The sequence below is a fragment of the Atractosteus spatula genome, chromosome 7, assembly GCF_055471065.1.
Source record: "Atractosteus spatula isolate fAtrSpa1 chromosome 7, fAtrSpa1.hap1, whole genome shotgun sequence".
Classification (NCBI taxonomy): Eukaryota; Metazoa; Chordata; class Actinopteri; order Semionotiformes; family Lepisosteidae; genus Atractosteus; species Atractosteus spatula.
In genome coordinates this window covers 59,696,061-59,806,696 of record NC_142712.1, presented here as the reverse complement: position 1 = coordinate 59,806,696, position 110,636 = coordinate 59,696,061, and the positions used below count along the sequence as shown (strand labels likewise).

Sequence of the window (110,636 nt, the reverse complement as noted above, 5' to 3'; positions counted from 1 at the left end):
CAATACTGAAGCACATTTAGACTTTAAATCAAGGGTGTCAAACCCAGTTCCAGGAGGGCTGGGTCTCTGAGCTCAATTGAACAATTTATGTAATTAACTAATTATTTTCTAAATAAGACTATTTAGGATTTTTCTTAAGGTGATTTACAGTTGATTACACAAAGACAATCACTTAATGGTAGTTGCCTATAAATCAGCTCAGACTCTTGTTAAAATTATTACATGTTAATTAGTTCATGATAATTACATAGGATGTAACCTGCCCTGAGAGGAACAAACACACAGAAGACACTAGGGTTTCCCAGAACTGAGTTTGAGACCCCTGGTTTAAAGTTTCTAGAAGAAAATGACAATCACACCCTAAGAACGCATCAGCCAGTCCTTCCAGTAACATCATGTACTATTTTGCTATGATGCCTGGATCAAGACGAAAGGATTAACTGCAGTGTCACCTCTACATTTATCACTGCCACAGCAGGCAGAAATGGAAAATGTACACAAAGCTACCTTTCACTGTCTGCACTGAAAACAAACAGGTCCTCACAACCCCAAGACCTGCTGGCTTTTTAATACTGCACAATTTAGCTGTAATATTTTTAAAAATGCTCATGAAATGATAGAACCTGTTTTCTTCCCAGGATGTTCACTTTTACAGTATGTGTGACATCTGTGGAAAGTGCTGGTTACGGACTTGAAATGAAGGGACGTGCGTGGTGCAGTCCTTACGGTTTCGTAGCTGTAAAACAGAACTGAATATTACATTTGCCCTTGCACATAAAGGCTGGAGAAAATGGCAAACTCCCCTGTGGACAGAGACAAAAGTAAAACTAGTTCCATTTTTGGATTTAAAAGACACCACGAACACCTCCCAGTCCATGTTCCAGATATTTTAACGTACAGCTGGCTCAGTGGCACCAGGGCTCTTAGGAATAGCTGACCAGAAACCAACAGTGGCTCATGACCTCGGATGGAGGAGTGCCTCTCCCATCGTGTTTCCTGCTTTGTAGCTCACTGTGGGGCTTGTAGTGTGTCAAAAATAAATAGTTCCGTGGCTGGGCAGATCAGAGGAGATCATAAGGAGACTTTTTCATTCCCCATACGCTGAGCTGAGATGTAAAGATTCAAAATTTGGTGGGTATATCAAAATACTGGCTTCTGTTCTCAACTCTAAATTCTCAAAGCTCTGCTTGTGTTAGGGGGGCAACAGTTCACCTGTTCGGTAAATGTTTCCATTTGGAAAAGGACAATCTACAGTAGGCACTTTGTTTCCATGTACTCACCCATTGTTAAATCTCACCTTGTTAAACAAAGACAGTACCATCATTACAGGGATTGAGAGAGCATTAAAGAGACGTATAACAGCCACCTCTGCAGGGTGATTTCTGATGACTCAAACAGACTGTGGGTAACATCTCAAGATATTCCTGCAGTATCTAATAATACTCTTCTGAAGCTCTCCAGCAGTCACCAGTCACCAGGGTTTAGCGCATTCGTCGAGTTCTCTGAAGGGACCTGGTTTCAGGATTCATAGCTGAATCCAACACCTGATAAAACATCTAGTTGGCAATCCCAAATTCCAAATTCCAAATAGACCATTTCAAATTCTGTGGAATGAGTCCGGAGATTATATATTGCATCACTTAATAATGGAATGACCCACGCTGAATCACTAAAAGTAATGAATCTTTATAGTCTGCACAAAATTGGCAAAGCCACCCTAATGGACTTCTTCAGTATCAACAGTGAAACACAAGCCACGGGGCACAAACGGAAAACGAACGTTCAGTACCTCTAAAACTGCAAACAGAAGACTTGGCTTTACACAAAGGATTGTTGGCGTCTGGAACAAGCTACCCTGCCATGTCAAAGGAGAGACCCTTTCAAGGAAAAGCTGGATGAGGTGCTCAGATAAATTAGCTTCTAGCAATCAAACAACCTAGATGAGATAAATTGCCTGTTCTGGTCTGCAAACCAGGAGCTTATTTCTCCTGTTCTTTAGGTTACTAATAGGAAGAGTCTTGCAATCACCGTCTAATGACTACAAGCTAATAGAATAGGCCTCACTTCTACACAGGTTCTAGTGGTTTTCAATGCCCTAATCACGACGCATGGATTTCTTTCCTAGAGGTATCATTGCAAGCAGAGGGATTACATTTCCCCCCAGGGTGCAGTCTGGCATGCACCTACCTCAACAAGTACAGAGCCTTTATGCTCACAAACAGGTGAACGTATTTTGATCTGTCTGGATCCTTGGTGTCCAGTTACCTTAGCAGATCAGTAAGATAAGAAAGCTCTCTGGAAAATGAGTCAGGACTACCCACTCACCCTGCTGGGGTCTGCTCAACTGCACTGTTTCAGGTCTGTTGCACTCTAAAACAGTCTGCATCGGCATCATTAGCAGAGCTTTTGCTTGAGTGAATTTAAAGATTAACAACATTTTCTCCTCTTGGATAATTCAGCGCCAACCAAGGTCAAAGCAGAAAAACAGATTCTAAAGTTAAATCAACTGTTACGAGAAATTTATACAAAGTATCATGAAGAAATATATTTCTCCAACACCAAGTTATCCACGTTATATACTGATAGCTCATTCAATCTTACTATTTTTGATTCATGATACTTCAGCATTCTCTAATTATACGTGGTCCCAGCTGTAGTTTTCAGGAATTATTATTGAATCAAGCATAATTTTCTTCTGTTTAAAAGACAGGACTGTTAAGTTAAAGGTTAAATGTTAAGACACTTCCAGAATAAAAAGCTGGTATTTTATAGGAACAAATGGCACGGTTTGAAAAAAACTACATACTATCCCTGGGAAAAACGTGAACTTTAACCCCTTTCAGGACAAGGGTATTCAGTCCCTGACTCCTACAATAAGAAAGCATTTAGACAATACACCATTGTGAATTAGCTTGCTTTGTCTGCAGAGAAGCCATGGAACTATAAGGGCATTCCTAGAGTTTGCCCCATGGCTGTGCAAATGTTTTTGGGAAAAAAAGTCCCAAAGTATTATAAATATATTTATAATAAAATATTCCTGGAGGAAATACACAGTGCTTCTAGGTAAAATGTACCAACACTTGCAAGTAAAATCTGAATACATACTGGATAAATTGAATGCTTTGTGGTCATAATGTTTTGTATTTTCATCCTCTCCAAGACCTACCTTGATGCAAACTACGCCTTCTGACTGAATTTATGTTAAAATTTAAATCACGCAGGACTAAAATATAACAGGACTATTTCCAGCTCTTTTGTACCCAAGCAATATGAGAAAGTCTCCACTGATGAATTAAACTAAAACCTGTCACTAAAATCGCTGCTGCCGAGGGGAGGCACACACTTCAATTTTCTCATGCCTGAGAAGCATCTCAAATATGCGAAACTACAAAGGCAGACAGAATTTCAATTTTAAATCCTGACCTTCCTGCATTTCAAACAAAAAGACTTACTGTCAGACAGACACCAAGTAAAACCCTCCAGCACAGAACATCAAGAACAAATAACACCACACAAAGCAAGCAACATGACTTGTAAATTTGTTCTTATTTTGTATTTCATTTACAGAGATTTATTTCATTGAAACCTATTTACATGTATTTCCTGTTTTACATGATAGTGTTATTCTACACAGCTACATTTGTCTCAAATCAATTTTAAAATCTATTTCTTAACAGTACACCCCACACACACACACAACTTCAAAAGAAAAATTGGACTATCAAAACTAAACATTTTTAGTACAGAACATGTAGTTTTTATAGATTAATCCCAAACAGCCAATTTTTAGAGACATATCAAACTGTAAGGTGGATATTTTGAAGGATCACTTCAAGAGCTTGAATCACTGATCAATTTAAAGTTTGATCTCCTAGATTGGAAACAAATCTATACAATCCTTTATCTACATACAGACCTTACGATACACTGATATTAGGCATACTCAAGAAATGCAGACTGGTGATGGGCAGGGACTGTTAGGAATTGTACACTGCAGTAACACCAGGCACCCTACAAACAAATGGGAGCTCCCCATCTTTTGTATTTACATGTAGTATTAAATATTTATAAAATATTTGCAAAGTCCTACATATAGTGCAAACTGCCACACAAGCAAAAAATAAAATTCAGAATATTTTTTAGTTTGATTAGCAGACGTCTTATTTCAACTGTCCTGCAGGTTCACTAAGGAGGGAAAGAAAGGGGCTGTGCAGCAAATTTCTCACCTGGCAGACAAAAGAGCCGACTTTTTTTTAGTGTTTGTTGTTTTGTAAAAGAAATGTTTAAATTAAAATACTGTACCAACTTCCAAGCACAGAAATAAATAATTTGCAGCTGTACCCATCACCAGTGTACACCGTAGGCAATCCTGAATTGTGCAAGGTGTGCTTTAGCTCACTAGAAGAGAAGAAAGCTAGCAAGCGCCTGCCCTCTCGAGCCTTCCCACACAGACAGGACGGCAAGCCCGTGTCAGCCCTCCTCCTCACGCATAGGTGCCTCCGGTGATGAGCAGCTCGTAGGCGGGGTCCCGACTCCTCCGGCACAGCACAACGCAGGCGCACAACATCCCCAGCATCTGGGGTGAGGGAACAAAAAAGAGTTCAGGAACTGACGGTGATCGGGCCCCGTTCATTCGGGGAATTCCACCCCCAATGGGCGGTACCACACAGCTCGGTTCCGCCAGCCGGCCTCCCAGCGTCCCGGGCGCACGCGGCCCACGAAGGGCCCGCTAGCAAGGAACGCAGAGGCGAGGGGGGAAAAAATCCTTCAGGATTTTGAATAGCGAACCAGCGCCGATTTGGCCGTGGAGCAGCTCTTCTTTAGAAAGCCTCCAGGACAGAAGGTTACTAATGGGGGAACGAGGCAAGCATTCTAAAACCTACCGCCCAGGGCAGACCGCGCAACCAAATCGACTGGGGCTTTCCAGAAGTAAAAGAGCCCCCCCAAAGAGGCCTCTGGAATGAAAGCAGGCTGTACTTGAACAGCTGTCAGTGGGCGACAGGAGAGCTTATCCACCTCCTCTCATAAACGAGAAATCAAATTACCGACGACTGACCCGCCATCAGCAAACATCGAACATCGCAAAACCATTCCCTCACAACACAGCATTTACAAGCACAAAACTGAAGAATTTTGTTGTCATTTAAGAATCCATTATATACTATGGGGGGATACTGTAGAACTGCAGTGGTTATTTAATCTGACAGTGCAAGTCGACACTTAAAAAGTAAAATGAATGTGCCTTTTTGGAAGAATTCATCACCACTGGATATCCAGCTGTGATCAGTGATCCACTCATGCTGTGCTATTGCCCACCCATTGTCACAGGCATGAAGGAGGTGAAATACAGGAAACAACGCAGATAATGTTACAATGTGAAACAGGACACCTTTTGTTATTTACTGATACTCTATCCCACAGCTCAGTCCCTCAAATTACTGCAAAGGAAAAAGCAGGTTTTAAACGTCCTACCCTCTCCCAGAACTCAACAGCAGTCTGCACTTTTATCAGGAGAGAAACAAAGAAAATTTTGGTCTCACAATAAAACAACTACTCTTATCTAGTTACAATAAAAATCAAGTTGATGTTTATCTAAAGGGTTATTAAAGTACCCTTTTCTTATTTACCAGTGCGTTAAATAGATATTCAGAAGTTTTTCTTTAGCTTCACAACATAAAACCTAAAACTAACACCTACCTTTACTGCACCTCACAGAAAATGGTTTAATTTACTGTGTTGTTTACTCATTGACAGCAATTAAAATACACACTATATTAAGTAATGGAACAGCACAGAGATTATAGAAAAAATAGTTACATCTAAGTACCATCTGATAAAAAATGCAGAATGCAAAAAATTGAGTGCAGATTTGCCATAGTGCTGCTGTATAAATAATTCAGTGTCTTTTTTTAAAGAGGGTGGAAATTTACTGTACCATATGCTGGCCCTGTACTTTGGGTTCCATTTAATTTGCCTGAAAGTTTAATTTCTTATTTCAGATACTCTAAGATATCCAGACATCTTTTTAAGCCAATGATGCCTGCAAGACTTCTAATTCATCAGATTTGAAACTCTCGACGTGAAAAGTACCTATTCTTGAGGAGCCCCAGCTGAATTGCCTAAGAGCGGAGATGCTGTCATGTGCAGACTCGACACAATTGGGTCAGTGTGCAGGCTCAGGGCCTGCTCACAAACCTTCCTGCTGGCTGGAATTAGTGCAGCTCGACTTCCCACTCGCAAGGTCAGAGGACTTTCCATGCTGAAAGGAGCTGAAGTAAAATCTTGATTTCTTTCCCAACATGTTCTTTCCTTATGATAATTAGACTGGATTTGTTTGTATAAACAAGCAATTTTCCACCTAAATTTGGCACAGCCTCCAAAGCTGTTGGAGGATTAAAAAAACCCCAAACAAAAACATATAATGCAGAAAAATGTGCAAAACAGATTAACAGCTTATTTTTAGACTGTGGTGACTGGAACTAAGTGAAGCATGGCTGGTTTGTCAAAATAATGTGGCTTGCATTTTAAGTTTAATACGTATAACTCAGCAGTTTACCATTTGTTTTTATTCAGCTAATGACAGGTTTTTCCATGTTTAACAGAAGGGATACCTTTGTCCTTTATTTTGTTTCTCATAACCTCACCTGGATTGCTGCAAATGCCAGTGCTGCCCAAATGACATACATCATAATCTCCTTCAGCTTCTTCACAACAAGGGCTTCACATCCCTGGAAAGAAACATGATGAAGGTGACATTCCTGGGTTTTATCACTGAAGTTTAAAACTAAAGCATCACTAGTATTTGCAAAGTTAATACTAGTATTTGCAAAGTTAGGCACTAGGTATGCCCCAAGCATTAATGCAGCACACCCCACCCTTGCGTGATGAGCAATATCCAGAGAATGCTGTGCACCTTTGAAGCTATCTGATGAGGTCATGCGAAGCAGGTGCTGAGCTGGGATCTGATAATTACGCTGCCTTCTTAGTCATTACAAATACCGATATGGCTGTCTGGTATTGTGCTCAGTTTCTGTTCGTGCCACACCAGTGAAAGACTATTGTGAATTTAACCCTACATGCGGTTCTCTCTGGTTTTCTGTATTACAAGACGGGTAGCACTCATCTATAACAACTAAGACATTCTGGGAGACTAGAGTCTATAGCCTGATACCCCCAGCATAACTGACTCCTCTCCCCACACCATCATGCCACACAGAAAGGTGTGTGCAAAATGAAAACCTGCACACCCCACAGAAACAGAGAAAACATGCACGGACCCAACATGAGTCCTTAATGAGTATCGCAGAAATGCAGACTAGCAGGACCGCGCTGAAAGCCTGCCACTCACTCACCTCTGGGTACAGGTCTCCAGGACGAGCCAGAGTCCCGGTGCAATTGCTAATGGTGGATTTGCAGCAACTCAACGGTACACTGTTGTTCCTGGCTTCTTTAAACCACCGCGTGTTCTTCCAGTCAGAGTAGTTGTGGATTCCACAGCAGTGAAGCTATAAAGACACAAATTTAGATCCGAGAGTCATCCTACAACCCAGTTTAACATGTTTGTTCATATCTCCTATGTCAAAGGCATTTTCTGCACTTTTCTCCTTTCGGGTTTAAGAAAATGTCCTACACAGAACTGAACCTTTTCATTCTTGAACAGAGAAGATTACAAGGGGGCCCCAATAAAAGTATTCAAAGGACACGGTCAACAAGCAGAAAATACATGGAAAAGTGTTTAAAAAAGAGAACAGGAAGGATTTCTTTACTCAAAGAATTGTGGGAGTATCCAAACGCTACCCAGCAATGTTTGTTAGGCTGTAGCTGATACTTTGGCTTCAAGCCAAGAAATAGCTAGATGCAATCCAGGATTCAAGAAGCTACTGAACACCAAACTGGCCCCAGCTTACTTGTAAAACTTTTAAAGTCTTTTTTCTTACCATCCTCCAAAAATCACTGTACTGTCAGAACATTGCGTGTACAAAACTACCATTCCCATGAATTATCATTTTTAAATGGGGATGCATTTGGTGATGTATGACTGAGCAAACTCACCTGTCTCTGTACATAGTCAATAGCACGGCTCGCAGCATCTGTGTTCGTGCCATTGTATTCATTGTATACTTTCTGAATGGAACTGTCCACCTCATCTTCCACCTGTGCAAAGCCAACAAAAACACCATTAATCTGAAAGATGCATCAAATTCTAATCCCCTCTTTAATTTATTTCAATCTTCTTTGGAAACACACAATGTTACGTGGCTTGGCTTTTCCCTCACATTTATGTGACATTTACAAGAATGCATTTTCCCTTTTGATAATGTATCATGCCAGAACACCAAAGCTGTTCCGATCTTCTCTGTTCTTCTCTGGAAGCGATTAGAGATCTAGCTACTATAACTGCCCCACCCCTTTATTTGCATGTCAGATACTTCCTCATCCATTACAAATAGTTGTTTGACTAACTGGGGATCTTTAGGATCAGGGCTGAAGATTCCTGGTTAGACCACTAAGACCACTGCAACTCAGAAAAAAACATTAACGAGATGTGTGTGGGCCTGTATGGAGATCATGTCTCATTTGCAGCATTTATAGAAACAATTTTGTTTTTAATAATAAGAAGACAAGATTTTAAAATGACAAAGGATAATATTTGGTTGGCACATTTTGCTCTTTGTGAATCAGGCAGAGCCTGAAAAGCAACTGCAAATCTTTTCCATCAGCAACGAGATGTTCGATAGTTACGCTGTATACATGTAGAGGCCTAAAACTCAAAGAAATAAACCAGACACACATCCCTGGAGGATCTGTGGGCTCTGCATGTGAAAGAGTCCTTATTCACGCTTCAGCACTGGAAGAACATTAACGTCCGTGTCTCGTCTGAACTGGGTTAATGCATCCCCATGAAACAAAATACTCCCAGAGACTGAATTCACAATAAAACCCATCAGACTGTGTTTGGAGTTAAGCCTAATTCCGGCAGAAGCCGAAATGCTTCAAAGCAGTTGTTCAATTAAGGCTTCAGTATTTTACAGTGAACCCATGCACATTACAGTGCATCCTTTCAATTTAGAGATTTTTACTCCAATACAGGTAAGCTGCTGGATCACGGAAGCTGTTTTTCTTTCTAAACACAACTCTGAAAATAGATTGATAAAGGATCCGTGTTCCTGGCCTAAGTACTTAAAAGAATCTTTGCAAAACATTACATTGTATACTACAGTGGCAGTATCGGTTAGCAAATTTACCATGCCTGTACACTGATAACAGTACTGTTACGAGATGTTTCTAGATCTAATAAAACTTGATTCTCAAGCAGCTCAATAGAAAGAAAAAAAAGCCCTGCCCATTCTAAATATTTACTCACCGAAACTGTACTCACCTTTGCTCGGTAAATATACCCAAGAACCACCACAACTACTTCAGTTACAAAAACCAGCAAGAGGATGATCACAAACTACAGGGGAACAAGAAACAGAATAAAACATTAAACTAACAGGACATTCATCTTAGAATCTTAAAGATTGACAGAAATGACCCATACCCATTTATAAAGCAGGACATTAGCTATGGAGTAAATGATCCATGGTACAACAGCAGAATCTCTCCTGTCATCTGAGCCCATAACTGGACAAACAAACTTCAGTTTCAAACTTCTCGCAAAATACACGTCTATAATTCCTCTGCATCCACTTCTTCAGCAAAACCGGCTGCTAATTGAGGCAAACGATCGCATAAATGTACAGAATCACAAAGGACGAGAAAAAAACAACTCAAAGATCACGCGTCTTTAAATTCAAACCACAGCCCCACAAAATGTTCGGTGTTAGGATAGATACACAGAGGACATTGAACATGGAAATTAATACTTACATTTACGTTTGTTTTGTGTACCAGTAAGCAGAAACCCTGCTACACTACCCTTGCTCAGCAATAAAGATGGGATAAAGGAGAGGATTTATGATGAAACATGCTGTGCGACTACCCTGACTCGGACAGTTTTTGATGCCAATTAGATTCAGCATATTTACTTGCTTGCCCCAGTGAACTGAACTTCCTGCTTGAAAAGACTTGAATTCAGCTCTCAGGTTTCAGGCCTGAGCGACAGCTCACAGGCCTTGTACCCAGCTTGCAACTCAAGCCTGTTGGCCACTGACAGATGAGAACAAAAACACTCTGTAACGGACTTACAGTCGCCAGCCCACAGCGGCTTTCTCTTATTGTGGCACAGCATCCGATCAGCCCGATGATGAACAGAAGAGTCCCCACGGCGATGATGACGACAGCGGGAATCAGCGTGTACACGTCCTCGAAGAAATGGTCATAGTCGTCATACGTGATGAACACATAGGCGCCAACGTAGCACAGAATGCCTGCTGCTGCCTGCAGGAACAGCAGAAGAGGGCAATGATGGAACGGAAGTTCAAGTAGGGAGCTGCGTCGGCACGCGTAGGCTGAAAGGAACAAGTACAGGTTTATTTCACGGAGAAAAGAAACGACGTTTCGCCCATGGAGCCTTCTCCGGGTGTCATGGAACAGAGCAGGGCAGATAGTCACCCCCACGTAGCTCAGGGATCCCCATAATTTAAAAGAACAGCTTCAAATTCCCCCCCTTCTTTTCACCCAGATGGTACACATCGGGCAGAGTTCTCTTCCTCCGTGACCAAACCAACTGATGCATTCTTTGGGGTGCCTTTTGCCCCCAGATAACTAACAATCAGGATATAAATCTTATCCTCACAAAGTCTTAAGAACAGAAACTCCAAGGAGTTCCAAAAAAGCTCTCCAAAAAACACCCACACTTCCAATGAACTTAAGTCTACAGGCAGCTCAATGTTTACTTCCCAGTGTAAATGACATGTTCTTTAACAACCTTGTATTTCATCAGCCTACACAAGTCTGCGTGCTAAAGAAATGTAGAGCAAACCTTGAGCACAAGCTCAACTTCTGAAGCAGCCAGCTTTAAGCAAACCAGCTATTAACTATATAACCATTTTTACCACAAATTCAAAACAAACATTAAAGATTAAAACACAGCTTAAGGAATTAACAATGGGCAAGAGTTGAATTCCTCTGAGCAAAAAAAAAAAGGTTGTTGGTGCTAAACTGCACCCACACAAAGCTTAGGGAGGCAATCCATGGTGAGCACATCGGCACCATCCAAAATACAGGTGTTGTTCCGGTTCACATCCATCAGAATAAAGATTATCTGTTGCTGAATGCATAGAGGCACCTCATGATCATAACAGGGCTCATCTGTTCAGCCACAAAAACCTGCAAAGCTTGCTTACATATCAGATAGCATCGCAAGTCAGAGCGCACGCAGACGAGCCCTCCCGATTCCAAAGATCTCCCTTCATCAGAAAATGCTTCTTGGGGGTGGGTCTTGTGAATAAAATGGAAATGCACCCAGCAAGAAAAATACTCTAGGCTCCACTTAGCAAGCCATGGGCCACGTCAATGACTTCCAGAAACTCTACCCTGAAGCAAACTAAAAAAACATACAATAGTGCAGTACAAAACTCAAGCTGTAGCACTGCCCCCTCTATCCAGAACATAAGGAGTGTCTGAGACCAGACAATTTCTCCATCCCTGTAGGAGGTGCCATTCCATCACTGGCCATGGAAATTCAAATTAAAACAGCCAATCAGAAAAGTGAAACACACTGAGAAAACCATGAGAACATGAAAGGGAAACATGCAGACTCCACACCAGAGGAGCTCAAGGTCAGTTCAAAGTTAGGACCACAAAGCTGTAAAGCACCTGTGCCTACTGCCACAACATTATCCCCTCTGTTAACACCACCACCTAGTGAACACAGCATTGTCCCACAGACAGTTAAGAAATAGCAATGTCTCGCACTGCTAAAAAAAGTGCATTTAACAGAGTATTAAAGGGATTAAATGCAGTGGGCACATAATGTCTACTTTTTGCAGAGCCAAGGAAACTATCATGAAACATTATCTATGCAGGATAGTCCTTATACTTCTAGAAGATGCAAAGCACTGTTTGAAAGCTGAAAGTGCAGTAAAAGACAACACAGCATGCGAGCTCTGTGAAGAGCCACTCTAAAACTGCGGGACACTTCTGACAAAAGAGCCGTGCTGCTGCTGGCACAACGCCGACCAGGGCCCTTCAGCTACTGGGAACCCTGCGCCAAAACGACCTCTCTAGTGCATGGCAAGATTACGGCTCTCATCGTCCCCAGGACACGCTCCGATTAGACAGCTCAAGACGGCAGGATCAGTCGCCGCTCTGCCTCGGAGTGTGGGAGCACAGGAACTTTGCACACCGCCAAAAAGATGTTACAAGGAACATGCATGTGCACACCTTAAGATTTTATAGAAGTTTTTACCCTTTAGCGCTAAGGTTCCAAATCTATTTCCTAATGTTATTTTTTATCGTCAATGGAAAACTGAAAAAAGTCAAACATTTAAAAAAAAATGTAGCAATGCAGGTTCTAAAGCACAGCACCTCACTGTTTCCCTTTGTGGTGTATATTTAGAACAAGGACAGACACTAAACATAAATTAGGCTTTTACCAAATTCCCTGTCTTTTGAATTAAAAAAGGGTTTTATCAGCTGTTGCCGAGTTATTTGGGTAAAGGACATTAAAAGCACACACTATATTAGCAAAAAAAAACATAAAATAATTTAAAAAAATGCCTCTGGACATGCAACCCTTTAGCTTTCTGCACCATTCCACTTAAATATATGACAGAAGCAAATACTTGAACAGCTACAACGTACTGGTTTAAAAAAATAAAGGGACCATAGTCTACCACTGAGTGACCTCTACTGCAGAACCAGCTGGAGCACATTTTAAAATACACAGACATCTGATGTCTAGATTACTCGTTCGAGAAGCAGATACCTTTTCAATAAGCATTAACGCGCCTTTTGTTCCTTCAAGCTCCTCCGGTCCGAGAACAATCGAGAGAAAGTTTCAGACTTCAGCTGTCATGATGAATTGTTGTTTGCAATAAAAAGGCCCCTTAAGTTTTGAAGGCCAGGGCATGAATTTTAATGCAATGGAAAGTAAAGCTTTCTGTTAAATACACCCCCCTTCGTGGACCCAGGGAGATGTTCTCAAAAATGAAAAATGTACTATCTTTTATCAGTATAAATGTTTATAACAGTTCATCACTTAATATACTGTTACATAACTTGAGCAATCATTTAAAAGCTTAGCACTGGGATGTCGTGATTACAGCTTTCAAGCGCAGCGCAGCTTTGTGGGTTATTTAGAAAGTAACCAAAGAGATCAGCACTAACACACGTTACCCTAAACAATAACGCAGCTGTACACTCACAAACTAAAACCCATTACCTTGGACCTTTGAAATTCTTCCACATCTAAACTCCAAGTTTTAAAGAGCCATTTTGAAAAAGGCACCGATCAGACGTGGCTTTTTAGACACATGCCCAAACTGCACCCTCACGGAATCTGCTTAGCCGCTAATGCTTCAGGAAAGCTCCTGCTTGTTACAAAACATGCTTAAACCCTGTAACAGACAGCCTGTCTCGGAGTCAGATATACTGCCTGTCACGGGTGCCTGCCTTTCACAAATGCGTAGTATTTGATCCTAACCCAAGATGGTGATAAGAAGCTGCAGATAAGAACCTTTTTATTTAGAGAAACTGCAAGCTGACTCAGAAACAGAATCTGCCCATGAACCTAGTACCTAGTACCTGACACCGTCTTTCAGTGCTAGAGACAAGCCAAACCAGCACACCTTCTAGAAAGCGTTATAGGAATAATCCGATAATCTGAAGGAGGTTAAGAACTCATTACGGCTGTATTCCAGGTCCTGTCACTTTCTCAAGTGGGAGTTTTTTTTGCTTTGCCCTTTCTCATTCATCAAGTCCTGGAACTTGTGAAGATACCTGTGTGGAAAAGCATTATTGTAACTGAGCCACTCCAACGGGTTCATGAAAACCGTGCGCTGTTGGAGCACTCTGAGGTGGCAGGAAATGCAGCTGTGGAATATGAACAGGTTCATATTCATTTCAGCCAATTACATAGCACTTCGTCACACTAAATGATCCCATGGCTGTGTATCTAAATCCACACTGGACAAACTGCAGTGTGTCCAGAATTCGGCAGCCAGAATCCTGATGAGGTCACATGGAAGAGATCACATTACTCCTGTCCTGGAGTCCTTACACTGGCTTCCTATCAAGTTCCGTGTTGACGTCAAAATCCTCATGCTCACCTATATGGCTTAAACACCTCAATACCTGTCTGAGTTATAATCTCCCTACTCCCCACCTCACAGCCTTCATTCCTCTGACTCTGGTCTCCTGTCTGGCCCCCAAGCTCGTCCACATCTATGGGAGACAGGGTCTTCTCCTGATATGCCCCAAAGTTCTGGAATTCTATCCCCAAGGATATCAGAGAGCCACCATTGCTGTGCGCTTTCAAATCCCAACTCAAGACCTTCTTCCTCAGGAGGTCTTTCACTTAATTGGGTCAGTCTGCTCCTTCCTTCCTCTTCTGCTTTCTAGCTCCTTGTTCTAATTGTGCTTATTTTGTTACCTCTTCTCCTAAATAAACTAAACTAACGTAACTAAATAAAACAGATATTAATATTATTGTTGTATTAATGCCAGGAATGGGGGTGGACCCACTTTATCCCCCAGTATGGCACGGAACAGCTTCAAGCAGCTGTGCACCATGTCTTTCACAAATGCCAGACGTCGGGACACAGGACACTGGGAAACTTGTGTCTTGCTCAGCCCCAGTATTGCACTCCCCTGCGCGCTGGGAACACACCACCCATCGTCCTAGCAAACCTGCGCACAGGCCTCACGAGTTAGATGTATGAACGGGTCGACTATCTCTTGTTTTTACTGTGCCGTACACATCGCAAAATGTTACTAAACTGTAGCAAATGCTGTGTGGATTCTGGCGGCCTGAGCACCGAGGGCCGCAGAGAATCGCAGGACTTTCTCCTTGAGGTAGTCCCACACATCACACAGCCCGCAAACGCAATTCACGGCTTTCATAAGAAAATCCAGGACAGCTCCTAACATTCCTGGCCCTTTCCTTCCATTCCTAATCGCGGAGAGATCAAGGCACATATCTGGTGCTGCAGGAAACTCGCTCTAATCCACATACCGCCGCTAGAGCGAACTATCACCCCGGCTCTGCGCAGCACCGAAACGGTCATGAACAGCACTGCAAACACCGGGCACTCTGAAGCCGGTACACCGTGTCAGGGAGAATCCCTTTATGGTGGCTATAAAAATAAATAAAAAACCCATAAGAAACGTTTTCTATTGCATCGTTTTACCTTTCTGAACGTTTGTCGGGCGTTCTGAAAATCAGCCTGCCCGCATGTTATGATCAAGGTACTGTACACCCCACCTGTCCATTTGCACAAGGCACTTAGCTCCCCGCTTCCATTTTCATATTGAGCTACTGCCGCAGTGTATTGCTATCACAATAATGCCCATCTCACCCGTAGCTGAAACGCCTTCCTGTCCCACTTGCGCTCAATGTTGTATATACCCTGAACGCAGCCGCATGGAAAATGTATAATCAGACGTCTACGTGGTGGAAAAAAACAAAATCTTGTTCTAGTGGTGATCTAAATACATAATACGCACAACCTTGTCATCCATAGCTCGTCTCGATCACGGCCAGTGCCTCCGGGCCTGTCCATAGCTAACCTAGATTCGCTGCGCAGACCAATCCTTACACAGCCGCACTGCAAATAAAACACCTCCTTACCCAGAAGATTAGGTTGAGGAAGACCAGGACCGTTTTTGACGAGGTTATGCCGCACTGTCCCATAGCTACCAACGCGATTCCGCCGGAATTCTGGTCTCGAAACGGTATTTCTTCGCGCAAACCGCTAAAATGGCTGTCGGCCGCCTCAGCTCCGCTGTCCCGGTCTGTCTCCCTGCGCCTCGCGAAAACTCCACAGCAACCAGCCAGCTGGATCGCGTCACGTGGCGAGATGAGGTCATCCTTTCTGCAGCGCCGTCCTTTTTTTTTTCTCCGGATTTTTAAAGCGAACTGCAGAGCTGATGTCCTTCTGAGACTGCCCAACCCACGACCGCTTTCACGCTCTTGGCCTTTGAACTCCGCACTGACGGGAGAATGAGCTTTGACTATTTCACGATGGGATTCTATTGTTTTTCTAAACACACTTTAAGCGCAAATCACTTGGAAAATTATAGTCCGTTTTAACGTGTTCTGCTGAGGGAGGATCACACTCCGAACTATTAACATTCTTTGCTAATGAACGCTTTGCTGTATCTAATAGTAAACTCGGGAATGCCTCTGTTTTGAAACGCTTCACGAAGTTTGACCTTTCTGGGCTTAAAGAGCCTTCTAACATGGAATCTCCTCATCAGTTAAGAGGATGGATATTGTGCTTTCTGCTCCGTTTTGGGGATGCAGGAGAATTACTGGAATAGAGCTCAAATCCCATCGCGGGAGTCGGTAATGCACTGGCGAGTCCTGTCAAATATGCCCATGTTGTTGTAATGCAATTTACATTGTGGAAGGCTGGGCTATCAATTTAGGACTTCACAACATCGTGTTGATGGAATCAAATCCGTTTTATTTGCACAGATGCATAGAAAAGCAACCATTAATTGTGATAGTTCACTCCAATGCCTACTGTGGGACAGGTTAGTTGTGCAAATGCTGTCCTTAATTGCCAGCCACCTGTAAGTGGTACAGCTACACTCTATGGGTAAGAGTTTCCAAAAGACAGATAAAAGAGTTGAGGTCATCCTAAAATAATTGCATTCCATTATACAGTGTACGCAGTGGCATGAGCAGCTTAGCACACAAAACAAAGCTCCACGCCTCCATCTAGTGGTCAAATATAGGCACCACTAAGAGGTGTGAATGTTGTCTATTGCAATAAAAGTGCCCCTATCAATTAAATTATTGACCATAATACAAACAACTTTATGTGATTATCCCACACGTATATGAATAGTTTGTCTACCACAGTGCTGTAGTGTTCGTGATCGGTGTTTATCCCTTGATCATAATAAAGAAGAATGTGGTTGTCTGAGTTGACAATACCAGGATTATAAGAGCTGCAGGCACTGTTTAGTATGTGTCCCTGTCACACAGCCTTCGACTGACAAATTCCACTGGCCTAAGTGATTAATTCTTGTACGCACACAATCTGAACCCTAACAATGCACCTCAACCTCTGGCAGGAATAGATACACTTGTCGATTTTGGATGTAAAAAGATAGGGTAAAAAAGTCTTCCCTAGAGATATGGTGTCCTCCCAGCCTGACTCTGGGAACTCCCATTGACTCAGGACCCCTGTATGAAATGAAATCACCAGTATAAGTAATTCATTCCATTCTGGCCCCTCCTGACAATACAGTGCAAGTCTACAGATCATGCTCATGAAATGCAGAACTTAATTTCTCTGACTTTCCTATTTGGTGGTCTAGTGGTATTACAGCCCCTAAGTCTAGTGGTATTACAGCCCCTAAGTCGATTCCAGGTTGGAGTGCCTCCTATGCGGAGCCTCCATGGTCTCTCTATGGTCTTGTGAGTTATTTGCCTGGTGCTCCATTTTCCTCACTCCTTCCCAAGACATGCAGGTAAGGTTAACGGCGTCTCTGAACACAGCCCTTACCAGGAGTAAGCAATATGGATGCATGGACAGTCCCCCAATCAACTGTGCTGTGATCCAGACAGGTCTTTACAATATAGCTCACATGAGCAATACAGCAATACATACAGCATCATAGAAAATGGAGGGAAAATGTCACCAGAATATTAAGACTATTACTAAATACAATATTTTAAACCAGAGACAAAAGCTTAAGAAAAACATGAACACAATGTTGCCAGTGCCTGAGAAAATAGTTTTGAAGTATATTCAAGGTACATTACAAAGCAATAGAGATCCCATCTACATGGCAGCAGGAATTCATTCAATCTATCCTATTTGATTTCAAATTCTTAGAAAACATATACGTGCCAACAAAGAATGTGCAAAAATTAATGTCCATGGACTTTTTACCTTGGAAAACTGAACATTTATTTTGTTCAGTTATATTTTTTCTAAGGGCTATACTAATCCATGGAATAAAAAAGAAGCAATATTCAAACGAGATAACAAAGAAGAACACAACACTCTGCTTCTAGCTAATTTATATTTAGGAGGATAGTGTCCTCTGACACCAGAGGTTGAAAATTTAATATACAAGGACATGTCTGTAAGGAAATGTCCATAAGGACATTTAATCTACATCTTTCGACATTTATGGTCGAAGCTGTTAGTTCTCAAATTTTCCACTTTGTCACAGTTGAGGGGCCCTAATGGAGTAATGCATGTCTTGTATATTCAATTCTCAACCTCTGGTGACAGAGGAAGCTATCATCCTATATATATATACAGTAGGGCCATAAACAATTTTAGTTTTGGCCATGTACAGATTTAAATATTTGTAATGTCAACTAACTGCAGCCAATTTGTTTTTTCCCTTGTTATTAATATTTCAGGTTTCATTCTTTTCAAAAGCAGCAGATTTCCAGTCTTCTCAAAGGCAGAGTAGAACATAATTGAAAGTCCAACATAAAACCTGTCACAAACAAAGGCTGGGAAGTAATGACAACTACAAAACTGAAACTGCGAGTTAAACAACACAGTCAATAAGGGGTGTAACAGAATTGAACCTTATCCTCTGACCTGATTATTTCATTCTCGTAATACCATTTGACTGAATGAGCCATGGTCACACCTAAGAGTGTTTAACTGCTGTATAGCTTTTCTTAGTCCAACTAAACATTTCAAGAAAACCATCTGAACAGATTAAATAAGATATTAGCAATACACAATCTTCAAAGGTGAATGAATGAAATTAATTAAATTCTTCAAGTAGGGAGCTGCGTCAGCATGTTTAGGCTGCAAAGGAACAAAGGTTTATTTCATGCTGAAAAGAGAAGAAGAGAAACAATGTTTCTGCTGTGGGTCCTGCTTCAGGTGTCTTCAGGTGTTCTGTTTCTTTTCTTCTCTTTTCACAGTGGAATAAACCTTTACTTGTTCCTAACTAAAATCCTGTCAAGTTGCAGGCAGTCCAGGGAGTCTGAAAATCAGATTCCCCTTCAAATTTTCCAAATCTTTGGATGGTGATAAACTTAGACTAGTTGCGTTTTAAGAACATAACGATGTTCTGTAGAACAACACTATATTATTTATTCTCTGTGTCGCACTTAAAATCAAACCCTGTGTGATTAAGATCTCCTTTGCAATTATCAGTGAATTGCCTCTCTGTTTGAGTTGCCTGCGATAGGTTGTGTGTGCATCATGTTGCGGTATAGTTCATCTAGTTTTTATTTTTAAATAAAATCTTAAGTAAAATATTTTTTTAAATCGCAGTACATTTTATGGACACGTTGTCTTAATTTTGTTATTCTGCAAACTCTAAGTAAACTACTGTAATTTAATTAATCCGACGACCGTTTTATTTTATGTGCGAGGATATAGACTCCATTGGGAATAGAAAGTGACCTGGGCTATGGTCTCGTGTTTCATGGATGCGGTATCTAAAAAAACAAGTTGTCATCAGTACTGAAAACAATAATCCAGTTCATTGACGTCTTCGATTTCATTTTTTATTAAACACACCCCGTTTAAATTTAAACAGTCTCTAGATAAGTTTAAATTTAGATTTAGATTTTTATAGTGCTGAAAAGTACTATAATGCGTCAGGCCAGTAACATCCGGAAGGAAACGTTTCCAGTCGGAGCGTTTAAGCAAACGCGCTGCTCGGTGTTTATTGACGACTGTCTATTTCTGCACATCTGACAGCACGTCTTCAGTGAAAGGTATGACTTTGCGAGTAGATAAAAACAACTCATAAAGAGTTCATGTGTTCGTTCTTGTTGGCACTCAAAATTAATTTAACTGATTAAAGTTTGCTTTTGCGTAGTACAACTGTTGAAAAAGGTACTGTAATAAATTGTACTGTACAACACCCGAGGCAGGTGACAGAACTCAGCTTTTTTCACGGAAGGGAAAACTTTAAAAATGATTAAGGCAGATATGTATATAAAGTATATCCATAATAAAGACATATTTTAGTGCTGTTAATCGTAGCGACATGTATGGTAGCACCGAGGTTATTAACATGACTTAGCATTAGTGCTAGCTACAGGTTCATAGTCCACAGTGTAACGGAAAACTGAATTCAAACTGAAATTTAAGTGGAACAACAGGTCCCTGTAGCGATCCTTTACGCATTTAAGGAGGAGATCTAAATTGAAGTTAAACCCTCTCCTAGTCAACTTTTAAAGAGATAAAATCACCTCCCCAAACGCGTGGTTTTCATTATCATTGCACAGTGTAGCAGGAATCATGCAAAAAAAAATAAATAAAACCCTATACTGAGAACTCACTGGAAAAAGAGCAATAGGTTTTAACTTCTGCTTTCCTTGAGGGACACTGTTTCCTAACTCATGCTTTGCTACTGTTGTAGTGAAAATTACTCTCAGGACACAGGCATACTGAAGATCTTTACTTTTATACATTTCTTAAGATAGATAAGCGTGTGACATAACCCTTTGGTAATTTTCTAGCTTCTCTGTCCTCAGTTCTCTGACCAGTATTTTGACACCGAATAACACTTTGCCCCTGCTATCTGTCTAGGTCATAGTCCTCCTCATCCCTTTCTCACTCAAGTCATACATTGAGAGAGAGACAGAGAGAGTCTTTCTCATCCCCCGGGGGGAGGGGGGCAAGCTGTACAGCAGCAGTGTTGGAAGGTCAAGTGTTAAGTAACAATATGGCTACAGGTATGAATGAGAACTTAAATCTGTTGGTTTTGGAGTTGGGGAGTCTGTATCTGCGTTCTGATGGGAGTAATTGGAAATGATTAAACAAGAGGTGTGAAGGATCGTCGCAGATGGATTTTGCTTTAAACACAACACGTCTATCATAGATGGAGGAGAGGGCTGGGAGATCAGCACCAATGACCTTCTGACATGTTTTCACCAGACTGCCCAGTTTGTTCCTGCTCCCCGGATTCAGGTTGCCAAACCAGCAGATCAGGGTAAAAGTTACAGCTGATTCAAGGAAGGACCGGTAGAACAAAATCAACAGGCAATCATCGACCTTAAAATGCTTAAGTTTCCTTAAGAAAAAAAGATGCTGTTGACCTTTTCTGAGGAATCAAGTCAGTATTGGCTTTGAAATTAAGCTTGGAGTCCAGAACAGTCCCCAAGTATTTGCATTGTGCTACCAGCTCCCCTGAATCTCCCCCGATGTAGGTTAGGGTGGGAGTGTGGGTGTTTTTCCTGAAGTCAATTATCATGTCTTTGGTCTTGGACACATTTAGCTTGAGGAAGTCCTGTTCACACCAGGTGCCAAACACATCAACGATTGGTCCTTGGCTCCACTCGTTTGCTTGCAGCAGACTAACAGTGACAGAGTCGTCTGCAAATTTGATTACGTGTTTTGAGTGGTGATGGCTCTTGCAGTCGTTTGTGTATAGGACAAAGAGTAAGGGAGATGATACACATACACATTTGTACCACGTAGTCCAGTTTTACCCCACTGATCATGGAGGGATCATCATTAGCCTAATTACTGTTGTTCAGTTGTCTCAGCAGTCGGACACAAGTCATGGACAGCCCAGAGGAGCCTCTCCAGCACACACAGACAGAGAAGGAGAACCAGAGACAGGCCAGCTCATCGCACACCCAGCAGGTGTGCCGTTTCTTCTCCCAGGGGAGGTTCTGTCAGTTCGGCAAGAGATGCCGGTTCCTCCATCAGAGAGGAGTGGAGAGCAGGTCCCACCTAGCAGCAAACAGTGATGTCAGCAAATGCGAGAAGCGGGAAGAGGACCTCAAGAGTGATGCCCAGGACTCCAAGCAGGACCATGGTGCCTCCGAAGGTCTCAAGCTCGGGGGTGTCGGCCAGCAGACGTCCCAGATCCGCAGGGCTGCCCCGTCGATGGGTAAGAAAGACAGAGCCAGAGTGCCGTGCCGCTACTTTCTGTCCGGGCACTGTGTCATGGAGGACAGGTGTCGGTTCTGGCACCCGGAGCAGGTGCCTCCCCTGGGAGATGACGTGCCGCCCGGGCCGGGCCACAGGCTGCGACCCGCGAGCCGGCCGGCTGCCGTGAAGGAGGAGGTGAGGCTGAGCGAGATGACGCCCGAGATCGGCAGGCAGCTGCGGGAGACCGAGATCAGCCAGCTGGCCAAGCGCTTTCCTAAGGACCAGCTGATCATCCAGGAGAGAGAAGATGGCCAGCTGACGTACTACAGAGTTACCGTGCAGCCCACTGATCCCGACTGGGTACTTCTTCTTCCTCTTCTTTTTATAAGCCTAGAGCAATTGATAACATCATGATGATAACATCCCATACCAAATATTGAAGACTATATATTTATGTGTGCAGAAACAGTGGATTGTCTAAATCTGCATTTGACTTTGAATCCTTTAGTGCAAAGCTGGTGTGAAATTCAGCATATCAAACTATTAGTCATTAAATTCATGAAACAGACATATAAAGCAAGGAATGCATAAGAAATGGTCCCCAAGACCCCTCTAGGCGAGGGGGGACCAGCTCCCCAGCGGAGAAGAGTAGGAGGGTTATATCCCTCAGCTGGACCGGGAGCACCTGGGAGTCCCCCGGGAGGAACTGGGATTGTTGATGGGGAAAGGGAAGTCTGGTCTTTCCCTGCTCAGCCTTTTTCCATCACGACCCTCACCAGGAGGACCTGGTTAGAAAATGATGATGATGATGATGTTGTACTTATTTTGCAGCCCTTTGACCTGAAAGATATTGACCTCATGGTTAACTTCCCACCATCGTATCCAAAAGAGGTAAAGACTCAAAAATATGCCCCGACATATTCCTGACAATTGTGAATCAGTTCCACAAGATCCACCGTAGTAAGATCAGTGCTCTTAACCAAATGAAAGGAACACAACAACACAGGGATGTACATGTACGTAGGACATGAATTGATTGCATGTCACCAGGCCTACTCAGATATGATCAAATGTGGATTTTATTTTAGGAAGGCTGTCTGGTTGTGTCCTTATCAAGCATGGTTTAATTATTGTGGGTCAAACGGACATGACTGTGCATGGTTGTTATGAATAATGGACCGATATGTAATGCCGTTATTAATGTAGTCAGAAAGTTCTGATAGCCCAATTGGTTGGGATGCTTGAAAAGGGTATCCTCTTTTTGTCTTTCCAGGTGTTCACACTGGAAGTTCCAGAGGATCAGGATTTGCCTTCTGTTATGGGAAGGTGAAAGAAAAAGCAGCCCCTTTTCTTACACAACTTTTTTTGGGTCAAAAAAAATGCACGCCCAACACCTGACATGATACTGGCACGAAACAAGTCCTGCTTTTCTTATAAGGCGCGTTTGTTCCTTCCCCGCCCCACAGCCACGTGTGCCAGGCGTCGCGGGATTGGATACAAGCGAAACACGCGACCAATGAGCTGCTGGGGAAGGTGGAGCTGCTCTTCCGCCCCTTCCTGCGCTGGCTGGACCGCAACCTGGAGAGGCTGCTCACCGAAGGGGCCAGGCTGGTGAGTGGGGAGGGGCAGCGCACTGAGAAGAGTGTGTCCGGCTGTAGGTGCAGTGAATTTCGCTGGACCCTCTTGGCAGAGGCGCAGCCCCCCTGGACAAGAAAGCTGGGGCTCCACAACAGAGTGAAGAGTGAACCAAGGGGCACATGCCAAGGATGTAGATGTAGATGTAGATGGGGAGGGTTTACGTTTAATGTTTCAAGTTTATTTTAGGTTGAAAGAATGATTATGATTCACCTTCTTAATTTAAACGTTTGTGAACGTATGTACAGTACAAAACCTTATCTCCTTTTACCGGTGAATCTAAAGGATTTTTTGGTTTGGTTACAAGTTCTTTCCGTTATTCTGCCCTACCGCTCTCACAGTAAAATCCTCTCATGTGTGTTTCTCTTTAACTCCGGCACGGCTTCACTTGTGAGCTGCTCGGAGGCCTCAGGCTGTCTGTTTCAGACTGTCTGCATTTGTCTCGCTGTCCGCAGCTGAAGAGGGATATAGATGCTGAGCGGTCCGGGATCGAGTTTGTCCCGTACCAGCGCCTCCAGGCTGCGGCCAGTAGTGACCGGCCCGCGGAGGCCCCTGAGCCCTGCGGCAGCAGTGGTGAGGAAGGGCACGACAGCCCGGACTGCCGCAGCGACTCGGAGGAGAGCGAGGAGGCCGGCGGGAACGGCGAAGGGTGCGATGAGGAGGCCGCCGGCCGTGCTGTGGAGAACGTGAAGAGCGGGGAGCCGAGAAAGGGCACCGAGGTGAAGCTGATGGGTCTGCAGCTGGGCGAAGGGACGGCCACTGTCACTGCCAGTCAGATCACCGTCTCCCTGCAGTGCAACAGGTACGAAGGCAAACCCTGCCTGAAGGGCTGCTCTGAAACGTGCAGAGCCCCTTTCCGAGTCCACGCTCTCTCTTTATGACCGTAAATTACAAACCGGTGAACTCTGATCTTTCATATCACTTTTTAGACCTCTCGTTAGACTTGTTTGGAATAGTGTTAATGGCGTTGAAGGACCAGTAGGTGGCGCTTGTCCCTTGGAACCCAAATTTCTAATCCAAGGTCCCAAGTGTGGTGACAGGAGACACTGCTCGGGCTGTTAACAGTTTCACATTAAACCAAGATCCTGATTACTTGGTCATCCAAGATCTTATGGCATCGCACATAAGAGAAGTGGTGTTAACCCCAGAGTCCTGGCTAAATTACACTTTGGTCTTGTTCAGTGTGGCCTAACTTGATATAACAGTTAACTACTTCTCTACTTGATCTGCTGCTCAGTGGGGTTCTGGCCCAGACTGACACAGCTGCCCAGCCGGGAGCAGGAGTGGTGGAAGGAGTCGGTCACTTCCTCTTTGAAAAATTCCTTTCAGATCCTTTGATATAATTGCAAGGACTTGTTATTATCAGTGTTATCATTAAGTGCTTTGGCATGTACATGCAGGTGTGCCTTTGAAACCATCTCCTAATAAACAGCTGTTAATCTGTTATGGTAGTTACACATGAGTAGATTTAGAGTGCAAACTGAAAGGACAGCCCAGACGAAGGGTGTGGACCAGGGAGACGTCCCCCGCACTGCAGCGCTTGTGCTGTCTCTCACGAAGGTGCAAGGTGACGGCGGACCTGACCGTGAGGGGGGAGCTCCCGTGCGCCGCGCAGTGCGAGAAGTGCAGCTCCGGCATCAGCGCCACGTTCCGCCCCGGCATGCTGCACCGCTACAGCGACGTGCTGGGCTACCTGGATCTCACGGCCGCGGTGCCCGTCGACCTGGTGCTGCAGGACTGCCAGCTGCTGGTGGGCTGTCTCGACTGCTCGCAGGAAGGGCCCCTGCAGGTACCCGGAGCACAGTATAAGACTTCCAGAGGGGTTAAGAGCGCCTTGCAGTGTTTCCATGGGAAGTCCCACGAATAATGTTGAAGTTGCTTTCTGTTCAAATACATGCACCTAGGAATTTATAAGAAAATATTTATAATGGAGTTGTTTTATATATCTGTCCACGTGCAGAGATTCTGCCGTAGGTGAATGAAAGGAGAGAAAGGATAATGAATGATGCTAGGATACTGCAATAAAAAAAGTAAAGGTAAAGTTCATACCAGTGTCATAGCAGCTCATCGGGCTGGAAGAGCATGTGACTCCCCCCTGGATGGGGTGCTGTTATGTCGCAGGGGATGCCCACCCCCCCCCAGCCATGCTGGTCCCCATGCATACAGCTGAAAAGACTGGAGCAACTGGGGTGAAGTACCTCACTCAAGGTTCACCAGCAGTGTCTGCAGAGCGGACTTGAACCTGCAGCCTATCCGTTATGAGTCTTAAGGTCTTAGACAGTACTGTATGTTGATATTGCAAATCTCTGGGATAATTAAAAAAAATAAACCCACAACACTTAGGTTTTACAACCAATGGAACATTCTTAACTTCCTCCTTTCCCTGCGTTTTTTGTGATATAATCTCCACGCCTCCTCTGTTATTTTCCCAGAACGTGTCATATGGACAGAACAAGGAGGTGAACTGCCAGCACTGCCACAGCAAGCTGAATATATTAGTCGAGAGCACCAGGTTCCAGTACATCCAGCCACGCTCCAGAAGCCAAGCAGGTCAGATTGTGTTTAGAGAGTACAGTATAGGATGTGACCTTAACATTAACATAGTTACATGTTTTATTAATCGTAACCTAGCCTTGAGATATGTACATAAAGGTATATATATTTATGTATTTCTTGGTAGGTAGTCATGAAAGTTTATTTGCAAAGTTTATTTTGTATTGGTATGTACAAAAACAAATCACAAAGACATTTTTATGACTACCTAATAAATATGAACATCTAAAAAACAATAGTCATACTGTATCCCATTAAAAAATGCTTTTCCGATCTTCCACACATCACCCGCCATGCAAAAAAACCTGGGTGGAGTCTGTTTCTGATCCTACGAACCCAGAGACAGATTTCATTTCCCATCAGAAGTCAATTTGAATGTGAGAAAGCAGATCTTGCAGTGCGCTTTTTCTGACTTCGTTGCCCTGGTTGTTCCCTGACCGAAGGGCACGGAGACGGTCTTCAGCACAGGCAGAAGCGCTACCCCAGAGACCCTGCAGTGCAGCCTGGGAAACAGCTCCCCGCGAAAGGCACTTGCAAACACTACAAGCAGAGTCACCGCTGGCTGAGGTACAGTACGCGCAGAGGAAAGAGCGCTTTCCATGCAGACGTCTGGTTCTTCACAACAAACATACATTGAGACAACTGGTTTAATGCTTCAAGGCCTGTGCAGACAATTATTTCTAACATTAGATCGTTGACAAATGCCATTGAGGATTTGTCTTTGGCTTCCTCTAGTGTCAGCTTCCTGGTCATTTCAGTCCTTAAGAGTCCTATCCCTCGGGATATCAGCCACAAACAGTAACTTGCCCTGTTATTTCTGCTGTTTTAAGGGTGCTCTTACCATGCATTTTACCTTGCTTGGCACAGTGGTTTTTATTTAATTGCCATATGTCTCCATGTTTTACCATAATTTTACTCTGGTCTATGAAAGTTACCATGGCAAACGATGCTCAGTTGTGATCACGGTCTGTCGTTGCTCGTTCCTCGTCTTCCCCCTCTTGCAGGTTCCCCTGCTGCGGCAGAGCGTACCCGTGTGATCTGTGCCACGACGAGGATCAGGATCACGAGATGGAGCTGGCTACCAGAATGATATGTGGCTATTGTGCAAAAGAGCAGGTGACTCCTCCCGTTCCACCAGAACCGTGGGCTCTGTTGCGCTTTGCATCGATTCAAAAGAAAATCCACAACCCACATCCAGCAGCTGGAGCGCTCTGTAAACCAGTGACCTATAAATGCAACATTTAGGTGGATTACGAGCATGTCTCACATACAGTTTTGTTTTAGTTCATGTTAAAGTAAATAATCTGATTAGATGTACTGGACTCAGTAATGACCCCCACTGTGAGAAAGGTCTTTGTGCCCTAAAGGAGCATGGCATATTTGGCACTTTCACCATCTCATCCAGTGAGCACAAGCCATATCGGCGAGTTCCAGCTGCAGCCGGCGTGCTCCATACCGAGTTCAGAGTGAAGTCTGGACCGTTCTCTTCTTGAGAAGGAAATAAGGCACTGGGGGGGGGGGGGGGTCATCAATACAAAATCACAGTCCTGTGAAAAAGCGTTTGCCACCTTTCAGATTTTCTGATTTTTTTAATATTGTCACCGCTGAATGTGATGGAGGAATGGGCCAGAATTCTTACAGAGCAACGTGAGAGACTGACCACCAATTAGAGGAAGCATTTGGTTGTAGTTATTGCAGCTTAACATAGTGCGGCCTGTTACTGAACCTAAGGGGGCGTTCACTTTTAACAGGGATGTTGAATGTTGGATGAATTTGTTTATGAAACAAATGAATCAAGCACCAAACTTTGGTGTTATCTGTTCACTCAGGCCCCCTTTATAAATCTCTAGGACCCACATAAAGCTCCGATTACATTCAGAGGTGAAAAGATGGAAAAACTGAGAACACCTGAAAGGGAGTGGATACTTTTTCAGGGAGCTGTATTACGCAGCAGACTCAGTCTGGTTTGGTCTCCACAGCCTTACAGTAACGCCAAGCCATGCGTCTCCTGTGGAGGCATGATGACGAGGGGGTTCCAGTCCAGCCACTGGGAAGGGGGTCAGGGCTGCAGGAACAAAGTGAAGATGAACAGGTACCCTGCCGGGCGGGACGGAGGAGGCTCTGGCTTCTCATGCGTGGGGATTCTGCAAGTTGCACATCAGAGCTGTTTGTTTTACAGACGGTAATAAAGTTAGACTCTTCCTTAGTCTTTTTTTCCCCCCCTTGACAGGAACGACCGTCAGAAATATACAAACTCGGCAAAAACTGTGTCCCGCAAGGCAAGGAGTGTGCAGAACTGAGAGACGCTCGAGAAAACCAAGGTGGAATTGTATTTGATTTAGTGGTGGGACTGAAACATTAAATCCAAAGAGACTGAATAAACTGTATGGCACCTTAGAATTATATTTTGTTTTTTTGTGATATGAGTCGTATCATATCAGAATAGTTAAATAACTGTTTTTCAAACGGTGACAGAAAAGATAAAAGATAAATTTTCTGTTCACAGTCTGGAACCATGTAAATCACACAATACAATACAGAGCCACCTGAATCTCAGTTAAAGACAGAATGTCAATTATATTTATGGGATTTATTGCTTTGCTTCAACTTAAACTGTAGAGTTATGCTACATTAAAAACAGGTATTATTAAATTGTATTTGGTTTTGGGCAGAACAGAATTGTGGAGACATGAGTTTAACCCAAACATACTTTTTTGCTAATTAGGTGAATTTATAGAACTTTAATTGAACCTCAGATATTTACGGTCTAAAACATGGTAAACCAGCAGTACTAAGTTTCTTTAGGAATTTACAAGATTCAATGTTCTTATCTTGCACACATCACCCCCAAAATACATTAAGACTGAAAGTCTGTGACACAGATGCACAGTAGGTGGAAATTACATTTTATAAATAACCTTCATTGAAAATGTACCTTCTTGCTTAACTAGGGCAAAAGCAAAACAGCTTTGGAACTTAAACGATTTCCAAATATAGGTGACCTGGCTTTTGCAATCTCTGACCAAATCTCCTTATTTCTATAATACACTGACCTCATTTTTCAAGCTTTGGCAATGGACTCCGAGCTACTTTGGAACGGCTCCACATGAGTGGATCGTGGCTATAAAAAGGAAGGCTCCTCTAACTCCTGCCCAGAGAGAAACCCCCTGGAAGGCATCAGAATGAGCGCGATGTGGAATAAGAGCGAGGACCTCCCTGCCCTGCCGTTCAAAAGCTCCTCAGGCCTCATCCTCCAGCCCTTTTGGGACTACATCCGACTTCATCACCACTCCACCGTGAGCTCGCCGTTTTTCCCCCTTCTGATCACTTTATCCGGTTACTTCTTCTTCAGCTTGCCGTTCGTAACCATTGACCTCCTGGGCAAAAAGCTGCCCTCCTTTCACCGGTACAAGATTCAGCAGGCGAAGCAGCCCACTCTGCAAGAGATGGCTACGTGCCTGTGGAGGGTGCTGTACCAGTACGTTGTGTTCGTGATCCCCGCGGTGGCCATCAACTCTTTCCTCATGCCCTCGCCCCCTCTGCATGCCACAGCGCCCTCCGTCTTAGAGCTTGGCAGCGGCATCCTGGGATGCCTACTGCTGTTCGACTTCCAGTACTACGTGTGGCACGTGGTCCACCACAGGCACCGCTACCTCTACAGGTGCGTGCACGCCCTCCACCATGATGTCACAGCGCCTTTCGCCCTGGTCACGCAGTACCTGGGCACCGCTGAGCTCATGACCATCGGGTTCTGGAGCAACAGCAACCCTCTCCTCCTTGGATGCCACCCTCTGACCTCCTGGCTCTTCACTATCGTCAGCACCTGGATGTCGGTGGAAGATCACAGTGGGTACGACATGCCCTGGGCTCTCCACCACATCGTTCCCTGGGGACTCTATGGGGGAGCGCCAGCCCACGACGTGCACCATCAGAAGCCCCACGCTAACTTTGCCCCCTTCTTCAGCCACTGGGACAAGGTCTTCGGAACGGCGATCAGTGCAGATGCTGCCAGCAGCTTCCCAGACAGGGAAAAATGAAGACGAAGCGGACCGGAGTGAACACACCAACATCCAGTACGTAAACACCACAGCTTTTTGGAATGGCCACCATTCTCTTAATGCACTTTTAATTCTGGAACAGGTAGTTGATTAAACAGTTGTCTGTGATTAATAAAATGTTTTGTTTTTAAAGCTTGTTTTCCGTGTTCTTACACAATGCTAAGAAAGAAATCAAAATGCTCTCTTTCAGTCACTGAATCATGCATTAATCATGCAATGCACATTACTCACAGCATTTCAGAAGGCAACATATCCAGTGGTTTCTTTTCAGTGTGTTGTAATGCTTGGAAAATACTTTCCTATAGGGTAGAATCCCTCTCAGCCAGTTGCAGTTCCACTTTTTCACCAAAGGGTGGCCATCCTCTCCATTATGTGGTTCTCTGCTTTTATTACCAGGGTGAGGAGAGTAGAACTGGACTATTATAATCATATTATATTATAATCATGTCTACTGTGTGCTTTTAAATACAGACTATGTTCTCCATTACAGTCAAACCAGATATATAAATATGTTGTAAACTCAGAAAATACACACTTAAGGGATAAAGTCAGAAAATATTCAGAAAGCTTACTAAAGAACCTTATCAACACCAAGAGCTAATGTAAGACTATGAAATAATTTGTATGGAAGCAAAGGGTGCAGCTAAACAATTCAATCTGCTGTATTAAAGCTCTGAGAAAATCAAAATGGACAATAGATTATGGTCAGGGTATATTAAAGCTTTAAACTGGTAAGAATTACTGCAAACAGGACCAGTATAGGAAAAGGTCAGATGGTCCCATATATTACAACTGTTGGACAGTTTCATGTTTGTATTAATTACATTTATTTGGTTTCCTTTTCATTTCAATGTACCCTAAGCCTTTGTAAATTTGCAGGACAACAGAGCTAATATCAATGCTTCATGAAATAATATTAGGATATAACATTAATTTCTTACCTTGGATTACTCTCTACAGATGTCTTTTTCTGTCTATTTTGTACATCATGTGAAAACAAATTCTCTGTTATACATATTCACTGAGCTGTCCCCATCAACACTGCATTTCAGAATAAGCAAAGGATTTGGCCCTGGGAAATGAAACAAGTTTGAAGTGTTGGAACGCAACTTGAACATCACAAAGACAGAAGACGCATGAGGCCTCAAAAATGAGTCATCACTGAGGTGCTAGTCTCCCCGGTGTGTGACAGTGCTGCAACATAACAAGAAACCCTGACACTCGGCAGCATTTTTGTAATGCTCCGCAAAGTCACTTTACAATCCTGAGGGATGCATGAAGAGTGAAACAAAACCAAATCTGTTCCATTCTGCTTTCCTTTCATGCTCCTGCAAAACCTCCATACAGACAGAACTCTCTGATGGAGTGTTGTAACAGAATAACAAACGTGTTCCAGATTTAGAGATAACTATCGACATCATTCCCCATTCGGCCCTGTTTTAAGGTCAAGGAGGCATGTTTCCTCGCGTGCGCTGTCTTGTTCCTGAGCTCAGCTCAGATCTTATCTGCAAAAGGATAGCGCTTTTAACCCCAGCCGGGGCCATACGAAGGATTCGAGCTCATTGTTATTTTGCCATCACCGCTAGAAGAGAGGGTACGAGTCATTTCTCCTTCTAATGCATCACACCGAGAAGATGGCACATCACTTACCAAATGCCTGGCACAGGATTCGAGCTCAATGTGCTCATTTGGATGCTTTCACTAGAGCATGTAGCTACAACTGATGTAATAAGGCCACTGGTGTCGCAGGATGTCTGCTTCCTGTCACATCAGGTGCTTTGGTAACAATATTTGTAGCCACGAGCATTTTCTGATAGATGTGCATCAGATAGCTATGGGCAGCAGAGAAACACTGAAGTGCTCTGAGAATTATTAGAATATAATTATTCTTATTAAGAATTATTGTTAAATATTCAAATTTGGAAAAAACGAAAAAATCAGCTAATACTGCACTTCATAACTTACCAGTACAACTGGTTCACGTAACTAGTTTACATGATCAGTTTATAACCATTAATAGAGAAAACTGACATGTATTTGAGGACTGAATGCCAAGTATGTCAAGAAAGGAGAAATGTGGTGTATTCGACAAAACACAAAGTTTGTTTGTGGGCTACTGTAAAACACAGTATGCTTTATCTCTTTCTCACTCTTTCACAATCAGTCTTTGTTTAAATTGGGGTGATTTTAAAAATTCCTCAGGAAATTAATAACCATCACCTTCACATCTTTGATCTGAGTTCTCAAAACTGAAAAGGAAAGAAAAAAAAAGAACTTCAACACATTTTCTTCCTCAGGGCCTAAGGAAAGCAGTTCTGACAGCCCCTCCTGCAGGTCCCGAGACACTCGTGCTGCGATTACCTTTGGCCTTCAGCGCACACTGCTTCGAACCGGGTTTTCATCAGCTCTTACTGACAGCCAGGAGGGAGGGCTGGAGTGGAGCCTGAAAAATAAAGCTCTCACATCGTCATTAAGGCTCCATGCTGCAGGGCTCTAACAGCCTAAGCTAGTTATTAAAATACAGCTGCTGGGATCCATCTCTGTCAAGACAAGGGATTAAAAGCTGTAAGCAAGCAACATTATCACCTATGATAGCACAGCCAAACTGTGTGACTAACAGCAACACCAGCCGATATTTTGCATAAAGGGAACACGTAATTTGCTGTAGCTCATATAGTAACTGCATGCCCATGCATTCTGCATGTGTCATACATGCAGATGTTAATATATATTTAATGTTCTGAGGAATTTTAAAACTGATGTCTTGCTAGGATTAAAGCCAGAAAGAACTCCATTATATGATGCAAACCTCAATAATTTCCGTGTGGTGCACAAGCTTCAAAAGTCACCGTAAAAGCCTAAAAGGCAGGAGATCCATGTCAACTTAGTAAAAAACAATAGCAGGATTTCCACAGGACAGACTGGCTGAAAACTCCTAACCCACTAAACGTGACAATCTCTTTTTTTACTAATTTATTATCACAGGTTGTAACTGTTTCGAAGGGAAAAGCCCATCCACCCAAAAGAGAGGCACTTCTACCTTTACATTCCCATCAGAAAGCTGACAAGTCAGCCCGATGCAAGACCGGCTCTTCTGATGAACACATAAGCAGGGCTGGATTTTGGTGTTCATAGGCCCTAGGCACTTTCACTCCGAAATGTGCAAAAAGAGGGGTAAATCGAATTACGTAGATTGACATGATGCACTTTAAACTATTGTAATGACCGGGGGATTCGCACAGAGTGAAGCTCGCACACCCTTGCTAAGCCGGCAACAACACGTTTAGTTACCTCCGCCCGTTGGCCTTTGAGAGACTGAGAAACTCCTTGAAGGGCTTACACACACAGGCAAAGGATTAAGGAGGGGTACTTCAGTTTATGCCGGGTTAAAAGGACAAAGCAGCAAGCACTGACAACTATTTACAATGGCTCCTCATAAACCCTCTATGCTATTTACACTGACCTCAAGTCCAGCCCCATGGCCGCTGCTCCCAGCCTGCCTTGCGGGCATATAGCTAAGTGGAGGTGCGGTCACTACTCTGTTCTAACGCTAAACCACGTCATCGATGGAGCGAGTTGAGCGACTAGACTCGATACGTCTAGTTTCTACAACAGCCGCTAGAGGGCGAATGATTATTGATTTGGAGCGCCTCGAGTCGATCGCAAGGATGTTGTTTCAGTTCTTTTTTCGTTAGTCGCTAGTGTTTCCCTACTAAAAATTTCGTAGGCCCTAAGCACTGTGCCTACAGAGCCTAATAGGAAATCCGGTACCGCACATAAGTGTAAGATTACACACAAGCACGACAAACGACAAAAATAACTACGGGTAATGCGGCAATTAGCGGCACTTCAGCTCCACTGCTTCCAATTCGCAAGTCCGTGCGCGCAAAGGCCGACGCGCTCGGAAACACGTGGTTCCCTGGATGTGTGTGCGTGCCGCCGGTCTCCCCCCCGCCGGCCTGCAGCGCGGTGAGCAAGCCTACTGAGCGGCACCACAAGGCAACACATCGTCAGAGAAGACAAGGAGTCTGGATGAGTACACTACCAATAGCACTGCAGCATAAAAAGGGAATAAATGGAAAAAAATGAATGCTGAATCCCGACCCACAGCTGGTACCTTAGCCAAGGAAGTTTTTGACATTATTTAGCAATTCTTAAAGGCATGAGCACATATTGCCCCTATTTCAATTCAAAGGAATCTCATATGCTGTTGTACCAATGTATTATTTCTTATTCCAAAGATCATGTAACAATAATAAAATCAAATAATGAAGAAACCATAATGTACTGTTTCTTATTCCAATACAGGAGTGGACAAACACTGAAGTTATCCGTTGGCAGCCAAAAATGAACCGACTGAGGAACAGTGTTCTGCTTGTCAAAGGGAGTTCTAACTGCTTTTCTTTCGAAACTCAATTTTTTTTTCTGGGATACTGTTAATCCAGAACCCTGAGGCTCTTTAAGAAACAGGACCAAGCCCTTGCAGCTCAACTTCACACCCGTGCCTAAAACTGCACATCTGCCAGCTGTGGAAAAGTATTTCATGGGAAAGCGCAGCCTTTAAATGTTTGAATGCTACTGCCTGTGTATGAGGTCGATGGTGTTCTGCCACAGACAGAACACAAAGCCCCCATAGCTTGCTTTCCCAAACCATGTCAGCGGAATTCTAGCAGCTCCCTTCCAGAGTCATAATCACGACTTCTCCTGAAGCGGACATCAGTAAGTGCCTGTAAAAGGTGTCACAATTAACAGCCGAACACAACAGAGAACTAATTACGCACCTTTAAAAGCTCTCTCTTTACACCTCTGCAAACCAAAATAATCTCTTATTAACAGCCATTGAATCAGATTTACATTCAGACAGGAAGCTATTCAAAACCAGCTTTTACTGAGATCTAAGTTTTTCCATGGTGTTTTTTTTTGTTTTAAATCATCTCAGGACAATATGAAATTCTCAATAGTGGGCACAGCTTTCAACAGAAGACAATGTTCCTTCCCCCAAACCAGAGAAGGAAATCTATGTTACTTTTCAAAGTTCTGTTTCTCTCCAACTCTCATTACTCATAACACTGAGTTGACCTTGGTTCCCATCAGAGAAGTTTAAGATGTAGTTCAGCAAAGCAAGAAACACACAGCTGGATAGCTGAACCAAACGACACTTAAAAGAGCGTCTTCACACGCAGAATTCTCAGAGGCCTCCTGATAAATTATTTCCACATTAAAGAGCCCCCACTAGCTGCAGATTAATCTTGGCATACTCCGTTTCAACTGTCATCAGGCTTCTGCTTTTTTTTCTCCTCAAGTCTCCCTTAATATGAAATACAGTTCGTATTTTTTTAATTACCAGTATTGGGCTAACAGTAACATTTTTGACCAGCAACCAAAAATTCAGAGGTCCCAGTGTGAAAATTTTAAAGCCTTTGGCTCAGCAAAAACCACACTACAAAATATGCAGAGATGTATTTGTGTTTTTGCTAAGCCCTAAATTACTGATGAATGAGTGATAAGACAATCTCAAAGGAAAAAAAGTTGTAATCCAATCTAAACATTTCCTTTAAACATTCAACAATCGTATTCAGCAAAACAACCATTTATTTTGCTAAAAGCACGTTTTTAGATGTCAAAGCAAAGGCTTGGTGGATCCTGTTTTTCTGTGTGCAGCCTTGGTAAACATTCTCGATTTCAGGAGAAACCCTATACCCTGTTTTTCAGCTTGACTTGTCTATTTCTTTTACATTTAATGGAGCTCATCAAATGTACAACATTACAAAGCTGTGTTTACTTGCAGGCTTTCATCAGTCACAGTTTAATTGCGTCACGCCGCCTTAATTATGACCCTCGGCGTTGCTAACCTGACTTGAGGACAGCACCTCTCATCTCCCCTTATTACAGATTCCCCTGGGGCCACCAGCATGGCTAAACTACCGGAGGATCTGCAGCAAGCCAACGTACTCCGTGTGCCCACTCCCCCCTCCCCAGAGCTGCCGAGGGAAGGAACGCGTGGAATGAACTGACTGGAAAACACAGGAAAGGCCGGCTAACGAAACGTTAAATGCAATCTGTATCCCCTCCAGAGATGGTGCGGCCATCAGAGTAAATTGGAGTAGAAGAAAGCATGACTCCAGAAGACCCGGCCAGTGCGTTAAACTAGGGGTAACACAAGGTTTCCCCCCCCGGGGGTGGATGAGTTGATGACAGGCCGAGTGGATTCAGTCATCTGAAGGAAACCACGCTGTGTGAACAGCAGCACATGTAGCCCACATTAAACAAGGACAGCAGGACAGAGATAAATGTCTGCCTCCGCACCTTGCAGACCCAGGAAAGAAAGGGAGTTCTGGCAAACCTGTTGGTAGAAAGGGACCGAGGCATTTTCTAACAACAAAATGTTAAAGAACTGAAAGAAGTCAGTAGGCTCCTGCTAGTTAATCTCGTGTCATATTCTTTTTTTTTCTTTGTCAACGCGGAAACAAGTATTTAGGGAAGAAAATGAAACGACTGAATCCTGCTGTCACTAGCGATAGAAGCCATCACAAAACAGACCCATTTTAATGTAACATTTACATCTTCATACATTTCTTTGAGACATTAAAGAGCCGACTGCAAACAAAAGAGCCCCAGGTAACATATCTGCACGTCGTTTCAACATGAGCGACAACCTTATGCATTGTCAGTAAAAGCTCAAATACCTCTAAGGCACCCACACACACACCTGTAAAAACACAAATAGAAGCTGAAACAAAGGGGGGCAGCGGACCTACCAGGAGAAAGACACTTGTCACCTGAACAATCTGTCAGGGATCTTTAAAAATAGTTCAAAAACTCATTAAAGAATCAAGAATAGATACCAGGGACACAATTCTAAAAGCACTGGAAGTTTAAAAGATGAAAAGAAAACTGCAAAGTGGAGTAAATTCCTTTGGGCATTTTCTCAGAGAGGTGTACTGCTGAAGGTATAGGGGTATTTTATTACAAAATAGGGTATCCGCCTACACAAGTCAAGGAGGGGTTTTTCACAGCACGGTGGAAACCCCCTGACATTGTGTAAGAGCCCTGGTAGATTGCCAGCTACCAAAACAAGTTTCGAGGGCTCACGATGACATGAGTTTGAGCAGCAGGAAGGGCCTGATCCAGACGCTCCTGTGGAAAAGCATTAATTGCTCCAGGTTTGGATATGCTTGTTTTAATATTGCAGAGGCCCTGTACGTCTTGTTCTGAAGACAGAACACTGCTACATAATTTAAACTTAATTTGCCTTCATAATTGTGGATAAGATGGGAATAAAACAGCATTACTGGAACTGTGAAACTCCGATGTACTGCAGCATAATGAGTTCCAGGCTATTATACAAGTACAGGCATCTCAGTTGTTCAATAAAAGGTGCAAGTCTATTTGCTGATTGCTTATATTTCCTATTGTAAATCGATGGGAGTCAATGAACTAACAACTTTGTATGCAGCTCCTTACATTTACACAGAGTGAAGGTATTACAGTTGACCAATACCCTCAACCAGCATAGTCTACTGAAGCCAACAGAAGTGGAAAGTCATCCTGAAACACACTCAAAAAGTCAAATGTGTTTAACTGGTTAAAACGGGAATCTCCTGCAATGTGCTGGTTTTAAAATTTTCAGTAAAGTGGTTGTATATGTATTGGACAAATTGTATTCAGCTGAGAATGAAAAGTGAACTATGAAGAGGGAAAAGATTTGTGTATGGGCTGGTGAAACACCAGCTGCTAATGAGAAATCAGTTCAATTCCTGCAAAACCAGCTAGGCTTTGTTATGGTATTTGCTTGCATATGACCTAAAGATGCCAGTATAATTGTGCATTCGAGCACATTAAGCATTGATCCTTAGAAAGACTGAGTATCTCCTTATAGATGATTACACAACAGGATTACATTTTAATTGCCACTAAATTACTGAACTCCAGAACTGGACTAATGAACTCCAGAGCTGCAGAGCAATGTTACTGCTAGATAAATGAAACACCCTAGAGTCTATAGTTTGTCTGGAATCCAAACTTGATAACGGGAATAAAATACCCTGGAGTCTGGAGTAAAACTCACTACTTCATCCTTTACGGATTTTTATAAACAACAATAAACCAGCCAGTAGAACCTAAAAATCAGTCAAAATGTAATTTGAAGCTCTTTAGATAAGATAAGATATTATGCTTTGGCTTGATTTCACATTTTCAGCTCATAAATCTGTGGAGTAAATTAAGGAAAAAAAACATGAAACCCAAAAGACTTAAAACATGTCATGTATTTATTCATTCCATACTCTCCAATATTTAAAACTTCATCACATCAAAACAAATACAAAATTGCCTTGTAAGGCCAGGTTTTAAGCATATTTACAATGCAGGATTTTATTTTAGACGAAGGGTTTTCAAATAAAATTTCAGCACTCTTTCAATGTATTCAATGTTCATTTTGAAATCGGGACAGTGAAATGGAATAGATAAGTCCGTTTTCTACTCTTGATCTCATGTGTGACAGGAATAGATTAAGAACAATGGCTAAAATGAAACTGAAGGTTCCTGCTAAGGCCATATAAAATATTAAAGTGTACCTTTATAATATTTAATAAAATATTAATGCATGCTCTTGTTTAAATATTGCACAAACATGTTAGCGATTTGCCCAATGTTTTCTGTTGGGTGCATCTTGGCGTAACTGATGAACTGACGACGAAGCTTGCGTAGCTCAGCCATGTTGAGATTTCTGGTCAGCTCTATGTGTGGAGAGGTTAAGGCAAATCAAGTAAAAATGAAAATGCAAAGAACGAAAATGTCTGGGTTTCAACTTACAAAGACCCTTCAGATGACTGACGTTCCCCAAGAAAAGAGAAGTATTTACGTATATCAGCAGATGAGCACAACGCAAATCTCAACATCCCCCTTATACATTTATGATATATTATAACTGGATAAGATATGACTATATTTATATGACAGATATGACTATCTACATCACGCACAGGATAACTTTAAATGGAATAAACAAACTGATCATATAAGTCTAAAGCATTTACTGCTCACACCTATATTGTGACTGACCTGGACAAAACTACACACCATCATTTTTGTGCCACAAAGAGACATCTGGTATAGGACATGCTCAATGTAAAAGATGGATAAACCACCAGTCAAGGAAACCATATAGACGTCATAGGGCTCACCTGACAAAAGAGAGGCAATCTTGTGATGTTGAATTCTTTGTTCCTTATCTTAAATGCTTTTTCCTGACACTGATACTGAACATGGTGGAACGGCTCTGGGCAAACTGTCACAGCACTGCTTTAATGCATCCTAAGAAATTAATTGCCTTTTGAGCAATAAAGGTTTCCCGATTACAACATTCTATAGAATTCGTATTTCAGAGTGATATGACCAAACCTGGCTAGTTGCATGATTACGAGCTTAAGGCCAAAAGAAAGTACAGTCCACAGCATCCAAGTACTAGGTATTTGCCTAATGAGGCCAAAGACTCACTACTTTTGCCAAGTAAAGATCCATGCGCTAGGTGTTAAAAATCCACTGTAATGGAAGTGACAGTAAATACTGGCCAAAGATCTATGTCCTGATCTATGTTTTTGTACTGTAGTTACAAAAACGCTTAGGGAAGGCTCAGTGAGAGGTTGTTTTAACCTCCCTGAAATCACATCTTGCACATTTGAAAATTTGTAGACAGATGCTTCCTATGTCTGAGCTATAAAAAGATGAAAAGTACAGTAAAGTACTAATGGGAACGTCTCGGAGAACCCTCCTGAAATCAGGAAACTGCAGTTATCTGACAAAAAGAATCTGCTGGCATGTCACAGAATAAATGCTGTGCTTCAAAGGGTTCATTATGCTGCAAAAGGCTGAAAACCTGACTGGCAGCTTTGTGCATCACTGCCCCCAGGTGTGACATTATGTGAGGATGAGAAATCCATTGGTATCTTTTTATTGCTTTAAAATTGTTTTATGGCCCTGTATCAAACCTCTGGGGATGAGCCCAGGATATTTCTATCATCTGAAACATGTGGTACAGTCCCTGCAAGACAGCACAAAGACACAAAGGATATTTTTTCTGTGGCTCCAGGTACAGCTAAGACCTCCCCTGGGACACTAGTCTTTTGAGCATTCAAAACAGCCTAGGAGAAATTTGAGACCAGAGACATCATAAGAGATAACAAGTACTAGGTAAAGTACCAATACATTTGAAAGCAGTTTCTACAGTGTTGCTAGATGCCTTAATTCTTTTGTGACTAAAATGCAGTTATATCTAAACAACCATTCACATGACAAAGCAGGTGTGAGGTATCCACAGAAAAATAACTTACACCTCTTATTAGACAGTCATTGACAACAAGTTAATAAAGAGCTTATAAACTATTCACTTTGACATGCTATTCAGTAACACTTAAAGGAATGCAAAAATGTGTAGAACGCAATTACCATAACTTAGAACATTTCATCAGACACAAAACCTACCATGAGCATATCCTGGGTAACTTTGTCTAACTCGTACAAAAAGTTCGTAGACGACAGTGGCTGCTACAGGGGACAATAAGATATACAAGGTTAGAAAGCAACCAGGAAAGAGGTTTGAACACGTGCGAATGAATCACAAAGTACTCCTGCTGAAATATATCTGGAATGGATACGGCTGACAGGGAGGAATAATCAATTGAATTGCTTATGAGGCACAGTTTAAAGAGCTGTACCTTGATTCTGATTAGTACGGCAACACGTCCTCATGTACTGGTTGCATGTGATTTTCATTTCTTAGGTTCTATCCCCTGATACTGTATATCTCTTAAGTACTAATAAAAACAACTAATTGTATTTTATTGTATATTGTATATGAACAATAAAAAACAAAGCTATGTTGCCATTGTCTCAGGTAATCTGTTTCCCTGAAAGAACATTTCTGAAATGCAATTTATCATAAACTGCAGTGACAAAGCCCTACAATTTGTACTACTCAAGGTGCTCTGTCTCAGGCTGGACAGAGGCTCTAGCAAGAACAACAGAGCTGGTCAAGGAAGGTCACTCACACTTTGTGTAGACTGGTTAGGCGGAGGTGCTTTTCTGTGAAAGATGGCATCGGAGATTGCTTCAAATGGCAGCGTTTCCTCTTTCTGAACAGTGAAGAGAGGGCTGTCCCATCGGTTCCTAGAGTCCGGGGTCTCAAATCTCATAATCAGGGCATCTAAACTACAACAGCAAAAATAAACACTGGCACATATGCTATTGATTTATGTTCTTGCGTCTAATAACATGTTGTGATGAAATTTGTTACGTGAGGAAGTATTTCATTGTATTTATCTACTGTATATATGACAAAGGTGAAACTTAAATCTTTCTAAGCTTCTGGCAGGCAGATCATTTACACATGGAAATGTCACATTGAAGGAGAATAGCACAAAACTTACAGATTACCAATTTACAGACGAATTGACAACAAGTCCTATATATCAATTGACACTAATTTATAGGACTGGATTACAGGCACCAGCGCCAGTGAGTGATTTTAGCGCTTTGGGTAATATTGGAAGGTAACATTTACATTTTTTAGGCAGGATATCTTCTGTAGATTTTATGTATGCTGAAAATCAGTTTGCACTATCCAAACTAAAAACCCAAAGGAAATGAGGCAGAAGTCATAAATTGCACTTTCAAAGTTAATTTTTTTAATCAAAGATTCCTGCATTGTATGAGTTATTTCTCTAAAATTAGTTAAATTCCCACAAAATTGATAAAACCCCTAAGCAGTGGTCCATTTACACAAAATGAGTAAGGAAGTGAGCAATGAAGGAATCTGTCTGGCAAAAACACCTTGTTAATCATCTCTTACATTTCCTGGGAATACTGCTTTTCTACATCTCCACACTTATTCCAGGTAGAGCTGACTTCTGCTGATGTCAAGCAATAAACCTAAAAATCAATTCATACATGAGTTTCATAATATGCTATGGGTATCAAATGCAGAGAAAATAATTGCTTTTTTACTTACTAGAAAAGAACAATTGTTAATTGCAATAAAGGCATAAAATGTATGCATCAGCATAACAAAACTCTATATTGCTTATGTTTTGGCAGTAACAAGGAATAAAAATGACTAAACCCACATTATTTTAAGCAATAATCTGCTAAATCACATAAAATCAAAGGGATAAGGTATCAGAATGCTTTGTAGACACTTACATACCAGGCAATGGGGAGTTTGCGTGTGTTTTATTAGACAGAAAAGTTCATATCTGTAACCTAAAAGAAATTAAGGACACTGATGTTAAAACCAATTTTTTATAGTGATGGACTGGGGAATTCTAAAAGCTGTTGTTTACTGACTGTACAAACTTGGAGTCAAGTCTCAGACTGATAAATCCCAGGTGACTGGTTTTGTATATATTGCTCTACAATAGTTCCGATGCCGCACCAACTAATTTTAGAGTTAACATTAACCCAGTCTCACAGGGCAAAAACATTATTGTAATTGCATAATAAAGCTACTGAAGAAGTTGTGATTTTTCTGGAGATTTGCTAGAATACATCTCCAAGGCAGTTTCAGAATTCAATAATTTTAATTGCATTTTTAAAAACAGACTGTATTTGAATTGCCATGTAATTTAAAGCCACAATTGCCTTTTGATAAACACTTCCTGGAATTCAAGGTGAAATAACATTTTGCTGATCAAGGAAATAAAAAGTTACATAAAATATTTATAAAACATAAACTAACATTTATAATAGAGGGTTATTCCTTCTTGCTCCTGTCGATGAAAGCATTCTAATCAATTTAGGTTTTAATAAATCTTTTACAAACATATCTAGCAAGCAAAGCCACAAGTGGCTATGAGGTTCATGTTAACATTGAGAATTTGTAAGAGTTATCACAAACGAAACTGTTTTATAATAGAGGAATAGATGAATATACGGTACATAATGTACACATCTATATTAAGATAAGATCAGATCACTTTACTGGCCATATACAATTTCTTGTATTAGGAATTTGTCTTTCCGGATGTCTTTTTAAAGTATTAAATGTTAATCTTCTTACATTTGATGGAAATCCTTGGCTTAGCACAATAGTATAAAAAAAGATCTTGATGCTTGCAAATCAAAGACAAAAATCACCAATCTGATGGATTAAATATTAGAATCATTTTAAAGAGAGCAAAATGGTTGATGGACTATATCCAAATATACAATTTTCAGATGAATCAGTAAAACTGCATGCTCAAAACAGCTCCCAGGGAAACATTTCCTCTTTCACAGGGAAAAATAACTTGCAGTTCTCTTGTGGCACGTTTGAAATACCTGTCTGCAGCTAAAGTTCTATTTTAATTACATACTGACACCTTGCCTAATGAGAATTTAAAGAAAAGAAACACATGACAAGGATCTTTGGCTGCTGAGTTGCCTCAAATCATTTAGACATCGCTCTATACTGTAGTTACAGTACATTACACTTCCAGTACAACCTTGCAGTTGGTTTTTGCTAATTATTATTCCACTGTGATCAACCAAAAACCATCCCCCTGACCCCTTCAACTGAAGTATAGAAAGGACATTTGCTTCAAAATGTTTGTACGGTGTAACAAAATGTTGCAGATATCAGTATTTAAAGTCAAGATTAATGTATAGCTTCCAAAATATAATATTAATTTCTTTCTTACCTTTAATGTAATTTAGGGAATCCAGAATGACAACATCCTCTTTGTTAACCTTCCTACATAAAGCACAAAACGTAATCGTCAATCGTTTTTGGTTTTCATCTTTAAAAACAGTATTTTTTTTTATCTCTGGTGTCACATTAGTATCATGCATCTCAACAGAATTTTCATCTAAACAGAAAAACATGCAACAGACACAGCTCTTATTTTTCACTTGCCATTCAATATAATGCCAAAAAGAAAAATGTGGGTAACACAATGACACTTTACTACCATTACTGCAGGAATTGCAAAGAAAACAGGAAAAAAAAAAAGAATAAAGAGAGATTCTGCGTTAACATGAGCAAGAGCAAGATAGTGAAATAAAAAAATGGCACAGTCCAATAAGTCCTCAGTTCCGTCCATGTGAATAGCATCTCAGACACGAATTCTTACCTCTCTACCTCAGCTCGCAGGGCTCCTCTCAGATTCCTCTCTTTCTGGGAGTCTGTGTGAAAGAGGCACAGGCTGTGTGGTCAAAGGGATCAATTCTAATATAGTATGCAAAGAACAATGCTAAACCTTCTCCACGGACTCACAACTTGCACACATATTCATCAGGCAGAGCGACACCCTGTTCACCGAAATCTAATTCCACGCAGCTCTAGAAGTCTAACGACCCACAACACCGAAGCAAGAGGAGAAAATGATGGTCATTTCAGCTATGATTTATGTCTCACATTGTTATACCAAACGTAAACCTTCTTGTGTATTTTGGGGTTGTGAAACCACAGCCTCGGGCGGTTTTCTAAGCAATAAAAGGAGCGCTTTCAGACTGATCTCAGAAGCCAAAGAAGGCTAGTTCTGATCCGTACTGGGATGGGAGATCTGAAAGGAAAAACAGATCACAGCAGTAAGAGGTGGTGGCACACAATCCCTCCGGACCAGAATTTCCAAACCATCGCCACAGTATGGTGACGGGGGACACTGCTGTAGGAGTGCCACTCACCTTCAGCTGAGACATGGCATCGAGATCCTGACTGTTTCATTAAAGTTCCCATGGCACTATTCTTAAGAACTGGGGTGTTAACTCCAGTGTCCTGGATAAATTCCACTCGGGGCTTGGACAATCTGCCCTATCCAAAGTTTCACTTTTATTCAACTGCTGAAGCAATTTCTCACTTCTCCCTTCTGATATGTGGTGTAGTGGGGCTGCTGGCGCATAATGGTGCGCAAATCAGTAATTGTACCTACGGTATGCTGCCGAATGGTCTCAGCAGCCTCCTGAATTGCTATGCACAATTTGAGGACTTCACTAAAGCATCTTTTCGTGTGGACCCTAATTGGCTTCTGACTAAAGAGAAAATAAGGAAAAGTTCAGACACCAATTCCTTCAAAATGTTTTCCATCCCAACCAGCAGCTATATAACAATAAACGAAATTCAAAACATTCTATTTGTTTAACAGTCCAGGCCATCTTGTACAAACCTCGCTCCGCTCCATGCTTTAGTGTTTTCCACCTACATATTTCTCTTATCAATGATCCTAGGAGAGAATTATGCGTGTTGCTTGGAAACAGTATGAGAATACTGGCCCCTGTGTATTTTTGCCAGAATCTACCTTGTAAAGAAAGCTGCAGGAAGCCTCGCTTTGATTATTTCACTGGCATTTCCTGAAAGCAGATTTGACAATGAATAAATAAATGTCATGAATTTTGGGCGAACACATCTGCATGCTGCCTGTGTAATGATATGATTGATGGCCCAATCAAGATCACATCCCTGAGCGCCACTTTCAATAATCACATCCCTGAGCGCCACTTTCAATAATCACAACAGGGAAGAAGCCGCAGAGACCGGGAAGCACAGACTGCTCGTTTAAATTAGGAAATGCTCCTGTAACAGACAGATTTATCTGACCGGTAAATTGCACTATTGAAACTTATGCTCAGTTTAAGCATCAGGAAACAGACTGAAAACAATGCCAATAGAAAAGTCCCAATAAAGTATGGGGTTATTAATAGAATGGAAAGCAAAAAATAAACATTTGTGTAAAAGTGGTGTTTAAACCCTCAGTAAAAGGAGCATCTGACTTGTGTTCACGATGTTCTGCAGTCTGCACGTTTAAGAAAATGCGTTTTCAGTATGGTATGTCAGTAATATGAAGCTAAGGAACATGATCATATCGATGCCCGGCAAAATTCAATATCAACTACAGTGCGTTTAAACAGAGAATTGGCTTTTACGGTTTAAACAGCATTTTCACTCAGCGTAAGCGGTCAGTTCGGATTCCTAGAGAGAACGTACATGCATTTTCTACCATGAATTAACTGTTAGTTTTAATTCCGCTTAACGAATCGTTACCATGTGCACAAGACGAAGTAAGACGTGTGATGCGTCAAGCAACGCACCGACTCTCACCTGCGTAAACACTGTTCTTATCCACTCCCACCGTCTCGTCTCCCACCACATACACCTTCCTATCTGTCTGTCTCAGAAAATACTCTTTTAATTCCTGGGCTCGTCTGCTTTTACCGCTACAAGGAAACCCACACATCACGACAAGCGGCATTTTGATACTTTTTACAGAATCGAGACAACTTGTCTCTACCAGCTCCGGCGTCTGCAGGCAGGCAGTCAGGAGGCAGCCATGTTGAACCGGAAGTGTTTTCCACTCAAGGGTTATGGTGGCCAGGATGTCCGCGGTAGCGGATGGTTCCCATGAAGCGAGCCACAAATTTATAACTACTGTATTGTATACTATATTTAAAAATCGAATTTATAACACGGTTTGTAATTTTGTGTTGGCATAGTGATTTCTTGGTAGTGCTTCTTTTGTCACGGAAGAGTTTTTTTTTAAATACAATTATTATTACATCCATCCATTTTCACATTTTCAAACAGCTTCTTCCAATTCAAGGTCATGGGTCGCTGGCAAGCTATTGGGGCAAAGATGGGGTACAACCTGGATGGGATGCCAGTACATCACAGGACAGACAGACACAGGGCTAATTTCTCCAGAAGCCAATTAACCTACCAGTATGTCTTTGCACTATGGGAGGAAACCCACATGAACATGGTGAGATCATACGAACTCCACACAGATAGATCCCCAAGTCTGGAAGTGAATCCGGTGCCCCACTGATCCATTGTGCCGCCTGTTATTAATGCAGAACTGTAATGTTTGTAGACAGTGGTTTTTCAAGTACTGTCCACTTTCGGAAAGTGTCTTTTACAGTGGCTCTGACAGTGGTTGGAGAGAACCGGTTTATATGCAGTATTACTTTTAAAATAGTAATTCCCTCCATTATCAGAAAGGATGCAAAGCAGGTCTGCACCCTTCACAGGCCACCAGGACACGTGCAGATTTAAGCACTTCAGAAGGAGAGAGGAAATTAGCGCACCCAGAGAAAACCCACCCAAACATGTTCTGTTATACATTTGCAAACACTGCTACCCTGCTCTATGTGCTGTTTGTCATTGCCCTTCATTGATTCAGTTTCCTCACCATTCCAGCAAAATGAGCGTCTTGCAGCCGACAAAGTGACGTGGGAGACATGCAGCTGTCACACACCTCAGGAAAAAGTCACCACCAGCCAACTTTCCTCAGTCATTTCCGTGTTGTTTACCTGCCGATCCCGGCGTTTTCCCACAGTTTTAAAGAATGATTTTTACTGCACTATTTGTATGGCTTAGCTCATTTGTAAAACCAAATGCAAATGTCAGATGCAAACATTTAAGCATGTACAAAATTGAATAAATACATTTCGAATGACATAGTATGACAAAGAAAAACAGTCTTCAGTTATTTGCTTTTAAAATTGCTGCATTTGTTCTAGATATAAAATGTAAAAGGCACCAGTGTACTTTTTATCTAAAAAGTTGTTATCTTGGCATTTTAGATGATCCTCAGGATTTGCACATTCTTTATGTTACTATAGAGTCAATGATTTGACTTCCTAGAAAAAAAGGAGTTAATTATATTTACTTACGTGTGGTCTATGTGTTCATTATTTTTTTCTAGATTGGACAAATCACTGTCTCTGTGGTCATAATCATAATCATGATTTTAACTGAGAATTTTTAAAAATCTAGCATTTAAGTTTGTTTGACTTGTTGTTTGTTTTTCACGGAAATAATCTGAGCTCAGCTACTTAAAAAGAAGAAAAATCCTATCTCTTTAATTAATATTTTAGTGGCCTAATCCAGCAGGGTTGTCTCTAGAGAGATTCATTTGCATCTCCAGAATTACAATGCTGAAAGTGCTGAGAGAAGCGCTCCATCATTAAACCAATGGCAAAAGGGAATCGTTTAAAAGGACTGTCTTTAAAAGACAGCTGATAACTGGGACTGGGGAGACTGGGGAGAATCGACGGAAGATGTTAAACCTCTGATGGGAATGAAGAATTCATACTTGTCAATATGTGAAGGAGAAAAGAAACAAATGGGGCATAGAAGATGCGGATTTGAAAGCTGAGTGAAGACATATTCAGGTCACCAAAGATATTCTTTAAAAAGGGAACATTAAGCACAAGTTTTTGTTTTCTGCTTGTTCAAATGTGTAATGTTTAGGTTAATCATATTCTGGTACAATCTAGATCTGGAATGACCTGAGCTTAGGGAGAGAATTGACCTTCTTTTATAGTTCAGATGTGTAATATACAGTATACTGAACCCTTCTTCTTTAAGAACGTGGGAGTAGATTAATAGTGTGTTGTTGTCATTCTCAACCAATGCAGGAGGACTGGTTATTTGTTGTTGTTTTTTTACTTCTTTCCAGGCTGAGGTAGTTTGGTTTAGTTCTAATACAGTGTTTTGAAAGATCCTGTCAACTCCACATCACAGATACAGATTTCCTGGATTGAAAAGAAGAGCAAAAGTCATGCTAATGCAAGTAGCTCATTAAACTACACAAAGAGTTCAGCTACAGTAACTCATTAAAACCCATATTTAACTATTGCAGTAGATACAGCCTTGCAACTGGAGACATACATCTAAATTGGTTTCTAGCAAGAGGCTTAATAGTAATGCAGGTACAAGATCACCTTTTCATTGTGTATTTAAAGAAAAGGGCAAAATGAAAGTCTTTGCTAAGCTTTTGATAGATTAAGTTAAAGAAGATGAGTGGTTTAGGTTTAGCATACTGTACATTAGTCTAATTCTTGTTACAAAATCAAGAGTACTTAATGCATAAAATATAAATTTTGCATGGTATCTATAGCACTAATGAGCTCTGCAATATTTTCCTGTACAATTCTGAATGCACAGTGAGATTAAATATTCATATGTTGGATAGTTAGCATTTCCAATTGTATGTATTTAAAATATTATTCTGGGGGCTGCTTTAGGCATTAGCCTTGTAGATTCAGTGAGACTGACATTTCACATGTAGAGCAAAAAGTCGTCACCAGTCAGCTTTCCTGACAGCAATTTCCATGTTTTTCACCTGCGGATTCTGGATTTTTTCCAGAGTTTTAAAGAATAATTTTTGCTGGACTAGATGTAAGGCTTACCTCATTTGTAAAACTGAATGCAAATATCGGATGCAAAAGAAAGCTGTCTTCAGTTGTTTGCTTTTAAAATGGCTGCATTTGTTTTAGCTATAAAATGTAAAAGACAGACTGTTTTAGACAGCCATTTCTCCTTTCTCTCTCCACAATGGATAACAGTATCTGTAAGCATGGGTGGCACTCCTTCTCTGCAAATCATTGTGTCTTTATTCAAATAAATAGCTCTTAACATCTACAGTAATGCAAAAAAGGTCAGAAAAATATACAGGTATAACTTGCATCCCCCTTTTTAATACATAGATGATAAATCTGAACAATATTACAGTAATCATAAATAAAAATAGAAGTAGCTGTTACAATAAATTACAAAGAAAACATTTGGCGAACCTGTTACCCACTTGTAAATGAAAACCTTTGGAGATATCTGCTGTCAGTCCTTAAACCCATGTACAAATATTTGCTGCACGGGCCCATATTTATAACCATCGGGACTGGAGGTGGAGTCTTTATCATTTTCTGTTGTTCTGAATGTAGTTTTCTAATATCTTCATTAACAAGCCAGTCTCCTGTAATGATACATGATTTTACAGTCAAACAAAACAGCAATTGCACAGTTTCATCATATTTAAAGCACGGCAATGAAAGATGTGAATTAAAAGTAATTTTCTCTCTGTATGGCTTCTCTTTACAAGATGCATTGAAAGAAGCATTGGAGAATGTGTGTTCACTCAACTGAAGTGAATCTACATGAACGCAACACTGCAACACTGAACGCATAAACAGCGTCGAAAGCATATGTCTACGCAGGCACAAGATAAGGATGAAAATCGACAAGCAGTGACACAATAACTATTTCTATTCGACGTTCCTTGTCAAGAAAACAAATTCCTATCGAAAGAAAAACTGAGCTATTGTTTATTCAGCATGAAACGGCATTCTCCCTCTTCTGAAATTTATTTTTAGCACTTGAACGTAAATGGCTGCTGACTCTGTGAAGTGAGATTTTGTAGATTGCACCTTACAGCACGTCCTATCTTTAGGCTATCTGTGATTCACTCACTGTTTTTTAAGAGCTCCACAAACTTTCAGGCTATTTCACTCCAAGATACCACATTTGATGTTGTATCCGTTGATATCTTTCACTAGGTTTCCCAAGGGTACCTCACAGAAACGGTGGAAGATCTATCCATTCAATATAACGCCAGTTTCATTTTGACCCCCATTAATGAGGCGCCTCTTTTTTCACGTTGGTGCGAAAGTGTACCGTGAAAGTCGCTAAACGTTTTACGACGACGGTGTGTCGAACCCTCTCTCTGCACTCCTAGTCCCCCCCTTGTTGGCTCTCTATACTTTCGCGCTCTCATCTCCGCCTCTCTTGACGAAGTGAGAGAGGCGCAACCTGGCTTTAGCTAGGTGTGTCCAGCCAGCATTCGTTTTTCATTCATTTGTTCGCTGCTTCACCTGGTCATTAGAATCCGTTCTCCCCCGCGAGTCCTGCAGCTGAGTCTGCAGCGCGATTTTCAGCACCTCCTGAGTGATCAGCTCCCTCATGTCCTGGGCACTCTCCGGGTTCAGCGCCACTCGGATCGAGCTCACAGCGGGCACATCCGGCGGCTCCAGCAGCGGACTGTCCAGAACGCTCTTTTTACCCATGAAGTGCCCTAAGGGTTTAATGTTAGGATTAAACATTGGTGACATACACATTCCCACAACTACCGTTGTGCAGCGCATTACGGCTCCCGCGATTTTAGCATCAAAATCACCATCGAATCTATCCTGTTCAAGCAAGACTGCACTGGGTTTTTAAGTCTGTGCAAGCACGGATTTCTTACGATGCAGACTGAGAGCTAACTTCGAAGTAATACAATGAGGGCTTCTGAAACTGCCACACGATTAAAAAAAAAAGCCAGTCTCCTGAAATTTAAATCAGAGAGGAAACTTACCGACTCATATAAATTCGTATAATATTAATATACCGGTTGATAACAATGAATAATATATCCCTAAAGATATACATGTTTAAAAAGAGCAAGTGTATAAAATATGCATACTGTATATAGTACTACCAACATCAAAAACATCTTAGAGACGCTTGGAGGAAAGACATCAACTGAAGAAAAATATGGACAGGCAGTTGACTTAAAAGAAAAATAGTAATAACCAACCTGTTGCCCACAGATTCCCCCGTGGGTTAACTTTGATCTTGGCAACTTTATTTCTGAGTTCGGTTAGATCGAGGCTCACTGAAGTAGTCAGGGAAACATAGGAAAACAGCAGCAGGTACGTTAAGACCCCCAGTTGACAGATTCTGTTCACCGTAACTTCAGCCATCTCTCCTCGGAAAACGCCACGAGTGGGAGAAATGTCTATCTGATCGCTACCAGTTTCTTATGGATGGCGTCCCGACTGCTTCTGTCTCGGAAACGGATTGTGCAGAGGTCGAGCTCTTCTTCCTTCGTACTCCACCGCCTCATCTTGGTGCTCGCCACTCTTCGACTTATATACCCCCCCAATGGGAGGGCTTTGTTTCAGATGAATAAGAAAGGGGTGACTTTTTACTCGCGTGCCGAGCTGGGCTACTACACAAAACTAGTGGTCTTGATCCGTTTAACCCTTTCCTCGCCCGTGCCGACTCCAGACTGCACCTGGTCACGCTTTCGCGCAGTAGCACTTGTTAGATCCCTCTGAACAAGCGAATGTGTCCTGATTTAATGGAAATGTAAGAAAGGAATCTAAGACGCTTGGTTGTGAAGATGTATCAGATTGTGAAAGCACTCCGGGCTGAGTCGATAAAGGAAATATGAAACTAAGGCAATTTTTAAGGAATAAATACAAGTATTAGTACTTCTAATACGGCAAACATCAACACTGCTAGCAGAAACAGATCTGCGTTTTCAAAATCCTAAGTATAGAGGAAACGTGAGCAGATGCAATGGGGGTGATCTATTCTATTACTTATTGTTACTTTTATGGCGGATCTGTATATGAAATAAATGAAACAAAGAGGTCACTGGTCTGAAGCATATACAACGCTCAGCAAGCAGTGCAGCTCAAAGGAAACGCAGCTCTCCAGAATTTCATTGGAACCCACTACCGCCTAATAAAAAAACTGCAACTACAAATACGTTCCTGTAGTGTGACACTAAAACAAAATCCCACTCTCTGTACATCAGGGTAAGACAGTGATCCTGTGTGAAATTAAAAACAATGCACAAACGTGTTTCCTGAATGCAATAACGGTTTAGCACGGGTTGGCGTTAACGGAAACATGTTCAGGTACAGAAAGTAAAAGCTTTTATGTTGTTTCAACACAATTTGATTCATTGGTTAGTGGGGACTGAAGGTATTTCTCCATTAACACTTAGTCTCGGCAGACTAATCGCGCGAACATGTGAAGGCATTGGTGTTTCTCACCAAGCAGACTGCGAAGTGGCACAAAGGGAGTGTTAAATATCATTCCGCACAAGCCACATCCTTTCTTCTTAGACCTACAGTAATTAAGTCAGACAGTATCACGTTATTTGATTAAAATGTAATAGAGCTGCCCGTTGCCTCTATATGCCATCTCTGGACCTTTGAACATCCTACTAGTTTTCCTCAATCAAATGTTTTACTTGTCATTCATTGTACATGTAGAAAATGTTTAAACTTAGGAACAAATAAGTTAATAACTTGGCCTATTTTTACTGTGTTCTTATCACAAATCTCTTCCAACACCACCACAAGAAATTCCATTTGCCTGTTTCCGGTCATATCAGTTTCTTCTTAAAATATTCTATATATTTAAGGGTTTGTGCCCCAGAAAGAAGAGAAGGGATTTAGTTTAGCCAGAATGCAACATGCCCAAAGAGAAATGTAATTGCACGATAAACTGTTTATCTTGTATTGATACCTTCTTGACAGGCTATTATCTGCCTGTGAAGCTCCGCTCATATTATTTACAGCCACTCTGCTTTGCCCAGCACAGCCATAAAAAAATATTAACATAGCAGGTTAAGGTAGCAATGAAAATGTGAGAGAATGAGACGTTCTAGCCAACACAAACGAGAATAAGTTACACTGGCTTGATGTTGCCTGCAATTTTTAACTTTATGAAGAAGAAGCATTTCATTTTAAGGTGTAAACTGGCACTTAAGTGCTTCAAAACACACTGACTGCAGTACGGGACTGGGGTCATACTTCACTTCTCCAGTGTATGTGCCAGAGTGCTTTTAGCCCTGAATAAAAAAGTCAAAAACAGCGCTGTAGATGGTCTGTAGTAGATTATCGGGTTCAGTGGTCCTGTCATCTCCACCAAACTAGCTCCAGTAATCCCTCAGAAAAAAAAAAATGTGTCTCATTCACTTAGGTGTGAACTTCCTATTACCAGCCCAAGAAAACCTGCAAAACTCCCCCCTGGGATTGTCACTTACCAAGGGCTACAGGCTGATGTGTTTCACTACAACCGGCTTTTGAACGAACCGCCTAAACTGAACCTTAATCCTTTCTGGGAGAGAACATATGGAGTTGATTGTGAATTTTTTGTGAAGCAATATCACACTGAAAGAGGAGAATCCCATGCAGATGAGAATTTCCAAACATCCAAGACGACTCCAGGGAAATCCACAGTGCCTGACAGAGGAGCAGCAGTGAGAGGCTCAGACAACAGGGGCCCAGGGATTCAAACTGAAAATGCAATCCATTACCAGCCACAGCACATGCCCCCCACCCCCCCGAGATTCTTCACCACAGGAGGCGCTGCTGTCTCCCCTGAGCGACAAGTTATCAGTGGTGTCTCATGTGTTAGATTTCTCCCCGTGAAGCCCCGGTGTGTCTCAGTGCCTCAGTGCTGCAGCACACACTCATGGCCGGCTGCAGAGAATAAGTCATCCTGTGTAGCCTTTCTGCTAATTGGATTTATGAGGAAAACCTGCCGACTGTCACTGAAACACTGAAGCTGTAAATCAGAGTTCTCCCTGTCACTGCTCATTTCCTTCATGTCTCAGTGCTAAAAATAGGCTTCGTTAGCAACAGCTTTGCATTCTGCAGCTCCATCCATGACCTTTGTGATCATGCTCTTGATGACATTTTTTCTTAATTTTCTCTCTCCAATGTGCTCCTTTATTTGGAGCTGTCTTGGACAAATGCTTTGGTATTTATACAGTATAATCTATCCACTTTTGTACATATAAATATTGTGTGCTGTATTTTTTCCACAGCACTTATTAATTGAAAAATAAAAGCACTAAGAGGAATTGTCCTATATATTGAGTAGATGCCCACATTTCAAATTGTAATTTAAAATCAGAATAGATTACAAAGTCTCGCGTATGCTGGGTAGCTGTGCTGTGCCAACATTGCAAAACAATTAAATAAATACAGCCATTTAAAGAGGAATAATACTAAACCAAACAGTAATTTTCTTGGAGGCAATATTATGTTTACAGAAAGCAATGGTAATTTGCAAGTGAAGCAGAGTTAACAAGCCAATACAATCAGACACATCTTTCTTCAGGGCTCATATTGTCACTAAGTATGAGTCCAGCTCTTTTAAGGTCACAAAGAATAAATTAACGTCGGAAGATCAAATGTATCTTTTTCAGTGTTTCTGTTTTGAACTGTTTAAATATAACAATAGCTGATCAATACATATTGGTCAATACATGTTTTCAAATAGAAGCATTTCACCAGGTGATCAAGTACCGAACAGAGTGCCAAAGAGTGATTGCTTTTTCACGTTTCAACCCTGAGGAACATCAGCTTGCATTATATTTCAGTAGACTGGAGACACCAAGTCACCAAGAGATTACAACATAAAGATATCATGCCAGCTTTGAGACATATTTAACAAAAACAGAACCCATACAGATTATTGGTGTTTTCTATCAGCAAACTCCAGGATGTGTGCATCTACAGTTCAGAATGTTACGTGGAATATCTGAAATTTGAAGATAAGTTAAATGGGTGCAATATGTTATCAGGTCAATCGAATCTAAAAGGTGAATTGTTTTACTTTCATTTCGCCGATATTTTGTCTTCTCCTTGGTAACATTCATGCATGCACTTAACAAAGGAGAAAATAGTGGATACATATATTTTACACAAAAAACAGCAAATATTGAACTACATATTGTATATTATAGTGGTATCCCATTCAGAGTATAGTCCTGTCTCCTGTGCTTTTGGATTATGCTCCTGGCTTCCAAAATCCCTCAGAGGAATTAGTGGCTTTCTGATAAAGGATAGATGACAGGCTAGCATTGTGATTAAATGAATTTATGAATATTGTTAAGATAAGAAGATCAGATCATCTCAGGGTAATTCAGTAATGACTGGACTCCCCAAGTTAATTGGTAGATGTGTTGGTAAATGATCCTGATATTGAAACAAAAAAACAAGAAGGTAAGATAATTCACAGAAAGGAGAAAAAACATCATCTTGAAGGTACAAGAACCCTGTCAGTTCTTGTACCTTCAGGGAGAACACCTTTGTGTGCTGTGTGACAATAAGGAAAATATGACAAACTGAATCACTACATATACGACTGGAAAGCACTCAAAGATTGTAAATTTCTATGTAAAGATACTGCATATGTTCCTTTCACTGCTTGGAGACAAAACCATTCATTTTTTTCACACTTCTCAAATTATTTCTCCACTTATTCTTTTTATGTTTAAAGAAAAACAACCAAAACAGAAAAGGCAACCAAGCAACCTGAAGATTATACATAGTCCCGGGAAAGAAAACAGAATTTACTAAAGCACTGGCCCTATCCAGGTTTGCAGTTCATTATAGCACTGGGTCTTGTTGGCGCTACAGTGGTGTGAAAAAGTAAGTACACCCCATGAAAAGGTTTATCTTTTTTCACATTTTTGGACAAAAGGATATTTGATCGTCATTTCAACAATACTGATAGATAAAGGTGATCAGAGTTTAAAAAATCACATTGACAAATCACATTTTGCACTCATTTGTACTATTTAAATCAACAGAAATGCAATTTCCTTGTGCAGAAAAAGTTAGTACACCCCTACTTTTATCATTGCATCAAATGCCTAAAATTAGAATCAGGAGCACAAAAACAGGTGCAAATGATTAGAACATCACTAGAGAGTAACTTGGAGGGCACTGCCTTATATAAACATCACAAACCTGTGATCTGGTTTGGTTTTTTAAGCAATTGAGGTGTGAGGCTACATCATGCCTAGATCAAAAGAGCTCTCTCAGGCCCTCAGAACAAATAAATGATGTTGGACCTATGAGTCTGGGAAGGGTTTAAAAAGCCTTCCCAGACTCATAGCAATTTGTAGTCAATCACTCATCTGCCCGATGGATCATCTACAATTGGAGAAAATTTCAAACCACTGGCAATCTATCCAGGCAATGTGCTCTGGGCGGATGGGACAAAGGTAGAGCTGTTTGGCCACAATGCCAGATCTCATGTTTGATGAAAACCAAAAACTGTCTTTGACCAAAAGAACCTCATACCAACTGTAAAGCATGGTGGTGGAAGCATTGTGGTTTGGGGCTGCTATTCTGCCTCAGGGCCTGGGCAGCTTGCCATCATAGAGTCAACCATGGATTCCACATTGTACCAGAGAGTACTTGAGGAGAATGTGAGGCCATCTGTCAAAAAGCTGAAGCTGAACTGTGACCCAAATCAAGCAAATCTACAAAAGAATGGCTCAAAAAGAAGAAATGGAGGGTTACTGAATGGCCAAGTCAAAGGCCAGATCTTAACCCCACAGAAATGCTGTGGGGGGGACTTGAAGCGGGCAGTACATGCAAGAAAGCCCTCAAACATCACACAGTTGAAGGAGTTCTGTAAAGAAGAGTGGGCAAAAATTTCTCCAAGTCGATGTAGGAGACTGATAGACAATTACAAGAAACGCCCACAAGTGATTTCTGCCAAAACGGGCAACAACAGCTATTGAAGCTACAGTAGGTGGCGTACTTATTTTTTCCACAGCAGACAATTGCATTTCTGACTTTTTTTGTTGAATAAATGATTGCAAAGAATAATTTTCATTGTTATTTGTTAAATTAGATCACCTTTATCTATCAATATTGTTGAAATGAAGATCAAATATCCATACATGCAAATATGTTGGAAAAACACACACCTTTTCAAGGGGTGTACTTACTTTTTCACAGCACTGTGTCAAATTTAGCAATCAATAGCTGCTACATAGATTGCAGCCTGAGGTGCTATAACCCAATCAATGCCTAGACAGCTCCGCACACCACTTCCTTCAGTGCTACTGTCAATATTGTACAAAGGCACATGTTACTACTGTGCTATGTTGTAGTGGTTAGCCCTATTGACGCTTGTGTTAAAGACTGAGGGTCCAAATCTTAGGCACATTGCTGGAGAAAAATACAAAGCTGTAAATATTAGTGCAAATGGAAGTTGCTTTAGATAAAAATGTCAGTCAAATCATTAACTAATATTAATAAACACTCTTTATCGCACAAATGTTAATGCATACACGGATATCTATTTGGAGCTTTTTAAAGTATGAAGGTAGAAAAGGAAAGAAAATGTTGATAAAATATGCAAATGATATTTGATGACAATGGCATGTGTGCCTTACAAAGCAAGCAAGGCTATCTGTATATTTCATGTTTTCTTCTTCTAAAGGTTTATTATTTTCAAGACACTAGCATCCGCTAGGGAAGACGGTTATCTATTACACGAATTATGTCATTGTTTCAGGTGCACTCAGTTTTCATCACTGTGGTTTGAAACTGTATTTTTCTGTAAAAGATTGCAAGCTTCTGAGAATTTAAGGAGAAATGCTAAAAAGTGACAGGAAAACATTTTAATTTGCAAAGTCATTCTGCACTCTGCAAAATCAGCCTTTGTTGTTCTGTCTCTGATAAAATGATGAAAAAAAAATTAAGAAAGTTAAAAACAATTTTCAAAGTTTCCATTGCAATTTCCTGCAGTTATCACTAGCTTATCCTACCAATAACAAGGAAAAACATTAAGTTATTGTTTTTAAATGTAGCACATTTAATGTTGTGGATGCTGTTAATCTTATTTACTCTTGGTACATCTTAAATTATTCAACACCTAGAATCTCCTGCTGTGCCTCGACTAATCTGTTATTAATCTTGTCACTGGAGAGTAACGTGTACTCAAGGAACACGTCGTTCTCTGCTGCTTACTGTATGGTTTTATATACTTTTTTTTCTATCAAACGAATCCTCAAATTCTACTGAACCTTATCAACAGATTATCATCACCACAGCTTTTTAGTTGTCAATAAACAATAGTGTTTGATGTATTGTCTGTTTACAATATGTAGCCATGAAACAAAAGCATAACAGATCTAGGAACATAACTGTAGATTATGAATGAGTTCAAGGCCTACATTCATAAAGCTGTTAACTAAGACACAGGCTGATATTGCTCCAGTCTACAATTCCTGGTCTTGTAACACTGTGCTATTTTATGATGATCTGAAGATTAGCCCAACACAAGCCAGGATTACACTGTGGATAGGATGGGGGGAGAGAATTTACAGATAGATACCAATTAACCTGAACACTTAAAAACTCCACACAGTGACATATTTGAACTATTCATTTTGTATTGAATGTATATGCTCCTATACTAGCAGTACTACAAGGCCCTTCTAACACTCCTGGAGGTATACAGTACGTCTCTCTCATCAGATTTCACACTTGATCTCACCAAGATTTGAATCCAGGTAACCAGAGGGATCCCGGAGTTAGGAGGCAATAGCTCAACCATGCCACTTATAGAAAGTATTATTTCAATGACTTAATCTCTATTAAAAAGCACATCTGCTGCAAAATATTAAAGGACAGTAATGTATTTGTAGAACTACAGTCCTTAATAGAACCAAAAAGGGAATGGATAAAAGAGGATGTAACAATCAATAAAGGGTGCATTTTCCATTTGTTCAATGTGCTATAGGAGGAGAGGGTGTTCAATCGGTATAAAGCACAAGAAAGATCTGGAGGTTACCCAAAACAATCACGATTTGAAACCGCACAAATGGACTTCTTTATCTTTTACAACGACCCTCAAGTATATAAACCTCCAATCATCCATGATCAAGGAGCTGTTTATTTATTCTCTAGTGTATGAGGCTGAAACATAAGCAACATACAGAGGACACTTATTAGGACTTGAAATATGTCATCAACACTGCTTGCAGACAATTTTACATATCAAATGGGAGGGCAGACACATCCACATCAGGGATATCACCCAAATGGACTCTGAAGCTGTGGTCATCTACCAGTTCTGTTGGTCATGTCAGCTAGATTTCAAACTCCAGGCTCCCATAGAAGTTGCTCTTCTCCCAGATTAGACTAAGCAGTGCCACCACAGGTTCCCATTTTAGCCTCCTAAAGCCAATTCCTTTTTTTAAGAAGTAAAGGTTTTAAAATATTCCACAATTATTCCAGGCTTCAGGTGGTGTAACAATTCCAGTAATGCAGACTCATTACCGTATGGTCCTTGAAGGATAAAATCATATACTGTATGTCTCACATACTTCCTCTCACTAAAACAGCAATGCCAATGAGATTTGTGAAATCTTTAACAAGTTAAGCTATCATAATAAGGATTTTAGCCAACAGCTAGATGGGTCACACAACCTGCTCTTTTTTTTTTTTACTTGTATTGTAGAATAAATTTCAAACTAGGACAAGAACTAAAACAGCATCCACATGGTGGGAATAAGAACACTTGTTTAAAGGATTTGCCAAACCAAACACGTACAGTATGTAATTTTGCTATGAAATGTACAGAATTGTTGCATAGAAAGTATTTGCTTTCAAAGCCAAAATAAGCTAATTACACATGCTTTCGGCAGCTAAGGAAAATCACCATAACTTACATGGCTGATAAACAGCACATTTTATATATCCTAAGGAATAGGAAATATGGAACTTACAAGTAAGCAAATTACTTTATTAACAGGTAACATTTATATTTTATCACTTGTGTAAGTTAAACAGTTTCATAGCAAAATGAAAGTGGAAAAAATAGGCTAGATTCAGAGAAAATGGAAATTCTTTTATTTTTGTTTTCACAAATTAGGCATCTGATAACCTTGGGACATTACACTTCCTTGCAGTGTTTTCAGAGGCTAAAGGCGGCTGAATTTTGACTAACTCCAAAGCCGGTCTTCAGAGCTCAGTATTATGTTCAACTATATGTGCATGGGCACTGATGCTACATCAGTTTAAGCTGCTGCTGATGTTTTAAATATAAAAAACTTACATGACTAAATTTAAAAACGTATGACAGACAAGTTGGTTCCTAACATATATGAAAAAAAGAAAATGGCCAAAAATGCAACTGGGGTTGGCAAAAGGCAGCAAATGTGTAAAAATTACAGAGCATATCTTAATTAAGACCAAAGTTTCGCCCCAGGACGACAAAGCAAATGACTTGTAGAGCTTGGAGTTTAGGTTGGATACCGCTGCCTGGTAAGGCTTGAGTAGAAAAGCAGTCTTTGACTCCGAATACAGCTGTAGGATTTCCAATAGTAAACTGAATTTGTACATTACACCAAATCTCTTTCTAACACTGGCGATGTGTCTGTAATAAGCCCGGCAGCAGCTCCCTTGATGGCAGGCTCCTCATTCCCGGTGGACCAATACGAAGAGACCCAGGAGGAATAAAACCGCATACTAAGTAAAAACAAAACAAGCATTCAGAGGCCAGGTGCAATCACATCTACTAGATAATTATTTAGCACATAACACAAGCAAAAAACCACTGAAGTGCCTACCTTGAATTTTGGGTAATCATTCATGAGGATGGTAACAATTCCTATGTATGGCACAAAACTAAAAAAAAAATGTAAACGGCATTGATTTTAATTGACTTGCATTAAACCATCAACTTGCATGATACCATCAACAGTCACTCTGCTGAACTGTTTTCTTCTTCATTTTATAGAAAGCCAAAGACATCTAATCATCCTTAAAAGAGGCATTTTAAAACTATTATTGCTTCCAAAGATAAAATAGGCTACCTCATTGTGGTGCTATATCTTATGCCACATAAGATAGCACTTCCTTTTAAGAGGAAAAGCCCTCTTTACCTCAAGTGACAGAAAGTGCAGATTTAATCTTAAAAACTTTCTGGTGAAATATTCGCCAGTATAATATAATAAATTAAAATTTCCTATTGACATGACAACCTAAATGTTTTGTGAAAGAAGCACAGGATCAGTGTTAAGCATGTGACCATGAAGCTGCTTTATAAAGCAGTTGAAAGGCTTACCCTCTGGCTCGACCCACAACATCTTTCTTCTCCAGCCAGTGCTGCCCCTGCTTGTACAGTCCTCTGTCATCCACTGCATTGTTATCACCTTTGGTCAAGAACTTAATGTCTCCGTTTTCTCTAAGGAACAGAAATATAACACCATATTGATGAAAATGTAAAAGATGAAAAAACAGGTGTGCCAATACAGGGATTTCAGTTAGAATGATTCATTTAAGTATACTAACTGGACAGACCCATATAAAGTTCATTCTAAAAAATCCTTATTTTGTGATTCACATAAGACAAAAAATGTATACATTCCCTTTATTTATGGAAGTGTTTAAGATTTTAAAAGTGAGTCAAACAAACAGCCACCCATCACAAAATGAGTTATAAGAAAGTAATGCAAAAGCCAATTACCTGGGTAGTCAACCTGCAGGTTTTCCAACCCACTGCAGAATTTGTAAGTGTCTCCTTAATTAGTGAAGAGATGCTTTATATAAATACTCATTAAGGTATGACAAACAGTGAAGAGGACCAGAAGGGCTGCATGCTGAGACATTGCTGTCAGACTTGATATACTAACACCAGCAAAGATCAAGATGACCATGTGTGATTTGGTGACAACCCATTTAAAAAAATATTAAACACGATTTTTCCATGTATTGACATAGACAACAAAATTCTCCTTGCATTTCTGTATTTAACAACATTTTGTCAGTGATTGTAGAAGATCAACAAAAATCTCTCCATAAAGGCTTTGAAATGTAAATATTATCTACTCAGCTTTAGCATCAATATTAAACTAAATGGATTTATAAAACCATTTTAATAAATGTTACCATCTGTTTTGTAGTGTGGATCGGAGTTTTCCACGTCTCACCATAAAGGGTGATCACTGATCACACAGCAAATTGTTTTAAGATGTTCAGATAAAATGTACAACTTACTTTTCGTGGATTTTAAGAACTCTGTGTACTATAGGAATCTCTCTTCCCTCTATCCTGAAGACCACAATTTCACCAACTCTGATGGGATCTTCTACTCTGTTGGTCAGGAAGAGTAGATCTCCCCTGTGGAACGCTGGCTCCATACTCCCACTACAAGCAACGACAATGACACAACACTCAAAACAATCTCAGCATTGCATCTGGATACAGATATGGCATGAGTGAATAACAAACAAGAAAGTGGGTTTATAACCTTCTTGCATCTTCTCATTTTATACAAACAGCAGAACCTGCAGTAAAAACAATTTCAAGTTGTTGAGTGGTTTTCTCGGCAAGACCATAAGTAAACTCAAATGAAAGGCAGCTGTATGGAATTCTATTTCAATAACCAGCCAATTCTGATAGGCAGTCCATTTACACAAGCTGTTTGATTTCCCACACAGCAATATAATACATGACTAGCACTGTACATGGAGAGATACAAACCTGGTGCGCATCCGTACACAAAACATTGGAAATTTATTCAAAATTCAGAGAAAAATAACATGTTATTGTTTTGCCATGCCAGGCAGTGTATTAGCCTAACTGAAGCCACTGATACTTGCAGCATTATCTCATATAAGACTGGAAAAAGTTAAATGTTCACATTATAAAATGTTTAATTTAATTAATTCATCTTTTTACACTGGTCCACATAAAAGCATAGTAGGATATCACCCAGTGAAGGATTCCACCACCTACCTGAGTACAACCACAATAGGACTTTCACTGCCTGTGACTACCATCAAGCCTTTCCAGATCATCAGTGCTGAAGAAACAATCATACCAAAGTTCAGTACCTGGTAGTAGAGCTGAAAGTTGAAAACAGAATGAAAAAAGTTACTATTTCTGTTTAAGATTTAACATTAAAAAACATTTAAGTAATGTACAAATAAATTCAGCAAATAAACGCATTAGACAAAATAAGAGTCATGCTTATTTAACTACATACAACAGATTAAACAACACTAAACCAGAAAATTATTTTATATCTTAAATGTTTTGTTTTTGGGGTATTTGCTCTGCTTTACAAAACAGATCTCCAAGTCATTCCTATAAAAGAGAATTATGTTTGCAATTAACTTACCTGGTACAATAAGGGAATAAACAAATGGAGAAGGTTATTCATCACAAAGGAGGGCAATAATACAACAAGAGCTGGTGTACTTGCAGCATCGAGATCATTAATTTCAGAACAGACAAAAGCACCAGTAGAAAAAAAATATGGTAATTAAGCATCCAGGATGGACTTAAAACCAGATGTAACTGAATCTCCAGCCCCAATGGTTTCCGTTTCAATTAGACCCTTAATCACCAGTGCTAACCGATTTCAATATTCCATTTGATTCCTCTTTTTAAATGCTTATGTGCCGGTTTCAGAATAGCTGCATGCATGTGTTGTAGCTGAAATATAACCAGCTAGGCTTAAGCAGAAGGACAAACACTGACTCTTGATGTCACTCCCACGTGTATATTCATTATCAACTGATCACCTGTTAAGAGCTGCTGAACCAGAAATAAGGGAGTCATTTTTAAAATGAGAAAACACCGAGAGACTGCATCATTCTAAGCAGATCAGTTACAGTCACCAATTAGCACTTGTGAGCGGTGCTAAGCGGAGGTGGCTCTGTGGCTAAGGATCTGCGCCTGTGGCTGGAAGGTGGCCGGTTCGTATCCTGTGGCCAGCATCCTACTCCGTTGGGCCCCTGAGCAAGGCCCTTAACCCCAACTGCTCCAGGGGCGCCGTATAAATGGCTGACCCTGCGCTCTGACCCCAAACTTCTCTCCCTGTGGGTCTGTGTCCCATGGAGAGCAAGCTGGGGTATGCGAAAAGACGAATTCCTAATGCAAGAAATTGTACAGGGCTAATAAAGTGACGTTATTTTATGATTAAGAGCCCAGTTGGCACAAAAACCAGCAGAGACGGCTACCTCATGATCAGACCTTGAGACCCATTGCCCTACATCATACTAAAATAGTAGTAAATGGTATTAACTAAGTTTTAAAATATGCGCACACATACACGTGCAACGCAAAGTATGACTTAATTATACTGAATTATTATTGAGTATTGAATTGACTGCATCGGCTGTCAAACTACAGGGGAAGTCTTGGTGCCTGAACTTGCTAATCAAACTGTTTAATGAACACTCCCGACACCTCACATACACTTCGGTATTTAAAATGACTTCTTTTTTCGGTGTGTAGAACAAAAAACAAATCAATAAATAAACCATTTTTAGGGTTTCAGGCAACTGTTATACAACCATGTTGGAAATTAAGTAAATATTTTTAAAATGCACTACTCAACTCTATCACCCCCAATCACACATACACCTGCAAAATGTACACCGTCGATATAATTCCGCACTCCAGCCTAAACGAATAAGACACTTTAAGTCAAAAGGCTTAAAACGCACTTTGGGCTATTTTAACACAAGGAGAAAAACACCACCAGTGGCTCCACTGGTGCAATATGTAATAGAAATCATCTGTTCAATCACTTAAACTACAAGAAGCCCAATTTCCTTTATAAAGTTACAGCATCAGCCCACTGTTCTAAGGCGACGTGTTCTAAACAGCGTAAAAACCCGCTTCTGAACTCCGGTATTTCAAACCTACCTGGCGTTTATTCATGCGCCGCACATCATCGAGGAAATCAAGAGACAGCATTTTAGCAGATATTTACTACTTCCGATCAGCTTAAATCAATTTGAGATTTTAGTACAAAAGATAGAAGAGAACAGAAAATAAAACACACATAACGTTTTACATGCAGCTTTTCCGGCGTTTCAATACCGGAAACCCCGCCTCTTTTGATCGAACTTTATTGAAAGCAGAAGAAAGGGACAGACAGTCAAGCCCAATACAAAACAAGAAAATTTTCAAAGGACAGGTAACTCGGTTTACAGTATGTAGCTTGCTTGATTTCGGCAACTAACTAATCCACTGATCTTATCTAATCAGTTCGATAGCTGTTTTAATTACTGCTGTTCCTAAAATATTCGTTCTCTCAATTAGTAATCGTAAAAACACTGTAATCCTTTTGCAATTTTGCCATTTTAAAATATAACCACTGTTTGTGTCGTGCCTATCAGTTGTTAATGCTTTACAAATGTTTGATATTTATTCTGTTTCTCTGTACTCCCAGTACTCGCTTGCTCCTGGGCCTATACAGAGTTACTCTTGAGATCACCTCAGCTGCCAAAAAGACGCTTTTTCCTGGTAATATTCCCCGACGACCCAGGACAGGGTTTACAACCAGGGACAGGTTACAGACACCCGTCCAGAACAGGGATAACATGCGAGCTCCTCACATAAGGCACCTCAGGTCGGATTCTGGACCGAGGATCCAAGACAAAAACTGCGCAGCATCGCTGCTTTGTCCCCCAGCATTTAAAATCGATTAATCCTGCGTCTGTCAAAATTCACCTTTAGTTAGTTGTCTAAAGCCATCATTTTGATTCTTTAAAAGGCTTTAAAATATACAATTTATGGCAAACTGACTAGACTGGGAATTTATAATAGCTTTCTTAAGAGTTTAAATCAGCTGTCTGAAATCAGCTATCACTGCTAAACCAGCCATACTCCAGAGATTATGAGGCGTTTCACCGCTGTCTCTGTTGTCAGTGTAATAAATTCATTTGGGCGTATTCTCTAAATCGATATTCGCATCATCCAGGTGGATGCTACACATTGGTGGTGGTGGAGGGGTAAAGCGCTTTGAGTGGAGTGTCCAGAAAAGCGCTATATAAGTGTAAGCAATTATTATTATTATTATTATTATTATTATTATTTGGTTTGGCGTCTTTGGTTTCTCATCTTCCACTTCGGATACATTAATTTATATAAGAAAGAAATTGATCGTTCCTCCCCGGATATATTTTGAATGGTAAAACATTTTTATTTCTGGTGCTAGTCATTCACGCATTCAGCTGCTGGATTGCAATGCGTTTTCCTGTCGAAATGTGGTTTATTGTTTCTAAAACTTTTTTTTTTCTCCTTCGACGGCGAGTTAATACGCCGCCGGGACGTGATTCCGGCGCGTATTATCCCTAACCGGCTGACTTGTCTTGCGGGGAGGCCTGTAACCTTCTGGTTGAAGTCTGACACACGGAGGACAGCGGCCGGTTTCCTCATCGCGCCCGCCGCCGGAGACGGAGCGTCGAACAGCGCCTTCGTTGCCGCACCTGGGCACGTGCCGGCGCCCGCGTGGGGCTGGGGGGGGGGGGGGCGCGGGGTCAAGAGGGGGTCGAATGTTACACCTCTGCTTTGTGTTCATAAAGGCTTTGTAAACATTATGGACAAACACCCTCTCTATAGTTCACACCTGAAGAAGGCTCCACGGCCGAAACGTTGTGCTCTCTTTCTTCTTTTTTTCAGCATGGAATAAACCTGTTACTTGTTCCTTTGCAGCCTCTATAGTTGTCAGCACACAACGCATTGTATTCTTTTGCCTGTATGTATCCTGACGAGGACGGGTGTATGTAGTCCTGCCGTGATCCTTCTGCCTGCCGAAATTTCGAAATTGACCGCCGCCTACCCCCGTGGGTTGGGCCGGCTGTGGACACTGGATAACTCATTAACATGTCTGAGAATTGACGTTGTGATTGAGAATAATAATTCCTTACACTTATATAGTGCTTTTCTGGACACTCCACTCAAAGCGCTTTACAGGTAATGGGGACTCCCCTCCACCACCACCAGTGTGCAGCCCCACCTGGATGTTGTGACAGCAGCCATAGTGCGCCAGAACGCTCCCCACACACCAGCTATCAGTGGGGAGGAGAGCAGAGTAATGAAGCCAATTCATAGATGGGGATTATTAGGAGGCCATGATTGGCCACAGAGAGTCAGGACCGCGGTTTTACGTCTCATTCGAAGGATGGTGCCTTTTTACAGTATAGTATCACTATACTGGGGCATTAGGACCTACAAAGACTGCAGGGTGAGCGCCCCCTGCTGGCCCCACTAACACCTCTTCCAGCAGCAACCTTAGTTTTTCCATTCAGGTACTGACCAAGCTCACACCTGCTTAGCTTCACTGAGTTGCCAGTTGTGAGCTGCAGGGTGATATGGTTGCTGGCTATTTAGGTAATGGGGATCCCCTCCACTGACCACCGATGTGCAGCTCCACCTGGATGATGCGATGGCAGCCATAGTGCACCAGTACTCTCACCACACATCAGCTCTCAGTGGGTAGGAGAACAGTGATGAAGCCAGTTCAGAGATGGGGATTAATAGGAGACTATGATTGATAAAGGCCAATGGGAAATTTGGCCAGGACGCCAAGGTAACACCTCTACTCTTTCCAAGAAATGACCGCAGAAAGCCAGAAGCATCCAAAGGATGTCGTCTTTTTACAATATAGTATCCCTATTGTTATACTGGGGCATTAGGACCCACAGACCGGAGGGTGAGCACCCCCTACTGGCCCCACTAACACCACTTCCAGCAGCAACCTTAGCTTTTCCCAGGAATCTCCCATCCAGGTACTGACCAGGCTCACACCTGCCGAGCTTCAGTGGGCTGTCAGTTGTGAGTTGCAGGGCGATATGGCTGCTGGCAAAGAAGGAACAAACAACATTGTTGCACTAAGCGAGATTGCAATTCCCACAAACCCTCTTTCCGAATGACAGGACTGACCACAATTGGACCACATATCCCCACAGGACACGAGTCTGGGGTTCTGCTAAGAACTGCAATCCTACAATATGTAATCACAGCTGTTTTGTTTTCAGTTCCTATCCTAGACTTGCTGTTGTTAAAGGTGATGTGTTGGCTAGTGTTAAAAAAAACAGAAAAAAGGGATGGTTCACAACATCTTTGGAAAAAACGTGTTTTAATACGAAACATGCATAGATTTCAGAAGAAGCCTGAAAAATTGAAAAATCCAAAACACGCCCAAATCACTGAAATAATGCTCTTTCTGGCAGCAAGAGAGTTTTTAAACACACAGGGAGAAGATTATGCAAAGGACACTTTTTTCTGACGTGTTTTTTATTTGCAGTAATCTGAAGTAAACAATACAGCAAGGCACAGAGGCCAACGCAGGTTAAATACATACGTGATGACCTGGGACCAGCTCTCCTCCCAGGGCTGCCTGTACAAGGTTCTCTAAGCTACTGTACACATTATAAAAAAGTACAAATGTTCCTTTTTACAGGCTGTATATAAAAAAACACTGAAATTGGAAAGAGCATTATCTCAATTCATCAAGATAAATATTTTAAATTAGCCTCTTTTAAGTAAACAGTAGGAGCATTCTGGATTTGAGAAAAAAAGGAACACTTAGAAACATGTGGAAAGAAATGCACAAGGTATACAGCACTTAAATAGGAAGTTCACATGAAAAAAGTCAATATGACTATAAATATACATCTCCAAAGTAATTTATAAAATTGAGTAATATGGGAGATAGGATATTTAGAGAATCTTTTTTCATTTAAATGGCAACAATACAGTACAATGACCTCCCCTAAAAACATCTTGCCACCACGCCCTTAGTGTGCTTCATGAAGGTAGAAATGACTACAAAGTTCTCGTTCACCAAAGCACATCGTAACTTTCACGCTCTCCTGCATTCAAACGTCAATACTTTAATGTTGCATCTTATTTCCTGCCAGGACTAAAAAATCTCAAGATCAACACAATTTCAGCCTTTTTTGTAAACCGATTTAAACTCAGTCCCAAACTGGACTCATCAACGCATTCGCTGATGTACCTGATCAGTTTTTTTTTTGTCCTCTACACAAAAAGTATTTGATCAACAAATGTCATAATTTCTTTGAATAAGAAAAGTTATCAGGCAGACTGAATCTGGAAACTTGTGAATTTGTACCACACATTTGAATGAATACCAGTGGTACACTAGCAACATTTCCTCTCACATTTGTAATTCATAATTTTATGTAAATGAAGATAGTTGGTCTAAAACACTGACAGCACAGAACCTCGAGGAGCCACTGTCCAATCAACACCTTATGTGGTAAACGTAAGTTTATATTTGTTATGTTATTACAGAAGAAATAAGTTTGGAATTCATGCACATTCATCCTGCATGGAAATATGCTACTTTGGTTACAAGAAAGGAGTTTTGGTATGGAGTGGGCAGGAAAATCTATCTCCTCTACAAACTGCCAGCTAGTTATTCTTAACATGGGGGATGTGTGAAACCCAAGCTGTACTGAATATCATTTGGTCTTACTGCTCAGTCAGAGTGCGGGAGTCTGAAAAGCACAAAGAAACTGTTTCAATGTTCTTTTCCAGATATAGGTCTTAAAGCACTGTAACTTTCTGTCACTTTGAGGTTTTACACCAAATGTGCCCAAGAGCTTACATATTAAAAAAAAAAGTTATTGAGAGCCCTTTAGGGATAGGGTATGGGCAAATATAAAAAAATAACTGCAATCTCTCGTCAATTTCAACTTACATAATTGAGTAATATATATATAAATATATATTCTAAGCAGACATGATTATTTCAGCCTTATTACTGGAACATTAATTTAATTTTTACATTTTGTTGTACCTGGATTTCTCTGAGGTTAAAGCTCAAATACACTAGAGACATGTCTCATCATGTTCTCAGGCCTTATAACACCAAACAGAAGATGAGGGAACTGAACTGAAGTACCAAATGTGGAAGCTGCTCAGAGACATACAGCGTTTACAGCGTCCTTGTTTGCCCCATGGCGTGGAACTCGTAGCAGCTTTTATGTCGACCGCTTCTCTCGCTCACTGTGCGGGTCCTACTTCCTCCGCCCGAACCGGCGTTCCGTGAGTCGGCCTGCGAGCGCTACACGCAGCTTCGCTCTCAGAGGCCGCGCCGCAGTCGTCACACCGCAGCCCGCCTGCTCCTGCCACGGCGTCGGTGTGGGCGTGCCGCGCCGTCTCCAGTGGGTCTGAGTCCCTGTTGTCCGCCCCCGGGTCCGCCTGGTCCGCCTGGTCCCCCTCGTCCTCCTCCTCCTCCTCCTCCTCCTCCTCGTCTGGCTCCTTGACTTTGTGGACGATGAAGAGGTGCCGGCTGAGGGAGAGCGGGGAGGTGAAGCACAGGCCGCAGTGCAGGCACTGGGAGGTGCTCTCGTCCGTCTTGTGCTGAGGAATGTGCCCCTGGAAGTCGGCGCTGTCCTCCGTGGAGTAGCCACACTTGGAACACCTGTACTGCGGCTTCAGTCTCTTGGCGGGAGAGGCAGCCGGGACGGCGTCCCCTGGTCCTTCTGGAAAGGCTGCCTCGGCGGCCCTCTTGGCCACGTGTGCCTAGGGCCGAAACATTCATAACCATCACTGTGCCGAGAGACTAAACACAGCAGGGATGAGACTCGGGAGGAAGGATGGGCCTCACAACTCGCACCAGAGAGTGAAATTCTGACTTCGTTAACCAACCAGTCACACACCCTTTAACCCAATCCATGGTTCACATACTGTATCCCTCTCTGCCAGCACGGCCGCAAAATAACCCGAACTAACCTGCACTTCCTTCTGAAAAAAACAAATACAAAGGCTTTCGAGGCTTTTGCATGGGTTACCAGCTAGAGAGGTCAGTGAGAAGTCAGATACTGGATCGCTCTGCTCGAGACTACACTTCTAATATGGGAGGAACAGCATCCAAGATGCCAACTTCTCAAGTGTACACTTTTATTAATTATAACTTTATGAGCGATCTAAAAGAAAATCAAAGTGCTGAATGTCATATAAGCCTATTTTTAAAAATAGTTCTAAAAATAATCCAAGATCTTTGTATAAAACAAAGAGCTTTAACATTGCACAAAGAAACCGAAAAATGTTGCCTTGTTAGAATGTCAACATCTAAACTTAAGATTTTAAAAATAGGTTAAAAATAATTTATGCTGTTGCTTAAAAATTATTAAAACAATAAGCAATTTTAAGATAAAGAACTTTTATGGAGACTTTCTTAAAAAAAATTTAAGACTACTTATTGGTCAAGACAGACCCAGGGTGTTGTCTTCACTGCTAATGTTAGATACTTTATTGATCCCGTGAGGGAGACTGCAGCTTTCACATAACATTAACATTTATATTTAATTCCTAGGGATTCATTTTTAGCTTTCAGAATAGCACTATATATGCAAGGAAGAAAGGGAAAATAAATTGGCCACTAAAGAAAATCAAATAGTGAACCATGATAAAACACACATTGAAGTTCCCGAACTACAGTATGTGAGGGATAAGTGTGAAGAATAGAGTCATACTACCTCTGCTGAGGTTTTATTCTGGCTGTTGTCTGGGGGGGCTAATTTTGGCATCTGGCTGAAGTCTGGGTTTTTAATTCCGTGCATCAGACTAATGTGGTTCTTCAGCATGAAGTGTTTCGTGAACGTCCTCTTCTCATCTGTGCAGTACCTTTATCCGTATAAAAAATGAAGCACGGTTACACGCGATCTCATGTTTGACTTTAAATGCACGCTGAACAGAGATGCATGCTTACGAACCGGTGTGCAATAACAGCGGCCTAAGCCAACAAGATGGAACTGAACACGGAATCAGAAAAGGGCGAAAAACAGGACTCTGCGCAGATGGGATTTTTCACCTTTAACCCTAAACCATACACCAGGTTCTCCGTTAATACCCAAAATTGAATACTGACTGAAAACTTAAAATCATTTCTCAAAATAAATCACTATAGCCAAGATTCCACAACACTTAAATCACAACCAAAAGCAGAACGCAATCCCTTTCGTTCTGTGGCAGGGAGAAGGAAGCCATGAGCCACCCCTGTAGCAGCCCCGGCGCATTCCCACCGCACTTCGGAGCCAGGCTGGCGAGGCTGTGACACTCACCAGCAGGTGTAGCTTTTCTTCTTTCCGTCATGCTCGTTGCGAATGTGTCGTCGTAAGCTGGTGGAGGAATTAAACGACCTGTCGCACTGCCGGCATGGATACCTCTTCATTGACTGGCGGCACCGAGAGAGAAGATAAGACGAACGACAAGGTTAAAGAAAAGGAGCTACAAAGAGAACTGAAAAAGCAGAACATTCAGATTTGAAATCTCCACTTACATTTTTTATTACAAGGATAAGTACTTGATTCAGAAACATAACATAACCGCGGCCTCTGTCCTTGAAATTCATCATACTCCTTTTAAAAGCTCTTCAGAAATTGTTATTATTACTAATTAACAAGTCTATGTTTTTAAGATGAAGAAACATAGCTTGTTTCTTTAAATGCCCATTCATTGCTGCTTATAGCATCACTGCACAGAAGTTGCACTCAGTGGATAACTGCTCTTGTGACATTTTTATTACAATTACATTACTCTGACGCATCTGCATAACGAAAGAACCCAAACGCTTCTTGAGACTGAGCTGTTCTTCCTGGATTGGGTTTAATCGTAATGGGGAGAAGCAGAATGAGTACGAAGGCCTTATTCATGGCTTTCAATCAGGGACTCGCTTAAAATTCTAATCAAGTTCCCTGAAAATATGATGGACGTTATTCTCAGACAAAATGCATTAACTGATGAAAATGTGGGACAAGTCTATTTTAGCTATGTTACACAATCAAGAGCGTAATAAGTGAGGCAGAGAACCATCTGTTCCCTCATGCGAGACCTGAATACAATTTTACTGCTTAAATGTATGATGGACAGACTAAATTCCGCAGAATAGGAATGCACTTGCTTTTCCAATAGAGTAAATGTCCAAAACCTATAAATGATCTAAGAAACAACACTCTAGTTCAAAACCAAAACCTAAAACCCCAAACCAAATAAAAAGATGATTAAATTAGAGACTAAATTATTACTGCTTATGCTAATATTCTGTGTGACATGCATGATGCTTGTCTTACAGACAAAGCTTCTTATATTGGGATCAAGTTTATTTTTTTAAAGAGGAAAAAACATGCATAACAACAAAACTACAAGGAATTACATAAAAAGAACATGTATACAAATAAAGTAAAACTAACAACGCTGTTAACCGAAAACTCACAGACACTTGGCCTGGAAAAGCAGAGACCAGATCAAAAGCTCTGAACCTGCACTATTTAATCCAGCAGATGACAATGTGAATTGCTACCATGAACTGAACTGCATTCATCGTTAGCCATAACTGCAATGTGGCCGTAATGGGTTCAATACAGAGTTTAAGGATAATTTCACTGTGGCTGTAAAACCCAGTAATAAAATTTTAAATTGCACTGCATTGTATTAAAACCACTCAGCGGGTCATCATTAAGAAGAAATACACATGGATCAGTCTTCAGATCACTCACAAAATAGACGCTACACTTCCTACTTGCTTCATTATGTTGCAATGTGGATAGAAGTACCATGTGCATCAATATTACAAATGGAGTAAGAAAAGTATAAGATGATTCTCATACAAAACCATCCACAAGGAGTGGCATATGCTCTGTAAGTAAATGTATGATGTACTGTTTGAAGACCCTGTTTATTTTAGTCCTTAAACACATTCAGTTAAATCAGTGGTTCTCAAACTATGGTACGCGTACCACTTGCCCGGTGGTACGCCATATAACCCTGGAACTATGTTGTGTGCACTGAAAAATCGGGACGGGTTTTCATATTTTCTATTTTAATATGTGTCGAATATGCAGCCTACGTACTACCATACAGCGCGTGCTAATACTTGAGTGGACACAAGAGCTACTATGTAATTATACACCATTCTATAGGAATGCGTGCTACGCACATAAGTGACCAATTGTATTTAAAAAAAGTTATCTCCAGCAAATGAGAATGTGCGTGACTTTGGAACAATGCGTGCTACGAACGCTGGCAATCTTGTGAGCACAGGAAAGCGTGATAGATAACATAAACTGCTATAGGTTAATTTGAGAAAAATACACCGAGCATCTCTATGTTTCGCTCCCAAGCGCATGAAATAAAAACTTCTTTTAACTTCTAGGATGGACTCCTGAAACGGAAATGGGGAGTTTGCGGATTGTTAAAGCAGGTAAGCCCCACACTACTTGTGAAGAACTTTGTTTACCGTTGGCAAAAGAGCTGACACGTATTATGTGTGGAGAAAAAGCTTCTAAACAGCTCGACCTGCTGCCCCCTCTGAAAGACACAGTCACTCATAGAATTATTGATATGGTGGATGATATCAAGAGTACGCTGATAGAGCTCGTTAAGATGAGCAGATGCTTTTCACTGCAATTAGATGAGTCTGTAAATGTTTCTGATTTGGCCAATTTACTCATTTACGTTAGATACGAGTTTGAGGGTACGTCCCATGAGGACTTTCTGTTCTGTAAGCTGCTACCAACAGGAACTACAGGAGAGCACATATTTCAGCTTCTGAATGAATTTATCGAAGAGAATGGCATCGACTGGATAAAATGCGTCAGAGTTTGTACAGACGGTGCTAGAGCGATGACAAGCCGACACAGCAGTATAGTTGCACGAATTGGAGAGGTTGCTCCAGAAATGAATGGTAGCATTGGAACACCCACCGTGAGACCTGTGGCGTCAAGAAAATGCCTGACGATTTAAAATCTGTTAGATTCTGTTGTGAATTGTATCAAGGCTCAAAAAATGAATTCACATCTGCTTTGCTCGACTAAACAGGCTCACCCCTCTCACTGAAATGGTGCTTTTTTATTGTTTATTTTTAATTGTTGTTGTTCCTGGTTTTTTTCTGTAAAGCACTTTGAGAAGCCACCTTTAAAGGCACTATATCAAATAAAGTTTATTATAATATTTATTATATGTGTACGCGAGTGTGTGCGCACACGTGCACTCATGTTGGTCATTGAGAATTTCTGGGGTTCCTATGAGAAGATGACCTGTAGGTGGTACTTGGATGCTTTGGTTTGATCAGGTGTGGTACCTGGTCCAAAAAGTTTGAGAACCATTGAGTTAAATAATTTCCCAATTAGGTTAAAATCCCAAATTCCTCAGTTCCAAATCTCAGATTGTGGTGACAGTAAAGGAGTTCTAAGATTTCTGCAGAGGATGGCTGTAAATTTTTTAATCAACTCTTTGTTTCAACAACAGAAACAAAGCAACATATCAACAAGACCATGAGGGTAAAGAGTATGCAACAAATGTAAAACTGAAACTTTGCCAAAATAAAGCACTTCGGATGTAGACAACAATAGGCTGAAGGTATGCATGCATACATGCAAGCCTTCGTATATTGTCCAATTCAACTATTAGAAAGTAATGGTGGAGTAAGAGGAAAAATATTTACACATTAATGTAGACAGTTATGAATTTCAGAGCCATGCAGTGAAAAGGAAGGATCAATCCAGTCGACTTCTAGATGAGAAGGTGGCAAAATATTCTAAGGCAAACAACACAAGTCTGCATGGTAGAAGAAGGCTTCAAGAAATAAGAATTAGGAAGAGAACAGAGATCATTGTCAAACACTTCACTTAAAGTATTAATGCCTTTCATCAACCAGTTTAGGTCAACAAAAAGTTGGTTTCTTGTCCCGTTTGCCTCTACTAATACAGCTGGGTGTTTCTGTGCAATTCCGATTGAAGCACCTCACTCAAGGGTACAACAGCAACGTCCTCGTCCATCACCATCCTTTCTGCAGCCAGATCTCTGCCCTGCTCCCACGTGGAGGATCCCAGGCACCACTAGCTAATGGCAGACTGCTGGCGTCTGCACCATCACGCTCAGCCCAATCATATGTCGGGCAGGCCGTCGCGTGGCCTTACCAGCGAGATGAAAGAAGGGGGGAAAAAAAAAGTACCTTTGCGTGACTCTTCTTCATGTGAGACACATAGGTCTCTCGATCAGGCAGCCAGTGCAAACAGTCCCCACAGGTCCAGCCAGCATTCTTTAAATTGATTTTGCTGGCCGCCTTCTGCGCCGCAGGCCTCTCCTTTTTGCTGGCTGGGGGGGCAGCGTGTTTAGGGGGGCTATTGACCTTCGGCTGCCCATTCACCGGCACGACTCCCTGGCTCCCCGGAGCAGCCTCCGGCGTGTGGCTCACACTTTCGTCCGCGGCCGTTTTATACACCCCATCGTGGACGACCTGAGAAAAAGACTCGACTTAAAATACTGCAGGACGGGAAAGACGGAAACCTGCAAGTTTTACAACTCCATATCTGACATCAACCGAACACGTCACACCCCCGGACATCTTCAGTGTTTATAAAAAAAGTAAAAATATGACTACTTTGTCAAAGTGCTTCAGTCCACAATTCTAATTCAGCCTTAAATAACACACCACCAGAAGATCATTACTATGTGACCCTAAAATATAAAAGCCACAACAATACTCCTAGTAATATCCCCTCAGTCTCAATCAACGTTTAAGGTCAAGCGTTCAATTCTGATGGTTCAGTCAAACCATTCCAAGCATTTCCTATACAGAAACTAAATTAGAAAAAAGACGTTGGTTCGAGTCAATGTAGAAACGAGCAGAGAGAGAGAGCAGAGAGAGATGCGAGATGCCTTCAGTTCAGCAAGTCAGCTGGGAAAAGGTTCTCAGAGATTCCTGCCACGTGTGAAGGCAACCCAGAACAAGGTTTGTGTGGCACTACAAACCTTGAAATGCTGCATCAACAGCTGTTTCTGTATGAAGACCAGCTGGCACTCTGGGCACTTGAACACACAAACAAGCAGCTTACTGGAGTTCTGATGGAAGTGCTGGAATAATAACTTCTTCTTTTTAAAAACCGTTTCGCAGGAACATTTGTAGATGAGCCTGCAACACGAAGAACCTTGTCAAATCAACCACTGTAAAATGCATTCAAACGAGTGAAAAGATAAATTGTTGTTACATTAAAAGAATTTCAGTTGCTCAAGTGCACTATATACACAAAGGTTGAATAACAAGCACAAATTAGCTCAAAATATTAAATATGTATAATCTTAACATCAAACAAAGCCATCCCTCATCAACATGCTAATTGAACTCTTCATCTGAAAGACATTTTAGAACAAATTATCACCTTGGTAGAAGAGCATTGATGATTTTCTGAATATTAATTGTTGCAAGCAAAACATACTGGGCATCCCAATAACAGACAACACAATAGTTTGCGCGTGCTGGCAGATGGACACAATAACCACAAGGCTCATGGTTTGTTTGTAAATATGCAATGCTGAATAACTCTATAAAGGAAGGACAGAGGCGTGGACGGAGATGCAGAGATGCAGTTAGCCGTACGTTTGACTTACTGGGGCGCTGCCTTGGAAGTTTCATGCTTGTTCTTAATGTGCACTACGCTGCTGTCGGGAGATTTAAAGGCCATCGGACAGATGGAGCACTTGAAAAACACCTCGCAGTGTTTCTCCTCAATGTGAGACTTCAGAACATAAAAGGACATGAAGATGACGTCACAGTGAAGACACCTGCAAGAACACAAGCAGGCCCAACTGAAAGAAACCACACCAGCATTCTGTCTCAAGTCCACTACAGTTACTTCGGGGAGCTCAGGGTGCAATTCTGCTGAAGGGGGGAAAAAAAGAGAGGTCTGTTACTGACCACCCACCTGCCCAATTATGAGCAATTCAATCTATACAAAAAGGTGCTTTTTATGCCCCATAATTCTTTCCCTTCTGCACAGTCAGATAAACTATGATGCAAGGGTCCTTTCTGTAGAGATGTATACACACCGCTGAGCTCACTGTCGCGGCTTTTGTTATGAAATAATGCAATACTGGAAATAACTATGGAAACAGATGTATTAGCATAAAGTAGGTATACAATGCAAACTGCATTAAGCAAACATGCACACGTAAGCACGATTTGTTATTACAGAAAATAAGCAGACAGATGAATACATTGTTCGGGACACCAACGTTTGCCTTACACAGAGCTTAACAGCTTCCTTTCATTCTCCCACACATTTTAAGAACAAAATAAAAGGGACATACATATGACTGTATACCAAATGATACATATACATGATGAAATGTATATATCCATAAAGAATAGTGAATAACTGAACAGAAATGTAAACCACTACCTGCAGCATCAGATACATATCTTTAACAGAGCTCATCAACAGCAGGGGCTCAACACCATCTGAGTGAAGGTAAGTAAAAAAGGGATTCCAAGCACACTGAAATCAATCGATCTGTTAAACAGCCAGTATATTTCCTAAGAGGAGCATATTGTGTCAATAAGCTAAGTCATCAATCATGTGATGCCGTTTCTCTGTTCTTCCCATAGCAAATAAAGTAAGATTATTAAAGTGGGAGGAGTAGTAGTAAAAACTGCAGATTTTTTTACAAGGTGGAATGAAAAATGAGAGGTCACTGTTGAAGAATAAAGGCGGAAAATGATCTAGCCTAAAATTCCCAACTGTGTTCCTAACAGTTGAAACTGAAATTGTTGATTTTTTAGGCAGTACCAAAACATATGAAAATAACTGCTGAGCGTTTTCTGAGCAGTGCCGGCGAACGTCAGTTTCTGACAGCCGCACGGTATAGGGGATTGGCTGTCGGGCAACAAATCACATTGGGCCATGTCAACACTTTATCATACACTTCAATATTTTACACAATTTCTTGTTTACAAAAAATATACTCCTCTGTCAATTGAATTCTGCACTACATACCAATTCCGTCTGCTATTCCCACGCTTATTTCCAATATGGTACGTACCAAACAAACGTTCTGTTCGATGTGCAATGGCTACATAGTTAAGCAGAAAAGGATTCTGGGACACTGCGAACACGGATGATTTCTTTGCTCTTTTTACAGCAAGTAGGGAGCCTAAATCAACTAAATGAACGACGATCACACAAAACCTTAGCCCTAAGCCACAATTAACAGCAAAGTTAACAAAACATCCAACAGCCCTGAATGACTGTTTCCCCCTCCAAGCTGTCACCAAAGCGCTAGCTTACTTACTTGTAGCCAAACTTGCGTGCATAGTGAAGGCAGTTCTCCTTGACGTGCTTCTGGAAGTCTGCCGAGCGGCTCACAGCCCCACACTCAGGGCAGCAGTAAGGCGACTTGTGTGCGTGGATTCTCTGGTGAGCCCTGTAGCTGCACTTGTTCGGCAGCATCATCATGCACACTTGGCATGTCTGCACAAGATGAGGAGGCAAAAAACAAGCAAACTGCAAAGTCTTGTCACGCACGTCGTGGAGCACGGAATCATTAGAAGCCTCAAGGCTAGCAGAAAAAAAAAAACAGCCCTGTATGTTTTTGTTGTTTTTTTCCCCTTGGTAACTCCCACCCTTTGCACCCATTCAGCTAGAACCCATTTCTACTACTTGCTACAGATTCAATCCAAAAGCAGAGGGAGACAGCTCAATAATAAAAAAAAATCAAAGTGTCGTAATACCTTTCTCAATACAACATGAAACTACCACCTACCAGGCCTTCCGTGTTCTCCGAGGACCTCTGGTAATGACCTGCTAGCGAAGGGTAATCGGAAAACTGCTTGCTGCAGTCCAGGCACCTCAGGCCGTGCCGAATGATTCTGTCTGGGTACAAAGGCATGACCGGCTGGCTCTTGGCAGGACTTGCTTGGGCCGCAGGGCCAGACACGAGTTGCGGGGCCCGGGGGACTACGGGGGCGCAGGGGCTGCTGGGAGCGGGCAGGAACATCTGGTCCGAGGAGATGGGCCTCATGAAGAGCTGGGTGCACTGCATCACGATCCCTTTGTTCTTGTGCTCCCGGGCGTGCGCCAGCAAGCTGCACTTGTTAAAGAACAGCAGGGTCTTCGCACAGTGCATGCAGGCCACCTCGATGTGCACGCTTCTCCTGCCATAGTGGTACGCCAGGCTCCTCTCCAGCCCGAAGGAGTCCCCACACTCCAAGCAGCGATAGCCCCGTGCCGGCAATCGGATGTTACACTCCGGGGGCGGGCAGAGGTTAGGAATGTAAGATGGCACAGGGTTGGCCGCATTTAAGAGTCTGTTCAAGGTCCCTACAGCCCCACTGGGCGCAATCGAGGGTGGGAGCTGAGGGGCAGCTTTTTTGATCTGGTGCACCAGAGGAACTGAGCTGCACACCATGGGAGAGGCAAGCTGGGACTGGCTCTGGCAGGGGGTCGTGGATCTTGCACTGACCGAGGCAGCAACACTGTGAGGGACCAGGTTCAGGTTGGCCAAGTGGACAGCTTTTGGAAGGAGGCTGCTGTTGGCAGGGCTGGCCACCTGAACCATCGCGGGCTTCTGCCGTTTTTGCTGCTGCTGCTGCTGCTGGACGACATTCACAACCCTCATGATGGCACTGCTGGCTTTCCGAAAGGGCGCTGAAGGGTGCGATGCAGCGTTCTTGTTAGGAGTTCCTTCTGATTTGACACATGTGGTCTTTGAAGCTGCCACAGGTGGTGGCGGCGGCGGCGGCGCAGAAACCGGGGGTGTGTTTCTGTGGTTGGTTTTACTCCTTCCGTTTTCAAGAACAATCTCACTGGTAACACCGTGAGAAGGGGGTGTGCAGGCTGTGGGCCTGGATGTCAACTCATCACCAGCTATGTACTGGGCTGGGGACATTTCAGGGGGAGACTGGAGCTCTTCCAGCTCAGAATCGGGTAACACACTGGTGACAGTTCGCTTGATTTGCCCAGAGGAGGTTTTAATGGTCTTTATTCTGACTCTTGGGATAGCAGGAGGGGAACCAGCCGCCAGAGAAGGAGATGCTTTGCCACTGCTGTCACTGTAGACACTCATAGGACTGTCTGGCTGCTTGTTAGATCGCTTCACTACCTCCAGGGGACTTCTTGGGCTCTTTGGAGACTTGGGCACTTTAGGATTAGCCTTCACATGCTCCTTTACCGATACGAAGGGGTCTCTGGATATGGGCAGCTCCTCCTCTTTTGGGACCTCTGCAACTTTTTTGGCGTTCAGTGCCACCAGCGCTGCCAGGCAGGACGACAGCTTGGAGTTGGCTGGTTTGATGCGCTGGCGAGGCGGAATGGAGGAGCCTAAGCTAGTCTCAGTGAAAAAAGAATTATTTGGCTGACCAACGTTATTGCTGTGAAGATCATCAAAGGGGAGCAGGGGGCTTTCAAGAAAGCTGGCCCTTTTAACATTTTCTTTGATGCCGTCATCCCCTTTTTGCGGTGTCCTATACTCCTCCGATTGGCTGTTTTCCTGGTTTTCAAAGCAGTTTCCAGTCTCACTCATTGGTTCTCTCTTAGAGCACTGGTCAAACATGCTGTACTCCGGGACCTTTCTCAGACTGTCCAGGACTGAGCGCTCGGCAGACACAAACGTAGGAGCAGCGGGGAAATAAGGTCTCTCCTCCTGTGGTGGTCTCCCGTCAATTCCGTTATCCTGGGATTCCTCGGGTTCAGGGCTCGAGATGGGACTAAACTGGGACAAAGACGTCTCCCTTTCAGCCTTGAGGGTGTCCACTTTCTCCAAGAAGCCGCTCGGGTTATCTCCGTTCATGAAGGGTGGCTCAAACTTCCCACAGCTGCTCTGGCCCATGTGGTGGGGATCCGCGATGGTACCTGAACTCCGGAACCCATTATGTAACAAGCCGTGTCCAAGGTGACCACTGTCCTTCTCGGAACCAGACTCAAAGGACTCTTGGCGGCTGGTGTTCTTCACAATCACACTGACCGCAGGGACGTCGGAGGCTGGGATTGTATGGTGGACAGATATGTTCTCGTCCATGCATATTCCAGCAGGTTTCAAATGACCCTCAGCCTCATCGTGGCTGGCCTGAATAGCCTCTTTGGCATCCAAGCTGGTGGCATCAGGGATGTCAAAAGCAGCCAAAAGGTCATCAAAATCTGGGGTCTTCATGTCACCCATGTTTGGAAACCTAGAAAAACCTGCAATTTAAAAAACATAATATTACTAGAACAGTAACATATTCTGCAGTAAACAAACTGCCCTACTATATTGTTGTCTAATCAACAATTGTGCAATCAATTTATTTAAACAAAAAGGAGAAGTGAATCCAGAAAATGTCCTTTCCAACCTGACAAACTCATCAAGACCAGATCAGCAGAATTTGCACCTGACTTTTTGGAAATGAACATTTATTGTGACTGACTGCTAAATAAAGAACTACTTCTGTCACACACAAAAGAATTTCCAATGTTTACACTCATTGTTAGCAATCCGAACTGCAACACTGCATTATATGATTTAATGTTAGTGTCTGGTCTCAACACTTCATGTCACTTTAGAATAGAAATCCCAGATATCAGAATCTCCATGGATCGCAATTTGGTAAAACCCAATACTGGCCCATAATGCTCCCCATTAAAAAACGCACAATACAATTTAGAACCACGCTGCCCTTACACCATATAAAATATGAATATTTAAGGTGTAAAATGTAGTCAAATACTTTTTTACTTATTTACAAATACCTTAATAAATCACCGAAATAATTAAATCTCACATGTCCTTCCTTTATCATACCTGCATGCCCTTCAATATCAGGGATATCTCTCATTTTGAAGTGGCAAAAAACCAAGTTAAAAAAAGGGTTTTGCCCTTTCCCAGATACAGGTCCCGATGACTGTTGTTCACAGAAAGCATGTGGAAGCCTGTAGCAAGTTCACTTCAAAGTGCTGTGTATGAATTATCATGCAAAGAATTAAATAAAACCTCCAGAAAGTTAAGCAAATTTTCCAGTGACCTTTACTGTACAGTTCATCTTTTTAATTAAGAAAGACGACCTTCTTTATTTATGCAATATTACAGGCGATTTAGTTTTAAGAGCACAAAAAAGATTAAATTCAAGAACTTAGTCAGCCCTGTGTCTCCACGTTCGAAACGGTTACTGCAGCTATGTTCTGTACAGCATCATCAGCTGCAGGATTTAACTCCATGCAGCACCACCAACCAGATTCTGCAGCATTTTTAGTTTGGCAGATTTTTTAGTGACAGGTGAAAGGTTAAAAATGAACTGCATTATCACATTCACTTTTTCCTCCCCAAGAAATGCTCAAAAGGAGATTTTACCAATGTTTTAGCAACCAATTTCAATCTACAGCAAAACAAAACCATATATTTTGTTGTCAGCACAGCCCTGGCCCTCGTCCAGATTTCTGTGGGACAGCTCAGTCTTTAACAGGAAATTTGCACTGAGAGGGATCTACATGTACACAACACAGACTGTACTGACTTTACAGTTGAAACGGCAAAACCCACACCCTGACTAAAATGCTGGAGCTCCGATTCTTGCTTCTGAATTAATGTCAGTCTTGTGTAGGTTTTAGAGTTTTTTTTCAGATCCATGGCAGGAATCTCTCATTTTCCCAGTGAAGTTTCAGAATGCTCAAGAATAGGTTAAGGAACAATGCTTTACTTCCTCTTTCCCTTGAGCTGATCCAACCTGCTATCGGATTCCATTTGTACAGATGTCTAAGCCCTGGTCTTCACAGCCACCACATTCTGTGGTGGGGGTGATGGAGGGGAGTCCCCATTACCTATAAAGCACTTTGAGTGGAGTGTCCAGAAAAGCGCTATATAAGTTTAAGCAATCATCATCATTATTATTATTATTATTCTCTGCCTTGACCAGAGCACAAAAGATGAGGGAGACTTGCTGCAAATTGCAGCAGTGCCTCTGTCACAAAGTTCCCTCTGCTCTCACAAGGATCCCTGACACCTGTTGCTACAAAGTGCAAAAGAACGAGCCCAGCTCGTTCAGCCTGCACGCTAGCAAAGGCGTGAAAGACGGTTAACACTCATGAGGTGAAAGACAGCAGACTAGAAGCAATAAATAGAAAAGGAGAGAACGTGAATCACAATCACAAAAGAGCTTTGTCAGGAGAGTGGAGATGAAGACACCTGTCTGAAAAAGAATCACTTCTTTGAAAAATAATTTAATTGGCACAGGTCTTGATTTACATATCCAGCATGTCTTGTTTTTTTAACAAGTACAAGAACTCCAACTTATTTGTAGTTTTCTTACAGATTTTCCCCACTGACAATCATTGTGTACACACCTTCACTATTTATGTTAAATCATGACCTACTTCTTAAAAAAAAACATAACCTGTATAAGAAGGCATCATACTCTCTGTTACAGAAGCAGTAGCATACAGGTCTAGTTAACACCATGCTCAGAACACTCTATAAAACAAACACCAGAAAAAGATAACCGGTAGATTAAAACATCAAACAAACTAAAACAATATTCATCATAATACAGCCCACATTTATGTAACCTCATCATCCTACAGTAGGCAAATGCAGGCATAAAATGTCTACTAAACACTTAGGAAGCAAGCACAAGTGGATTACTAAATTGAAACCTGCAGTTCTGGTTACTTTTAACAAAACAGAGATTATTTACTGTGAAAAAATCTGTTACAGCTAGTAGATGGGTGTATCTTTGAAGTCTTTTCTATTTTTCTGCTTCCCACGTATTTAATTCCCAGATTCTGAGAAATTGGCTTATATCTTTCGTTTCAATCATCCTTTTCCAAGCAGAGACACAGCTGCAGAAAGAGCCAGTGAGTTCTGCAAGCTGAACCCACGGGTGCCATGCAGGAAAGGACAGGGGTGTTGCAACTTTTTAATTTTTCACCACTGGACAAAAAAAAAGCATGGCACGACAATTTCATTTTCCACTCCATCTGTAAACCAATTAAATGTATCAACGAAGAAAAAAAAGACTTAGGCAACTGATTAAATGACAGGCAAAATACAAAACAATGCTTCTCTGGTATTTAAAGGAATAGGAAAAGCTTCAAGGGTATGATTTAAGCTTCCCTGTTTTACAAACGTTTAGTTTCATGACAAAACAAGGACCTTTCAGTGATTTCAGATTGATTCACCCAGCTGAAGCACAGGGTACAGTCAATCCCATGCATGAACACATGACAAAGCAATAAAATGAAAGTCAGTTCAGTTTGCTGGTGAGTTTCCAGGGGCCTTCACTTAAATACTGACTTTTTGCTTTGTATTTCTCTGAACTCTCAAAAGCGTTGCCTTAGCTGTGGCAAAACCTGTCAGCATGAGAGCAACTTAAAAATAAAAATGCTAAAACTACTTCCTGGAACGAAAAAAAAGAATATTTAATGATTTGTGCACTTCTCTCTAGAACAAAAAGTAAGAGTGTGGCGATTAACCACAATATACTGCATGACGGTGGATATCAATCAAGCCATCCTTGCAAAGACTTGAGCTCAAGCACTTCAGGTTTTCCACTTTCGAGTGCTGAGTGGCCACACCTGGGATTTGAAGTATGCTACATGTAACATGAAGGATTTTGGTTTCACAGAACTCATTCGTTGTCCCCCCAATCCCAGATGTTGTGGTGTTCTCGCACAACAGCTTCTCAGTTTATCAAGGAGGAGGTGCTTGAAAACGCGCCAGAGGAATATTCTGCAGCAGTTTCGAGATCTGGAAGAAACAGCAGTTGTTCCATTTCCAGATATTCACTCCTACGTCTGTACAACGATTACAGTACGACCATAGGGCCATAAAAATCCATGAAGAAACTAATTAAAATCAGCATGCCTATGCCATTACAACCACAAGAAAAAGCAGCAGTTCAATATATTACACAAAACACAAAATCGAGGTAGCTTTTCTATGACAAGTTATTTCAGCAGCCTTAATGAGAACGAAAAGCAAAAAAAGATTTACTTAAGTTCTTCAGTAGTCTATGAACTATGCGTTTTAGGCAAGCACTTCGAATCCGCTCACAGACTGCATACAACCAAGATAAAAATAAGAAAATATAAAAGGATTTTTAAGAGTGAAAACATCGTCAACACAAGGAACAACTCGACTTGCAAAAGACTTTCATGGAAACGTCAAACAGAACAATCCGGGAAGTTTTGGTTACAGTAAAGCAACAATCTCAGATGTTTCATTCTACGCGCAGGCTGCAAAGCCACACACCAGAGGGTAAAGAGCAAAGTATGTATTTAGTTGCGAATGTAGATACTATATGCAAAAACAAAAAAAGATACATATTTACCATTTGGATCCTGTTTATTCACCGTAGAAAACGTGCAGATTCACGTGATCTCATGGCTGCTGGCTTGGAGTAAACGTACATTTTCACGATTATTCAAAACTAAAGCGAGGTGACATGACAGACCCTTGCCATTATCACAATTTTAAAGAATACACTGTTCATATCATCGCTCTATTCCCCGCCTCAGTAAAATAGCTCCAAAACCCAGCTGCACATATATCGTACCTTTTTAAGGCCCCGAGAGACGCTTGTAAATTTTAACTAACTACAACAATATGCATTTAATGTTCATTATTTGTTGCCAACTACTTCGATCACGTCTACAAAGTGCTGCTTTCTGTCGCCAAGTCATTTAGCTCGGGTCTACTTTTTTTTAAAGAGAAGTTTCTCCGTGCGTTTCACACGTAGACGCCGTCCATGTTGACATGAGAACATTGAGAAGTTAGCAGTGGAATGCAAATGTAATCACTTGAAATGATAAAAAAAATTAAATATTATTTTTCTAACCCCGCCGAGGCTCGGCCTTTTCGATCGTTTTTAACTTGCTCAGCTAATTTATTTGGTTTTAGTTTTCACTTCTCTGCAGATGCACCGAAATAACATCGGTTTCTCAGCGGTTCATTCATGCTTTTCGAAGTCGCAGATTTCTTTATTTCCTTTACTTCTTTAAAAAAAAATGTTGTTCCCAGTTTCGCCCGTTTCTCGCAGCCCTTCCTGTCTCAGTCAGAGATTAAGCTCAGCTACTGCTCTTGCTATCAGGACCCTAAGTACAGCTCCAGCAACGCTCTTTGCAGCCCAGCAAAAAGAAAAACATGCCCATACAGAACTAAAAAGCACCTAAAATATGCCTGGTTTGTATTGGTTTAACTGGGTCTACTGCCATTAGCATGAATATGAAATAAGTGCTTGTTTAATCATTTCACTTCGGGGGAATGTTGTAATGGCTGCAGTGCAAGGGTTGACCTCCATTCTGCCTGATTAAAAATCAAGGCTCTCTCAGCGAAATAGTGGAACATACGGTGGTTTAAATACTCAATTAAAATAATATTCAGATTCCTAAACCTGTTATATGTCCTCATAAATAAGTGTTAAAGTACAATTCATAGTAGTTTTGCAGTTATTTATATTTCTGCTAACACACACAGGCATGTCATGGGCAACCTGAAAGAACAAGAGATGTATACATTTTCTAAATTGCAAGCTGAGAAAACAAAATACATGACAATTTCAGTGAAAATTATTGTATTAGATTACAAATCTGTAAACATCCACAGTATCAAAATCCTCCCTTTCTGGGGAAAGCTCTAGGTTTAGGGCTATTAAAGGATTATTATTAATGACTGAAGTCAGTTATACCGACATTGTAAACACAGATCCAGTCTGCTCTATTTTCTCATGCAATGAAGTAATTTGTTGTTACGCATGCAGTTAAGTGTTGTTAAGAGACAATAAGATTATTGGAGAGTAGACATTTTGACACTCTTATGATCTACAAGAATTTTTACCAATGTTGTCAGTATGGACAATGTGCAGTTGGAGGCTTGTGGTGCAGGTTTCATAGCAAGTAATTCTCAAAAGGATACAAGGAGCCTGAAACCGGTGTAGCGAACGTCATGTCATTGTAACTTTAAAGGCAGAGAGCAGCACCTGTCATCTGTACTTCAGGACAAGGTACAGGCCCTGAGGATGAATTTGGAATCAGTCTTAGTATTGTGTCAATGACACAGCACAGTGTTCCTTACCATGACACTCCCACCACCAGGCTTGATGGTCAGAACGAGTTTCTTCTGTTGGAAAGCAGTGTTTGTTTTCTAAAACACTGGCCAAAAAGTTGTACCGTTGACTCATCTGACCAGAGAACATTCTTCCATTAGCCTTGTGGATTATTCTGTTTCTCTTTTGCAAGATTGAAACAGGTGGCAATTTGTTTTTTTAGAGAACAAATGTTTCCTTTCAGGCTATCCTCCCACAAAACCCATTAATGTTTAATCCTTTTCTTATTGTTGAGATATGAACTCCAACGTTAGCTGCACTGAGAGAGACCTGCAGGTCACACTAGATGTTACTCTAGGTTTTTTTATGATGTCCGGGATGATTGTCTGGGTTGCTTTTGGGAGCAACTTGGCCAGTCCCGATTTCTACAAACACGTTTTTCAATGTGCAGTCTATCAGAATGAGTGGATGAAACCCCAAATGTTTAGAAAGTGATCTGCAACCCTCTCCGGACTGATGTGCATTAACTACTATTTTTCTGAAGTCTTCTGAAACCTCTTTTAATTATGGCCTGATGGGTTCCCACTGACCTATACAATGTAGACCACTACGTTCCTGACCATTATATAAGACAAGGCTGCCCGAACTCAGTCCCTGTTTACTTGTTACTCAGTTATTTAACCACAATATTCTAATTACCCTCCTTAATTGTGCTAGGAGATTAGGGGTTTACCAATTATTTATCATATACCAATGTATCTTAAAAGTACTGAACTATTCAAAAACCACATGAGGCTCTTTCACTGAGTCACATTTTGGTCAGTCCACGAAGGACACTGAAGCACAGTGATTTAAAAGAAATGCGAAGTGATTAATTAAATGCATTAAAACAGAACTTTCCATTACATCCATGGTGGTACTCTACAGTTTGAAATGGTACCTGTACTCTCTTCATGAATGCAATTACCTGCTGTTTGTGCTGTTGTCTGTCCATTTATGTGCAGAGGCCTTCTAGAACTAAATGACATTGATTGAAAGCTCAAGGAAAACTGGCTTTCACGTACAAAAAAAATGCAATAGTTCAACATTTGATGTATGTTTTTAATAATACACTGACTCAGTTATGAAATGGTCAGTATTATGCATTTTCTTAACTTTAAGGTTCGTCTTAAATGTATACATGCTGTGTAGTGTCTTGTTTTGGCAAAGACATCACATTACATTTAATAAATGGAAATAAAGCAGAAACATGAAGGTATATCAATGAGCAGTATTGTCAAATCATGACTTTTTCGCTTCTCACTACTGCTCTTTAATAATAATAATAATAATAATTGCTTACACTTATATAGCGCTTTTCTGGACACTCCACTCAAAGTGCTTTACAGGTAATGGGGACTCCCCTCCACCACCACCAGTGTGCAACATCCACCTTATCCACTTTATGCATATTTCTCTGTTTTTTGCTCTTCCACTGCTTCCACTGCTACCCATAATGTTGACATCCAACTGACAGTCCTTGCAACCCCTTGTAGTTGAGCGATTTTAAAAACTATACTCTACATTCCTCTGAATAACCTCCGCACTTGAATCTTGGGATCTAACGATCTGCGCCTGTGGCTGGAAGGTTGCCGGTTTGTATCCCGTGGCTGGCAGAGGAATCCTACTCTGTTGGGCCCCTGAGCAAGGCCCTTAACCCCAACTGCTCCAGGGGTGCCGTATAAATGGCTGACCCTGCGCTCTGACCCCAAGCTTCTCTCCCTGTCTGTGTGTCTCATGGAGCAAGCTGGGGTATACGAAAAACCAAAATTCCTAATGTGAGAAACTGTATGGCTAATAAAGTGATCTTATTTTATCTTAAACAGTACTGGTGTTCTAATAACCCGTCTCTGTGAGCCTTCCTGATATCTGCTTTTTCTTTGCCATGCAGAACATGTCTTTGCAGTGCTTTGATTTCCTGCACGAAATACATGGACCCATGATTCACATTTGAACACTTATTTAAATCAAAATATTCATCAGTAGTTACGCATCATTTCCAGGCACAGGCTCTTTAAAGCCTGTGAGGTGAAGGATTAATCAGCCATGGTCCTCATTACTTTTCTGTTACATGTTTTAGTTCATGTTTTCATACTATTATGTTGTGCAACAGACTAGACCATCTTTGTTTCTGGCCTTTGAGTTGTTTTACACATCCTCCTGCTGGAATGTTTCAATACTCGTTCAATGCAGAATCACAGTATGATCAACATTAAATTTAAAGTGGCCTTCTTCCTTGTATCGACAAGATTGCAGTTTTGCAATACTTTGTTTAGAACCTGTTTTTGCTAATTAATTGACTGTAAATGAAGAATGTATTGTTGTTTTCATAATGGCTAACCGGGTATAGATGCATATATTGCAGTATTTTAGGAAAACTCTTTATGAGAGGTACCAAAATGATTGAACATGCAGAATTCTGTCTAACCACAAATCATTGCAAAACAAATCTTCTGTGTTAGTTCAAAAAAGTTAAAGCAAGTGTAGGTGCAGAATCTTTTAAAGTCTCTGGGATAAAGTGTACTTCATATTCATATAGCAGCCTTCATGCCTATATAGCAGCAAGCAAGAACAAAAGTACTAGAAAACCGTTTCTGATCTACAGTAGGTATGTGTATGTTTTTACTGCACTCAGAAATATTGCCAGGACATTGCTGAGTGACAGCACAAAGTTTCAAGAGCAGACCACAGGCGTTACTTCCTAAAGGGGCAGGATGCTACTTACATTGAAACAGCTCAAACGCTGAAACAAAAAAACAGAAAAAAATGAGCAGAGAATGTTTTGTAATAAAATGTTCTTTCTGAAGTTCAGAGAACTTGTTTCCTTTGAAAGATTTGTTGCCCTTTATGTTTCAGTGAGGCTTGTTTTCTTTTTGACCTCTTGTCTCCACTTTTGTCTCGTTCCTACAGTTTGTGGGGTGCGCCTTTTGTTCTCATCGTTTTCTCATAGCTCCTTAGATTTATTCGGTCAGCCAAGTGACTAAGGAAAGAGAGCAATGTTTTGTCATCCTACAAAACCAAAAAATAAGGAATTACATTTTCATCAAACATTTATTAATATATATATAGGCTTCAGGCGGTTGAAGGCCTGGAATATGAAATACAGTAGTCCGAAAAAAAATCAGCATCTCTTTGTGGAAAAGAACCAAAGGCAGAGCACACAGAAATAATTAAGCTGAAAAAGCATAGATGACAGCTGCCCTAGATATTCACACAAGATGTTTCACCTTTATAAAATCATCTGGGTAAAACCAGGAGTAGGAATCATGCTCTTATCTACCCATTTCATTATTGCCTTTAAAATATTATTAGTAGTGATGCAATTGCAAAGAAACTGTCTCATAAATAATAACTATAACAAATGATGCAGAATACTGGTCGAGTGGTTTCTGTTTCACTGAAGGATCCATAGTAACCAGATAGTAATAAGGATACTAATAATATACTGGACAAATGATAATTGTGGAAAGACAAACAGAGCTGTATTATCTGTTGTACTGTAATTTAAAATATCCTTTATATTCTTCTTAGAGGCTTTTTTAACTACAATTGAAATTAAGACCTTGGTTTCTAAATAGAGGCTGCTAAATGTTCTTTCTTTTTCCTGGTCCACCCAGTGCTTGATAATTTGAGGCTATGAGATAAAACAGTAACATTTGTGTATGAATGGACGCTTATAAGCTGAAAGAGATTAATGCTAATGTCACTCTCCCTGAATCCACATCTATCCTCATTAAGATAAAATTAATCTGCAACAGGTTAATTGTAATCTTCTAAATTCAACCATCAATCATTTTTTAAATTAACGCTCTATATTTTGGCTTTGTTATTGAATAATTGACTGATAGCACTCTTATTTACATGTTGTGTTAGCATGATACGAGTGTATATAATAGAATATACATGGGCATTGTGCTGATTACATTAGCATGGTCAGTTATCCAGCTCTGAAAGTCATTCATTATATACAGCCAGAATAGGAAGTAACCTTGTCACTCAAATATAAGTAATAACACAGGATTTTAAATGGCCTTAAATGTTGTATCCAGACATAGATGGAAAATTGAATCCCTAAAGTACTTTTAACTTGAATTTTTGTCATCCTTGCTTTAAGAGTTTGTTAAAGTTATTATTAAGTATAAACCATGCATTTAGAGCCCTGCTCCTTCAGACAGCTGGTTTTATAGCTGACCATTAGATCACTAGTTGCAATTTAATTACCATCAGTTGCAGGTAATTAAAATTAAAAGATGTAGAGATTGTTCAGGATAGACGATGCCTGCTGTCACAGACCAGAGTTCCAGTATCGGGAGCTTTCTGACATGGTGTCACACATTCAAAGGCTGATGTCATAGGCTAAACTGCAAAGTAAAGCCTGGATATTCACTATATTATCAGTGTATGGATTGCATATTCACAGCAACTGCATAAATGATCAGTTATATGCAACACGTTTCTCTCAGGTCTGCCTTGCAAAGCATTGGTACTGTTAGAAGAGGTTAGAGTGAGGGGCTGCATCAGTGTACAATCTGCAGAGGAACAAGCACAGGCTAATTCGGCACTGAAAAGTAGAAAGGAGGGGAAAACAAAGTGTTTTAGCAGTTGGGCTTTTAAAAAGTAAATAAATAATTTCAAACACATTAACAAATTAAACAAAGACTCTGGGGTCACAAGGGTTGGGACTGTAAACCCTGCTCTAGCTCCTGAGACTCCCATGACCTGGCTTCACCAGAGGGGGGCGCTGAAAAGCAGAAAAGTGAGGCGATGCTTTGAAGTAAAGTTTTTCTATTAAAGAAATCTACCGGAAATGAAAAGAGCGATTAATTGAGTAAATGTCTTTTTTTTATTTTGTCAAATTTTACTCAGTCATGATTTAATTTAAATAACAAAACAGGGAGACTATATCAGGTTTTTTGTATTATAGTTTTATTGATCACTTGCTCTTTGTATACAAGCTGATCATTCAACATGCATTATGTTTATGATATTGAAAGTTTTAAACACTGACATCAATATTTTGTTTTCATTTTTTTCTTTTGCAAAATTGTCTTTAGGTGGTTGGACTGTTGCTGGTAAAAGTCCTAGGAAGTTTTCAGATTTCAGCTTTCACACAGCTCTGTAATCTCAGTGAACCTGCAGCTTTTCAGAATGTTTTTTTTTTCATTCAGTCAAATACATTTATTTCTGACATTCCAAACTCAGATGAGGGACATTTTTTGAGTTTATTAGGTGTTTACTCACCTAATTACCCTGTTTCTTGAGGTATTTCAAAATAAGCTTTCACATTCTTTAAAAAAAACATTCTATTAGAATGTATGAGTCATTAAAAAAAGAATGAGAAATGTTAGTTTATTTGGGTTATCTTGACCTTCTAATGCTGTATTTACAGTGGAATGTTCTCTAAAAAAGCTAATTGAAAAGAAACAAACTTTTTGATAAAATAATCCTTTTACAAGACATTATGAGAGACTGAAATTATACAGCTGTTTTAAGATTTTTTCTGTATGGTGTTCTTATATATATGTAGTATTATCTTTAGGAGACTGTTTCATTCAAGAAATACCACAATGAAATATAATTATAATTACAAGACCCTTTTCTTGTAAGATATCAGTAAATTCAGTAAATATCAGAGAGAGATCACTTTATTAGCCATATACAATTTCTTGTATTAGGAATTTGTCTTTTCACATACCCCAACTTGCTCTCCATGAGACACACAGACAGGGAGAGAAGCTTGGGGTCAGAGCGCAAGGTCAGCCATTTATACAATGCCCCTGGAGCAGCAGGGGTTAAGGGCCTTGCTCAGGGGCCCAAGGGAGTAGGATTCCTCTGCCGGCCGCAGGGTACAAACCTTAGCTACAGAGCCACTGTCCTGCCCCACCCTGCCACACTTTTAGTAAGTAAGCTTCTTGTAGCAACACCCTTTTAGGACCTTTTGAGTAATATACAAGAGCCAAGAGCCAGGATATATTGGAATCGATGTAAATCTATGTATTTTTCATTTACATCATTCACAAATAAGCTAACACAGAATGACATTGTCACAAAAGCGTTCTTTACGGACCCTATGCAGACCACACAATCCGGGGATGAGTGAGGAAAACACAGGGAATAAGGCATGCAGGAGTAGGGAATGAAAACAGGGGGTGTGTCCATGGTGCGCTGGTGATCGGGGGAGGTGTGGCCAAGGCAAACAATCCAGAACTGAGTCCAAGGGGGAATCCAAGAGGAGGCAAAAGTCCCAAGCCGGGCGGTCCATGCAAGACAAACGGGGTTAAAAACAGGATCCGGGTCGGGACCGGCACGGGAACGGGAACAGGAACTAAAAACTTGACGGGACCAGGCGCTACTCGCCTGGTACGGAAACCAATGCAGAGCCCAGAACAGAGTGAGCGTCTGGCTTTTAAGGGGAACTGAAAAGGGGGCTGGAACAGGGAGCAGGTGTGGAAGATGAGTAAAAAACAAGGAAGGGCTGGAGCGTCCTTAAGAGGAGGGGTTTACGAACGTGACAGACACGGGTGATAAAAAGACTCTTTTATACTGCCATTCAAAAACAAATGATGTATAATAAATAAAACACATCTCTCCCCACTGCTGACTCTCAGAAATCAAGGATATGAAGGTACAGTACAAGCACAACAGTCAGAATAATGGGCATATTTAAAGGGCAGCCCTACCCATTGTGACAATGTGACAAGAGGACAGCCAGTGACACTTACCAGATGTTATGGAACACTCCTCAATGAAGCCATCACAAACTCCAGGAGTGCAAAACCCTTCTCCAGATCACTTTGGAAGACAGAGAACCCCTTCCAACTTGATGAGGCAGAACGGTTGCTTGATGCGATTACATAATTCTGTGGTTTCGATCAGCAGTGAGAACAGAGTAAAGTGGTGAGGAAGCGGCTAGAAGATTCTGTTTGGCCTTGACAAGCTTGGCTCAAGGTAGACAGCCAGGTCCACTCAAGTGGAACAGTCACGAACCTGCTGTGAGCCCGAGTCTGTTTTGCAGTTCTGCTCCCAATCCTATAAAAAAGACATTGCAGCCATAAAAAGTGTTCAAAGAAGAGAAATCCATTAAAACCCAGAGCTAAAAATAAATGTCCTACAATCTCGACAGCCTTGAGCACAGAAAATTATGAGGGGCTTTATGTAAGCATTCAAAAATCAACTCCGCAGTGAAACAGACATAGGCACACAACTGGAAGAACTGAGAGCAAGAGGTGTTTGTGAGTGTTTGTGTCAAGCTGCTGTAGCGGCGAGGCTTAATAATAAGGCAGAATTAAGTGTTTCTGAGCTTCCCAAATGAGGCCCCATTTCTCTGTTCATCTCTGTGGTGCAGCCACAGAGAAACTATTCATGCAAGATGATTTAAGGTTTCCTAGGACAGCTCCCAAAGGGGGATGCACTTAGCTAAGTCTGGCTATCATGATCAATGGTCATCCACTGGCGCCTATCAGTCTAGGGAGTGCCGGATGGACATCTGGACTGCATTACTAAATGTCAGGACTAAGTGACTCATATCTCACCTTGATCAACCAATCAGGGACTGGTAGGGCTGAGTAACCCACGTGGGACTCTGATGCCCATGGAACTTTCAGCCAATCAACGAGCTGAAGTTCCTCCAGGTAAAAACAGGCAACACAGAGAGCCTGAGAGATTCAACAAGATTCAGATTCAACAAGATTCAGATTCGGGAGATTCAGTAAGATTCTGGAGAGGATTCTGTGGACTGTTCTAAAGGGAATTCAAAGGAGAATTCCAGGGCAGGACGGCCCAGGAGCAGAAGGCTCCCAAGGGCAGGACATTCTCGCAGCGCGCCTCCTGACCATCCTGAGACTCAGCCCGGACAACCACGGAACGGCCAGTGTGTCCGAGTGCCAGAACTTTCCTTTGTTCTAAGAGTCTAGAGTGGAGGTTGCCAGAGAGTAACCAGCAGCAGGCCTCGTGAACAGATCGGAACTGTGGACAGCTGAATCACTATTCAGAACTAGTCTTCATCAGGAACGAACCGGTCCTCTTCCTGACTTGCTGGGACCCACAGTCATCTTTTCTCCTGTGCACAAACTTTGCTAGTTAAAGCCAACACTAACTAGCCGGTCAGTGAGCATCTGCAGCGCACCGTCGCAAGCCGCACAGCACAGCCTGGCACCGAGCCAGACAGCGCGGATTGGACAGCAACAGCCTGCAACTGTTTCTTTGTGCCCGCAGGAGATCTGAATCCCCAGAAATTGGATGAGTATTCAACTTCAATGCATTACAGCTCGAGAATTCAATTGTTATCCAAACCAGTTGATATCAATTTAATTCCTAAGAGTTATGTACTTGTTTTGAGTATCTAATGTAGAAGTTATAACCAAGTTCATTTACGAAACGGTCTTAATGAATGATATACTGAACGTATGTCCTCTTGATGTGTAACACTTCGTAACTGATTGAATATATACCTTTTGTATTCTGATAACCCTCTCGATAAGATCTGTTAGGTTTACATGCATATTCTATGTATTAATAAATGTATCCTCGTGTATTAGTACCTGTGTGTGTGCGTTGTTTGAGTTATATCGCATGGTTGGATTCTAAAGCCATCAAAAGAATCAATTTTGTGATTTACTGCTACAATTAATAATTGTCTCAGTAAATGCCCAAACCCTACAGAACTGGTGCCTTCAGAGAGCCACTATGATTACATATTTGGCGTCCCTGAACGGCTATGAAACACTACACTGCCCAGCAGTTAAGTTGAAGGCATCTTGAAGACACTGGATGAGATCTGCAGATCGATGATCTCCTAGCAAGCCAACAAGCACGGAGATTTGGGTGGCCTCTTCCCGTTCGTGACCTTCTTACATTCTTAACAGCGGTGGAGGAAGAGGTGGTGGATGGATACAAGCCGATGAATTCTGGGAAAGAAGAGTGAATGACCGGAAGTAATCCAGGGTAGAAGAACAAAGAGCAGGTTGCTGGCTTGAGTGAGGAGGTTGTCCTTTCTCTTCAGCTTCAGTTATTAAATCCAATGAAGGTGACCTTACCTGGAGAAATTGTAATTTGTTCCATCCTTGTGATAGCTGCCTCTTCTCTTGCAATATATATATATTTAAATTGTCATTTGGTTTTCTAAATTGCTTCTCACGCTCTTCAGGCTGTTTATCTCTGCAAACTACCTGCTTCTAATAAAAATGTCTGACTTTCCACTTGGCAGCCCTTGAGAGCTCCCTGGATTACAGGAAGGTGGCAATGCATGAAGATTTATTACACAATAATACAGCTGTTTTAAGTAGGGTCCTTTGGCATTAATGCCTATACTTGTTTTATTTTCATCCTTTATTCATGAGCACTTGTGGTTTTTAGAGATTTCCCCGAGGCAAGGCTGCACATTGAATTTTTAGACTGTGACAACTTTTCCATGGCTAGATGATCTGACAAAATGACCCACAATTTGCTGTCTGGACATAATTTCTTCATCAGCAATAAAAAACTGATGAGTATCTGTAGACGTTTGTGATACCTGCATTACAGATGTGGTTGCACAATGCACCCAAGAGATCTCAGAAATAATTAAATATAATGTACTGTGCAGGTTTTGAATTTCATGTATTCAGAGCACCCTGTTTTGAGCAGGCTTGGAAATGCTAATGTATGGCCAGTGGGGTCCTATTAAACAAATGTAAGGTAGATGATTCCAGACGTCATGTACATGCTCACACAAGAAGAGAAAGAACAGCATTTCCAGAGATAAAAGCCAAGGTGATTTCCTGTGACGTGATTTGACAGAGGTTTTTGGTACAGACATATACTACAAACTATAGCAATTAAAACTATAGCAAATTAATTCCAAAAACTAATACATTTGTTGACTGAATAAGAATATTTTCACCATGCAATAAAAATGCCACTGTATTCTGGAGTTAAATTATGATGTTAAAGTAATACTGTGCACCACTATCAAAAATGCGGTTCTCATCAGGTACTTCCAACAGCTTAGGTACAGTAACAGCATTTCATGAAATGAAATAATTGCTGTTGAGAAGTGTGTTGAATACCTTTGAGGCACAGATATTTAAAAATACCCTTTCTTGACTCAAATCCATTATTCAGTTCTGTTAAACATCCTAAGAACTTGAATGCTTAAAATTTGAATTTGAAGATATTGAGTTTTGCTAGTTCAACGTGATGATCATAGTTCTGCATGAGTAAAATGTTTAAGACAATTAAGAGCCACAGAAAAGTAATTTTCATTCTCAAAACCAGGTGTATGGCCTTTAACCATACAACTTTCTGTGGCACAATATTTGTGTGCAATTTATTTCCAGTGATGTTTTCTTTCAATAGGTAATAAAATTACCATTGGTTTAGAACAAAACTACTGTATATTATCTCACTCAGAAAGAATGATACTTTGATTTAGTCCTCAGGTTAGTGTGGACACGTAGAGCTGCTTGTATTCAGAGAGCTGATGAAGACATGCCACATTTCATTAGCAGCTTAGATGAAGCAATGTCGAAATCTTACAATCTCTGTTAGTTCTGCTTTTTAAGCGAAGGACATTCACTAAACATCCAATTTCCTTGCATCTCTGTTTTTGTCATCTTTAATTTTACAGCAGCACCATTTTGGTGTGGCACAAGAACCCTTGCAGATTATGTAGTCAGTAATCCACAACGCTGTCAATGAAGAGGCACAAAACTGTCTGTGGTGTGAAAACAGAATTAATGCAGTAGATGAATCCTGCTCTGTAAAACATCAGCTTCTCAATTCATTGTGACGGGCTAACTGGATTTTGTATGCAGTTTGGCAAAGACAGGGTTAATTCAATGCCTTGGTCTTTCAAACAATATTAGACTGCAGACAACATGTTGGAGTATGACTAGTATCAAAGCTGGTATCATGAAATAATTATATACTGTTAATTGAACTCTTTTAAGACAGGCTTTCTCTGTGGCTACATTAATTTTTTTGAGTGAGGTTTTGAGTACAGTACAAAATTCACATGCCATAAATAAATATTGAGCGCAACAGAGTCAATATCAATGGATGCTCAATTGAGCTCTTTGGGCACATACACAATGTTATTTACATTTTAAATAGCAAGCAGATACTGTAGGTTTGTTGATTGTGTAGTCCCTTGGGATAAAAGAAGCATACTGAGCTCAAGTCAAAATGCCAGGTGTTCAGTGTTTGTTATGACTGGCATTATATGATTGACTTGCTGCCCATCTATGAGAGATGTTGCCTGGAGAACAAAATATTCTCTAGCTATCAGCAGCCTCGTCCAGAGAAACCAGGTAACTAATTCTCTGAGGGGCAAGGCATGTCCTAGAAGAGGGAGACTCACCACGCTAATCAAAGACTATCAGATCTACCTAATCCACTTGCATAATCAGTTTCATGCCAAAGCAGCTTCAACACAAGAAATAATGACTATAGTTGGTGTTTTTCATTAAAGCGATCTACGTGCGCTTGTAGAGGTCTTTTCAAAGGTCCTTAAGGAGGTTACTTTGATAGCTGAGAGACTAAATAATCTTCTATGGGCCTGGGAGAATCTGAGATTGATGCAGTGTTTTATTCTGTGACAAAATACCATTTTGGAAGACAATGTGTGTGGAGACATCGCATGGTGAGCGTTGTGCAGTATTTAACACAATAATGCCTTAGGTGCAGACTGAAGGTACTTACTGCTTGAATCAACAGTATTTCTATTCCTGCAAACCAATCAAGCAATGGTGTTTTTTCATAAGATCCCACAATGCTGGGATTACAATGGTATTGTATCAGGAAAACAATATTGCCATGATCAGCTTTTGCTCCTAACCTTAACCTGAATCCAAGAAGATGGCCCAACTCAGCAATGCCATGGAGACCTTTGATCAACAAGAGTCAACCATGACTAGCCAGCCTTTGCCTGCTGGCTGCACCTGCACAGGAAGAGTGGTGAAACATCCCACAGCAGTCTACCCAGAGGCTGATACGGTCTGTGCATCAGTGTTCAGGAAGGTCATACTGCTTTTGACTTTGTCATGTTTTCATTTTGACAATACGTTATGTTTCATACTGAAACTTTCCATGATTCTTTGGTCTGTATTTTTGTTATTTAATATTTTATTTCATGTGATTTTGTTAGATATCCATGGGTAAAATAGTTGTCCATTAGAGCAGATTGTTGTGTTATTTTGTGCATCACGGTGTGAAATAACTGGTACAGTTGAATTGTGTTTGTTCACTTCTTAGAAGCCCTCAGGCTCCACACCGAGCTTAGCTCCAGAGAATAGTCTGTTGTTGTATTCGTGACTCCTTTACTCGTTTGGTTTTAATAAAACATTAGTCTTTGCTTCCAGATCAGTCTGCTGGGATCTGGGCAAAGCAGTCTTTGCTTGAGCCCACACCAGATTCTTCATTTTAACTGGGGGCCCTGGTTTCCATTTGAAACATATTCTTCTGTTTGGCTGTTGAACAATGGGACCTTATCTATCTTCCAGGGCACCCTATTAAATTCATACGTCGCTGAAAGATGTGACATCTACTCATCTGTACACTAAGTGATAGCTGAGAGTGACTCCCAGGAGCTCATGTGGTGTGACTCAGCCCTGTATTGTATCCGTCCAGCTGTCAGTCTTAGGTTGCGGCAGATCCGCAGGCCTTTATGTCCTCACTGACACCTCTGTTACATCAGTAATTAAAGCTGTGATGTTTACCCGGTAGCAGGAAATTTGACAATACCAGCGCTGAAGTCTGAAAGATACTGGGACAGGGATGTATAGCTCTTATCATGGCTGTGTCTTCTGACGCGCATTGACGCAAGGCTGGCTGAAGGGGACTGGGTGGACGGGGGGGAGGTGGCAGGACCTCGCTAGTGTCATGAAGGGGAGAGGAAATCTTAATAGGTGAAAAGAATCCTGTTCATGCTTAGTGGCCGCTGTCTGATCATTTCTAACATAATAAAAAGATTGATGATACTAATAATAGCATTAATTCAGTTGTTTTTTTGTATATTAGGGGAGAAAAGGAAAATCACGTTTCATTCACTTTCACAATGCAGCCTTTCTTGCTGTCTTTCTTTCTTGTCTGAAAAGATGATTTGCAGTAGTGACCATGTTTCACGAGGAAAGAAAGGCCAGCGAGGAAGAGATTTAACTTGCGTCATTCGGAATAGTGATAATTGCTAATCTAGTGAGGTAGCTCTAGCCCAGATACCACTGTGCGCAAGAGGTTCCTTCTGTATTTATTTGCATTAATTTTTTTTCTGGTGAGGCAATTCTAAAGAGCTGTTTTACTCAGCTGCTCCCATTTTTTTTTTTGTTTTGAGATTCTCCTCTCCCTGCAACAAACACACAAATCACATAGCCTATGACTTATCAGTACATGTGTCCTTGTTAAATAAAACAAAATCCTAAAGGACTCATTCAGACCAAAAGGCCCAAACTGTAGACCTCTATACTTCTAATTTATCTTCCTGAGGTGAAATTGGTCTGCATGTTAAATTGGGTAAGTAGGCTACAGTATATCTCACTTTGTGCTGTAGCACTTTGTGCTTAGCATGTTTTCTCATATTGTTTTGTGCATGTTCTTTGACAGGGTGATCTTTAACTTTTCTTCACCTTCACTGTGTTATTCAGTTCCTCTGAAAAACAGCTGAAGTATCTGGAACACTTCTACCTTGAATCCATACATCAGGGAAAGAGTTTAAAAATTCAAGATGCCGCAGGCATCTAGTGTACATTGATATATTAACATCCAATAAACAATGATGTCCATGGACACCATTAGCTTGTTAGCTTGTAGAAACTGATACAATATGCTGCTCAGAAGTACCACGTTTTCTTCTCTTCACTGGAAAAAAACCCGTTGCCTTTCCTGTCATTTGGCCTTAACAAGGCATGAAGAGCAAGTATACTCAGGAATGCTTCATAACTCTTTGAAAAATAGACTTTATACAGTAGTATCTATGGAGAACAGACTGCAGCCTGGTAGGTTTTACTCACAAAATCACTCTAAGGGACCCTGTTAATGCAATAGCTGGACTGAGCTCAAAATACAGACCATTGACATTAGGAGGAAGAGATTTTTGTCTGATTCCATTTGTGAAAACAAATGCTCTTTTGCAAATAAAGAAGTTATAATCCAATAAAGCCTAGCAAAACATTTCCCGAGAGAAATATTTCATTTGTATACAAATCCAAACTGACAAAATACAAAGGATTCAGTGGCTGCTCATCAGAAATAGTCTTTTTGAAGAAACGTTTATGATTTCTGAATTAATTGATGGTTTAATTTACTCGCTCCTCGCTCTCATGTTCGTCCTGGGTAAAAGCCCACATTTCAACTTGACGGAAAGCTCACTGCTGTCAAGAGTCAGACCTGGCATGTTTCACTCAAGGAGCGGCTGATTCTCAAGTAAAGGTGATGTGTGACGGCTTGTGCTCCCGTCATTGAGCACAGCCCTGACAATTAAGCCATCATTTAGCAGTCTTGCATGCCAGCAAGGGGTGATTTTGGAAAGGATTACTTTGCCATCTTTTATATTTGTCAGGGTTTTGTTTTCCAGAAGCCACAATTGTCACACACAATAAAATGACCTTTTCCCATGATGATAATTTCCTTGGACAGCTCCTTCCTACAATTAAAATGTCCTATCTTTATTGTGTGATTCACTATCCAGATACCCCAAGGCCACATATCGGAGGAAGAGTTTGTGAGTTTCAGAATTGAGTGAATTAAAGTTAAATGGAATGGCTAGTTAAATTATTACCTTATACTGCTGGAATCACTGGTTTCAGTGTAACAATCCCTGTTCACTGATGTGGGAGAAGGGGTATTTTTGTAATAGTCTTGAGAATGACAGAGGATTTAAAAGCTACATGGATTTGGATGACTTACCTTAAACTCTGGTGTTAGGCTTCAGAAAGCTCTTGAATCAGTGACGATAAAAATCATCGGCTTCACAGCAATACAGTGATAATGGTTCACTGAAATAGTTAAAGCGATTAATAAGCATTACCATGTAATTTGCTCATCTTTATTTTATTTCAGTCATCTTACCCTTTTCTGTCAAGAGAGGAGACAACCTGATGGCTTCAAGATGCTATTTCGAATGTCATCACTTGACAATATAGCAGACAAAGCAAGGCCATACTGCCTGGCTTATCTAGAACAGTGGCAGCTTCCCTGATGACCCTGCTGTTTGACGAAGCTTGGATGGGACTTCATGAACTGGAGATAAAAGTTACTCAAATGCCACCTACGCTGTGACATTTTATAGCCTGTGATGGCGTCCGTGCCCTCTGTCTATCTGAACACAGATACCACGTCCTGTGAATTACAATGAACTTCACAAGAATCTTCTAAACTTAATATTTCATTTTGGTGACAGGTACACTGTAAGTAATGCAATCACATACTCTCTGAATACTGTTTAAGGCTAAACCTTTTGTTTATATCCTGTATGTATACAGATATAGATAAGGTAGATAGCTAGATTAACAGATTAACAGCCCTTTGCTAACACATTAAGCTTATATCAATCAATCATTCAAGGTTTATTTATCAATGCATGAACAGTACAGCATACAGCGGTGTTGTCGGTAATGAAATGCTTTGTCCGTGAGCTCGTTAAGAGGGATAGAAGAGTAGAAGGACAGGAATTAATGGGGATTAGATTAACGAAAAGAAAAAAAATAGGATACAATAAATGACACAATTGCAATTTACAATACAATTTACAGATTGTGCGAAAGTAACACAAGGATAGGAGGTATTTAGCGCTCTTCGTATGTGTCCTGAGAGTGCAAGTGACAGGAGGGCGCCGGTGCACCTGTCAGTTCAAGGAGGTAACTGCAGGCGTTTGCTGTGGTTGGCTGTTGAGCAGTCTTACTGCCTGGGGGAGGAAGCTGTTCTGGAACCTGGTGGTCTTGGTCTGTATTCTTCGGTATCATTTTCTGGATGGTAGTAGAGAGAGCAAGTTGTGGTTAGGGTGACGGGTCCCTGAGGATAGACCCGGCCTTCTTGAGGCATCTAACAAAGTAGATATCCTCGACGTTCAGTAGCGCAGCCGGTAGTGTTTTGTGCTATTTTCACCACCCTCTGGAGTACCTCGCGCTCTCGGGCGGAGCAGTTACCACACCAGGCAGTGATGCAGCCGGTTAGGATGCTTTCAGTGGTGCACCTGTAAAAATTTGTCAGGATGTTTGACTTATATTGTTTATATTGTACTGTACCGTTTCATTTGAAATTCCTTACAAGAAAGGACATGTCATTGTGTTTAAAATTTCTAAATTTCAATAATAAAGGTGTCTGTGCAGTGTGAAGGATCTTCTAAGCGTTCTACTTCGAATTGCCATTTTGTTACACCTTCTTCCATCCTTCTGTCATAACTCCTGTACTGCTCAGAGAACGAGGAGGGGTAAGGCAGGCCAGACATTCAATATCTGAAATGCTGCAGGCTCCACTGCACCCGGCAGGAGAGTTTCAGAAGATTGGGAAACTGCCGAGTCAGGTGATTGTCAGAAAACCAAGAAAGCTCAGGCCAACTCATCTCAGCCCTACCACTCAGCCCTGGGCCGTGACGTTGACCAGTTGTGTGCTGTCAGTTGGTTAAATGGCATAACCCAGCATTCAAACTCATGATCTCTGGATCATAGCTCTCAATCTGCACTTGGGTGGTGCCTCTTTGCCTGTTTGAGACATGGGGTTGAAGCTGTCACTAGCAAAGTTTAGAAGATTTCAAAAGGTTAATCGCACCAACAGGGCAGATGATGACGAATACATGAAAATAATTCAATGTCAAACACAAGCAATGGATGATACACTTTCATTCTGTAGGTTATGGACTGTGTTTCGGCATTAATGACAGTATTTAATCTGGAATCAGCTACCGTTACAAAAATAAAAAGTTTTTTTAATGAAAATTTACACAGGAAACATTTCTGCATTATGGTTTTGAATTAAAAACTCACCACAATCACTTTTTCCCCATGTCCTTAAGTAGTTTGTAATGTTTTTTGTTGTAAAGATGAATAAGATGATCCATTAAGCTGCTCAGCCCAGGGATATCTTGGTATTTGAAGTTCTAATATTAACTTTAATTTCTATTTTTATTAATTTTGCATGGTAACCATTAGCATGCATTGAGATTTTACTATAATTGTATGCTCTGATTGTTGAAATCCTGTGTTTCCTCTCTTGAATCTTTATGTTCTGATTATATTAATTGCTGTAAATCAGAGCTTCTTACATCCTTAAGTCATCTCTTCTCAGTGCAACATTTGGAACCCTGTTAATCCACATTTTAAATATAGATATTTTCTCAGATTGAAGCTGTTCAGATTGATAAATATTTCATTTTATTTAAACGAAGGGGAATTTAAACTAAGAGTCTGTAGACTACATTATTAAAGCAAAACCTAAACAGATCTGATTGCTAATAATTCTTCCTTATTGTACAAGCCCATGGTAGGTTTCTCTGTCATGCTTATGCCTTAACTCAATCCCCACCCTCTCTCCCTCCAAACATCCCGAGTCCTCAGATTAAAATACAGTATATAACTTAAAGTAGTTCAGGTGGGGAGCTGCATGCGTGGGCTGCAAAGGAACAAGGAATAAACCTATTACTTGTTCCTTTGCAGTATATACCTTACTGAATACCAGATATGCAAAATTTCTACATAAACTCTTCAAAACTAATAATGCTTGCTTTTCTTCACTAAATGACATTAAGCATACATACTTAAGATGGTGTTGTGCTGTCACGAGGAAAACAATTACACTAAGCAAGGCTAAGCTTTCGGAATTTTGAAACTTGCCTATACATTTTTAAGTATGTTGTTTAATGTTTACATTCTGAAACAAAAAATGCATTGCACCAGGACAAATAAGATTAAACTACTTTTTAAAATGTGTAACAGTATCCAGTACTGATTAATTAGTTGAGTTGATTGTGATTTTAAAGGATTGGGATTTTTCAGGCTCAAGGTTGGGGACATCTCATCTAAAACAATGCTTAATCAGCATGCTCATCTTTGACACATAACACATCATTCAGACCAGCAGATTCAAAGACTTAAACCACACAGCATTGTCAAGGAGCTCAATTACAATCACAAATCACTAAACATATTAAGAAATCTATGATCACACTTCCAAAAAATTGAATCAGGAATGCTAGTGTTTTTGTTTAATGTTTTTTGGATGTTGTACCAGAGATGTTGTCAGTGATATTAGGATTCAAAATCTTCAAAGGCATTGATAAAGTCATCCCAGCAGACCCCCTCATTTGAAAGCTGAAATAGAAACCAGAGCACTCAGGTGGCCACTACAATGTGATAGTGCATTTAAAACCAAGAACAAGAGGCACTTCTTTACTTAGAGAGTTGTGGGAGTCTGGAACAAGCTGCCCAGCCATGGGTCCTGGTATCTTTCAAGCCATGCCTGGCTGAGATCCTTGGATCATGTCCTAGCTCTCAGATGAGCCTGTGGATGAGCTACGTGAAGCGTAGTTCAGGACTCTATGCAGACGGTATAATCTGGAAGTAAGTGGAGAAGGACAAGAGGGAAAACACGGTGAGGTTCAGGACGGGAGGACAGACAGGGGGGCATGACGATGGTGATCCGGTGCTCGGGGGGCGTGGCGCAGGCAAACGAGTCCAAACAGTCCAAGGGGGAACTCCGGGCGCAGTCCAGAGTCCAGGAGCCGGGAGATCCATCAAGACGGACAAGGTTAAAATCTGGAACGGGATCTGGAACAGGAACAGGGAGCCAGGAAGATAAAAACAGGATAAGGAGGCCAGGCGCACCGAGCCCCGGACCCAGATGGTCAGGACGCCATGATGAAGCCTATGCCATTGGGTCTCTCCTGGTAGGCGGGCTTCCTGGCATCCATCTTCCAATGCTGAGTGAGGAATAGCGAGAGCGCCAGGCTTAAATAATAACAGGGAGCAGGTGCATGTAATAAACTAAAATACGAAAGGGTCGGAGCGCTCTTAAGAGGAGGGATGACGATTGTGACAGTGCCTAGATAGCCAAGTAACCATCTGAAACTCTATATGTTCTTAGACAATCCAGTTTATCCAATTAACGAAACTAGACATTAAAAATGAATTCAGCTGCCATTTGAAATGTGCTACATCTAAGTTCTGTGCACTCATGACAGGCTACTTCATCTTCTTTCCAGGCAGAACGCAGAGATATTTCTGTCTGTTGCAGATCAAGACTAATTGGGGGCACTGTAAGACGTAATCTGAAATTAATTTAGTGAATCAAAATATGTTCTTTAGTCTAAATAACACAAGCCTTTGAACAGCAACCTTTGTACTTCATCATCAAAGAATGCCTTCAGCAGTGGACCTCAGTGCATTGTAATGCTCTGCATATGAAGTAGGCTTACAATGAAAAAGGTAAGTGAATTAGCCTTGGGATGAGTAATGTTGTATAATTAAGAACTGTACATAGAACAGCACAGTAAAATGAATTATGCAAACCAATAAAACTTAATATTGAAATAGAGGAAACCAATAAACAGAGCAAATTAAAGTTTCCTGGCTTTCTGGTTCTTTGAAAGATTCATACTATGGCCTCGCAGGTATTCTGATTTTCTGGTTAATCCTCTGAGCTATCACTTAAAATGAAAATTTGTTTAGCTGCCAGAAGAAATTTACTGCCGTTGATTGAAATTCTAAAACTGTTGCTTTTTTTTCTGGGACTGTTGGTGAAAATGGTAAAAAACAAAAACCCATTTCCAACCCTGAGTCTCAGTGGCCACCAGATTCCCAAGTGTCATCTGGCATCTTGTTTCTGCAGCACCCTGGGATTGCAGCGGGTTGTCAGCAGAAATAAACTTTTAAATCGGTGCATAAGATCAAACATTATTTAAGACGCTCTGTGAGGAGAGTGCACAAACCTCAGGACAGGAAATGAAGTTTTCTTCTGTAGTCTTTGGTTTTCTTGGAATCACTTTCTGAAACTTTGCTATGCTAAATTATACTTGTGAGCTCACTCTCCAGCAGGTGCTCAGTGGCCACAGGTGGTTTTGTGCAGAATTGTCAGGAAGAAGCTGAGTTGGTCTGCGACGGCAGAATGTTTCACATACTTTGCCTCATCTTTCCTTCACTACAGCGTGCATTCTCACTCCAGGGGTCAGTGCCCATCTTGAATGTCCGGACGGGCATTGCACCATAGCCACCCATGAACTCGAAATGCCAATGGCTCTGTACCCATGAGCTGGAGATAAGGTTCAGCTGGTGTCTTTCCTTGTCAAATTCGCTCTGTGAACCTCATTGCTTGGTCAAGACTGCTCAGGGTCAGCCATCTAAAACCGTACTTGGTCCTACTACAGACAGGAGCCCTCTTGCCCTGGGCTGAATTTGAAGCAAACAATGGCATTTCCATCTTAAGGATCTTCCTAGTTTACTTACAATATTGTAAACACCCTAATAAGAACATAAGTAAATGTAAATGCAAGTGCAGTCCATTTAACCTACTGTATAAGATTTGCCTACACACGACTAAGCTATTCCATTATAGCATCAAGCATATAATTTTAAAAGACCTTAGTGTTTGTACCTGCACAGTATATGTGGGTAAGCTCTTCCATACATTCATAATTCTCTGTGCAGAATAACAGATTGCAGATGACAGGATCCCAGAAATACAACACAGGCATAGTTCCAAGGGAATTCATTAACATTTTGAACACTGACCATGAAAGTGAACAGGTTTCATCATGTAACCAGTACAGGCATCTATATAAATTATAGAACAAAGGTTTCTTATCTGCTGGTTTGAAAATGACATAAAAATGTAATTTTGAGTGTTTAGATCACAAAACATTTTAAGCCCTATTAAGGTAAAATGCATTCTTTTGTCTTCTTGCATTGCATTAACTTTTATTATCAGGTAACCTTTGCCGAGAGAGAAGCTACTGCCGACCTGATTAGTTCGTAATTCAAGTCAACAGTCCTGTAGTCTATAAGTATTGTACTGGACTATCACTGATTAAAACAAAATAACAAATCAAAGAAAACAACTCTGTCCACCTATTGTGTCCTCCATGAGCCCAAGATATAACTGTTGAGAACTGACCTTTCCTTCAAACAACATTTCCAATTCAAATGATTGTTGATGTGCTGTTGAAATTATTTCAAAAGTTTTAGCTCTACTTTAATTCAATAGATTTACAGTACTGACATGCTTGGAGATACACTTTGTTTTTCAGCCAAAACCAAAGCTCTATGCATGTTCTGGAGACAACAGCAGTAAGTTTACAGATGTGCTTTCATTCTTTGATGCTTCTGTGTTTGACTGTATTTCCATGTGCAGGTTTGTAATTTTGATTTAATTTTTATTCTGTGTCCTATTTTGTTCAAAGTGCTTTGAGATGATTGAATTTAAAAGCCTTTTATAGTCTAGAGAGTATTTTTATTGCTGTTGTTTAGCTGTCTAAATAAGTGCTACTGTGCTGCTTAAGAGATTCATTGCTGATTATAATATTTTAATTGAAGGCATTTTAACCAGGTTTTTTTCCAGTAAAAGCAAAGGTTTCCGGCTTGAAAATATATTGGGAATACGGAAAAGTAATAGAAAAGGCAAATACTTTTTTTGAGTATGGCTGGGACGTGATTACTTGTTTCATAGTAAGCAGAGCAAATATCAAATTTTCCACACAGAAGTAACAAGAATCAATAAAACACAAATACTGTAGCAAAAAACATCTTCACAAAAGCTCAAAGCTGTCTGCCTGTTTTCGGCAGTAATGATGGCTTGATCACTTGAATAACTTTTTATGCGTAAAGAGTTTAGAGTCCATTTTCATTCTCCTTGTCTCTTTAATTTTACCTCGGAAAATAAAATCCCCAAAATTGGCCCACTGGTATAAATCAAAGACCTGTGAAAAAAAGGGCCATATGCTGAACATAACCAACTGACAAAGTCCAGTTATGGGTCCAGTTTTACATCTGTGGAAATGCTCTTTCCTCCGAGCTCCATTGGTCTTCATGGCACTTGAGCAGGGGCATTAATTTTTACGCTTTATGTTTTTCACACGCTCAGTCGTGTCTTCGTTTGTGATTTATTAATGAGATTGTGCCTTTTGTTTATGCCACATTGGTTTTATTACAGACCTTGTCTCCGGGAATCATCTCAAAGTGCTTCAGGCATTTGCTGTGATGGACAATGAAAGGATTCGCAATTGTATCTTTCAAGATGTAATACTTTTCTCTATTAAAAATGACATTTTATTTGGCACGGTGGAATGGCGATTAGTACTGCGGCCTCAGTGTTGGGTTCTGGGTTTGATTGTGGGGTGTGCCTCCTGTGTGGAGTATGCATGTTCTTCCTGTTCTCATATGGGTTTCTCTGGGTTCTAACCACTTTAAAAATACAGGGCCGCAGGGGAGCTGGAGCCTATCCCAGCAAGCAACAGGCGCAAGGCAGGATTCACCATGGACAGGACGCCAATCCATCGCAGGACACACAAACAGACACAGACACTCATACTAGTGACAATCTTCTTAGAAGTCAATTAATATA

General features: G+C 41.1%; 7 protein-coding genes across 10 annotated transcripts; 2 read left to right on the top strand and 5 right to left on the bottom strand.

The window, feature by feature from the left end:
* Window positions 1-3,527: 3,527 nt before the first annotated feature.
* Window positions 3,528-15,948, bottom strand: LOC148831538 (tetraspanin-3). Its single transcript, XM_088921048.1, has 7 exons — window positions 15,734-15,948; window positions 10,189-10,380; window positions 9,380-9,454; window positions 8,053-8,154; window positions 7,353-7,505; window positions 6,645-6,728; window positions 3,528-4,576 (listed from the first exon to the last, which is right to left on the bottom strand). The coding sequence occupies exons 1-7, from the start codon at window positions 15,794-15,796 to the stop codon at window positions 4,484-4,486; spliced, it is 762 nt and encodes a 253-aa protein (XP_088777174.1). The 5' UTR covers window positions 15,797-15,948; the 3' UTR covers window positions 3,528-4,483.
* A 3,738-nt stretch (window positions 15,949-19,686) lies between these two features.
* LOC148831537 (uncharacterized) lies at window positions 19,687-29,560 on the top strand. Of its 3 annotated transcripts, none has more exons than XM_088921045.1 (13): window positions 19,687-19,819; window positions 21,590-22,289; window positions 22,761-22,820; window positions 23,203-23,255; window positions 23,396-23,540; window positions 24,020-24,366; window positions 25,125-25,353; window positions 25,997-26,114; window positions 26,561-26,684; window positions 27,122-27,233; window positions 28,097-28,209; window positions 28,348-28,438; window positions 29,470-29,560. In XM_088921045.1, the coding sequence occupies exons 2-12, from the start codon at window positions 21,615-21,617 to the stop codon at window positions 28,415-28,417; spliced, it is 2,046 nt and encodes a 681-aa protein (XP_088777171.1). In that variant the 5' UTR covers window positions 19,687-19,819; window positions 21,590-21,614; the 3' UTR covers window positions 28,418-28,438; window positions 29,470-29,560. The 3 variants fall into 3 exon arrangements, with proteins under 3 accessions (XP_088777171.1, XP_088777172.1, XP_088777170.1); XM_088921046.1 differs by lacking the exon at window positions 29,470-29,560 and adding an exon at window positions 29,184-29,314; XM_088921044.1 differs by lacking the exon at window positions 29,470-29,560 and having other exon boundaries at window positions 28,348-28,766.
* ch25hl1.1 (cholesterol 25-hydroxylase like 1, tandem duplicate 1) lies at window positions 29,294-30,307 on the top strand. The gene has a single exon (XM_088921047.1). The coding sequence runs from the start codon at window positions 29,300-29,302 to the stop codon at window positions 30,152-30,154; it is 855 nt and encodes a 284-aa protein (XP_088777173.1). The 5' UTR covers window positions 29,294-29,299; the 3' UTR covers window positions 30,155-30,307.
* An 8,325-nt stretch (window positions 30,308-38,632) lies between these two features.
* On the bottom strand, window positions 38,633-46,487 carry kti12 (KTI12 chromatin associated homolog). The gene is made up of 9 exons (XM_088921191.1): window positions 46,245-46,487; window positions 44,281-44,332; window positions 43,849-43,901; window positions 42,378-42,433; window positions 42,024-42,103; window positions 41,224-41,383; window positions 40,658-40,720; window positions 40,249-40,317; window positions 38,633-38,917 (listed from the first exon to the last, which is right to left on the bottom strand). The coding sequence occupies exons 1-9, from the start codon at window positions 46,393-46,395 to the stop codon at window positions 38,774-38,776; spliced, it is 828 nt and encodes a 275-aa protein (XP_088777317.1). The 5' UTR covers window positions 46,396-46,487; the 3' UTR covers window positions 38,633-38,773.
* Window positions 46,488-49,727: 3,240 nt separating this feature from the next.
* Window positions 49,728-51,687, bottom strand: nmba (neuromedin Ba). The gene is made up of 3 exons (XM_088922286.1): window positions 51,499-51,687; window positions 50,795-50,994; window positions 49,728-49,899 (listed from the first exon to the last, which is right to left on the bottom strand). Exons 1-3 carry the CDS (start codon window positions 51,662-51,664, stop codon window positions 49,843-49,845), a joined length of 423 nt encoding a protein of 140 aa, XP_088778412.1. The 5' UTR covers window positions 51,665-51,687; the 3' UTR covers window positions 49,728-49,842.
* Window positions 51,688-60,350: 8,663 nt separating this feature from the next.
* Window positions 60,351-65,375, bottom strand: sec11a (SEC11 homolog A, signal peptidase complex subunit). Of its 2 annotated transcripts, none has more exons than XM_088921189.1 (6): window positions 65,180-65,375; window positions 63,260-63,369; window positions 62,519-62,668; window positions 61,587-61,706; window positions 61,090-61,147; window positions 60,351-60,988 (listed from the first exon to the last, which is right to left on the bottom strand). In XM_088921189.1, exons 1-6 carry the CDS (start codon window positions 65,228-65,230, stop codon window positions 60,938-60,940), a joined length of 540 nt encoding a protein of 179 aa, XP_088777315.1. In that variant the 5' UTR covers window positions 65,231-65,375; the 3' UTR covers window positions 60,351-60,937. The 2 variants fall into 2 exon arrangements, with proteins under 2 accessions (XP_088777315.1, XP_088777316.1); XM_088921190.1 differs by having other exon boundaries at window positions 63,260-63,326; window positions 65,180-65,318.
* A 3,164-nt stretch (window positions 65,376-68,539) lies between these two features.
* On the bottom strand, window positions 68,540-87,135 carry znf592 (zinc finger protein 592). The gene is made up of 9 exons (XM_088922088.1): window positions 86,367-87,135; window positions 79,835-82,248; window positions 79,364-79,542; window positions 77,684-77,857; window positions 77,048-77,207; window positions 76,248-76,532; window positions 72,358-72,470; window positions 71,773-71,920; window positions 68,540-70,816 (listed from the first exon to the last, which is right to left on the bottom strand). The coding sequence occupies exons 2-9, from the start codon at window positions 82,226-82,228 to the stop codon at window positions 70,295-70,297; spliced, it is 3,975 nt and encodes a 1,324-aa protein (XP_088778214.1). The 5' UTR covers window positions 82,229-82,248; window positions 86,367-87,135; the 3' UTR covers window positions 68,540-70,294.
* Between the last annotated feature and the right edge of the window lie 23,501 nt (window positions 87,136-110,636).

Coding starts and splice junctions, on each gene's coding strand:
- sec11a (XM_088921189.1), bottom strand. CDS start 65,230: ATGCTGTCTCTTGATTTCCTCGATGATGTGCGGCGCATGAATAAACGC. Junction 62,669..63,259: donor CCTATTGTGGTTGTACTCAG/GTAGGTGGTGGA, acceptor CGTTGCTTGTAG/TGGGAGTATGGAGCCAGCGT. Junction 61,148..61,586: donor GTTGTGGGTCGAGCCAGAGG/GTAAGCCTTTCA, acceptor TTTTTTTTTTAG/TTTTGTGCCATACATAGGAA.
- nmba (XM_088922286.1), bottom strand. CDS start 51,664: ATGGCTGAAGTTACGGTGAACAGAATCTGTCAACTGGGGGTCTTAACG. Junction 50,995..51,498: donor GGGGAATCTGTGGGCAACAG/GTTGGTTATTAC, acceptor TTAAACCCTTAG/GGCACTTCATGGGTAAAAAG. Junction 49,900..50,794: donor GAACGGATTCTAATGACCAG/GTGAAGCAGCGA, acceptor GTATCATTACAG/GAGACTGGCTTGTTAATGAA.
- kti12 (XM_088921191.1), bottom strand. CDS start 46,395: ATGCCGCTTGTCGTGATGTGTGGGTTTCCTTGTAGCGGTAAAAGCAGA. Junction 42,104..42,377: donor CGCAAACTCCCCATTGCCTG/GTATGTAAGTGT, acceptor ATTGATTTTTAG/GTTTATTGCTTGACATCAGC. Junction 41,384..42,023: donor AAGCAGTATTCCCAGGAAAT/GTAAGAGATGAT, acceptor TTGCTGTTGTAG/TTTAGATGCCCTGATTATGA.
- ch25hl1.1 (XM_088921047.1), top strand. CDS start 29,300: ATGAGCGCGATGTGGAATAAGAGCGAGGACCTCCCTGCCCTGCCGTTC.
- znf592 (XM_088922088.1), bottom strand. CDS start 82,228: ATGGGTGACATGAAGACCCCAGATTTTGATGACCTTTTGGCTGCTTTT. Junction 77,858..79,363: donor GCACGCAAGTTTGGCTACAA/GTAAGTAAGCTA, acceptor GTGTTCTTGCAG/GTGTCTTCACTGTGACGTCA. Junction 72,471..76,247: donor TGAAGAAGAGTCACGCAAAG/GTACTTTTTTTT, acceptor CGGTGCCGCCAG/TCAATGAAGAGGTATCCATG.
- LOC148831538 (XM_088921048.1), bottom strand. CDS start 15,796: ATGGGACAGTGCGGCATAACCTCGTCAAAAACGGTCCTGGTCTTCCTC. Junction 7,506..8,052: donor TTGACTATGTACAGAGACAG/GTGAGTTTGCTC, acceptor GTGTCTTTATAG/CTTCACTGCTGTGGAATCCA. Junction 4,577..6,644: donor TGGCATTTGCAGCAATCCAG/GTGAGGTTATGA, acceptor CCCTCACCCCAG/ATGCTGGGGATGTTGTGCGC.
- LOC148831537 (XM_088921045.1), top strand. CDS start 21,615: ATGGACAGCCCAGAGGAGCCTCTCCAGCACACACAGACAGAGAAGGAG. Junction 24,367..25,124: donor GTCTCCCTGCAGTGCAACAG/GTACGAAGGCAA, acceptor TCTCTCACGAAG/GTGCAAGGTGACGGCGGACC. Junction 26,685..27,121: donor CAGAGTCACCGCTGGCTGAG/GTACAGTACGCG, acceptor CCCCTCTTGCAG/GTTCCCCTGCTGCGGCAGAG.